General features: G+C 37.2%; 7 protein-coding genes across 8 annotated transcripts; 3 read left to right on the top strand and 4 right to left on the bottom strand.

The window, feature by feature from the left end:
* Window positions 1-12,261: 12,261 nt before the first annotated feature.
* On the bottom strand, window positions 12,262-46,843 carry LOC134749530 (growth arrest-specific protein 1-like). The gene is made up of 3 exons (XM_063684497.1): window positions 46,448-46,843; window positions 17,518-17,751; window positions 12,262-13,133 (listed from the first exon to the last, which is right to left on the bottom strand). The coding sequence occupies exons 2-3, from the start codon at window positions 17,746-17,748 to the stop codon at window positions 12,657-12,659; spliced, it is 708 nt and encodes a 235-aa protein (XP_063540567.1). The 5' UTR covers window positions 17,749-17,751; window positions 46,448-46,843; the 3' UTR covers window positions 12,262-12,656.
* Window positions 46,844-48,952: 2,109 nt separating this feature from the next.
* Window positions 48,953-50,286, top strand: LOC134749383 (uncharacterized). Its single transcript, XM_063684302.1, has 2 exons — window positions 48,953-49,235; window positions 50,111-50,286. The coding sequence occupies exons 1-2, from the start codon at window positions 49,040-49,042 to the stop codon at window positions 50,278-50,280; spliced, it is 366 nt and encodes a 121-aa protein (XP_063540372.1). The 5' UTR covers window positions 48,953-49,039; the 3' UTR covers window positions 50,281-50,286.
* On the bottom strand, window positions 50,278-68,122 carry LOC134749381 (peroxisomal multifunctional enzyme type 2-like). Its single transcript, XM_063684299.1, has 14 exons — window positions 67,874-68,122; window positions 63,820-63,965; window positions 62,071-62,222; window positions 61,552-61,723; window positions 61,222-61,328; window positions 60,369-60,498; window positions 59,133-59,229; window positions 57,336-57,499; window positions 56,686-56,812; window positions 55,362-55,545; window positions 54,589-54,711; window positions 53,596-53,753; window positions 51,552-51,758; window positions 50,278-50,928 (listed from the first exon to the last, which is right to left on the bottom strand). The coding sequence occupies exons 1-14, from the start codon at window positions 68,064-68,066 to the stop codon at window positions 50,717-50,719; spliced, it is 2,172 nt and encodes a 723-aa protein (XP_063540369.1). The 5' UTR covers window positions 68,067-68,122; the 3' UTR covers window positions 50,278-50,716.
* A 1,186-nt stretch (window positions 68,123-69,308) lies between these two features.
* On the top strand, window positions 69,309-73,799 carry LOC134749382 (uncharacterized). Its single transcript, XM_063684300.1, has 5 exons — window positions 69,309-69,524; window positions 69,601-69,809; window positions 70,295-70,501; window positions 71,452-71,609; window positions 73,315-73,799. Exons 1-5 carry the CDS (start codon window positions 69,443-69,445, stop codon window positions 73,553-73,555), a joined length of 897 nt encoding a protein of 298 aa, XP_063540370.1. The 5' UTR covers window positions 69,309-69,442; the 3' UTR covers window positions 73,556-73,799.
* A 2,132-nt stretch (window positions 73,800-75,931) lies between these two features.
* Window positions 75,932-76,676, bottom strand: LOC134749662 (uncharacterized). Its single transcript, XM_063684678.1, has 2 exons — window positions 76,590-76,676; window positions 75,932-76,363 (listed from the first exon to the last, which is right to left on the bottom strand). Exons 1-2 carry the CDS (start codon window positions 76,674-76,676, stop codon window positions 75,932-75,934), a joined length of 519 nt encoding a protein of 172 aa, XP_063540748.1.
* A 2,196-nt stretch (window positions 76,677-78,872) lies between these two features.
* Window positions 78,873-92,190, bottom strand: LOC134749438 (ras-related protein Rab-2A). Its single transcript, XM_063684372.1, has 6 exons — window positions 91,977-92,190; window positions 90,240-90,399; window positions 88,582-88,737; window positions 87,733-87,913; window positions 82,679-82,835; window positions 78,873-80,937 (listed from the first exon to the last, which is right to left on the bottom strand). Exons 1-5 carry the CDS (start codon window positions 92,020-92,022, stop codon window positions 82,734-82,736), a joined length of 645 nt encoding a protein of 214 aa, XP_063540442.1. The 5' UTR covers window positions 92,023-92,190; the 3' UTR covers window positions 78,873-80,937; window positions 82,679-82,733.
* Window positions 92,191-92,523: 333 nt separating this feature from the next.
* LOC134749413 (uncharacterized) lies at window positions 92,524-103,383 on the top strand. 2 transcript variants are annotated; one of them, XR_010128487.1, is made up of 8 exons: window positions 92,524-94,023; window positions 94,850-95,022; window positions 95,935-96,072; window positions 96,894-96,979; window positions 97,722-97,879; window positions 98,265-98,543; window positions 99,071-102,353; window positions 102,537-103,383. XR_010128487.1 is itself a non-coding variant. In XM_063684335.1 (7 exons), the coding sequence occupies exons 1-7, from the start codon at window positions 92,787-92,789 to the stop codon at window positions 99,274-99,276; spliced, it is 2,277 nt and encodes a 758-aa protein (XP_063540405.1). In that variant the 5' UTR covers window positions 92,524-92,786; the 3' UTR covers window positions 99,277-103,383. The 2 variants fall into 2 exon arrangements, 1 of the variants encoding a protein (XP_063540405.1); XM_063684335.1 differs by having other exon boundaries at window positions 99,071-103,383.
* The last annotated feature ends 208 nt before the right edge of the window (window positions 103,384-103,591 follow it).

Here is a 103,591-nt window from a genome sequence, read left to right as displayed (position 1 = left end):
TTAAGAACTGCGAGACAAAAAATTTGTTTTGACCTCTAGTACGCCTGTGCCAAATGGATTTGCGGTTTTTCTTGAAATTGGGCTCGTTAGGTACGGTTTCCACTAAAAGGTCGGAAAGCTAACCCTGGGCACAAAATCCTAAGTTGAGAGATAAGCTGATCTAATATGATACGTGATGTTGTCACTTTCCGTGAAAGCTAAAATGTTAAAAATATAGTTATTTGTTATACAAGGGTGCAAAGTTGTATTTTACCCGCGAGTGTGGAATTGAAACACGAGCAAGCGAAAGGATTCTATAGTTGAACCACGAGCGAAGCGAGTCGTTCTATAATAGAATCCTGAGCGGAGCGAGTGCTTCAACATACGAGAAGTAAATAGTTATTTGTTATACAAGGGTGCAAAGTTGTATTTTACGCGCGAGTGTGGAATTGAAACACGAGCAAGCGAAAGGATTATACTCGCTTCGCTCGTGGTTCAACTATATAATCCTGAGCGTAGCGAGCGTTTCAACACACGAGAAGTAAAATACATTTGCACCCGTGTGTAACACAAAACTTTTCCCCTCACTATAGCGAGGAAAGTGCAACATCCACAGGCGTTAGATCATCTTCATCACTGGAATCACTAATTTTTTTACGATATTATAACAGAAAACACTAGAAATTCTGATTTTTACGTGAGTCGGTGAGAAGAACAGTAAAAATTTTGTTGACAATGTTGACATTTCTGTTCTGACGTATGAAATGTCAACGATGCGTTTTGAAATTGCATCGACTCAACTTGTGCGTTCAGAATTATATTTAATATCATTATAAAAAATCTAACGTTTCTTATGGAATTTTAAGGTTTATGACTTAAAATTATTAAATAAAGCTAAATTTGGTATTTTTTATTAGATTCTCAAACCATATTAATATCGAACGAACCATTATTATGAGCGTTTTACGTTTTGTTATCTGTCAAGCTACTTAAACACGCTCCATCCAAGGTCAAATTACTTTCCCCACTAGTGGTTAAAATGCGTTTTTCCCCGCTTGTTTTAAAAGATAAAAGACGGCTTTCCGAGCTAGTGAGGGGAAAAAACTATTGCAATACTTATTAGGGTTTATTCAAGGTCGGAAAATGTTTTTTCATAAAACTAATGATGAATGCGCTTTTCAAAAATATGACTTGTTTTCGCTAACTCTATTGCTATGATTGCAATGACGTTCTATTGATCGTAATGACGTTGAATTGATCGAGGCGCAAGATTGCAATAAAATCTCATATAAATTTAGAACATCTCGAATAGATACCTAGGCTATAGGGCACTGAGTGATAAAATAAAATAGAACCCTCTTCCTCCGTCTGGCTGATTAAGAGAACTTTTTATCTCATATGTAGAAACCAGAAGAAATTAGTTTCTAATACTTTTTAGTATCTACCAGGGACACCAGGGTATTAACAAGTAATCTACTTAATTATACATATTTCAAAACAGTTTTATGTAAAATAATACGTAAAATGTGGAACATATATCTCATTTTCACGATGAAGTTACATTACACGTATTATCAAATACGCAATCATAAAGTTTAATACCATAATCCCTTTGCAGATAATAATTATTGTTGTGACAAAATGTAATCATCTAGCTAGGTGCCTATCACCGCTATCTAGAGCCGACGATGTCTTGTACACACAATTATTAAGGCATTTTGTCGGCGGTCTACAATGAATTTCTAAACACAGAAGATAATAGGGAATATTACGCGAAACTCTGCGTAGGTGGCGCCACAACCACAATTTGAGGGTCTATCGCGAAACAAGAGAATCGAAATTTCGTTATCTAACATCTCTGTCACTCTTGCATATTCGAGCGATAAAGAGGCAGATAGTGAAATTTCGGATTCGAGTTTCCCGGTAGGTCCTCTGTAATCAAACCGCCTTGATGCATCATAGTCATATTTTATTATCTCTGAAAACTTATTAAAAACCTGTAAAAGGTACAGTATGTATAAGTTACTCTATGGTTTACTAAAAAGGCTAGTACTGCACTCTGGCGGCAGAACATTGCAGTAATATCCCCTATTTATGAAATTATCTTTTAATTTTCTCTAACGCGTATTCTTTTCATTCTTTGTTGTCTCTTTCAATCAAATTTTCTTGATTTTCGAGGCACGTTTTTTCCTTATACTGTATACCACGAATACATCTATCACGGAGATATAATATATATTTATCTTTGAATATACTTAGGTAACTTCGGTATTTACGATTAAATATTGTTTTTAATCCTATGAACACAATTGCGTTTTGTGCTCTGCAGAGTAGCCGCGTAAGTCCCAGGGCGATTTCGGTATTATTTAAAAATGGATTAATCCCATAAGAGTTCAAAATTCAATATGAATTGTACTAATACAATTACAAGTACCTTCTCCAGGATAAATAACTTATATCTTTCTAGCAATCTTCAATAAAATAAAATACCAACCTACCAATCTACCACCGTACCACCATTGAAACATTTACATTCTGCGAAACTATCTGCAGTAAAATTGCTGTAGTTTAAACTATCTTCATGTAACTCACGCTAAATAGTTACAGGCCTTTGGCAGTAAGATACGTAGTTAAGCGTTTAAGTCATCTTAAATAAAATTGTCGGTGCAGATATAACTAGCACTTGCGAGCTGGGTGCCTAGCCAAGGTGATAGTCGCTTGCGCTATGACAACGAAACGCTTTGTGCCTCTCTATCACTTTTCCATATTTTGCGACAGTGACAGTTGCGTTTCGTTCGCCACGGAGCGTAAACGATTGGCATATTGGCTACGCACCCTGGTCCAGCATCCGAGTAAAGGATCGTAACTACCATAATATTTCAGTCAAAATAAAGTTACCTATTTTAAATAAAATTAAAATTTATTTATTTGTAACATTTCAGTCAAAATTAAGTTACCTATTTTAAAAACTCGGGAAACATAGTAACAGTTGATTAATTAAACCATTGGATTGGATAGGTTCCCGAGTTGTAACAGTAAAGTTGTTTTTTTTATTAGTCAATACTCAGCTCCGTATCGTAGTTGCCTGTCTGCAATAAAAGACGGATTTAAAAAATACTTTTTGTATGTAGGTACTAGGTGGTACTTATCTATATTTTTTTGCGAAACCTGAAAGACTTACCTATCAGGTTACCTTACAACAGTTACAATTTTTTAAAGCCTTACTTTCCCATGACTCGAAAGTTGTAGACTAATTGTGTATTCCCAAAAATAGGGCTTTTTACAAAACAAAGTTTAAATAGGGTATTTGACTACTAGTCAAATCAGTTTCTTTATTTAAACTGGCTAAACGATATTTATGACACACTAGCATGTGACGTCACAATCAAATTACGTACTCTTTATAGTTTTATACGAGTTGTAAAATATAAATTGTGTCTAAAAATAACTGCTGTCTACGTTTCTCTATTAATCTTCTGGTGCTTTATTTCATGCATGGTGTAAAATAATGTATTTTAAATATGTACAGTCAAATACCCTATTAAGAAGACATACCCAAATAACCTACACCTATATTGGTGCAAGCGAGATGTGTGACTAATGACAATAACATATTTGTAAAGTCCGAATAGGTTTCCCAACTACGGCATGCAATACCTTACACGCATGCCTTCAAATCCTGGAGCCTAGCCTCAGGACACCAAAGGCTACTGAAACAAGCCGTGGGTGGTCGTCGCCGTAATGACCGCTGATGATGCAGTAATTATGCTCCAACCAAACCGAATAGTTTCCTCATTGTTGCGCCATGCTCGAGCAGAGCGTGTGTGGCGCGCAATAAGACTCGCCGCAGACGATTCCACGTGAATATCATTTTCTTGGAGAATAATATAAAATGTTTCTGAGTCCATTGACATAGGCCGAGCTTACGGGATTCTAGGGTATAAAGGCAGAGATTGCTAGTGTAGTAGCGTGGGTGGGTTAGCTACATACCACCACCAAGGAAATGTTGTAAGCATCAATTTTTTGCATCGTCTGCAAACCCACTCAACTCCACTAGTTACCACCAAGTTGTTACCAGTGCTTACTGGGATTTTTTTTCCACCTTTTACCACTGGTTCCCAGTAGTTACCATCAACTCGGTTTGGTGGTAACTACTGGGATTGTTTTTTCCCAGTAGTTACCACTGGTAAAAGGTGGAAAAAAATTACTTGGTATAAAAATTACAACATTTACCACGATACCACTTTTGCAGATAGGTACCACGATGGAATGACCTACGTCATCCACATCAAACATATCAGTTGCTAGCGCATATGAAAGGGATAATATTTTATGTTATCCTTTTTTTCTTGTATCAATACGGCGGATAATCTAACTGGGTTAAATTTCCTTATATATGACAATGAAAACATCTAAGTATTCGAGTAGTATAATTGTGTATTTTACTTTTCCATATTTTATTACTTTTCAGATTATTTAGTGTCTATAAAAGACAGATTGCGATTTTGAAGTCAACTTACATAGGCACCTACGTAGTTTGTTACATATTTACTTACATGTCAGGAAGTTAAATAAATGCTTGTCAAAATGAAACATGATGATTAATGTAATGATATTTTTTTTGTTTTGAGAAAAAAAAAATTGAGCTTATACCTCACGAGTCCTAAAGTCTAGGAAGATAATATACATATGCTAATTTTGTAATTATTAGTGTGCGGTCGAGCTTACCATATACTTATACTTTACCTACCTATACATAACATGATAACCGCATGCTGGGCCTGTCAGACTCTTAATTTCGACCGTTGCTCTACCAGTTTACAATTAATTATATAAGATAAGCACATGCATCCAAAGTTTGGTATATCTAAGAGATCATATAAACTTTTAAATCATACATATAAAAGTAAGTACATTTGTATGTTGTTACGACATGCATAACGGTAAGACACACAATGTGGGTACGTCTTAACAGTTTATCTATGAAAACGGTAAAATTATGTTTATTTGTTGTCGGATTACATTTGTATTAGTGGACAGGTGAAAAACTATTTGAATATGATATGAAGATAGAGCCGAAGTTATTATAAAGAAATTCTCCGATAAGTAAGCACAATATGAAATTAGAATGCAAAAGAATTAACAATAGATATTTAATTTAAGAGAGCCCGAAGTATTGAAAAGTAATAAAGATATCTTATTTTTGTAGAGGAACTACCTATTTTTTTAATGTAACAAAAAAGAGCAGCTACCTAGGCACAGTGATGCGTGTAGAACAATGTAAGTGGACAAAAACCCCCATTGAATATCTCAAAAATTGTTATTACAAGTAATAGCTAATACCTATATATTAAGATTACCACATGCTATTTTCCCCTCAACTCCTTCAATATTGAGTGATAAGGGTAAGGGTTCTCGTGTAAGTGACTTGTATGTCTTTTATGAGAATAAATATCTTTAAACCTAACTTAATCTCGTTACGAACCTAGAAATGAGTCCGCGCGAAAGTTCACTAGTTCACTACAAAACAGGTCAAAACCTTGCGACGCGCACCTGCAAAACTCAAAATGTTCAGCCGGCCGAATATTAGGCTACCGGATACCGAATATTCGGCCGACGGTCTTATATTAAAAAATTTTTTTGATGTTTCAATATGCATTTTTATTACTGTTAATTTTTTTTCTTAAACACCCTTTATTGACCCATGACCTTAGTTCCCATCGCAGCACAAAAGTGCTGCACTGCAATAGTCTTTGCACCTGGCGGGGACCATCTCCGGATGTATCACATTGTGCTATCGGGGATGGTATCCGCCACGTGTATCCCTTGCATTTAGATTAAAGTGTCTTAAAGGGCCTCTGCGCTGTTGGCTTCGGCCCCACGTACGCCTCCCAAAGGTCCGGGACCCCATGGTCCCGTGATATGGTCCCGTCATATAATAGTAATAATAATAAAATAATTTTGTCCAGTTTCGATGTTCTACACGCATCACTGTGCTAGGTGAATAAAAAGGTACATTTTTCTTTTGCATCCGCATCTGCACTCTCAAGTGAGTAAGTAGTTGCAATATTAGTGGATTTCTTTTGTTTCACTGATAACAGCAGTAAACTTTAATACCATCAAAGTCGGCGCTGCAACTTCATCCACATCTATAGGAGTCCCTAAACATTTCAACTACTCGTAGCATAATCCAGGAAGTTTTTACTTTATACGTCTTTCACAACTTCAACGACATTGTTGTATTGTCTCCACTGTCGGTACTTCACTTAACCCATCGGCTACTGGTGTTAAGTACTTGATCCTTCACCATTAGGGTTTATTGGCATTGTATACTTTCTTGCTAACTCAAACAAAAGCTTAACAGACAATGACACTTGAATAGGGAATGGCGGGTTGAAAATGCAAACATTAGTTGTACTATTTGGGAATATACAATAAATAACAATTCTCGCAAATATGTTTGTGTTAAAGATGATATCTTCGGCCCGGCGGGCTCGGTTCATTTTAAAGATAGGTATTTGACCATTGAATGTGCTCAGTCCTCGTGCAGCGGAAATACGTTCCGTGGGGACACTCCGGGGCATGACCATCAGCCTTCGCAGATGTCACCAAATTTTAGAGTTAAAATCAACATAAAAGACACATCTATAACTATAAAGTATCTGACTATTTACTTGTATGTGACGTGCGTGAATCCTCTGACTTTACAAGCATCTATCACTTTAACTAGGCACAGTCAGCAATACAATTAGCTTAGCACCTTTGCATACAAATTTCTTTGCAGGGGGTATCCCCAGCTGTCTTTACAGTATTACCATAATAAGAGCTGTACATGTATTATTCTCATGATTAAATAAAAATATCTTACAACCTTCGAAATTTGTTTATTCATTATATTAAATGTTTTTCACAACGTTTCCTATTCCTATCAAACACTTCGTTATAGCCACTGCAACGTAACGTGTGAACACCGTGAACCATGTGCATAATTTTTACTTATACTTGTGCATGCGTGCATAATACAACTCAATAGCAAGTCCTACAATTTTCTCACGCTGGTAACGCGGATACCACTCTTCAGGAAGCCCATTGTAAGTTTTAAGTACAAAATTGTTAATAGATAAGGGCTCTTATGAAACAACAGGGTACTTCATGAGACTTGAGTTAAGAGTGTAATTGGCTGTACGTGATTATTTTGGCAAATCCAACACGTCGGCCGTGGGAAAGGATGTCGCGAAAAACTACGATTTTTTTCTATAACTTACAGATATGCATTATCTTGAATATCAAATTAGGGTTTATGGTATTTTCATTACTGCAATATGGTTGATACTGAAAATTTAAGTCTACAGCTACGTTAAGTTTTTTATGTAATAGGTATGTTCTTTAACAAAGTAAATATTATGCGGACCCAACGAAAAGAATCCCGGTAAAATAAGTATCCATGCTTTATCAACTATCTGTATCTGTACCTATGCCATGCCGTTCTAATCAGTTTGACCGTTTTTGCGTTATTGTTTACGATAGATTTTTTTTATCATGAGGAGACATCGGCGTAATGCCAAGATTGTACGCTCTCGCTAACGCTCTGAATTCCATAAACAAATACGGCACGAAAAATATTCTAGGTAGATATGACCAGGGAACAATCCATACAATCAGATTCTATTTTTCACCAAGGGGCTAAAAGGTTGGGAGCCTCTGCATAAAACCAATTGTAAAGAAGGTGCTTAGGTTGGTATAACATATTTGTCGAGTTATTTATTAGATTTCGCCTTATTTTAGACGCTGTGAAATTTTTAAGCATGATTTTTGCATAATATTTTTAGCGGTTTATTGTTTCTCCAGAAACTTCCTGCCTCTCACAGCTAAACTGTGGAATGAACTGTCGCCGGTGGTATTTCCGGACTGATACGACCTTTAAACCTTGTAGAAATAAGCGTACTCCCATCTTAAATGCCGGCAACGCACTTACAACCCCGCTGGTGTTGCATGTGTCCATGGGCGACGGTAATCACTTACCATCAGACGATACGTCTGCTCCGTTGCCTCCTATAGATATCATTAAAAAAAACCGGCCAAGTGCGAGTCGGACTCGCGTTTCAAGGGTTCCGTACATTACACAATTTTTAACAATGTATTTTTTAGGGTTCCGTACCTCAAAAGAAAAAAACGGAACCCTTATAGGATCACTCGTGCGTCTGTCTATCTGTCCTTCTGTCACACCCTATTATCTCCGAAACTACTAGACCAATTAAGTTGAAATTAGGTATGCATATGTACGTTGGTGACCCAAAGATGGACATGTACCTAACGTAAATAAATTAATTTTAAACACGGGGGCCACTTTTGGGGGGTAAATGAGAAAATTAAAAAATAAAGTTTTTTAAACTATACCTATCGTGTATCGTGTTACATATTAAATAAAAGACTTATTTTTGAGAAATATGAAATATATTTTTATTGTAATTTTAAAATAAATAGTATAGAAGTTATAAAAGAAAATAAACAAAAAATGACCATCCCCCCCCCCCCCTTTATCTCTGAAACTACTGGGTCTAAAGTTTTGAAAAAAATACATAAAATAGTTCTTTACCAGTTGACAGGAAAACCTATTAGAAATGTGCAGTCAAGCGTGAGTCGGACATAATTACTTAGTTTTTGATCCGATCCCTACGGGTGATTTAAAGACATTTCACTCCCTACCCTCGACCCTGAACCCTGAATCACCAACCCTTCAACCGCCATTACCCGATTCCCTGAAAAAAAAAACATAGCCACAACCGAATACAGAATCTCCTCCTTCTATGAAATTGAAGTCGGATAAAAATATGAAATGTATTGGTTCAACTGTTCAAGTTCGTTCGTATTGCGGCGATTCTCCGAGATGACCTTTGGTGTGTGAATTCGGTGCCGATTTTTTTTTTTTTTACTTTTTTGATGTGACTATTTCCTAAAATCTAGTCTTTATATAAAAAATATTGGTAGCGGAGGCCTCCATTAGAACCTTTATAGTTTTTAAGATATTTGAGATTTAAAAAAAAACACCGTAATCATGTGCAGGCACTGAAATCAATTTGCGTCACCGAATTCAAAAATGCTTCACGTTTCAATTTTATATCTAAATTATTTTACTATATAAAATATTCATATTTTTCATTCTTATTTGATGATAAGCGATGTAGACAGGCTACTGATCTCGCGTAAGTAAGAATGCATATATATAGCCTCTAACAGCTTCATACTTGACGTAGTTGGACTCTGCCTAATATGAACTTGCAAATTGCAAACTAATGTGACATTATTGATCGTGTCTTTCTCGTATTTGTATTCCTACTCGTGCACTTCTAATAATAACAGATTTTTATATTTACAGATTTAAATAAAACCAATCAAAAGTCAAGTTTCTACATTTTCGACACACTCAGGGAATCCGGTGTTCGCGCAGAACCAAAATCCCAAGAATTGGCACATATTTACATTTTGACGAAAGTGTTCGCTATCTGCCCTTCTAATCCAGAGAGGAAACTACACCTTATTAAGATTAGTCCGGGTTCTATTAGACCGTATATGTATCATTTTCTGCAATCACCATATTGATTAGTACCTATTGGAAAGGTTTATTTATGTTTGAAGAAAACCATAAAATAAAGAAAACAATTTTTATTTCAGTACAATAAAATAAATATATTTTATATCCTTAATATAATTTTACAAAACGAACAAATGCAACAATATTTACTAACTAATTACATCGCTAACTAACTCTAATTCAATAAATTATTAATTACTTATTCATATTTGTAATTCCAAAAACTTTGTACGTTTTCCAAAAATTACTGACATGTAATGAAATGTATAAGTTATAGTACTTATTATATTACATTACTTTTCTCTACACACTATGCTAATAATCTCACTTTGGTAAACTGTGGTTAATCGGTATTATATTTACGAATATTCATTTAAGAATAGTCTATTCTATACCTACATCACTGCAGTCACACAGAATCCCAAGGAATTAAAGTTACTATGTACTAAACTTATTTCTTGCACATCAACCCACGCACACTCACACAAAATTGCCTCAACAAGTTTGCCTTATTCTTATAAATGCTACAATAAGACATCAAATTTCAGCTCTACAAATCTACTGCTGTGCAAAAATCGGATGCTACAGTAAAATGTCCCTATATGTACTGACCCGACTGTAAAGTTTAGGAAAGTTTCCAAAAAGTTTGCAGTTATCGGAAATTTCAGAAATATTTCACAGAAAACTTAAGTTTGGGAAATGGAAAATTTCGATTCCCAAACAAAAATATGAGTAGTTTCCACTTTCACTATGTGGAAATTTCGCGATTTTCGGAAAGTTTTCGACTGCACATCAGCTCCCATAGCGTATAACAGTCGTATTGTCGTATATAACAACCATTGAAAAACCAACTTGAATTTGGAATTGAAGCGCGAGAACAAGGTAAAAAAAATCAATAAGTTTCTGAATGGCTATTTCGGATTGTATGCTATTTAGTGCAGAAATGTATTAATACAAAATAATTATTCCACAAATTTAGAAAAACTTGTATTTAATACAGTAACTTTATACATTTGCGTTTGCGTCAAATCCGGTAGTTGATTTTTTGCAGACTTTTTTATGATGTTGATGTTTGACACCTCGAGCGCCGAACGCAACTGTCAAAAATCCAAAAAACGGCGAAAATTTCGGACTTTTTTAAAGTTATATTCGCGGTTTTTACAAAAGGCGACAAAGTTAATGGATATATGTAAAAAAAAAAAACGAAATAAAATGTATAGATAGGTACTGAAATACCACGCCAGTTTGCTGAATGCCCAATGACTTCAAGTATACTTTACAAAAGATCTGCATTGTAGTCTACAATTCTACAATTTGTAGAATACTTTCGCACGCCAATCTCCAACGATATACCGTAATGTGAAAATAAGTAAGTGTTCATTCGTATGCCGGACATCGAGTCAATTCATTATGCATAAAGAATGACATGATTGGCGACGAAACATTAGTATACAATTGGGAGACGCATACTAAACAACATTGTAGGTACCTACTTTATCAAGAACTCTATCCAAGATTTCAAGAGTTCTACGTACGAATACGTGCCATACGTGGACATATAATGCTAACTAGATAAATAATGGCATATCAAGCAACAACAAAAAATAAACTGGATGATGTGAATGGCACATTGGTATAAGTGATATAGACAAATGAATAGTTTACATAAATGCACGTACCGTACGCTAATAGGGATTCATAATGTTCTAGTTTTACTTGAAAGTGCTCGATTCTATAAGAACCTCTTGCCCTTTCGAATAACGTTAACGGATCTTATGTGTTCGTATCGTATATACTCGTACTGGTGCAAAACAGATCTGCTGTGCTCTCGTTTTGGTGAGCTCTTGGAATAGGCGCTTGGACCAAACCGGTTCCAATCTCTTCATTACTAAGGGAACCTCGGTTAAACCGTTCGGTTTAAATTGAGCAAGAGGGATACATACGTCTACAGCAAGCAATTGGTACACGAACATGAGTAGAAAACTTATTACAATGTACCTATAAGGAAAAGCGGTTAATAGTAGCGGTAGATTTAGTAAACTCATATGCTGTTTTTTTTTGACACCAAGTATCACTACTGAAACTTGCTCTCCCAGATTAATTAAAACGATCGAAAAACGTCGATCAAAGACAATAGTAACAACATGGTATGCTAATAGGAATGTTTAAAACATATTTTTACAGAATCTACCGCCCTACATCAGGACAAACGATTAGTGTCACACCGGAATTAGCTACGACTATGTCATTAGAACATCCACTTCCCTAACCCAAACGACCTCAAAAACTCTTCCGTTTCTTTCAAACGCACGTCATCGCACATGCGATGGATAGGGACAGATTGAAACGTTGATTTGTAAATTCATGTATTTGACAGCGAATGGTACCGGGACGTTAGATCAATCGTCGTGGCGCCGCGGCGGGAACAGCCTAGCATTTGTCACCGGACCACCGGCGCTGCCGTATTTATAGCGACGCCCGCGCGACGCATGCGTGCTGTGGGCGGCGCGGCTATCCTCTATCATGCAAGATTGCCTGCATTATGCGCGTGCGTTGGCCTAAGATTTAACACCGTATCGGCAGCCTAGAGTATGAGATTTCTTTATAAATACGAAGCTGCTGGTTTACAACACCTTTGTGATTCAACATAACCAAAGCGAGAGCGCTTTCAGATACCGTAGCAGTGTATCTAATACTGATTTTGATAAGTGTGCATAATAAAACTGCGAATGGCAACACACGCACCTAATTACCTAATTCGAATCATACTTGATTTGAATTCAGTTGTTTATTTTTGCGAATTTATTCGTATTATACTTACTTATAGTGACAACAAAAATTGTACATGTGTGTCGCTGACTCCAGTGGTACCTAAACCAGCGTAACACTTACACACTAAAAATCATATTCCAAGAAAGACAACCCTTGCCTTCCCTCACTTACCTACACGGCTCTATTTATTACACCTTAGTACCTATACTATTCTTATTTACATATTTACAAAAGTTAACCTTCAATGCAATTGCTGCTCCAACCTTAAAATTAAATTACACCTAATGCTTGAGGTAGACCCATTATAAAACTATCACGTAAAGAATTTTGAACTGAAAAATGTTAATAATACTAGCAGCCGTTTTGAAACAGTGGCAATAGTACTGCTGCCTACTAGAACCACTTGTGGTGGCATTGTTGTTTTGCGTTTTTCGTCTATGGGGTCTAGCTTCATGTGGAAGCAAAGCCTCGCGAGATTATTTTGCATCCTCGGACAGTCGTAATCCTCATTGCCATCGCATTGACATCCTGTTAGAGGTGCTGCTTTCTCCTGTTTTCTTAAAATTTCTATAGCATTTAGGCACTTGTGGGAACATTTTCTGCCGCGGTACATTGCGCGGCACAGGCGATGGTAGTACCCGAGCGCAGTGGCGCACTGGGCATCCGCCGTGCAGATTAGCTGCGACAAACGACACGAACTCGTCGCATTCGCGGCTCCGCGAAGAACCGAAGGGCGACAGACGTCGATCCGTGACTTCGCCTCCAGGCAATACTCGTCTTCACACTCGCACTGCAACAAAGAAAGACTTCCATGATTCAAAGGCAGATGTACATGAAATTTATAATCGATATTTTTTTGAGAAAATCATAAATTTCCGCGGTCTGTATCGCATAATATATTTCACGCTCGTAAAAGTTTTTACGGCATATGAAACGTGCCAGCCACCATCAAAATACATCGCGTTCTGTAAAGTCTTAATAAATATTGGACGTGGCGTCGTGCAGCGATGCGGCCGGATGCTAAGATGCTTTTCATTCACTGGATTCTTTACTAGTGCCAGTGCACCCAATGGTTTTGCGTCTGTATTAGGAGTAGGTACCATACAAGAAATAAAAGTCGTAAGTATGTTACACAGATGTAGGCACATCAAATTTTTTGCGTGAGAGTGATATGCGATTTAACCGCTTATTTGGACCCTCCGACTTCTTTGATACTTCATGTCACCTACTCTTAAGTCTAATACACCACCGTCATAAAAATTGTGCTCAAGTAATGCCCACCTCAGGTCAGGGGGACGATGCGTAACTGCATTCTCACACCGACAAGAAAAAGGTACCTATATCTGAATTACATAAATGGCACTTTTAATCGAGTTACTGACAAAAGGCTGAATCTCTACGAAGCGTAATAAATTTGGACTTATCCGAAATCCGTTTTAATTTTACGGTCAATTTATTTCATACCTAGCCGGGATGAGACTAATGATGGCCGCCGACTTACGCGTTTTTTGTGTGGGCAACACCTGCGCAAGACTCGACGCGGTAGGTCTCAAATCAAGACGTCAAACCCCAAGGCCGCAGTACCGATACACTACCTACAACAATAATCACACCGCCTCTACTAATTAAGGCTTTAAGTGATGTTAATCTAAATTATGGACGCTGCCCTTATAAATATGAATGCGTACGCTGGAATCTCTCTGGGAGAGGCTTTTAAATGAGGCCACTTAAAGTAAACCAACGTACATAAGGATGTAGTTTCATTAGGATGAAAAGTTAAAGCAAGTAATAGTTACAAGGCTAGGTGCATTGCAAGTTGTATTGACATGCTGTGAATCAATGATGCGTCTTAATGTTTAATGTATAATTCTATTATTCTATACGAGAAAATTACTAGAAAAAGTGAAAAATGCACATTTACCGAGTAATAGTTGGCAGAAACCGAAGTTTTAATTTTGTTCGTACTGAATTAATCTTTAATTGCATTTGTAATTGAAATGCATCGCAATTGCATTTTTAGGATGCATAAAATTCTTTGAATTTTATTAGTGTTTTTATATCGCTTAATGAAACAAGTGATCCGCTTGCCGTATTGGTCAAGTCGAAAGAGTAGCGAGAATTCCCAGTAAAGCAAATTTTACATTCTTACTTAAATAGTATTCATTTATAAAAACCTCCATTACATTCATTTGTTTTCCGCTATTGTTATTGTAGATATTTTCAATGCAGTCCAGTCTATACTCGTACTAAATTACAAACACAACTTATGCGAGTAAACGCAAAATGGCAATGCTCCATATAAAGCAAAACATTATGGTCTACAATCTACATCGTGAATAACATTTGCCGTTAATGGATATTTAATGAATCAAACATTAGCAATATTCGCAACATGGAACACTTTTGGCAAGACTCGCTTCTTACATGTGCAATGCATATACGTTCGTTATTATGTCGGTGTGAAAACACCACCTGCGCTTCTACCTTGAATTTAAAGGTAAGAAGTACATATAAAACAACTTAACTGCCCGCCTTTTCCTACTAAAAAGCTGCGCCTGGGGGGTCTTAATTTTATCTTGTATGAATGTAGGTACGCCTCCGATAGTTTTAATAAATTGACACATAAAATTCAACGTCTTTTGCTGGCCGCATGCATTTCCTTATTTTAGTGCTGTGCTAGTTGACATGACGTCAAATATTGTTGATATGTTTGTTGATATTGTCGTCAGTACAGTAACATACTACTGGGTTTATTAAAATATGTTACTATGTCGCCCTTTGTTCTTGCCTACGTACTGTAACGGACGAATGATATCGCAGGATATATTAAGCTTACCTACCCTACACTATCTTTGGCAATTTAAAGCTGGAAGCGCGTGGGCAAAATCGCCAAAATGCCGAATCCACTACACAATAGTAGAGTCCTTACTGCCAAACCAGGTTTGGAAAGAGCCTTAACTGACGCTAAATGTTTTTTTTTAATTAAAAGCTTGAAATCAATTTTATCCTTATGCCGCCAAGAGACCTATAAAAAGGTCCCCCGTTCTATTCTAATTTCATTATTTCTTTTGACGAATCAAAATTGCATTAGTCTTACCATATTTTAATGTCTGGGCGTTATGATAACAAGTAAGTAAACATAAACAGGTGCTTGGATTTCCAATAGAAATCGAATTGCAAAAACACATATCAAACCAGAGGTTATGTTTATGTTATTACATATTATTACCTTGCATATACATACGAAATGTGTATGTGGAAAAACACTTAACTATTATTTAGGTCGATAGGAACTTTATGTACTTACCTACTTAGATAAATACCCTTTAGGTACTGTCAGAATACCACTAGTAGTTCCCTTGTTAAGGATAAAAAAACGGCCAAGTGCGAGTCGGACTCGCGCACGAAAGGGTTCCGTACAATTACATACGCAAAAAAAATCAAGTTTATTGTATGGGAGCCCCACTTAAATATTTAATTTATTCTGTTTTTAGTATTTGTTGTTATAGCGGCAACAGAAATACATCATCTGTGAAAATTTCAACTGTCTAGCTATCACGGTTCATGAGATACAGTCTGGTGACAGACGGACAGACGGACGGACTTACAGCGGAGTCTTAGTAATAGGGACCCGTTTTTACCATTTGGGTACGGAACCCTAGAAAATGTCGGCCGAGTCAGAAATGACCTTTTATCTGTCGGATAATTTAGCAGCTTTTAACTTGTGTAAATCCAATACGGGCGAATACTTAAACGGTGGTGAGCATGGGACCTAAGAAGTACATTGAGATAAATTTTGCTTAGAAATACAATAAAAATATTAACCATACAAAATAATTCAGCCCGCAATGTAAAGCAACACACATGTTATATAGTCACTGCCCACAAACGTTGACAGTTACCTTAAAAAGCTCGTATCTCGTAATGTCATGTCTCGTAATGTTTGCAGTACATTGCTGCTCAGTAAATTTTCAAAAAATAATTACGGGGTATTTATATAATTAAGTGTAACTTAAAAAACTTCTTAATTAATGATTACACGGATAAATTCTATATATGGTTTAATTTATTGCTCCTATTGGATTTACACACTCTATAGGTAGGTATTAAGACATTTACGTTTTATCGTATAATTATGCACACCTAAAAACCGCACAACTTATTACCCTAATGCAGGTGACTATTAGAACTATTTTCCACATATTCCCACTATTCCAGCCATTCTCTACCCTTCTCTAGCCTTCGTCTACGTTGCACCTTTTTCCAAAAAACCTTGCATTAAACCAGCCATTCTCAAAGTGTGCTCCGCGGACCCCTAGGGCTCCGCAAAGCCTCTGTTGGGGCTCCGCGAGAAAACTTGTAATAATAAGAAAAAAAACAGCTCTTCTACATCTGGTCCACAGTTACGAACGTAAATTTTTAATGTGGGGCTCCATCAAATATTTCGCGTTCCAAAAGGGCTCCGTCACCAAAAAAGTTTGAGATCCGCTGCACTATTCTATGTTTGTTTATTTGTGACGTATCCGAGGTCGTCAACCGCGACCCTCCCGCGATTTGATCTTGTTGCCGTCGTGTCCGACAAATCTGCCCGACGACGTCTAAATTAGATTTTATTGCGGGGCGTCTGCGTACGCGACTACCAAACAACACAGACCCCTCCCGTACTGACGTCTCCATTCAAAACGCATGGAGTAAACCCCTGGAATGAGTAATGGGGGACCAGATGTAATTGGTGGTGTTGATCAATTGCGATAGACAGACCATAAACAAGCGTTGATGAGGAGTGATTTCGACACGGTCGAACTTTGGCCCCGGTAAAATTCTAAGCATAAAAGATGGGCTATAAAAACATATTATTATCATATTTACAAATTTACAATATTTACCTTTAAGGTAATTTGAAATTAGTAATACTCTCATGTTAATTTATTGACTTGTCGTTGCGGTTAGTTTTGTTTCGCAGATTCATAATGACCATATACACTATACAGCAACACATTAGGTAACGTACCTATCTATTTCTATACCCTATAGTAATGGATCCTCCTTAGCCAAAACTTCGGATACACAAGTTTAAGGAACAACCTTCACTGCAGGATATTTGATTGACGCAGACCATGGCAGCACAGCCGGTGTGATATGGACTGCGAGAAGACATATGAGAAGATTCTCACCTTCATCAGCTCCTTCCCCTCCTCTGTGGACATGAGCGCTATAAGCGCATGTTCACACGGCTTGGGGCACACGCTAGTCGGTTCAGACAGCACGTCATTACACAGGATCATGTAGTTGTTGAGCGCGGCGCCACAGCCCGTGCGGTAGGCGCAGCGCGTGCGAGCTTCGAAGCACGGCGTGCTCACTGCGCCCGCAGCACAGGCTGCTAGCAGAGCCGCTAGCAGCCACATTACCTGGAAACAAGGAAAAAGTCAGTTTAGGAGATTAAGGATAAAACAATTTCAACTCGTCAGACCTACGAGTGTGCAGTGCACAATAGCAAATGTAAACAACATCGCCAATTTTCTCATAATCGTTGCAACGCTGCTATTAAATATGAGCCTGATTTAATTAAGCAATAAGAGTTGCAGGAAGGGTTTTACTTTACTTCATTTGTTTCGTTATAACGGATTATTTTGCTTTCATTATGTAAATGAACTTCTTTTACTCTATCAAAATATGGTCCGTCCCGAACCGAGCACCCAAAAATAAATAAGCACAAAAGATAATGCAAGAAAGCAAACAACATCATAAGATAATCCTTTGCATCCCTGTTCAAAGCGTAGCAATATAAACAAACCCAATCTCCGGATGACATAGCAAATGTAACATCTCAACTTGATAATAAATAAACATTTAATAATAATAAACAGGGCTCGACGACATGTCTGGCGTTCTTGGAAGGTGCGCGGGCGCTGGAAAACAAACAGAATCGAGGCACGTCCCGAGCACTTGCTACTAACTTACACGCGAGCCTCAATGCCGTAAGTCCGTAACATAGGCCAGGTAGGGATGACACTTTTTGGGACTAATATTTTTGTGTGCAGCAGGATCGCAAAATCGAATATGGTCAAATGTAGATGAAGCAATGCAAGCACACATTAAGAACAGCCTTAAAAAAGTTGTAAGTAAGCTAACTATATTAATAGTTTAATGCTCTCATTATCGATGTGTCGTACGGGGCAGTATTAATTTGTACATGTTATATTTATGTCTAACCAATGTATTCATCATCAGTAAATGAGTGCTGAGCCAGCACTGGGGTGGGGAATGTAGGCGACGGACCTGGCGACCTCTTTGCTGCGTGCGTGCTTTATGTTATCATATAATTCCAAAGCAATTTGTGAAACCTACGCACTGACTTGTCTCTGCGGCGAATCATCATTAAATTCATTATTATTTATGAGCTCAGAAAACAAGAGCAATTCTATTGTGTGTCCATCAAGTGACATCCCTAGACAGGGTCGGGTACGTAGGGTTAACAACTAAAAAATGAAAAATGAATAGGTCGCTACCATCAAGACTTAAAAAATATAACCCTAAAAATTGCTTCAAAATGTTTTACAAAACTTAAACAATCCTGTCTATGAGAATTGTTTGCAAGAAGTAGATTCATTAAATATTACATACCCTATTGAAATCTACTCTACCTAAATATGCCATTAGGTATTTCAGTAACAACAGGGGAATCCCAGCAATAGCGAGCACATTATGTTGACCGTTTTCACGGCAATATTGTCAATAACAATAATACCCACTTTTAAGATGAACATTTGCTAACCCTATTCACATGCAGGTTCGTCGTCCGTAGCCTGGATGCAAAAGAAAACAAAGTGACAATCGAGATGTCCACAATTCTTGCTTCAAGTGTTAAATTACAATAACAATGTCCGTGGAACACAATGTAGCCTTTATTTGTATAACAATAAAGGCTAACGACGTCAGGTACACGTCGTGCCACTGTTTAGTTTAATTATTAGTGGACGTGGTAGGTACATAAGTACATCTGAAGTGATATTTGAATGAGAATCGCTTAGTGTCTAGTCAGTTTTTCTACACTATGCTGTTTCAATTGTCATTTGTCACTGTAAATTAACACCACGGGAAAGCAAAGCAACCTAATGGTACCGTACCGATTCGATCCGCTGTATTTGCCCCGAGACAGCTCTTCGTCAATTACGTTTTTCCAAATCTCCCAACCCTTATCCAAGCGTAACAAAATCCAAACAGAGTTGCAGTTCGGTGGAAATTGGTAATTTTTTGATATTCGTATATGTTAAAGTAACTTTTATAACTACACAAGCACATGCACACCCTTGATTTAAAGGTTAAATTTATACTAAAGACAAAATCAATCATCGATTATTTCAAAGAATTTCTCGTGACAACATTACGTGACATCCGAGCAACATTTTTCTTTCACGACATGACACTTTAAATAGGTATCTAATCTAATCATCGAGATCCAAGAAACGTGGCGACATTTTTACCTCCAATCCAAACGGACTAGCGTTTAGCAGACGGGTGTGAAAAGCAAGACAAGTCAACACACAGCGGTCAAGTGCAAGGTGAAGATGCAACAAGATATTACTAACAGTAACAATTTAAACCAGCCATTGGTGGATCTTATGCCTTTGGAATAAGATTTCGAATAGTCAGTTAACCGTGGAAACGGTGATACATACTATACACAGTTACTGCTCTTAAACCTCGGCCAGTCTACGGTCACTTCAATCGAGTAGAGAAAATGTAAGGTTCATAAAATCAAGTATTTGTAAATCATCGACTTCTTAAATATCTAACTGGCGTTTGTTTGTTTACAAAAAATAGTAGTAAATTTTTTGTCCAATTAGATGCTATGCAAATCCCCTTGAAATCATAAAGTAGACCTACTTACAGTTAGTAGAATACCTTGCGTTTAAAAAAATCTGCTTTTAAGCAACAGGAACATGTTCACATTTAGTTCCCTTAGCGACAAAGTCCCAGAAAGCACAAAAAATCCAAAAGCTTGTCACCCACCCTAACTATTACTATTGCAACTACTCTTATGCTAAACACCTCTTAAGAATCTACCCCTAAAATTTGGCCATGTGATCGTCTAGTCTAGCGTTAGAACCCCTCGAAGTGAACCGCGGAACCCTAGATTCTTTAATGAGTATCGACTAAATTTTGGACTCCGGTATTATTCTATTATTACCTATATTTTAAAGAGTTTTATATTTATGGTACTGAAGATATATTAATATGAAACTAAAGAATATTTTAATAGTTACAGTAGTAAAAATAGTAGATTGTGTTGCTAGGGAGGGAATTGACATATTTACGGTGAGGCCGCACATCGAATCCTGAACGAAGCGAATGATTCCATAATTGAAAACTGAGCGTAGCGAAGCATTCTTAAAATAGTATTCCGAGCGTAGTGATGAAATTAATATTACAATTTTATTAATCTATTCGTGTAATGTAAATGCTGTTAAAGGCTTACTACATATGACATTATTTAGGTAATTGCAGCATATATGGTTAATATGAGGTTATAAATGTTATTGGAAAAATAAGTTTAAAAATGTTTTTGGTGAAGTCCCGCTACGCCTATTAAGCCTTCGGGATAACATACGAAGCAGCACTCCCAGGATAAGCCCATTTACACCCTAGCTTTTTAGGAAAAGTTATAATTATACTATCACCTTCTAAATGATGTGTGAGTCCACACGTACTGCTTCGCATGCTCGATGCGGGTCAGAAGGCCTTATCCCGATCCAAAACATCATTCGGGTCACCTATCCTAACATTGTAGCCAGATGGGCTATGACCAACGCTTCGCAACCTAAGCATTCCTAGATGATCTGATGAAAGAAGCGCCAAGTATCATCAGTCAATCAAAATTACTTCTTTTTTATGTTCAAAAGCTAGGGATACTAATCCCAATTCCCAGAACTAAAAGTATAGACTAAATTTCTAGTCTTTTAGATGTATAAACAAAGTACTAATGTTATTTGCTATATTTTATGAGACTGAAATATCAAGTTGAGCATTATTCCACTCAAATTCCCATTGGACTGCTCTTGCCTGCCAAGGGGTCCCTAAAACAAATCATTCTTCTATCCCAGAACGATCTGTATGCCTAAAACCAGCTTGATATTTTAAAAATTTATTTGGAAATACCTTAGAAACCTGATTGCAAAACTCAGTACCTCGTCTTTACTCCAAAAACCAGAAATTTAATAGATAAAAATAAAGATTTCATAGGAATTTTATTTATTTTCCCCAGATAAATTAAAAGTTAGAAAGATTTAGGCAAAAGAATCCTTTACCTTTTAAATACACATATTTTAGGTTAATGAAGCCATATTTTTAAGTCTTTAAAAGAAGAATTTATATCAACCATATCAGAGTCTTAGACCAATCATAAAAGAGACCCTACAGACAAATAGTGTATGACTCTACCCTATTTATAGTCCTACCCTCTGGCCCTACTCTATGTACACCCAAAGCACAGATCGCACTTACCATTGACCTAGTGCCTTGGAATATACACAAGTGTATCCCTACTAGAAGCTGGAAAGTTCGGTAGACCAAACCGAGATTAGCAAAACTAATGGTCCGTATATTTGACTCCCCCTCCTATGCTCGCAAGCCAAAGAATTAGGAGGTAAGTCGCCCTATTCCGTGTCTATCAGTGGATCGGAACCCTTTGCACACACCAGCACCAACCACATGAGAAGTCCTGCCGCAACTAAGACTAAGTATATAATAATAATCACGACAGAATCCTTCCCCGCAATCAGCACTAGCATGCGCCAGAGCACCGAAATATATAAATATATTTAATAGGGGACCAGATCCCAATTACTGCCGACTTTAGTGAGCTCAGATTACTCCGAATGGCACGCACGTGATGCCCTCACTTCCATCTAACAGCTGGGCTTTGAGACCTGGGAGATAGTTCATCTCTTATGTTGGTAAAGAAGAGATGCCAGGCCCTCTCAAGCCTGGAACTAAAAGACTCCTAACCACCCATCACCTTTAACACCGCCAGGCGTGATGAATGTTTAGTTGGACAAACTGTCAGTCCAAGCAATGATCTGGCTTCAAAAATAGCAAAAGACCCCATAGAAAAGACACTAAAATAACTAAGAGTAATTTTACTAGTATAATTTCTCACAAAACAAACAAACTAAATAAAAAAGTGAAATTCCCTTAGACACCATTATCCAAGCTTAACATTACGAAAATTACTTCTCGCAAAATTAAACCTAGACACAATTCCAAGTACCTGCTATGCAACGATATTGTCCCTGCATAACGTGGCGGCACTTAGAACAATACAGTGTAGAAAATTTCACTTCACGGCACTCAACACTACACACAACACATCAGTAAAGAATCTCCACTATAGTCCAAGTTTAGCGTTACGACGATATTGTCCCCGTAAAACCAAACACAGACCAATTCCAAGTCCTTGCTATGCAACGATATTGTCCCTGCATAACGTGGCGGCACTCGGAACAACTCAGTATCGAAAACTTTACAATAAAATAAACCCCATACATAGCAGCAAAGAATCTCCACAATAGTCTAGGTTCAGCGTTACGACGATATTGTCCCCGTAAAACCAAACGCAGACACAAATTCTAAGTTTAAATTTACCAAGATAATTCCAAGTAAAAACAAACAAAGAAAAAGTAGCAGAGAAACTTCGCTTACCAGTACGAAAATTACGCCCAAAAGCCAGAGTCACGACTAGTCCGATGGTTGAAGAATGAATGAATCCCCCCGTGCCCGCTCCAGCTATTTATACCCGAATTACTGGCGACTTACCGGCGACATAATGACGACATAACGGCGACTTAATAGCGACAGGCGACTTAACGGCGACTGGCGACATAACAGCGACATAATAGCGACATAACGGCGACATACTAGCGACATAATAGCGACAGGCGATTTAACGGCGACTGGCGACATAACGGCGACATAATAGCGACATACTGGCGACTTATTATGATAAACGTTATCCAAAAAGTACCAGGATACCAGAACCGAGAAAGAGGTTGTTCGCCCCATGGCACGTAACGATGCTCGACTCAAGGAGAACGTCATATGTCCAATTGCGCTTACTAAACCTTATGGCCTATACATTAATGTTTACTATCACTAAATGTCGATTCCACCGATATCTATCCCTTTCACGCATGCGGTGTTTGAAAAGGACCGAGACATTTACAACGACATCCACATTTCACGCACACATAGATAGCAGTTCAGTTTGAGGAGCCCAAACAAATAATAAAAGAAGGAGCGTTCTGAAATGCATTACGTATGAATCTGATATATTATTTTACTTTGACATTTTTAGTTTATTTCCGAATTCTTCGCTCACTTCGACGTGTTTTACGTTTATTAATAACAAATATGTTTAAAACAAATTCCGGAAATTAAGATTTAACTATCTTTTATACGTAAGTTTTACGATCAGAATGTAGTATCCAAAACGTTATTGCATGTCATATTGTACCAGGAGCAACAAAACGTCAGTTCGACATCCTGTCAAGCTGTCAGTCTCCGTGTCATTATCAGCGCGCTGCAATTTGTTATTGAACCTTTTTGTTTATTTCTAAGTTAAAAACAAGGGTTAATTTAACGAGAACACTAGTGTTAAATAGTAAAGCATGGAATTTAGTGCTTCAAGTTTCATCTGTCAGAATATTTAGTGGAATTATGAACGAAATATGCGTCTGAAGAGGATTTCAGTTTTACAAAGGTATATTTTCCCATCTTCTATGTTTTTGTAATGAAAAATGAGCTTAATACTAGGCTATAGGGATACGACCAGTCACAGCCGCCCCCGATTTAAGTTTATTAGAAATTATTACAGTAATTTATAAAAAACTTCAATCTACTCTAGATTAGTCGGAAATTTCCCCCCTTTTTCTAAACGTGTAGTGTGTATTCCAATACTAAGTGACCGCTAGTGACTCAGCTCTGAAATCAGTTCATTAGAACTCTGTCAATGAATAATGATGACTCTTTCCCCAGAAACTTCGCTCCGCCAGAAATACCAGGTTGTGAGTCCGGTAGGTTCTAATAACCCGTCCTTGCCAGTTCATCCCGGCAGCGGCGAGTATTCCTTCCCTCTATGCGCCGTACCCCTCCGTAGAAGAGCATCTAATGAAACAGCAAAGACTTTCCATGCAAAACGAAGAGACCTTTAATTTTTATAAGTACGAAGCCTTCAAGCCTCATCGCCAGAAATTCAAACCAAATTTCATTACCCTATCACCTCCAGTCACGTTTTTTGGCGCATGTCTTGTACTTGAATAAAATATACCGACTTAAGTTTGTTTGGGTGTTTTTTTTTTTTTATAAAACAAACTTAAATTTGACACAAATAAATACCCCATTATGGTATGATAAAATATTTTCGTCTAAACTAAAGCATCGCTTAATCAAAATAAATAACAATAAAATTATTTGCTCAATAATATACCTCACTTCCATGAAAACATATAATTGTACTTCATTAACCTCTTGAAAAGAGCCTCGCCCTTTCTAGACGCTCACGGCCCATCAAAATATGTCGAATGTCGGATATATCCCATCCAAGCCAAGGTGTGTAGAGTTTCGTATTGGGCTTATTACCTTGTGTAGTTCTGGCTACAAAAATCTACCCTTTAAATGGGTCTAGTCCAATGGACTTTAACCTACTGATAAGATTTTTCCAGCCAGATGTCCCATTTTCCCCCCCCGTTTTGTTCCCATTGCAAATGCCGACAAATCTAGTTTACTTTGATTACCCTTAAGCTTTTGTCTATCTGTATCAATCCATTCTTTCCAATACACAAATACATTCATCTACATTGGCTTTCATCATCTCACATACAAATCCTCACACTCATAACATTAAGCATAAACACTCAAATCATAATTTTCCTTCCTCATTCGCTCTTTCACTCGATCGATTACAGACAGCCAACGCCCCAACAAGTAATCAACAAAAAAAAAAACCAATTTATTATTTTATTAAAACTTGAATAATAATAATAAAAAAACACCTATCCTGGCCTGATCCAATACTAATTCATTATTTCTAGTTCTAGATGTTAAAAAAAAAAACTTGTGGCATTCATCCCGAGCCTACCCTTAAAAAAAAGATTTTTTTATTATTATTTTTATTTATTAATTACTATCGGTAAATATTTTTGACCAATTATTATGATTAATTAATTCACGCGAAGAAAAAAAAAATGCACTTATCTAACTTAATTTCACGATTCACTAGATTTTGCATTGACTTTTAATTGAAAGCTACATCGGAGATGACACCTCATGTCCCATTTGCCCCTGTCTTTTGCTCAACAATGTCGTTCAAAATCAATATTGTCACACCATTATGCAGTAAATCAGCGTTAGAGAAGTACAATTAGTTGCAGAGAAAACGACCCACCTTGCATACAATTTATGCAAGTGCTAACCGAAAATGTATAAGGATAGTGGAAAAAGGATCTGCACAAGCGCCTACCACTATGAAGGCATCGTGCAGAATGGAAGGTTTTTGGGTGAACAATTTGACGACCTCAGATGGTTGCGGCCCTCAATCATGAAGAATCGAGGAAAAGAACAAACGGAAAATACTGCCAACTGTACATGAAAATATAATCCTGAGTAACTCAATTTATTCCACTTACAACAAGGATTCTCTACAAAGAACAAAAAAAATTTTACGCAGTAATCATATATTAGCTAATTGTCATACAACTCCGGTCTCATCACCTTAGTACTGGGCAATTTTGGTTTAATGAACCTACCTAAGTCACTTATTTAAAACAAAACTGTACTAAAACCCCGGAATGAATTTCGTATAATGTAGAAACAAAATATGTATAATGACTACTTGTATTTGTACTACATTGCCTTTATATGATTAGTCCATTGACCAATCAAAATAATTCAATGATACTCTCAAATAAAAAACCATATGATATTTATAATGCTAATGATGATGATAGTGACGAATCATAAATTTTAAGAGACTACCATATATGCTGCAAAACATGTTCATTTTAATTTCCACCAATGATCATTAACAACCGCCCACAGCACTCACACCACAACCCCAAACATACAACAATGATTTCCCTTCATATCAAATTAGGTTTCAAAATCTATAACATAAAACATTTCCTATTTTTTTTTTTATTTGATTTTAGCTACCTCATATTAAAACAGTAGAAAAAAAAAAAAAATGTAAGTTACAAATATAGATTTTCTATTGAACGTTCAAAACTGTTCATTCTTCCTTGGTCGGTGTCTTTATGTCGTAGATTGTCTTGAAAATTCTCTGCAGTCCTTATGACGGTGGCAACAAGAAAACAGTGATTGTCTTTGCTTGGTTATACGAGCGTCTTGAAGACCGGCCACGTTGTCTCTTGTTTTACAAATTGTCAACACAAATATTCACCTTTCCCACTACTCTGAAGCTTTGTATTGTACTCTTGAAAACATGTAACCACTATTATTATTTTTACACTATAATTCACACACAATAAACCACACTAGACTTGTATCATAACACTTTTAGACTTTTAGGTATCCTAGGAACCAAGTACTTAACCTATTAACTTTGTTTTATAACACTGCACATGTGCATAACCATAATAACTGGTATAAGTAACATTTAAAGAATTTTGAAAGAAACAGACTATGGAACTAAAACAACTTGAATAGAAATGAAGCCCTAAAACGATCCAAAGCAAAGTAAAAAAAATTGCAACATTTGTCTAATAAAAATTAACCCAGTTCACAAAAAATACATAAAAGTTGAAACTTATTCACTACGCGAGACACGAACTTGGATCATAAGCATTTATATCCCGTTCATTAGTCTACCCTAGAGACCGTTAGACTATTAAGGCGTTAACAAACCAGACAAATTTAGCAATGGCTTTTACACACTGGATTTCTTTTATTTTTCAAGTGTGCGTAAAACACTTAATAAGATGATAACTAACTCAAAGATTTTTATTTATCATAACGACTGACTGATTGACTGACTAGTTCTGGTAGAAAACGCTTTTGGCATTAAGTCCGCCTTTTGTACGATTATTTTCTTTTGTGTAATAGATTAAATATAAATAAATAAGTAAATCCAAAACCGAACCGTGAATACCTACACATACAAATTATACGGAATGAAATTTACATCGCTATAGTCAAATAATCGCTACAATCAAAGTTGTAAGAAATGAAATCCACTGTATATAAATAATTTCATTCATATAAATGGTTTATTCCACAATTCTTTAAAAACAAATGAAGCAAAAGATAAATAATAGAAAATAATACATACTAAGTTTTCTGAGGTTCCATGTAATTTCGCCCAAATCACCTTCAGTGTGCACCTTGAGAATTCTTTTGTCTCCATCCTTGGCCCGTACGATCACCTGTCCACCTTGACTTTAAACATACTTGCAAAGACGTTTCCTTGAGTGTTTTATTAATCATCTTGCATAGTAGCTATGATGTGTGTGTCGACGATCATCAAAAAAAACACCTTGCTCTCTCCTTCTTCATTTAAATCTCGAGCCTTTACTGAAGCAACTGCACATCATTCGTCGTGTTTACTATCGCATAGGGAAACCATGATTAAAACATTGATTCTAACATGCAGATTGATTTTTCAGTCTGGTTAAGCTTCTCCTCTCTGTGTTCTTGTATATTTTCTGATTGCCTAGTACAGCAGTTGCGTGAACGCCTCTGCCAGTTGTAGCACGTCTTCGCGTTACCTTCAGCAACGCCACTGATTCCTACGTTGTTATAGAGCCTCTGTCTTGACTTTAAAAGTTGAGTAGACTTGTAAAATTCACTTATTTTTGACACTACTAAATTTCTCACTATCGCGAAATAAAAACAATGAAACTTGCGCACGTAAAATAATACTTTTTTTTTTTTCACTCAAATACGTGTTTTCACTTATTTGTGAACCTTGTCCGAGATAAGTCCTGCATTTGTATTTGTTTAAAACACCTTTTATTTCACACCTCCTAATAGCATATTTCTTGTTCAAAACAAAGTTGTCTTGTTTACTAGGCCGACATAACTGATTATAACTGAATTACCCTGATTTCATGGCCTACTTTGTTTATATGCGGCTAAACTAAACTTGTCAGTGTTCTTCATTTGTTTCACAAAAGCTTTTAATAATTAAAACACACTTTAAGTTAAATCTTTACGATTAAATTGACTTAAAAAAAACTAGAACCAGTAACGCGATGTTCACGGGCATACGGGTCTCATTCAACTGTCAACAAACGTTTCAGTCGTAATTTCTTTTTTAAATTCGAAACTATAACTTGATAGTCACGTTCGTCAGTAAAAACGGCGGTAATCTCGAAAATGTATGCGTAAAAAGCTGTCTTCCATAACCGCGCTCCAAACTATGCGTCGCGAATGAGTGTGGAGGGACCTTAAAAAAAAACTTGAACCCCGCGCTTGCCGTTGAATTGTATTTTACTTTATCGATTTTTAGAATTGATTTTCTTTATTTTTCTTATATTTAGCAAAATATACGAATAACGTCAACTATAACCCGTCAATGACAAGTAGCAACACCATTAACGAATGTCATTTACTTACGTTACTTACACACTATAATACTAGATTTACATTCGCGTCTCGTGGTTCGACTTATGGTTCGCACAGGAATGTAAACCGGGCTTAATAATATCACTATTCTCCGTCAGATGACGTATTAATGGCTGTCGTTTCCCGATCCGAAAATCTACATTGTCTATACTCATCCTTTTCTTTTAGGTGCCAGCACTAGTGCAAGACAAAGACAGTATGACTCTCTCTGTCTACACTTGAAATGAGACAGTCCTTTGACAAATTTTATTAAAACAATTACACATTATTAAAATGAATGATATTTTATAGCAATCGATGAATAATAATAATCAACCTTAAAATATGGAATAACAATAATAAAAGAAACCGTCATCTACAAATTAATTCGATCATTGCAATTCAAAAACCGTCTAAAGTACGATATATACTAGCTCTAACTTTACATGTATTTCAAAATTTTATAATTTGGTAAAATTTATCAACAGGAAGACTATCTTTTACTGCATAAATAAAAATGGCAATTTATTTATTTATTATTTTCGATACTAAATGAAATTGATCGTGCGAACTCGTCTTTTTGCATAAACGTCATTCTCTATGACCACACGCACACATACATTTCCTACAACCAGCAATACGCACACATACACTATGCGACGAAATTAAAAACACGTTCTGACACTCCTGACAATACACCAAACAGGACCTACACAAATTGGTCGGATTCAAAGAATGATTTCGAAATTAATTTGTCTATAGCTCGTGAAGCTGACTTAGATATAGGACCCCTATAGATGGCGCTAGTAAATTAAGATTAAAATTAACAAAAACGCTAATATTATATCATCTAAGGTTTTTAATTTTTATGTAAAATCATTTGAATGGTAAAAACGCTTTTATACAATGCGAAAAAGTCAATAATTGATCTAATAATCTTAAACCATAAACTACTTCTAGAGTAAGATGGAACATTCCTCTTTCCTTTTCTAGCTTTAAATTATTATTATTTTTGTCTATGGTATACTTTCGCTGTCACCAATCCGCCATATTTCGGATCCTGTAATTTATTGTAGTTTTTTCTTCATAAGATGACTTTTATCAGATTACTACGGCAAAAATACATTGGTGAACTAAATTTAATGACAGAATTTTAAAACAAAGAATATTCTCCTAGGGTTTCATAACGTTTTCGCGAAATCGGACAAATATATTTCAAACGTCTAATAAAATGAAAGTACCTAGTATGTTATAGAATGAACAGTGAATTTTCTCGTCAAATAAATGATGTTCCCAGTGTCCTCAAACAAGTACAAGTTTCAGACTGCACAACAGATTTCTAAATGAGCCTACACAGTGCGGATGAAATAGATTAATAGTTGAAAACCATCGCTTCAAACAAGGTAAGATTACGTTCTTGTTTCTTCTTTTAGACAAGTTATTGCTGTTTGAAAGCTGTTAAAAAACTACTATATCACTAATCAGAAAATATTTGTTGGAAGTTTGTCCTATTTTTCACTTAATCTACTTTTCGGACTGACCTTAACTGTTACAACCTAGCTTTTGAATCTCCCATTCCACCACTATCACTTTACTTGAAATGCTTATGTGTGACGTGACGTGTTATGTTGCCTTATTGTTATGCTTTGTGCAACAACATGACTTTTCTTTTATTGAAAACCGACAAGGATCAAAGTAAAATTCAGTGTTTTTTTTTTTTTCAGCAAGCTGATAACTATTGAAATGTTTCCCGGTGCTTAACATACATGACTGTTATCGAAGACAGAAATTGTAATTATGCCGTGAGAACTCCCTTTGCTGGTTTTAAAAGTAAGTACTCTGTAAACATTCAAATACTCTTAAGTGGTCCTACTGTATATAGAATTTAAAAAAGAATGTTGTCGCTCTAGAAAAGATAATTGGCAATTTTTTCTGAAATAAGGCTTTCCGAACTTGAAAATGCAATATATTATAAAAAACATAATTGTATGATAACTCTAAGATTTTAATGTGGTTTTCGCCTATGAGTAGAGTAATTATTGAAAAAGGTTTAGGTATATAATTTGTTAAGGTCTTGCGTAACCCTTGCGAAGTTAGGGCAGCTCGCTAGTAATGAATATGTATTTTCTCTTAACAAGGAACCCGCTGTTGTTTAACAACTTGAAGTATGTAGACCTAAGACCCTTCTGTCAGCACAAACCATCTATCATTCAAGAAGGTTCTTAATCAATATTACATACTTGCTCACTTACTGACATGTATTCTTTTTCCCTGCTGAATTAATTAAATATTGGAAGCAATTTTCAGAAACACATTCTTAAACTATACTATCTGTTGCCACAATTTATTTCTACTTGCCTATGCATTAATCATTTTAGACTGAGCGACTTAACCATTTGGAGTGAGCGCCTTAATTTTTCCGGAATGGACACTAAATATCATTTTAATGTTAACTATCTACTCATTTATTTGACTGGTAATAACTATTCTTCTTTTGCAATAAATTTACCATTATATGCCGAATTTTTCAGCAAGCAACCTAGTTGCCAGCCGACCGTGGTATTTCAAGTCGAGCGAAGAAAATTTCCATTGCTGCTTTCATGGGTCCTTCCAAATGTTTCGACAATTCCCTAGTAAGTACGAATATAACTAACTACTATGCCACCTAGAACGCAATTTTTAGACCAAAACCTACTTAGAAATAAAAAAACTTAAGTTTTTCCCATTGTTCAAAAAAATCTGAACTATTTATTCCCACTTTCCTTACTTAACCGCAAAGACCCTACCTCTAATGAATAATAAACACTTAGTTAGACTAATAAATATAGCCTATTTGAACTAACTTTTAACATCTTTAAATTCAGTGTTTCTCGGAGGACTGTCTGAGCCACAGCATCGTTTATCCAGCTGACTTCAATGTACATCTACTGACTGCTTCTTCTTATGGAAGGTATTTTGCCTCCTCATATTAAAACCTTATTACAAGCTAAAAAAAAACTCATGACAAGTCTGACATTAATATTTCAAAACTGAATGGTGACTTCCCCGTGAAAAAGCAAAGAGATGAAAACTGTTATTTAGTCTAACATACCTTATGCTAACTCTGTCGACTTAGTGTACACTTAATCTAGCTTATCTATGACCTAACCCTGGAAATGAGTCCTGTAAGGCAAAGATTCTCAAACTTTTTTGGATTTTGAAAAATTTAAGCACTGCCTATGAAATCTAAAATTTCCCATGGATGTATTTGTATATATTGTTATTATCATAACATTGCCGAGCTTTGGAAGAGTACATGCGACTGTGTACCCGACTAAATGCAGACTAGTTTTGTTGAAGTAGCCTCATATTTCAATACACTTCACAAGACTTAAAAGTAATGACGCGCCCCCGCGAATGGATGTCTGAAGAAAAATATTGTTGTTTTGCCCAGCTAAAACTGACTCTAAAGCTACTTATTTTTACTCTTCATTAACTGAGATTTCTAACACTTGTCTATTTTATTTCAGGCTACCAAGGGCTACTGATACTTCAATACTTCAGTTCGATGGCCGTATTTCAAGAATTTTGCTGCAACGATAGCTGCCGTCTGCACTGCATACTACAGAAAAATGAGCCTAATGTTCTTTCTCCATGTTAGGTACTTAGAATGCTAACTTAAACAACTATATATTATTATTTTACTGTAATCAGAACATGATTGAAAAATACCGTCAGCAGATCAGTACTGTAATCCTAAATCAACCTATGATAATACATACACTACAACTTATGCTTATGTATGCACACCGTTCGTCCAGATGCTTTAGGGCGTTACATATATTAATCGATTTTCATGAAGTTATTTGAGCGAGAACAAGGCAGCTCTCAGATGCCCAGTAGATAATTGTAATGACTATAACAGTAAACTATACACATTTCAACGCTATTCCTGGTAAATATTGAGACTTTTAGGGTTCCGTACTAAAGAGTATATAGATAAATATCCATACATATGTGTATGTCCCACTAAATTTCTAATAATAATTGTATGATGTACTATTACTTGATATTTTAGACTAAATTTCCTATCATGTGCGTTAGATAACTGCTTGTCAGGCGTACCCACTCAAATCCTTGTTCATACATCCATAGATACACGTTCATCCTATAGTAGCAAATGTATGATGTCTACATACACCAATCAACGTGAACTTAATTCTAACATATATGTGATGGTCCCTTAGAGCTACGCTCAAGTCATGAATTGTGAATAGCTACCTTTTTTTTTCAATATGGAAGGCAAAGAACAGCCAAGCCACTTGAATGTAAGTGATAACCGTCGCACCGCAAAACCAAAGGATTGCAAATGCGTTGTCGGCATTCAAGATAGGAGAATAAGAAAGTTACAGAATACGCCCCCTCTTCCCTAGTATTTTTGCGTGTAAATGGACAATTACACGCCCCCATAATTTTTCAACTAAAGCATACCTACTTCTTACACAAGTAGTTATCTTAGCCTAGATTATCTTAGGTAAGCTTATTTCTAGACTATTGGCAACGGCCTCCTAGCTCAAACGGTAGCGATCCTGTCTATAAATGTAGCCTGACAGAGGCATGCACCTACGTGTATTTTACCACAAATATGTGCTCCCAAGTCTTGAATATTATTTATTTATTTATGTATGTACTTTATCGATATAGGTATGCACTACGCCACCTAGTATAGGGAGCGTGCATGAACTAGAGGGCAATGCAATTATATAGGGGGCAGCACATAAGCAGTCAGATTTTTGGTATGAAATGTAAATGTGAAGCTTATGCTTCCGATGTAACCCACAAGATGGCGGCACCCACTATGCTTACGAAAACGTACGAGAACGGTAGATGGCAGCACTTTCTTTGTCAATGTGCATATTTATGTTTCCGATTCAGGCCACTAGATGGCAGACCCTCCAACGCTATAGACCGTCCGCGTTTGCTTACACTGAGGTTAGATTGATATGTGAAGCTGTTCCGAACTATTTATTTATTTATTTCATTGTTATTATTGGTACCTGCGAAGGAGCTAATTCTTAACGAATCTATGACGCGCGGGAAATAAGTGAAAGCTTTTGCTTAAAATAGCCATTTTAAGTGATAAAGTTATACTATATGAGTTTTAATTATGCTATTTTGTTTTTCAGATATCAAGAACGCAAGAAAATGAATCTACCATTGATTTTTATGATGACACACATCCTAGCTCATGAATATGAAAAGGAATCCCCACCCTACGGCTGGAAAAGAAATGAAAATAGTAGAACTAGTTTATTTTTATGAATCAGTAATTCAGGGATTTTTATTTTATTTCTATGTGTACATGGAAACTTGCTAATAATAAAATATTTGTTTCATGACTTTTATTCAAAACCACGACAAAAATAGTAACTATTGAATAATAAACAATGTTTCAAGACTTATTTAAATCTACAATAATAACAGAGTCCAAAATCAAGTGTACCCACTCCATTTCACGCCAACAAAATGTAGCCAAAGGCTACTTTTGCATAACTATATTTTGAAAACCCATAGTAACCCAGGTAAATTAAATCCTGCGTCACGGCTTCCACCAAAATGTCACCCACCCTAACTATTACTATTGCAACTACTCTTATGCTAAACACCTCTTAAGAATCTACCCCTAAAATTTGGCCATGTGATCGTCTAGTCTAGCGTTAGAACCCCTCGAAGTGAACCGCGGAACCCTAGATTCTTTAATGAGTATCGACTAAATTTTGGACTCCGGTATTATTCTATTATTACCTATATTTTAAAGAGTTTTATATTTATGGTACTGAAGATATATTAATATGAAACTAAAGAATATTTTAATAGTTACAGTAGTAAAAATAGTAGATTGTGTTGCTAGGGAGGGAATTGACATATTTACGGTGAGGCCGCACATCGAATCCTGAACGAAGCGAATGATTCCATAATTGAAAACTGAGCGTAGCGAAGCATTCTTAAAATAGTATTCCGAGCGTAGTGATGAAATTAATATTACAATTTTATTAATCTATTCGTGTAATGTAAATGCTGTTAAAGGCTTACTACATATGACATTATTTAGGTAATTGCAGCATATATGGTTAATATGAGGTTATAAATGTTATTGGAAAAATAAGTTTAAAAATGTTTTTGGTGAAGTCCCGCTACGCCTATTAAGCCTTCGGGATAACATACGAAGCAGCACTCCCAGGATAAGCCCATTTACACCCTAGCTTTTTAGGAAAAGTTATAATTATACTATCACCTTCTAAATGATGTGTGAGTCCACACGTACTGCTTCGCATGCTCGATGCGGGTCAGAAGGCCTTATCCCGATCCAAAACATCATTCGGGTCACCTATCCTAACATTGTAGCCAGATGGGCTATGACCAACGCTTCGCAACCTAAGCATTCCTAGATGATCTGATGAAAGAAGCGCCAAGTATCATCAGTCAATCAAAATTACTTCTTTTTTATGTTCAAAAGCTAGGGATACTAATCCCAATTCCCAGAACTAAAAGTATAGACTAAATTTCTAGTCTTTTAGATGTATAAACAAAGTACTAATGTTATTTGCTATATTTTATGAGACTGAAATATCAAGTTGAGCATTATTCCACTCAAATTCCCATTGGACTGCTCTTGCCTGCCAAGGGGTCCCTAAAACAAATCATTCTTCTATCCCAGAACGATCTGTATGCCTAAAACCAGCTTGATATTTTAAAAATTTATTTGGAAATACCTTAGAAACCTGATTGCAAAACTCAGTACCTCGTCTTTACTCCAAAAACCAGAAATTTAATAGATAAAAATAAAGATTTCATAGGAATTTTATTTATTTTCCCCAGATAAATTAAAAGTTAGAAAGATTTAGGCAAAAGAATCCTTTACCTTTTAAATACACATATTTTAGGTTAATGAAGCCATATTTTTAAGTCTTTAAAAGAAGAATTTATATCAACCATATCAGAGTCTTAGACCAATCATAAAAGAGACCCTACAGACAAATAGTGTATGACTCTACCCTATTTATAGTCCTACCCTCTGGCCCTACTCTATGTACACCCAAAGCACAGATCGCACTTACCATTGACCTAGTGCCTTGGAATATACACAAGTGTATCCCTACTAGAAGCTGGAAAGTTCGGTAGACCAAACCGAGATTAGCAAAACTAATGGTCCGTATATTTGACTCCCCCTCCTATGCTCGCAAGCCAAAGAATTAGGAGGTAAGTCGCCCTATTCCGTGTCTATCAGTGGATCGGAACCCTTTGCACACACCAGCACCAACCACATGAGAAGTCCTGCCGCAACTAAGACTAAGTATATAATAATAATCACGACAGAATCCTTCCCCGCAATCAGCACTAGCATGCGCCAGAGCACCGAAATATATAAATATATTTAATAGGGGACCAGATCCCAATTACTGCCGACTTTAGTGAGCTCAGATTACTCCGAATGGCACGCACGTGATGCCCTCACTTCCATCTAACAGCTGGGCTTTGAGACCTGGGAGATAGTTCATCTCTTATGTTGGTAAAGAAGAGATGCCAGGCCCTCTCAAGCCTGGAACTAAAAGACTCCTAACCACCCATCACCTTTAACACCGCCAGGCGTGATGAATGTTTAGTTGGACAAACTGTCAGTCCAAGCAATGATCTGGCTTCAAAAATAGCAAAAGACCCCATAGAAAAGACACTAAAATAACTAAGAGTAATTTTACTAGTATAATTTCTCACAAAACAAACAAACTAAATAAAAAAGTGAAATTCCCTTAGACACCATTATCCAAGCTTAACATTACGAAAATTACTTCTCGCAAAATTAAACCTAGACACAATTCCAAGTACCTGCTATGCAACGATATTGTCCCTGCATAACGTGGCGGCACTTAGAACAATACAGTGTAGAAAATTTCACTTCACGGCACTCAACACTACACACAACACATCAGTAAAGAATCTCCACTATAGTCCAAGTTTAGCGTTACGACGATATTGTCCCCGTAAAACCAAACACAGACCAATTCCAAGTCCTTGCTATGCAACGATATTGTCCCTGCATAACGTGGCGGCACTCGGAACAACTCAGTATCGAAAACTTTACAATAAAATAAACCCCATACATAGCAGCAAAGAATCTCCACAATAGTCTAGGTTCAGCGTTACGACGATATTGTCCCCGTAAAACCAAACGCAGACACAAATTCTAAGTTTAAATTTACCAAGATAATTCCAAGTAAAAACAAACAAAGAAAAAGTAGCAGAGAAACTTCGCTTACCAGTACGAAAATTACGCCCAAAAGCCAGAGTCACGACTAGTCCGATGGTTGAAGAATGAATGAATCCCCCCGTGCCCGCTCCAGCTATTTATACCCGAATTACTGGCGACTTACCGGCGACATAATGACGACATAACGGCGACTTAATAGCGACAGGCGACTTAACGGCGACTGGCGACATAACAGCGACATAATAGCGACATAACGGCGACATACTAGCGACATAATAGCGACAGGCGATTTAACGGCGACTGGCGACATAACGGCGACATAATAGCGACATACTGGCGACTTATTATGATAAACGTTATCCAAAAAGTACCAGGATACCAGAACCGAGAAAGAGGTTGTTCGCCCCATGGCACGTAACGATGCTCGACTCAAGGAGAACGTCATATGTCCAATTGCGCTTACTAAACCTTATGGCCTATACATTAATGTTTACTATCACTAAATGTCGATTCCACCGATATCTATCCCTTTCACGCATGCGGTGTTTGAAAAGGACCGAGACATTTACAACGACATCCACATTTCACGCACACATAGATAGCAGTTCAGTTTGAGGAGCCCAAACAAATAATAAAAGAAGGAGCGTTCTGAAATGCATTACGTATGAATCTGATATATTATTTTACTTTGACATTTTTAGTTTATTTCCGAATTCTTCGCTCACTTCGACGTGTTTTACGTTTATTAATAACAAATATGTTTAAAACAAATTCCGGAAATTAAGATTTAACTATCTTTTATACGTAAGTTTTACGATCAGAATGTAGTATCCAAAACGTTATTGCATGTCATATTGTACCAGGAGCAACAAAACGTCAGTTCGACATCCTGTCAAGCTGTCAGTCTCCGTGTCATTATCAGCGCGCTGCAATTTGTTATTGAACCTTTTTGTTTATTTCTAAGTTAAAAACAAGGGTTAATTTAACGAGAACACTAGTGTTAAATAGTAAAGCATGGAATTTAGTGCTTCAAGTTTCATCTGTCAGAATATTTAGTGGAATTATGAACGAAATATGCGTCTAAAGAGGATTTCAGTTTTACAAAGGTATATTTTCCCATCTTCTATGTTTTTGTAATGAAAAATGAGCTTAATACTAGGCTATAGGGATACGACCAGTCACAAGCTTCGGATCGGCTCCCGCGCACGCTAACCAGCGCTCAAACACGTTCCCGGCTCATTATTGCGTGTCGTTTAGCGCCAACTGATAGCGCAAACAGCTACCGGCTACACCAATGTTTGCTGAGCTAGAATTCTTTAGTGGAGACGTTAAGAAGCAAGTCAACGTTACGTAAAACTACTGTCATATCTTTAGCAAAAGTTAGAGGCGTTACAGTTAAATTTGTCGAAAATGTATCAGTAAAATTGTTTTAAATTCATTACTGCAAGATATATGCATATCTTAAAATACTGTTTTTTATTCCCAACAGAGCACATAGTAATGAAGATTAGGAAGTACATATAACATAAGTATTTAATGGTAGAGCCCGTCTGCGCTAAGCCTATAGTCTCCAAATTGTACGTCAAGTATGGTGAAGTATACTTGAGCAGTTAGTCACTCCCAGGTCACAAATTTAGGCTAGGCGGACTTTAGCTTAGGTAAGAATCACGGCAGAGACCTACAAGAAATCAATACTGCACCTGGCTTGTCGTCAGCTACATTACTATAAGTACCTACTACCTACTACCAAGGTACTACTACCGGTGGGATATTAGCTCTACTGATAACTATAAGAACAGGGTTTTCATTTTCAGTCTCAAATTTTTTTTAAACTTATACCCACATATTTTCAAATGAAATAATTTTAATATCGTTAATTTTCTTTATTTGAAAATATTTATGTTTATTTAATTTGCCTGTACCTGAATTTTAAGATTTAATAACGTATTTTTGTAGTGTGTGTGTGAGAAAAGGGGAACTAGGTTTGTTATGAGACATCTCTCTCGCAATCAACGCTCATTTACAGTGAGTACAGTGTACTTACAATACTCACTGTAAACCGTAACTTTTTTAGGAAGTTGTATTTTTACAATTATCGGAAAGATTACATTATTACTTAATAAAGTCGGACTTTTTATTACCCTACTGTGCGTAAAGCATCTTTATAATTAAGTTTATTAAGTGATATTCTTACATAACAGTGAAATCCTTACTTACATAAATTTTCGTATAGTCATAAGGTTGCATGTACCTAGCTTGTCAGTACTTTTATTAATACAAAGAGTATTACAAAAAAATATAACAATTACACATAAAATAAATAATAAAACTAAAACTAACTACGATTGTAATAACTAAAGCTAAAAATTAAAAATAGTAGTATAGTATAGTATAGTCATGGTTTCAATCACCAAAAAGCATTGATGATATCGTCTCATTCTTACGAAACTACCTAATGGCAATTACATTAAAACAAGTGATTTAGATAACACTATCGCGCTTTAGATAAGACCGTGCATTGCGTTATGTGTTGATTCTGTTGTAACCATAAACGCTGACCCATAAGACTAACGACTAATGAACCGAGATGAAAGACTTGCAAATACCAGGTTATAATAGTTATTATGTCTCAAAATTTGCAATCTTTGTGTGAATGTATTTGTTCGCCGGTTGTAGGCATTTTGTTAATGAGGTTATCACTTTTTGAGTTCTGAATGATCTTCTTTGAAATATAGCGTAGCGAGAATACGAGTACATGGCTATTAAGATTGTTTCATTGAGTACTGAGGCTGCAAGATTGCACTTCCGATATCTTTAAAACAGTTATAGTATTTTTGTAAGGTACCTAAATAGGAACGTGTTCTTCACCACACCGCACTCCGTACCACCATGTGTGCATATAGGTAAGCGAGACCTAAAAATGGCTCAACTATCCTAGTATATATATACATAAATATAAAAGCAAACTATTCTTAAAGGTCGTCACAAGGGGGTAATATTTGGTATCCAAGTTTCGGCTGTAGGTACGACTAATGGCTAGCTAAAAGATATTCTAGTTCCGCAAAACCCTTATCTGAAGGTACATTTTAAAAGAGGTACAAGGATTAAGCCTGATACCTAAGCCTCTTAGATTCAAGGAACCGTTGCATCGCAATCTGACCCATTTGAATTTCATTCCCACCAGATAGAGTTACTGAAGTGCTCATAACATTCAAAGTTATGAACACCGCGAAACTGACGCCAAACTCCAACGGACTTAAAGTAGTTAAAGTACGCTTGCGTGTACCCTAAGTGTCTTTTTTCGTTGCATTTTAGTTAAATATATGTTAATTAAAGATCCACTTATTTTGCAAGAGGCACAAAGCACATTTTTTCGGGAAGTAATATTTAAAGTGTTCCTTTTGCGTAAGTACTTACGAGTAGATGTGTTTTTATAAAATAAATTTGAGCCTGAAACTTCTTGCTTAACGCTTAATTAAGTCTTTTAGAACAGCCAAAGAATACGAAGGAAATTAAATGGACGGGGATAGCCTAAAATATTTAAAAACTAAATTCCGCCCCATATACTCGTAGGTGAGATTAAAATGACGATAAAAAAAACTCAAGCAGCAATTTTCTCCGCTAAACACAGGAGCCGTTTCTCTAAAATGCCAGACAAAAAAGGGATGGTACCATAAAATAGGTTCAGGTAGCAATTCCTAAGCCTCTTGTAATTGTCCAATTGTGCATCCAGATGAAACATATTAACCTCCATTAGACTCTACGTACAAAAGACAAGGGATCAGGCTTAGCAAAAGTTTTTTTAATAATCGTGCCGAACACTTGAAGTGTAGCTTTACCGTAGAAAAGTAAAAAGTTTAGATTTTTTTTTGGCAAGAAACAAAATCTCAAATGCTGGTTTCCTGACATCTCAATGCGATGTATGAAATCATAAATCACCGAAAAGGTTGTCTGCAAGACAAATTCGTGGCATGTGGCGTGCAGCTGCAGGGATACGCGCTGAATCGACCATTTATAATGAAATGACAACTTGAATACAGCGAGACCGTGCCTATACAGTGCATAGATGCAATTATTGAAAGAGTTCTATCTTAACATAAACACCTGTGTCTGTGTAATAAAAGGTGCACGTATCTGATATAGCATTATTAGTTTAGAAAAGGAAGAAAGCGGAACCCTTATAGAATCACTTTGTTGTCCGTCTGTCTGTCAAGACCCTTTATACGCTATACGCGTAGAGGTATCGAGTTGAAATTAAAACCATATACTCAGGTCTACAGTCCCTTTGAAGCTGTGAAAAAATCAAACTTCTAATTTAATGTAATAAAAGATACGGCCGTTTATGCCGCAAAAACGTATATTTCGACACACTCAAGGGAATCAAAATTTATAGAGTACTTTCCGTTGACCTAGAACTAGAACTATGAATTTTTACGGAAAACTCGATAGGCGAGTCCAACTCGCACTTGTCCGGTTGTTATAATACATCTAAATAAACAATGATAAGTTTAAGGGACATAGAGCAAATCAATGCTTTCCAAATTACCTACAATTTAACAATAGGTCCAGAACGTATTTCGCTGTAACTTATCAATCAAATTTTAATTCGTATTTAAGAGCCGTTGCAAACGGATAATTTTATCACCTAATAATTTCCGCTACCATTAGATTTGTCATGTGCTAATCATTTCAGCTGGCATTTATATCAAATGCCTACAAAACAAAACGCCAAAATGCTATAAACGGAAAGAGGCCAATCCCATACGTGCCTGAAGTCATAACAAACGCCAATATCGCGAACCGTTTTGGTAGCACTCTCCGTAAACCGATCGTAAAACTTAAAATGTACACCATTTTACCTTTTCGTACTGTATCACCTCGTAAATAAATCAAAGTTTATTACTTAATTTGTAAAGAATATTATAAATTAAATGGCTATATGAATCTATAATGTGTTGGCTAATGCTATTCTTAAGAAAACAGGAAAACGACGTAAATATTTAATTGTTGACATAGGCATTGCGCATCTTTTTTAATACATTTGGAATGAATGCAGGAATATTTACATTATATTTGTTATTTATTCCATTTACTTTTCTAGCAAATATACCGGCTTTATTCAATAATGTAAACATTCGTTTCAGTAGGTAAACAGTTAAACACACTCTTATCGCATGTGATGTCTCTACATTTAAGTTTCTGTCCAGATGAAAAGCGAAATACTCGTGCATTTCTGCGTATTGTTCTCTCATTGGTTTTTGCGATAAAACTTATATTTACACTTAAAAATGATTCTTATTAACATTCATTGTCGACTCTACTTATCTTACGAATATAAGCCAAATTAACTTAAGTAGCACTCAGTCAGGGCCACTAGGGCACTTGATTGAGGTTTGGAAAATTGGAACCTAATAAATCCTTGGAATCTTACATTTTAAACTTGAAAATTAAGAAGTCAAAAATAAGGAACACATTGTGGAGGCTAAGATTTAGCTTTCTCAGTCTTAAGTTATACTAGCAAAGTTTTCTATTAAAATATTTGTCTGGGCTTGTGACTTGGGGATGTTCCGGCTGTTATGTTAACAAAAGTAGAGTCAGTTTGTTGTATATGTTCTTTCAGGAGCTGATTTATAATTTCAATGTTATTTGATTACCATTTCTCACCTGATGGTCTCATCGGAAGATCAGCGCTGGAAGCCACCAGCAACATGCTGAGATGAGGCCATTTCGTGGCACTTTAATCTTATTTTATGTTTTCTTTTACATTATGTAATGTCTTGTTTGTTCGTGCTTACGAATAAAATCTTATTATATTCTATTCTATTCTATTCATTAGGGCCGGTACAGACGGACTGCAACCCGACTGCAACATGTATGGGAACTGCATGCCGACGTTGCAGTTGGCGTGCAGTCGGGTTGCAGTCCGTCTGTATCAGCCCTTACAGGAAATACATGCTCTTTAAAATTTTATTTTCTACGAGTATAATATGTAGGTACTTAACCTCCATATTTGTATGAGTTGACTTTAACCGGAGTTATCACGGAAATGTCCAAATAAAACTCAACATAAATGTACTTACCTGCTCGTAATTTGTCCGGTTATATTAAATTTAATGTATTGTTTAAATATACAGGCACAATTTAAATATAAGTAGGTACACAAATCTTTACCCACATTACGCGTCCATTAGGCTCCAACATTACTTACAGGTAAGCCAGGACATTGGCATGGGCAGCTCGTATCGATAGGGCTATAAATCACTTGGCGCCGAATACCAATGAGAATGCTTTATGGGCAGTACGTCAAACGACTAGCTCTACAAACAATCGTGTTTTGTACACATAATTAGGAATCGTTCAGAAACCAAAGTAAGAAAGAAATCACAAGAACCAGGGGAACACCTAAGAAGCACTAGCTTGGTGCCCTGCTAAGCTAAAAAGCAGTATTTTTAATGAAAATTTAATGCAAAAATGTACTAGTTAAAATCTAAAACTGAAAGTTCCATTTTCAAGTTCATTTGTTTTAGATACCGCCTTTTTAGCTAAGGAGAGCTTGGGGTCATACAAGAGGGGATGCTAATAAAGATCATGCAAAAAGGAAATGCCCGTCATCTAACTACGGTGATTTAAAAATACGCAGATGATTTAAAAATACCTTCAGTTTACATTTAAAAATTATGTAAAACGTAAGCTTATCTCTAAAGCCTATTATAGCACACAAGACTACATGAATGATGAAACACCGTGGGATTAAGTGTGATTGAAAATAATTGATTAATATTTTCTGGAATAGAAAGTTTCTAGACTAGTATTTTTTATATGTAAAATTTTGGTGTTTGACGATCCCTTTGTGAAGTTTGACATATCTATAATAATTCAATGTTTTTAAGAACAATAATAATAACTGCATCAATAAACTGCTCTGATATTTAGATTAAGGTAATATTTGAAAAAATTGATAGTTTAAAAGTGCTTGTTGTTAGGCCTATTTGAATAAAGAATATACTGACTTTGACTTTACCTTGGATGAAATTGGATGAAATCAAATCATCCTTGTATTATCGATAGATGTCCGCCAATGTTATTGTTTACCCGCTGCTGTGCGCTTGAATTGTTATCGCTGCAGCAAATACCTACCTACCTCACTGACCTCTGTAAGGTATTCGAACTTGTTTTATTTAGCCGTACTAAGGAGTATAAGTGCATAATTTGAGTCTATGAATAAAGGCATTAAACGATTTTACGATTGCGCCTATCCCTTATTACTCCCATTATTCAGGCCTTACCATCTCAATTTAGAATGTCATATGTTGAAGACATTAAGTTCTTTATGACTTAATCAGTCATCAGGTTTGATATGAAATGGTTAAAGGTAGAGCATAATATTGTCTTCGGTTACCGCGATAGTTACTCGTGAAATAAAACAATGAAAACTGATTATATCGCGTACATTGAATTTATAATACATCCCGACGTTTCGAACCCTTTACAGCGTTGGTGCTCAACGGGTGACTGAGGAAAAGCTACAATGTGCAAAACTACCCACAAACAAAAATAATGAACCATAATAAACTATAAATTTTAAGGCTGGTTGTACATGCAAAATAGGTTCATAAGGCAAGTATACAATACAACTATTTTCAAGTAAAGATATACGTGATTCTATTCTATTTTTTTTTCCTCCTAAATTGTAGGAGGGTATCTCAATATGGGACCGGCAAGAAACTCGGCGGGACACATCTTTTCAAAACATATATACTCAGAATGTCCAACATCATTCAATACAAAGGTCTCACAATCTATGTCTCGCTTGTTCCTTTATCAGATAGACTACAGGATCTCAAGCTGGTGGTAGAGAAAAGAAATCTTCCCTATTAAAATTTGGATATTTCTTAATCTCAATGGCCTCACGCAGCATTCTGGGTATGTATCGCTTCTCCTTGGCCAGAACCAGAGACTTAGCAAACTTTATTAAGTGATTGGCTTTATCCATGACATGCTCCCAGACTGCAGACCTAGGTCGACGGTGCTTGACATCAGCTATGAGTTCCTTCCTTCACCCGAGTGGAAATATGTATGCATCGGGATATATTATAAATTCAATATACGCGATATAATCCGTTATTTTCATAGTTTTATTTCAGGTAGAGCATAGTTAATTTTATTAAAGCGTGGGACCATAACTACTCGTGTAGACAGCGTTTCAAAGATCTAGATTAGGTCCTTACATTATGTCTGCATCACTGCGCAATATATTTACGTCAAGTGGTTGGACCATCTCATTAGTTCTGTGCACGTCGCCGTTACAGCTAAGGACACGGAGTTAGCGAGGACAACGCATTAGAATCAGTACTATAACAATTCATATTATTGAGCTATTTGTATGCTTTATCACGCTTATCACGCATATGCAAATCGGTTTTAGTATGCAGTATATCATCATTCGCAATACCTGTTATTTGCACCTTTGCATTCATTGTTTCGCTAAATTTACGATTGCGGTTCAGTTCCGCCGTGAATAAGTAATGATCGGCCTTATTCATAGATTTGATTAAGATCTTTTTTTTTTCTTTTAAATATTATTTAGCCGGTCCGACGGTTGCGGCCTAGTACCTAAATATTGTCCCGTCATGTGTCGAAACTGTAAATCGTGGTACCTAAAATTTATTCTACCATAAGATATGAGACCTTTCATGCAGTATCATAATTTAAGAACGGCGGCCTCCTAGCCACGTGTGGTAGTAAACCGTGCCTACGAAGCTGGCTGGAGGTCCTCGGTTTGAATCCTGATGAGGGCATTCATTTGTTTTCTAAGTTTATTATATACCTACATAAGTTTATATTTATCTGTTTTCGCACGTTCCTGCCTAGTACCCATACTAGACTATGAACAAGTTAGTTTGGTGCTAATTTGATCTGTGTAAGATTGTACCCAAATATTTAAATATACATATATTATGATAAAAATACCTAACTCTAATAGAAAATTTGAATTTTGGGATAGGTACCTACTTTCAGCAGCGGCTACTTTTGCCAAAAACTTTTTCTTATTTGGTATTTGTCTTTGTTTATGATAACGCTTATTTATTTACTAAAGTATTAATATCAACTTCTTTGCCAACCGCTAAAAATGAACAAATGTATTTCACTGCAGCGCTAACTGAAATAATCTCTGCAAGTGGAATGCAATCATTCATCCTTCTATTTTTAAATACAATACAATAAAGTAAAAATGTACGTACAGCTATTACTCGTTGCCGCCGTAGTCACATGGCTCGCTCGTTGGAAAGTATAGAACTCCGTGTTTTGTTAACTTTAACGATGTTCCACAATATTTATCACTGTTTTCGAGAGTTTAGTTACGCGTTGGTCACTGGTAAAGAACTATCGTGCACAGTTTCATTTAGTATTATTGTTTTGGTAGTGACGTAAAGCCCGGTGGTGAGTTAGTGCGGGGTGTCGCGTCGGCGGGAGGCGTACGTGCAGCTCGCCCGAGCGCGCGCTTACGATTGAGTTGAGTTGAATTGAGTTGTGCCGCGGCACGGACACGGAGCGTTGGCTTGAACCCGCGCCGGCATGCCAAGCCAGATGACAGCTTCATATTCTTCCCTTCCCGTTCCCTACACCCTCCTCTCGCGTGCCCTCAGCGGAATAGATACGTTTTTATTTTATTTTATTTGAGTACCAACCGGTCCATCAATGTTCGAGCTGTCTTCAGCTCTACTGGACATTCTGATAAATATAAATGATTAATGCAGATAATTTTTCGGTAACTGACATGTTACCTCGTTAGAATATTGATGATGTGATATGTATTAAAAAAGATAATCAATAATTATAATTTGTGAGTAGGTGGAGGTATAAGTAAAAAAAGTATAATAACGATGTTAGTCAAGAAAACCGTTAGGTTCAAAATCACCATTTTCGGTCTCTACCTTCTTTTGTTTTTTTAGTGCGAATCGTCCCGGTGCAGGTATGAGGACGTAATTAAAACATTTCCGATTAATTTATTGACGCCTTGCCGCTGTGAATTTTGAGCGTGTTGGCACAGAAGTCCTGGGCCATGGGTTTGCCGAGCTATTGTCTTTAAGGTGCAGTTTGGCTTGCACACTTCCACAACGAGTTCTCGAGAAAGTCATTATTAAGACCTTCGCCCGTCGAGCCGTTTTTTGTTCGCTTCGCTCAATGTTTGTAGTGTTTAAAAACGTTTATTTTAAAATTGCGTTGATTGAGTTGTTACGAGCTTGCGGCGGGGAATAATTTCATGCTTTTGCCTCCGGTTTGATACACAGATAGCGTGCTGTCGAGTTATTTCATTATTGTACTGATTAATTTTTGCAACTTAATTGGTTGATGTTCGGAATAGACGCTTTGATGTTTTGCTTAATTTTACGCTAGCTATTTTAAATCGTCTGTTGCAATTAGGTAAATTTGTTACCGACTTAATTGTAACGTCTTAATTAAATTCACGGATACGCAAGAATAATTGAAAGGTGAAGGTGCCTATAAAATAATGACGTTGAACTCAGATTTTTATCGATTTTTATCGGGTTAAGTACCCAAAGGGTAAAACGGGACCCTATTACTAAGACTCCGCTGTCTGTCCGTCTGTCACCAGGCTGTATCTCATGAACTGTGATAGTTGTGACAGTTGAAATTTTCGCAGATGATGTATTTCTGTTGCCGCTATAACAACAAATGAAGGGTACACGGAAACAACATGTCTAGTCACTTTTTTCGGAAAATGAGATTTTCATTTCAAAATGTAGAGCTCTTAATGAACTAGGTTTGTTAAAGGACTGTCTCATTTCAGACATAGACAGAGAGAATCATACTATCTTTGTCTTACACTAGTACTAGCACCCAAAAGAAAAGGATGAGTATAGTTTTTTTTGTTCTTATTTACTGACAAGATTTGCTTGACCAACTAGTTATATTTTTTGCTGCCACTGTATAATATATGTAACACAACTTTTTTTTTAGCCAAAAAAGACCTGGGTCACGGAATTACCATACATTTGAACATGGTTCCAAATTTTAAAACCGCGATTACTCAAAACGTTAATAAAGTGACTAGACATATTCTTTCCTTGTACCCTTCAAATACTTACTAACAGAATAAAATCAATATTTAAGTGGGGCTCCCATACAAGAAACGTGATTTTTTGCCGTTTTTTGGGTAATGGTACGGAACCCTTCGTGCGCGAATCCGACTCGCACTTGTGGCCGGTTTTTTTATGAGGTACGTACCACGAGTACCACATTCTGTTATATCAATCCAACCGCTAGCACTACACCAACAGTAGACTACTCACGAAAGCAGCCCCCTTCACTAGCTCCAGCATCATGCGCTATGTGCAAGCACAATTAGGTACCTACCTACTGAAAATACAAAATTGAGTCCCGCGACAACATACTTATTTTAAACGAAATTCTTAGCGAACGCCTAAGCAAGACACTTCATTTAAAACTTACTGCTTAGTGAAATTGCTATAAACTTTACACAGACATAAACTTTTACCCGAATTTTGGTTTTATTGTTTAATTTAAGTAACTAACGAGTTATTTAAAACAAATTGTACGGTAGATACTTATATATATCGTTTTCTTAAAACTTCTTTACAATGAAGAAAATATTTAATTTTTCATGATTTTTCTTAAATGCCAAAACGCTTGAAACCGAAACACAAAATGACTTTTACTATAAAAAATAAAATTTATATTCTCTTGTCCATGGTTCAGTTTCTGTCAAAATAAGTTAGGTTAGGTTAGATCTCTTTTGTTCTAAATAAAACAAATGCTTTGAAATACGGGATAACGAATGATATACCAAAATGACGTTAAATCCAAGAAAGTACTTAATTAGAGATATGATTAATAAACCAACACCCTTTGATGTTTGGTTGCAAGGATCTATCGAACAAAATGTCGGTAACGATATTTTAATAATATCGGATACGTTTGGAAGAGCGAAAATAACGAAATGTGAGACTGCTGACGGCGTTATCGATAAAGCTTCTTTACAGAAAGGTAAGATTAGGCACTTATTGCTTAAAATATTCTCTTGGATAAATAGGTTATTTTATTTTTATTTATTTATTCAGGTAAATACACACAATATCTAAATTACAAAATTACCGTTAAACCAGTAATTGGGTCGGCGTTTTGGTGATTGGTTTTTAAATGTGTGGCGGGATTCAAAGTTGTGTTGTAGTTTCAATAAACTTTTCTTTCGACAGCTTGAACCCAATTTTGCTTTGCTTTTCATAGTCCTTTTCGCTTTAACTTGCTTGACTACAGTCGCCAGGCTTTCCTTTTGTCGCTAAAGTAGACTTCCTGATTTTCCTGATCATGCAGTTGTTTATACATTCGTACTAGTGGTGAGGCCAAAATAGCTAGAACAGATTTTTGTGTTTAGACATTCGAGAACACTATTCGCTTCGTCAATGGGGTTGGCACTTTGGCAGCTGACAAAGGTTAAGTTTGGCGGACTCCCGGTTTCGAGCGCCATCTTGAATCTTACAGACTGTCGCACACGTGCGCCAGTGTTGCCAAGTGTCCCATATTTCCATGAAAAATATGGCCTTTAGCCTCGTGAAGCTTAAAGGGTTAGCATCCAGGCCACAAAAAAAAGAATTTGGCACTTGTTCGATCGTGTGTAAGGTGGTCCACCGTACGTCCATTGAGGACGCAGCTATAGGTGAGAGTGAGAGGATTAACAGGTAAAACCTATGCTGGCGCCATCTGTGAAATACTGTACCGCCGGACTTCATTATCTCGCCATTCGCACGAATGAGTTCATGTGTTGCTTGATTCAATGATTACCAAATGATTACACTTAATTGTCTATACAACGTAACATTTTGTAGACACTGATTATATTTAGATTTATGTTTGCTTTCCAGGCAAATATTGCTGTATACTAGGCACAGCCGTCTCAACAAAGGGCCTGCCCGAAGTGCAAGCTAGCAAATTTGTCGATCTCAGTGCACAGCCAGACATGAAGGAGGCGTGGGAATACGAAGTTCGAGAATCTAACTTACTCTTTCAAGGAAAAATAAAATCCTCAGTATAATATAAACATTTTTATTATTTAACTCTGATAAAATCCATCACCATTCCATAACAGTAATGTGAAACATACTTATTCTGTATTATATTGCTTAACCCATTAAAAAAAAGTATAAAAACAAATACATCAGGAATAATTGTTTACTTTAACCCAGGATTTAATAAAAACATAACCATTAAAACGACTGGAATGCTTTATAAGCTTTAATACATTATTTTTCTTTTGCTTTACTTTTGATTTGTGCACTGACAATAAGTTTAAATGATTAAATCAGGCACTTCTGGTAAAAATACTAATAACAGCACAAAATCAATACATTGCACCAATTTGCGCCAAATAAATGTGGCGCTCAACTTCAAACTCGGATCCATTCGATTTATCTAAGTTTGAAGTTAAGCGACTCCAATAAGAGTACTGACCAAAAATATATACATTAGTCTTACAATTTGGCGTCAGATTTCAAAAGAGGTCCTAGTTTTTGAGCCATCATGATGTTGCCGCTGATCTTTAGTTTGCCCTTCATAAAAGCGGTCTGCGGGTTGAGAGATCCACCGGCGATGGCGATTAAGTCGTCATCGGAGACGGTCATCGTAACGTCTGGCTTGCCTTTGGGAGCACCTTCAAAGACTACGGGCGTCTTTAGGTCCAGAGCTGTAACGTAAAACATAATAAATATCATTAGACTTATATTGACCGGGATATAGACCGTGATTACCTAAAATCAAGTGAAAGGTAATCACGGCCTATATCCCAGTCTATCTATCTAGTGAAACTAACCGTGAATCATTCAAAACTGTTATAATAAATATCATGTTTCGTATTTGTTGATCCAGTACCAATGTAGATGACAATGGCAAATTTAAAATTTTAGTCACCTCTAAATGTACACGCTCGGTTCAGACATCTAGAGAAGTACTGCTTGGCCGTCGGAAATTTCCAAAATTGCGAAATTCCCACATGGAGAATTTTCGGAATCTTCTCATATTTTATTATTATTATTTCGTTTTAGACAGCCAGCTGATTCTGGTACGTATAAATCATAGTTCACCTAGCACGATTTCACTTTTTAGATAGTTTGTCAATTTGTTTCGAAATCGAAATTTTCCATTTCTGAAATGAAAGTTTCCTTTGTTTTCTGTAAAATATTTCTGAAACTTCCGAGAACTTTTTGGAAACTTTTCTCAACACAAACTTGCACATCTATATAGAGAAAAGACAAGAAAGTAAAAAACTAAGAGCATACAAATCTTGATTTACGATAAAATCCAACTTACTCCACTGTTTGACGGTCTTCCCGTTGTTGATAATGTTGTAAAGGAACACTCCACCGATGGACTTGGCTTTAGCAGCATTCTTCTTCACCTCCTCTATAATCTTGGCGAACAGAGCGTCGCTCTTTAAAGCAACGCCGGAAGACTGCGGGGCGGCGGCGGGCGCGGGGCCGGACGAGGATTCGACCTTTTTCAAGTCCATGTAGGCGCCTGAAAAGGTATGAAATTAATATAAGGAACCAATTGAAAAACAACTGTTCGCGTGCATTTACGATTTGTTCGCGTCATAGAGTAACTTATACTAGAGCGGTACTGTCATAGTAAATTTTGTAACCCCAGTAAATTCACTGCCATCTGTCGACACACTTTAAAACTAAAAATGAAGATTTATAAAAATACGATAACATGTATTTAAATGATTTTTTTTATTTGCATTAATTTTTTTTATGATTTTGACCCATGTTCTTTCACTGATATGCGTTAAAATTGTTAAATAAACGAAACCGTCAACGCTATCTATACGACAGTAGGCCAAAGCTAGTAGCGCCCTCTGAACGAGAATCAAATTTTCTTGATTTTCGAGGCACGTTTTTTCCTTAGACTGTATCCATCTATTACGGAGTTATATCTATCTTTGGTTCGCGTGATACGATCCGTCGCATTCGTCTGATCTGGACGCGCCTTTATAAACAAGATTCAACCAAGGAGGTTAACGTAAATACGCATACGCTAGTTACTACTGATTACTAGGAAACTAAAAAAAAAACAAACTTAACAAGAGGCTGGTATTCTTCGGATATGTCACTATCGCACGCAACTTTAACAATTTTACTTAAAAAACGCGCCCAAACCGTTCATGCGTATAAAAACTAAGATGACACCCGTAGACGAAGACAAGGGTTATCAACACGTACGAGTGTTAGGTACATTAAAGAAAGTTATTTTGTTAAGTGGGTCTCAAAAAAGTCGTGAACATTTATTTTTTCTTCAACTTTTATTTTATTTTCTTCAACGTCAGTACAAAGGTGAATAGACCACCGTTATAAAGTAGATATAAATTTAAAATAGCCAGTTTTGTCTTTAGCTCTCATGCATCGTTGCATGCGTCGTGTGTAGCTTTTCTTATGTTTAGCTCTTTAGTCTACTGAACCTATCTTTATACCTGCAGCTTATGGGCTGACTATTCGCAAGATCTATCGATCGATCAGCGCCCTACGGGTCTAGTTCAAGAACGCCTTCAGGATGATGTTCGCGGGTAGACGGTTTCTTTGCTAGTTGCTACAATAAGAATAAGAAAGCGCGCCGCCGCGACGCGTCGCAGAGTGCTTGACAGTAGCAACATTATCCCGAGTGTGATAGCGGGCAGGCTCGATAGTCGCTATATCACCAGATGACAAGCAAATCTCACTAATTACTGAAAAATAATTAAACAAACATCCACCTTAGTGGAACCTGCATCGCTCCTCAGCTTCTTATCAAATGTAGTAGATATCTTGTAAGTTAAGTAATTGTTTCTAACATAGTTTTAATTTTAAGTTCCTGCATGTACATGTAACGTTCGACTAACCTGTGGTCCGAAATAAATGTTTTTTTTTGTCAGCTGAGAATAACGCGTATTGTCTACCTATGTGACGTTCTACGGGTAAAGGTACCTTATGTCGGTTCGCGCTTACACTATTATTACTGACGCTCCAATACTAATGAAGAGCTACGCGACGTAAGCGCCAACCACCATTAGGTACCTTTACCCATGGAACGTCACATATACTCGTACACGTGATGTTGTGCGTATGACTTTTGTATCTATAGACTTATATTTACCGGGATATAGACCGTGATTACCTTTTGTATCGTTTATGAGCTCCCGATATTTCGTCGCAGTTACATGCATCTTGTTCAGTGGGTAAACTGAAGATAGCGGGTGGGTGTCAAAGTTGTGTAGACCGCGCGCGGTCTATATCCCGGTCAATATAAGTCTAGTGAAACTAACCGTAAATCATTGAAAACTATCTTTAAATCTATGTTTAGTAGGAAAGTAGTAAGGTACCTGCAATGACGACGTTCCCGGTCTCCTTGATCTTGGTCTGGAAGTGCACTCGGGTGCCGTCGAGCCACATCTCCGTGGCGAGGGTCTGGCCGGGCACCACGGGCTTCACGAAGCGCGCCTTCAGGGCCTTCACGTTGGACGGGTTGTTGCCCGCGTACCTAGTCAATAAACATTTTCTCAGAAATGTGTGGAACTTGTTTTGAGCCTAGCTCGTTTTAGGGATAGCTATACTGATTTCTAATGAAAGTTTACAAAAGGTACACTGAAGGTACAATATAACTGCATACTTTTAGAGCTCTTGCCCACTGACGTCCAGTTTTTTGCGGGTACGCTTTTCGGCAGGATTCCGTTTTAGTAGTATACGTGCTAATATAGTAACGTTCACACGAGCTTCTGTTTGAGGGACACTGCGCGCATACTACAGAAAACTGGATCCTGCAGAAAAACGTACCCGCAAAAAACTGGACGTCAGTGGGAAAGCGGCCTTAGTGCGGTATAATGCAAGATTTCATAGGTCCACCTTATGAAATGTAGTATACATTCCTGACGTCAGAATGGTTAAATATCTCGTTTTAGGGAGAAGGGAGAAGTACACTGGTTTTTATTAAAGGTACACTGAGGTTCACCGAAGGAACAATTATGTTCATAAATATTTACTTGAAATCGCTGAGGTCCACTCCACCCGCCATCCTGACGCTCACAGAAGATGACGTCTGTGGCTGTTTCTGGATCTAATCTAACTTACTGGTTTGCTCAACTTGAGAAATGTAACGCGTGCTATAATTTGTAATCTAATCAGTTATATCCAGTAAAAACTGTGAGTTGATTATCGTATTTCACTGAATGCCCTTGTCATCCACGATTGAGTTCCCTCTAGTATGATACACCCACGATTACCGACATGTGCAAAGAAGACAGATGACAGAAGTCATTCGATCATTTTATTGGTTTTGACTGGGAATTATTACTCCCTAGTAATATTATATTACTTACTTGGTCAGCACGTGTCTCGCCGACATGCCAAGAGATGCGAGGCCGTGCAGGATGGGCTTTTGGTGTCCCATCGAGGCCGCCATGTTCGGGTCGATGTGGAGCGGGTTGAAGTCGCCGGAAAGCCTGCCATTTAATTATTTTTTTTTATATAAAAATGAATTGCAGTTCGTTAATCTCACTAAAATTCGAGAACGACTGAACCGATTTGGCTAATTTTGGGTTTTAAAATGTTTGTGGAAGTCTAGAGTGATAGAGTGATAGATGAGTGTGGAAGTATACAGGTTGAGAAAATATGTAAAAGTTACGAAGTAAATAGTAAAAATAACAAATTTATTTATGCAACTAAATCGACATACTACTAGTACCTGTATCACTAGAAGCCATTCTCAAAGTGTGATCCGCGGACCTCTAGGGCTGCGCAAAGCCCAAGTTGGGGCTTCGCGAGAATACTTGTAATAATAAGAAAAAAAAATAGCTTTTCTATAGGTACATCTGGTCCACAGTGACGAACGATTTTTTTTTGTATTTGGGGCTCCGTCCAAGATTTCGCTTTTCAAAAGGATTCCGTCACCAAAAAAGTTTGAGAACCGCCTAGAATATGCAGGAGTGATAAATAGAGAGGCTGATACATTTAGATTTTATATGTCCGTGGAAGACAGACCGTGGGCTGAGCTGAAGTTTTAGGATCTCAACCATCGCGTGGCCATCTCGCTGGTCCAGCGCTGGGCCATCGTGCAGAGGAGCCGTTAGAGCAAGTGGAAGTAGTTAGTGACCTGTACAGGGCCGCCTGGTCCTGCGCCGTGCGCTGGTCGAGCACGGCGTCGGGCGCGCGCGCCGGCGCCGCCGCCACCTCCGCGGCGAGCTTGCTGCTGCGCGGCCCGCCGAACCCGCCCTGCCCCACCACGAAGATGTGCTGCTGCGTGCGGCATACCAGCTCTTTGTCTTGGTATATTTCACCTGAGGACCAAACGATGAGGTTGAATGAGCGAAGCCGGGCGTGGCTCACTCCGCGATTTCTTCGCGACGCTACAAGCAAATGCGGCCCACACCAATGAGGGCTAACACGTATGAATTCGCCGCTAGGGGCGCTAGTGTAGATGGTGGTCTTTTCCATAGTTCGAAATGTCAAATGCCACTTGACACTTCAATTACTGACAGCTGTTCTTTAGTCTTTTGGACCACCATCAACAGAGGCGCCAACTGGTGAGCAAAAAAACGATAGCCCTCATTTTGGTGTCTAGCATAGTAGTTGCCGCGCACCGCTACGGAACGGACAGGGACACGGACGCCACCGGTCATATCTGTCGTAACGATAGACCTAGCATTACATAGATTAGCTATACGCGTGCGCCCGTGAGGGACAAAACATACGCAATGCGACGATATGATCGGTCGAGAAGATTTGTAGCCCACCATAAACCATACAAAATTTACAGTAGGGAATTTTAAAAAAACGTGAGACTGTGACAAGGACAAACAATAACAGCGCTTTCTCTGCTACTTCTACTGAAAGATACATAAGACTATCGCGTTCGGTCATTTCTCCCCGCCCCTCATGACCGATCCAGTTATACTAGATTCACGGTCGTAATAGACGCGTTTTGTTAGAGAGTTAATCTTCTGTAGCTAGTACTATTATTTATTCTGTGGCAAAGCTTATCGCAGACTGCGCTGCAATGGAATGCCAGGTTTCGAATTTAAAAAAAATCCAAATATCTTGAGAAGTTCCCCACGATTAATCGCGCAGATTTATCAAAGCCCCAAATCTAACCTTTAATAACATGACATTACGAGTCGAGGCACGCGTCTTCGTCAATGACACGATCTATAATTACTTGAAGCTTGCGGCAGAAATCAAGAAAGATAATAACAAAACACTGACATAACATGTCCAATTGTCCATGGACACACTTTTTCAAAAAAACAATTAGCAGTTTGGACCTTATTTGGGAAAGATTGATTCCTGATTACGATAGTGCAACGACTTCAGCTGAATCCACTATAGTTTTCAATATCTATACTTCGACATGTTTTCTAATTAAAACATGAATTAATCCTTCATCTTCACGATTAAAAAGTGGATAAAGGTGTACTCACTGTTGACAAGAGCCACGGCACTGGAGCCCTTGTCCAGCAAGTCGACCACGTAGGCGCGGGTGGTAAACGTGCCCTCGGTGCTTGGGAAGGCGCCGACGAACTCGATGTACTGCTCGCCGTGGAGTACCTGCGAAACATTATTATATAATAAGAAAGTGCCTATTCTCTTTGCCTGCCCTAATTTATGTAAACAATCACTTATAGGTATACCTATTTTACAAGCTTTTTATTAACTTGCAATGTACCTATGTTTGTATGTACGGGTCAAATCTTGCAAGTTAAATTTGACCCACTTCACGCTTCCAATGAAGCTGAAAATTTGCATACATATGTAAGTCGGGTGACAATGCAATATTATGGTACCATCGAGCTGATCTGATGATGAAGACAGGAGGTGGTCATAGGAACTCTGTGATAAAACAACGCAACCTAATTGTGTTTGGGGTTTTTAGAATTGTCTCGATGAGTATTAGTTACCTGTGGAAAGAAAAGTACAGGCAGCGATAAAAGCTTGTACCAAAAATGAAATTTATGCCAAAAACGTATTTTGTTCTAAAATGAAGGTATATGGTTAAATATCTAGATAGCCTAATGCGCGGGCTCCTTTACAATTAATCAGGGAATGCGCCAAGGAAGAAAGAAAGACTTACATTGGAGAAATCAGCGAACTTCCCGTGCCTCTGCATGGCCTGGTTCACGATGGGGGACTCCATGCACATGCCGGCGAGCACGAAGAAGGTGGGCAGCGCCACGAAGTCCTCGTGCCCTTCGTAAAGGAACTTCAGGTCGGTGGGGTTGGCTACCGATGCGCCCACTAAACAAACAAAATGTTTAATTTTATTTATTTTATTTATTTATAATTTATTGCAGACAACATTGGTCCATATACATAATAAGCATAACACAATAAGATAACAGTTGCAATTTAGCCGTGTTTTTTTAGGTTACGTCAAGCCGGGTGGACTCATTGACAGTATGAGACCGATGTATGCCGGTCAACCGGTTTGACCCTATGTCAAAACGCAGCCTAAGAGCATATGTTTATTTTATATTCTAGATTACAGGTTTTAATTATTTACGTTTGTAATAATTGAACCATAATTTACTTTCTGTTCATAGTGTTCGTTTGTCTATCTTGATCTGTTTATTGTTTCATTCTCAATTGCTCAAAGGTTGACTGGAAGAGATCCCTTATAGGGATAAGTCCGCCTTTGTACATTGTATATATTTATGTTCTTTTATTGTGTTTGTAATCTGTCTTATGTACAATAAAGTGTTTACATACATACATACATACATACATTATCTAACCATACGAGTAGTAACCATACCATGAAAAAAGGAATAATGAGACGCATACGTGTATGTAGCCGAAGTTTTTTGTCTCTCATTGCCATGGTTTGAGTTTTCCAAACGAAAATTGTGGCTATTCTAGAACTGAAGAAATGTATAACTTCGCATACTGTGCGCTATAAGACAAATTTTCTCCCGCGGACGCTCCGGCTGTAGAATGAGCTCCCTGCCGGGTTATTTTAGTTATTTAAGAATGAACTGTACAGGTTTTTAAAGGGTTTACAACGCGCATGTGACACCACTGGAGTTGCAGGCGACCATAGACTACCAGGCTGTCAGGCGGGCAATATGCTTGTTTGCCTCCGACGTGGTATATAAAAAATGATTTCCCTAGACTGTTACCATGGAAAACATATGTCCTTTTGTATTTAGTTAACTTTCCAAATATCTGCATACGGGCGAAGGTCAATAGCGATTTCGCTTTGCATTGGTAATTTAAAGACGAATATTAATGATTCAAAACAGACTAATAATACGAACTTGGGAAATTACGTACCTACGTTGTTTTGTTTTATGTACTTAAATAATAATTACACTTCTAATCTAAGATAATCTACCCAGAGTTCATACCAACTATGCTCAAAATTCGCCCATAAATCGTATTCTAAAACTTTATAATAAACAATTTAGTAGTATCGACTTGTTCGACTGCACAAAATCAACTTTAAAAAAACGAGTTCAGTCACTGCTACTGAAATCTAAAAATAACGACAATTGACGAAATCTAACTAGGTAAATAATTACACACCTTAATCTTTCCGTCTTCCATTACACACTCAGTCACAGTCACATACACACACACACACGAACACGCACACACAATCACTCAAAACACACACGTACACATGTTATGCAAGCCATATCTAGTTTGTATAGAATGCTTTTTTACTCCCTTCTTTTTTTTGTGTTTCCACTTAGTTATTGCATGTTAATTGTACTTTTGTGGACATCTGTTATTGGCTATGTTTTCTGTTCACTATTGAATTGTATTGCTGTTTTGTATTGCTGTTGATGCCCCAAATAAATAAAATAAAATAATACATATCATTTTAAATCTGTAATTTATGGCTTGAATTTTGGTAATGACCACTAACCTCCCAAGGCGTAGAGAGCCAAATCCTTGGCGTTGTAGCTGTACGTGGTCCAGTAGGACTCGCGATCACCGTCCATCTTGCTGCGGTCTTCAAACTCCTGAGGAGAATTCATTATTATACGAGACTGGAAAATGGGTGGGAATTTGAACTATCATAGAGTCAGACCAAGACAAGTCTGCAACGATTTTGATAGCACACGCAGTGCAAGTGTTATTTTAAACGTCAAACTTCTATGAAATGATGACGTATAAATAACACTTGCACTGCGTATGCTATCAGAATCGTTGCAGACTTTACTTGGTCTAACTCTAGTGACTTCTCATTTATCGACTAGCTTCTACCCGCGACATCTGCCGAGTAAAATCATTAAACACAATAACTGCCAAAGAGATAATTCACTCCATGATACACGCCTTATCACAGCAAAAGGCGCCTTATTGCCGATGCTATTTAAAGCATTACTTCCATGAATATGCAATTAAAAGAAGAAGAAAAAGAAAAAAAAAATATTACAAAATACCGCATGACTTAAATATTAAACACTAAATTATAGGTAACGATGCAAATAATCACTACTCAGCATAGGTATGCCAATTAACAATTATAAATCGTCTATATTAATAATCGTCTATGTTGCACCTTTTTCCAAAAAAAACCTTTTTATTTTTATTTTATTTTTATTATAAACTGATCGGCGATTGGCCCTAGTCACACCTGATGGAAAGTGAAGACAGGGCCTAAGATGGAGCTCACCGGTTCAGTAACAGCCTATTCACTCTTGTTTTAAAGAGACCGAGGTCATATTGATCAGGGAATACAGATGGCGGGAGCGCATTCCATTCCTTACCTTACATTAAACCAGCCATTCTCAAAGTGTGCTCCGCGGACCCCTAGGGTCCGCAAAGCCTCTGTTGGGGTTCCGCGAGAATACTTGTAATAATAGGAAAAAAAACAGCTCTTCTATAGGCATATCTGTTCCACAGTGACGAACGTTTTTTTTTTTATTTGGGGCTCCATATTTCGCTTTCCAAAAGGGTTCCGTCACCAAAAAAGTATGAGAACAGCTGCATTAAACCGATTTACTAGATATAAGGCATACATCTAGTTTCAAAGTTTTCAAACATATTTGCGTCCTTGTTTACGAATTTATTACTTAACCTGAAACACTATATCACTCGCGTTTTATTACACAAACTATAAAGATAAAACATAATTTATTATATACAAGTCACTTACTTGTAATTTCTCAACCAAGTTGAGCGTGACCTCAGATATCTTGGAGATGTTCTTAGCCCCGGTCATGTCTACTACCTTCTCCCAGTTCTCTTTAACCGACTCTATCGTCACGGGGTCGGTTGGCTTCTTTCTGGAGAAACAATATAATGATTAGAAAATACATCTATTAGGGCTGTCGTAAATAAGTTCCGATATCTCGGGACATGTCCCGATTTAAAGTATCGTGTCCCGGCCATTAGGGGCATTGTCCATAAAACGGTGATTTTTGTCCCTACCCATTACTTTTGTTGCAATCGTTCTAGTCGATTTATATAGGTATGTACATATGTTTATGGCAATCACAATAAACTTGAGTATGTTTATATATACCTAACTATTTACATGCATTATATTAGAGACTGGAGAAACAAATAATATCTGTGGAGGGCAAATGGGAATGGGTCAATATTGTTTTGTTGATATGTGGTCTGTCCCCAAAAAAATATAAATTTTATTTTCCTCATCACTGACTAACACAAAATGGTACTCCATTTGCTAAAAGTCACAGAAAGCATTGACAAAATGATCAAAAATAACAAAGAAAATAATATACAAGTGCGAGACGCAGTCTGTGTTTGCACACAATAGGGTATTTGACTGTATTTAAAATAAATTATTTCACACCATGCATGAAATAAAGCACCAGATAATTATTAGAAAAACATAGATGAAGAAACTAATATGACTAGTAAGAGAATACCTTATTGCATAGAAGGCAATCGGAAGATTAGGGGAGGAAATCGTACAGAATTCGACAATTACTTGTTAATACGTATTAAAAACTGATTCATGGTATTGTTCCGATTGTTCGTACCTGAGGGTAGCACCTTCCGCTCTGACCAGGTGTATTTTGGTGGCGAATCCAAGAGTGGAGTCGATGATGAGGCCAGTTTCATTGAAAGATTCGTGCACCATGTATGCCTGAATAAATAAATATCACATAAGCCCACCAAAATTAAGAAACAAATAAGTTTATTAATACTTAACAAAACAAACATTACAAAAATCGCTGCCGACGGGTAAGTCTCGGTAACTCATTGGTAGAGCCGGTAGAGTGGCGGCGGCGGGCTGGTAACCCAAATTCGCGAGTTAATATTTCAAATTTTCCTTTATTTCAGGAAAAATCAAACAGCATATCACTTACCACGACAGGGGCAATGAGGTTTGGCTTCATGGCCTCGAACATGCTGGGAGGCAGGATGTCCTCAGTAAGGCGGGACGCGGCGGTGGGCACGATTGTGTTTACTTTGATATTGTACTTGTCTCCCTCTATAGCCAGGGTGTTAGCCAGACCGACCAGACCTAGCTTGGCGGCGCTAGAATAAAGGAAATTCATAAAATATACATTATAATTTTTATACCAAGTTCTTGATATTGAAATTTAAATTCGGGAACACGACGAATAGTGCTGTAGAGACAATCTATACAAATTATAGATTTAAGAAATAAACGTATCTACACTATAATTCCAGACTGGATGTTCAGAGTTCAAACAATGGCTTGTACCAATGAGGGCAATGAGTTATTGGGTAAAGTTACCGGAGAAGAAAAACATCGTGAGGAAAGCTGCACACATCTGTAAAGTGTGTAAGTTTCCAATCCGCAGCCTGTGCTAGGCAGGTATACATTTTCTGGTGATAATGATGATGGTGATTTAAAATACCTGTAGTTAGCCTGGCCAAAGTTGCCAAGAAGCCCAGCACTGCTGGACGTCATGATGACGCGGCCGAATTTCTGCTTCTTGAACAGTTCCCATGCTGCCTGCGTGGTCTTGAAGGCTCCCTTCATATGGACGGCATTCACGAGGTCCCAGTCCTAGCACAAATAATGAGCACAAGTGTAAAAGGACTAAGGGCCAGTTGCAACAACGACAATCGGCGGACTGATCAACGTTACTCAGCAGAGAACTATGAAACTCCTTTTATAATATGATATTTAGACGGTTTGGTGCAACCTCCCTAAAGTGTCTGCGACCAACCAAAAATGGTGAAATACTGGTTGTATCTATTTTTTTCGCTGGCAGTTGTTTTACATGTACACTGGCATTACATGCTGACATTGTCACATACTTGTTTCTTTAAGTAAGAAATAAAATAGAGTCTTAACGACGCATCTACTTAGTTTAGGTTCACAGTCGAACGCCTCTGCTGTCTATTAGGCGATTGCAGGCAAACTGTAAATAGGACAGGGCTTTTATGGTGTGTTAGTCTGAGGAAGCGCGGGGGTTACACTGGATAAATGCAGGTTAGTCGTTTGCGTCAGCTAGAGAGTGAACTGTACATAATACGGTCTTTAATATCGAGAAATTGCCGTCCGAGAAAGTGAAACTCACATTTCTTAAATGGAATATTGCTAGATTACCACATTTTCTTTTAATTTGCAATACAGTACAATCTCACTAATCCGGCACTAATGCTGACATAAGAGAGCCGGATTACTGTAAAATTCGGATTACTGGAAGATTAAGCAAATCTCCATATTATCGATGTGTTTTTAGGGTTCTGTACCCAAAGGGTAAAAACGGGACCCTATTATTAAGACTCCGCTGTCGGTCCATCTGTTTGTCCGTCTGTCACCAGGCTGTGTATCTTATGAACCGTGATAGCTACACAGTTGAAATTTTCACAGATGATGTATTTCTGTTGCCAACAACAAATACTAAAAAGAGAATAAAATAAATATTTTAGTGGGGCTCACATACAACAAACGTGATATTTTTGCTGTTTTTTTGCGTAATTGTACGGAACCCTTCGTGCGCGAGTCCGGTACTTAGCCGGTTTTTCAGTAATGTCGTAGAAATACATTTTACTCGAATACTAAATTCAAAAGAAAATTCTACTCTTATCTGGAACTTCGCCATTTATAAAAAGATTTAAGCGCGAAAATGTAAGCGCACATAGTAAATTAGGACATAAAATGATAATTTAAAGTACATATGATGCTACTTTCTCGCACTAGTGCATAAAAGAGCACTTTTCGTGCATATGTCGAACGTTTAAAGGGCCATATGTACTACTACCTACCGGATTATTGGGTATACCGGACCATCGAAGTGCCGGGTTATCGAGATTTCACTGTATTTGTATTACCTAAAATTTTATTGTAGGTATAAAAATTTCTTCATTTATTTTATCAAGTATGGATAAAAAGTTCCATGCCTGTATAAACGTGTAGTATTATCATTATTTTAATATTTGATAACAAGTGCTATCTGATACTATAATAATACTTGAGTTGGTATCTATCTCAAAGTCCTATTTGCTAAAAATTGCAAGATGTCGTAATAGTAGATAACAATTCACATATATGTTACATAATGGTTGTTATTGATATTATGCTGTTATTACTATATGTCAATTTGACTTTTATTAACTAAGTACCAAACACATGTAGGATGTTGGAAAATATTTACCTGGTCAGATATTTTGCTGAAACTCCTATCTCTGAGAATGCCAGCGTTGTTGATAATGATGTCAATGCGCCCAAAATTATCAATTGCTGTCTTTATGATCTTCTCGCCCTCAACCACGGAGTTGTAATCGGCAACTGCCACTCCACCTACAAAACAACATTACTTCATTTTTTTTTATAAGAATAAGAATTGTTTTATTATCCACTATGTAGACGATCTGTACAAAAAAGGGAATCAACAGCAGCATTTAATCAGTATTTGTTTATTTATCAGGAATATAGTTGTGAAAAATAGCTACTAAGCTCTGTTTTTATACCCCAGGTGCTAAAATTACAGTTTTATGGTCCAATTTATTACCAAAATTGTGAGGTTTTGTATGAATTTTGTACTAAAGTGATAAATCGGTTGAACAAATTGGGACAATCAAACTGTCATTTTAGTATCTAGGATATGAAAACAAGGTTTAACATTGTATAAAGTAAGATGTTTTAATCAGTAGTAGTAGTAGTAGTAGTAATCACATCAATGTTGTACACAACACAGGTTTACAAAAATAAATTACAGTAATGGAAGTACAAAGGCGAACTTATCCCTATAAGGGATCAGCTTCAGGGTAAAACTTTGGTTATCAATTAGCATATAAATAATGAGATGTTAATACAAGTTTACTTAACTTTTTAAGATTTTCTCTAAAATTGTTTTGACTTTGTAAAATGATTACTTTACCACTCAATACACAGGAATAACTTTAATCTAGCAAAAAAAAGTTTTACACAAGACAGGCTAAAAGGCTAAATTACACATCAGGTAGTATGTTAATGTAATGCAATTTAATATTGGATAACATTATTCTTTCAGCTGTTTCACTTTTTTAGAGACAAGTACCAAAGAGGATATAATAGAATAGAGCGGTACTGTAATAGTAAATTTTGTAGCCACACAGTAAATTCACTGCCATCTATTGACACGCGATTAAAACTAAAAATGAAGATAAAAATACCATAAAATGTATTTATATATGGATAAATGTTATTTTTTTTATTTGCATTAATTATTTTTATATGATTTTGACCCGTGTTCTTTCACTAATATGCGTTAAAATTGTTTAATAACAAACGAAACCGTCAACGCCATCTATCCGAGAGTAGGCCAAAGGTAGTGGCGCCATCTGATCGAGAATCAAATTTTCTTGATTTTCGAGGCACGTTTTTTCCTTAGACTGTATCCATCTATTACGGAGTTATATCTATCTTTGCAAGTACTCAGTAATATTTTGTCTATTGTATTTTATTAACTGAACATTATTCAAAAATTTATTTAAGCATATTTAATATAAGTATGAATTTTAATAGACATATACATTTGTTCATAATATTTTTAAATATTACATGTCAAGCATTATTCAGTTCCCCTTCCAACATTTTTAACATATTGCCAGTCATGTTGTTTATTGAATTTAATAATGTGCTTAATTGAATAATTTAACCCTTATATTTTTTTAAATTTTAATGTTATATAGTATATAGTAGTATAGTAACATTAAAATTTAATAAAATATAAGGTTTAAATTATTCAAATAAACACATTATTCAATATAATAAAAAACATGACTGGCAATATGTTGAAAATGTTACACATGATAGTCACTTGTATTTTGCTAAATGACCATAAAGTTATATGTATTGTAGAAAGAAGCAGGATTTTAAATTAAATAAATACTTATTCAAATAAAAAAAGACCTACCGTCAAGTCACCATCAAAGAAACTAATATATTATGCAAGCTCAGAGAAGTTTGGCCTCAACAAGTTTTTAAGTTTTTTTTTGTACAATAAAGTGATTTACTACTACTACTACTATCACAAGTTGATGTAACAAACCAGAAACTGATACTGTTCTTTTGCAAGAAGATATTTCCATAATAACAAGATTTTGTGACACTAATACTTAAATGCTATTTTCAGCCATCTTAAGGCAAACATGAGGACTTTCTAGCAATCTAATGTAGCTCTCTATAACATGTGATAAAGTCTTGAGTTACTCCTCCTGTCCAATGTAATCTGATTACATTTTCAAAAGGTCACTGTTGGTTATTACCCTTTAAATATGTAATTAAGTCGATCACATTTAATTTTTATTTTACTGGTTTTAATTGTTAAATCTACAATTGAAAATTGTTATTTGTCACTCAAAGGGTTGTTCACATTATTAATTTATATTTATAATCATTATCCTAAACGGAACCCTTACAGGATCACTTGAGCGTCTGTCTGTCTGTCCGTCTGTCACAGCCTATTTTCCCCGAAACTACTGGACCAATTAAGTTGAAATTTGGTATACATATGTAAGTTTGTGACCCAAAGACGGACATGTAACGTAAACAAATGAATTTTAAACATTTTGGGGGGTAAATGAGAAAATTAAAAAATGAAGTTTTTTTAACTATATCGTGTTACATATCAAATGAAAGAGCATGTTGGGTGAATCTCAAATATATATTTTTTATAATTTTAAGATAAATATTTTAGAAGTTATTCAAGAAAATAGGCAAAAAATTACCGACTTTATCTCCGAAACTACTAAGTCAAATTTTTTGAAAAAAAAAATAGTTCTTTACATATAGATTACAGGAAAACCTATTAGAAATGTGCTGTCAAGCGTGAGTCGGACTTAATTACTTAGTTTTTGATCCGACCCCTACAGGTTTTTTAAAGACATTTCACTCACGTTTCACATAAAAAATACACTGTTTAAATTGTGTAATGTACGGAACCCTTGGAACGCGAGTCCGATTCGCACTTGGCTGGTTTTTTTTTTAAATTCTATTGTTTTATTGTAAATTTATGTTCTTTTACTTTCTGGTATTGTGAATTCTTCTTGTTTCCTATGAATAAACATCTATAGTACCAGTGCTTATATAATTATTATAAATAGTAAGTTCAACTACCTACAATGAAAAGATAACACCTACCATCAATAAGTAATGAATACTACTTCCAACTATTTTCATTCATCTCTATAAATAAATTAACTGCAAAATTGTATGGTCATCACTACTACTACTGTTCTAATACTTATGAGTAATCTTTGGGCACTGGGCTCCAAAAACGACCAGTACTGTGTATACTTATGCAGGGGCATATTTACCCTGGAGCCAGGGGGCATGGCCAGGGGCAGCAGGCTGCAAGGGGCGGCAAAACAGGGTTTTTATTTCCTTATATGAGATACATTATCATCACTTAATGGGGCGGCGAATCTAACTGGCCCGGGGTGCCAACTCTTTAAAATATGCTTCTGTGCTTATACCAGAGCATAATTGAAGGCATGTTTACAAAAACAACATAACTACACTAGATATGAATTTACAGGAAACGAAAAAAACTAAATGTCTTCATATATATTAGTTATTGGACATAAACATTGTATAGGTGATTTTAATAAGTGGCCAATAGTTTCGAATTATATGATTACACATTTCAAAGACCAATACTTTTGGAAAAAAATTGAAAAATAAGTTCGTCACTTATGCTGTTTTTGTAAAATTTTGTTAGTTCTTTTTGTAAGAAAATAAAACAAGTTTCTATAGAAATTATGTTTTGTATTCTATCAGAGGTACAGATTTATCTTACTTAACTAGTGGATTTACTGATTTTGGACAATCCTGCTTAGACGAATGCTATGATACCAAAAACTCAAATCTGCAAAAAATGTTACTTATGTTGTTTTTGTAAACATGCCTTCAATTATGCTGGGTGGTGTCCATTTGCGGCTACTATAACAGCACCAATATTTATTTTATATTAGTGTTTAGTGATTACATTTCTTTTTTTCATGTAGAAGATTGTTGCAATAAATGCTTTTCTACTTTATTCTAATATATTGTTATCAAAACTAGTAATTATATTTAACTACAGATTATGGCTAATGGCTAAAGTCAACATGCAAACATGATAATATGTATGAGAATATAATAAAAAACAAACAATGCTGAAAGAACAGTGACATGACGATTTCAAATGCTAATTGCAACAATAATAAAACAAAGACAATGATAACCTTTGTCCTTGATCTGTTTGACGACATCGTCGGCGAAGTTAGCGGATTTGCCGGCGCCATCCCGGGCGCCTCCCAGGTCATTCACCACCACCTTCGCCCCGCGGGATGCCAGCAGCAACGCGTACTCCTTTCCTAAACCGTTCCCGGCACCGGTCACCACCGCTACACGTCCGTCAAAACGCAGATGCTCCATCCTTCACGGCTCACAAAAGCGAAATGAAACGAAACGATAGTTATTACTGATAGTGCCTGATAATTCAGTGTATCACTGCTATCTAGAGTCAAAGTCCATCAAAAACTTGTTTTACATGTGCTACACTTGGTACTTCTTCAAAGTTCACTACATCGGACCACCACCAATCACTGTTTCGCTAGTTTGATATTGATTGATAAAATTAAACACGTAAAATTATTAAATAATCTTTGTTTTTCGCCTTATCAACTTTATCAAGTCCGTAAAAGTGCAGTGAAATTTTATTATTCCCTTATTCTGTTCAGAACTTTTTTTTTTGTTAGAACGGCTTTTGCTGCCAGGGCACTTTGCCAACGTCAAGTTTTTTATTAAGGTCCATCCACACTCATGCGCGAATCACGGCGTGAAGCCGCGAACGCGAGTGTGGAGTCGATTTCGCTGAATACGTGGTGACTCCAGACTACGTGGTGAGAAGCCTTGAACGCGAGCTGATTAGCGAATAACCCCTTTATTCATAAAAGTCTACTTCCAGGCCATAAATGATAAAAAAAAAAAAAGTACTAGAGTTGACAAGCCGTTAATCGTTTGTCCCTTTCCGACATATTCGTATGATGGATAGGGACAAACAATTATTATTAGCGGCTTGTCAACTTTAGTAGACGTTTATGAATAAGGGGGTTAGACTTCACACTCGCGTTCGCGGCTTCGCGCCGCGATTCGCGCACGAGTGTGGAGACAGCTTACAGCTTAATGACAAACGTGCGCTGCACCGCACACAGGTCGCGGTGCGGTGTGATAGTCTGTTATTAGAACTTAAAGATCCCTCCACATCCTCCACATGAGTGTGCGCGAAACTACGCGGCCCAAAGCCGCAAACGCGAGTGTGGAGTCGATATCGCTGATTAGCGAGTGGAGAGCCTTTAATAGATATAACACACTACCGCACCGCACCGCGAGCTTGGTGCGCCGCACCCGCAAGTGAGCGAGACAGAGATATTTCTTTCTCGCACACACTTATGTGTGCGTCGCACAATAACCTTGGTGCGGTGCGGTAATGTGTTAGCTGCTTAATGGCGTAACACACTTATAAGTAAGAGCGAGAAAGATATCGCTTTCTCGCTCTTACTTATGGATGCGTCGCACAATGCCCTTGGTGCGGTGCGACGGTGTGTGATACCCTTAACGTCAACCAACTACCAACAAAACAAACTAATGTCAAAATTGAAGCAACGTAACCGTCACGTTCATTCAAAGATTTCAAAGTTCAAAGCAATTTAAGCGATAGTAAAGTAAAAATGGTGTGGTGTTTACGCAAAAGATTAAAAAATAAACACGTTTCTGTTTGAATTTTCTCGTTTATTTAAAGACCATCTTAAATGATGTCTGTGTTACATTCCAATGTTGAGCCCTCATGGCAGTGGGAAACCAACGCTGAATTCATCAATGACCCCTTCGCAGGTAATTTTAATATAATTGTATTTAATGCTTACACTGAATATGATAGATTTTAACAAGTGTTTTCTTTATTTCACAGTGATATATCACGAGGGTCAGTGGACGTTAAGTAAAGTTTCTCCTTTGAACAATTTACAATATAACAGAGTGAAGCTAAAACAATATGCGTCCAAAATTCGACTAGCATTGGTCAGTAGCGTGTCTGCGAAGTCTTCTGTCAATTATGCAGTGCAGTTTGACCAGCAGCCTCTATTGAAGTATTGTGAAGATGATGCTGATGCTTTAAAAGTAAGTTTTAGAATAGAAGTGTTAATTGTGAACCTGAACAGTGTTTACGACAAATCTAACAAGTTTATATGCTCTATTTGGTATCCGTAAATACATGGATTGTTGGCAGGGTTGCTAAAGGTTTATTAAATTCAATGGAAAGTTGAGTGACGTTAGGTAACTCGGGCACTAGGTAATACAATATAGTCCAACCAATAAAATTCACTCACTTTATTATACAAATGACCATTCAAAGTGTAAAATTTATCAAATGTATGAGCAGGCCATCACCCTGATACCCTTTGATGTTCAAACCGCAGCCTAAATTTCCGATTAACACAGAATTTATCTGTCCAGAAGTATTTGGGAATAATGGCTCTATTAGATGCATTTGAATAAAAACAAATTAATATTGGATAATTTTACAAAAATTACCTACATAATAAATATGTATTTGTGAGCACAATTAGGTTTTATGTATTTGACATGAATAAATATGATTTCAGATAAATGTTGCAGCAACAACAAACGGTGGTAAGACAAAGATGGCATACACAGGAATTTTGATGTCCTGGGGGGTCAGCAGTGGTCCTGAAGGCACTGTTCACTTGCCTTATATGCTAGAGCGGGGAGAAAAAAAAGTTGCAGATGTTGTTAAAATCTGCTTACAAAAGATATTTGACTGCAATATAAAACCATTGAGTTTTACACAGGTAATTATTTTATGTTGTATTTCTTGTTACCAATTAAATATTTTAAGTTTGATGCAGTGCTTTTATACTTAGGTCTTTGGCCTACTGAATAATATACATATTATGTTTGATCGTCTGTCAATTCAGGCCAAGAAAAGTGTCAAATCCGGCCTGTGAAAAGAAGCAGCCTGGCTTTGGCTCTTGTTTCGAAATGTTTGAATACCCTTGTATTAATTAGAGCATACCTTAGCGTACCCTTACCTGCACACTTATTAAGTATTTAAACTCTCTCTCTCTTTTTATTATTATAGCCTCTTTGTTTCCATACTCTTTTCAATTTTTAGTTTCTATTTCAGTTTTTAAATTTGGTTAAAATAGGTTTTTAAGGTGTTGTTGTTTCTGTTGATTTTTCTTTCTTGGGGTATGGATCCCGTTTGGGTAAAGGCCTTCTCCCATTTCTTCCATAAATATGTTTGGCATTGTACATCCAGTCTTTCCCGGCAACCTCTACTATGTCATCGGTCCACCGTTTAACAGGTTTTCCAGTTTTCCTCTTCGCTGGTAATGGTCCTTTCCATCTTGTTGTTAGTGTTGTCCATCTGTTATCTGTATACCTTGAGATGTGACCTGCCCATTGCCACTTGAGCTTTAGAGCTCTCTCTCTTTAACCCTTTTCTACTCTTCGGGTGTAGGCCTCCTTCATTTTGCGCCATTCGTCATGGTTCTGTGCGACTTGGAGCCCATGCTTCCCCACAGTCCTCTTGATGTCGTTGTCCCAACGCATCTGGGGTCTACGTTGAGGATGCTCTTCCATTCCCACTTCAAACCTTGCTCTGTTGTCTCAGCCATTCATTTGTTTTACGGTCTCTCAATGTGATCCCCACCAGTATTTAAACATTTTAAACTACCACCAAGATATCATACAATATATGCATAGCAGGATTATGGAAGTTTTTTTTTTCTTATTTTAGTATCAATTGCTGATGTTTGGCTTCAGTTTTGTGGAGTGCACATCAGCAAAGGGCACTGACCCTTTTGTCCTGTCGTACACCACTCCCGGGGCAGTTGACATTAAGAATAAGCTTGACATGCGGTTTGAAGTCAGTGATGTACACTACATGTGGAATGCGTAAGTATTTTTTACATGTTATTTTGGCCAGGGAAGCTTTACTACCCCTACTAGACTTATACTGTGCACAGGTATCATTACCACTGCCTGTAATGAAAATGTCCCATCGCTACGCTTACACGTGTCACCGCGCCGGCCTTGGATCGACCAATCACAACGCTTTGAGCACCCGCCTCACACCTCACATTTTGGATGCATTTTGGTGAATTGCGTTGCGAATAAAATGGCCAATTTTAGGCTTCTATAGGCGGTTTTCTGTGCTTATACTAGACTTATCATTCAAAACTCTTAAGCTACCTACTGTATTGTTTCAGTGAGTGATAGTGATAGTTCTATGAAATTTATGCCCGTTGTAACACTTGTAACTGAATGTAATGAAGCAAAACCAACCAATTAACTGGGGCAACATTTCTACAGTTTTGTAAAATTAGTTTTATTATAGTGGAAGCCGCTCGACCCCAATCTCAAAGAAAAACCGCAAATCGATGTGCAGGATAGCCGTTTGGCACACGCATACTAGAGATCAAAACAAAATTTTTGACCCGCAGTTCCTTAAAAAAATTCCCTTAGGACCCCTCCCCTCCTAGTGCTGAAACATTATTTTTTGTATGGAAAAAAAAATTTTTTTTTCAAAATCTTATTGTGTGCGGTATCATACGAAAGGGCTTTTTAAGGCCAATAAAAATATACCACATCATTACATCTCAGCCATTATTTTTTTAATTAAAACAAAAAGAATTTCCAAAACATACCAAGTTTGGGCTCCTTCAGATACGATATAACTGATTTTTTTTTGTACAATATACCACAAATGATACGTATCTAACCCCAAGAAAGCAATTTTGAAAATAATTTCAGTTTTTTTTTTCAATTTTACAAAGTGACACAGTTTTCCCTCAATACCTATTTTACGAGACATGGGACTGTACTGCAGATACGGTATGTACCAACTAAACTAAACCAACTGATGAAAAGGCGCAGTTAAAGGGTTAAAGAGGTATTTCCAGTTTGATATATTGATATTTCGTATCATTTTATGATTAATATGTACCGTATCGCAGTACAGTTCCATAAGTCTCGTAAAATAGGTATTGAAGTGGAACTGTGTCACTTTCTATTATTGAAAAATTAAAACAAAATACTTAATGAAATTATTTTCAAAATCGCTTTCTTGGGGTTAGACATGAGGATATCATGTATCATTTGTGGTACCTTAAAAATACCTTTAAAAAAATATAAGCCATATCGTATCTGGAGGAGCCCAAACTTGGTATGTTTTGAAAATTATTTTTGTATTAATTAAAAAAAATGGCTTAAATGTAATGTGATGTATTTTTAGATTCGCCTCAAAAAGCCCTTTCGTATAATACCACACACGATAGATTTTTGAAAAAAAAAAAACTTTTTTCTTACAAAAAAAAATGTTTTAGTTCCTAAGGCAAATTTTTTGAGGAACTGCGGGTCAAAATTTTTGTTTTGACCTATAGGTCACAGCACACGCATACTATATAGTATGCGTGTGCCAAACGGCTAACCTGTACATCGATTTGCGGTTTTTTTATGCGAACGGCTTGCACTATTAAAAAAACGACAAACACCCGAGACTGAATTTTTCCACTTTTGATTTAAAAAAAAAACAAAGTTGTTTCCTAAGCAACTTCAAATCTATTTGTGTAATTCAATTGTGCAATTATTTTTTTTGCAGATTAAAAGATGAGGTAGACAACATGTCAGAACTCATAAGCCAAGTATACCAGATTCTGCAAAAACAAATAATGCATACAATACAGTATGACATATCTTTCTTGGATATCTTCAAAATCACATTGCTTAAAGCAGAGGTCAAAAGCAATGGTATTGTTAAAATGAAATCACCTGAACTGGTGAACTCTGTTTTTAATGTGTTGAATAAGATCATTTGCAATGAGACTCCATTAGACAGTTGAGTTCTTGTATCATGGTTTCGATTTTGATGTTTACATAGTTTTGTAAATACATATAAGTAACATTAAATTGTCTAAGGCTAAACCGAAAATGTTAGTTAAAACTCGTTAAGTATTGTATTTTTAATAGCTGTACTGTGTCAGTAGAGTTGACATGTAAATAGTTTCTTTGTGTGAGTGTTTTCACTTTGACTGTACAATAAATTAATATTTTTAGTAAATACACGTGGTTAGGGGTCATCAATTAATTACATCACACGTTTAGGGGGGGGGGGGGGGCAAGAAAATGTGACATGTTGTGACAAGGAGGAGGGGGTCGTCACATTCACATGGTGGGCTACAAATCTATTCGACCAATCATATTGTCGCATTGCGTATGTTCTGTCCCTCACGGGCGCATGCGTGTAGCTCATCTATGTAATGCTAGGTCTATGTCTCACCCACACCAGGGGGGAGGGGTTTGCCAAATGTGACCAAGTGTGACAAGCAAGGGGGGGTCAAAAAACCTCGAAATTCGTGTGACGTAATTAATGGATGAACCCTTATATACACGCAATATTAAATCTAATCTATGTATAAAGTAATAGTTATTTGTTATACAAGGGTGCAAAGTTGTATTTTACCCGCGAGTGTGGAATTGAAACACGAGCAAGCGAAAGGATTCTATAGTCTAACATAGAATCCTGAGCGTAGCGAGTGATTTAACACACGAGAAGTAAAATACATTTGCACCCGTGTGTAACACAAAACTTTTCACTTCACTATAGCGAGGAAAGTGCAACATCCACAGGCGTTAGACATATTCACCGCTGGAATCACTTATTTTTTTACGATATTATAACAAAAAATTCTGGAAATTCTGTATTTTTACGTATGAAATTTCAATGATGCGTTTTGAAATTGCATCGACTTGTGCTTTCAGAATTATATTTAACATCATTTTTAAAAAACAAACGTTTCTTATGGAATTTTAAGGTTTATGACTTAAAATCCATACTATCCATACTAATATTATAAATGCGAAAGTCTGTCTGTCTGTGTGTTCCCTCTTCACGCTTAAACCGCTGAATCGATTTAGATGAAATTTGGCATAGAGATAGGTTGAGTCCCTGAGAAAGACATAGGATAGTTTTTATCCCGAAAATCATCCCTTAAGAAAGTAAAAAGCGGGCTGGAATAGAGATAATTAATGAAGTGCCTGCTAATTTGTGTGCAATTATGCACACAAATATTAATGCTCAAATTAAATTATTGTTATGAAATTTTTTCCAGGCGCTATACTTACTTTAGTTGCTGTTACTAAGTCCACGCAGGCGAAGTCGCGGGCAAAAGCTAGTAATATTATAAATGCGAAAGTCTGTCTGTCTGTGTGTTCCCTCTTCACGCTTAAACCGCTGAATCGATTTAGATGAAATTTGGCATAGAGATAGGTTGAGTCCCTGAGAAGGACATAGGATAGTTTTTATCCCGAAAATCATCCCTTAAGAAAGTAAAAAGCGGGGTGGGATACGGATATCGGTTGAGATGATTAATGAAGTGTCTGCTGATTTGTGTGCATAATATGCTCAAATTAATTAATTGCTATAAGATTTTCTCCAGGCGCTATTCTTACTCTAGCTGGGGTTATTAAGTCCACGCAGACGAAGTCGCGGGCAAAAGCTAGTCATTAAATAAAGCTAAATCTGGTATTTTTATTAGATTCTCAAATCATTTATTTAGCGATAATTAATATCGAAAGAAACAATATTATGAGCATTTTACGTTTTGTTATGTCAATCTACTTAAAGACGCTCCATCCAAGGTCAAATTACTTTCCCCACTAGTGGATAAAATACGTTTTTACCCGCTTGTTTTAAAGGATAAAAGACAACTTTCCGAGCTAATATATATAGCCGATAGGGAAAAAATGGGTTTTCCCACTAGTTACCATCAGTGGTAACACCTGAAATGCTTTTCTCAACTGTTCCCAGTGGTAACACAAAAAACAATTCCCATTGGTTGTCGGGTTATCACCAACTCTTCGTTATTTTCACTCTTGACAAAGTGGTCGTGGTCATCATTTAGGCCCTAGTAGCAAGCTTTACAAGACGCCGCCATTCCTCTCTGTGAGCCGTCCTCCTTATCTAGCTTGCGTGTAGAGGTCCATCTATTGCAGCTTTAATCTGGTCGGTCCATCGCATAGGTGATCTGCCTTGTTGTCTAGTGCCATCGGTTTTGCCTTACACTACAAGTCATCACCACTAAGAATGGTCCACTTTGGTGGCAATTTTATCTTCAGTTCAACCCACAAAAATATTTTAAGGTTTCGATATTGACAAAAATACCTACATAAATCTGATGTTTGCTGTCTTCTTCTTCCTCCTTCTCTTAGTCCCAGTTCTATCTGGAGTCGGGCCTCCTTGTACGGCGGCGCCAGGACGCTCTATTCTGGGTTGTCATAGGGGTAAGGTTCTGGGCTTTCATCTCCCGCTTGATATTGGACCACCATGTGTCAGGAGGTTTTCCTCTTCCCAGGGATTTAGTGGGGATATTTAGGACGGATTTAACTGGGAAACGATCATCTTGTCTCATTATGTGGCCGTGCCATCTAAGCCTGCTTTCCTTTACTTTGTCAATAATAGGGGCCACTCTGAAAGTGCCTCTCACGTGCTCATTGCGTATTCTATCAAGACGGGTAACACCGCCTGCCCAGCGCAGCATCTTCATTTCCGCTGTGTGCAACTGCTGTTCGTGCTTTTTTGCCATTGTCCAGCACTCCGCTCCGTACATCAGGCAGGTCGCACAGCTGTCTTGTAGATCTTGCCCTTCGCACTGGCATACGGGTTTCACAGAGTACTCCAGTTAGCGACTTCATCCAGGCGGTGTTAACTCTATGACTGACATCCGCGTCCACGCAAGCATCAGTCGTAAGTATAGAGCCAAGGTACTTAAAGTGTGTGACTCGAGGTAATGTTGTGTGATCAATTGAGATGTTGCAAGATGTTTCTTCTTCACCACCAAAGTCGCATTCCATGTACTCTGTTTATGTGCGACTGACTCTGAGACCATGTCGTTCGAGCTCATTCACCAATCTGTTGAAGGTCTCCTGCAAATCTCTTGCCTTCTTAGCGATGAGGATGACCATGGCATTTCACATTGTAGCCCTTTGGTGATATAATCCATGGTAACATTAAATATCAAGGGACTTAGAGCGGAACCTTGGTGGACTCCTACGCCGACGAGAAAAGGCTCACTGACACCTGCGGGGCTTTTGATTTGAGTTTTAGCCTCTAGTACATGTCTTGAACGAGAGCGATGTGTGTTCTGGGACATTTTGAGCACGCAGAGCCTGTCATACCAACTTCCTTGAGATCCTATCAAATGCCTTCTCTAGGTCAACAAATACCATGTAGAGATTTTCGTCATTGATACGGCATTTCTCCACCAGAATTCTCATAGAAACTGGCGGGAAATTGCTCTTGCTTGCGCGACAGCGGTCTTCACTACAGTTTTCATGGCCTTGTATTGTTTGTATAGTCTTCATATGACTTGGTTGTTTGCCAGATCTTGAATGCATCCCGCTTTGCCTTGACTATTTCTTTAATTTTTTTTAATACCACGACGGTGGCAAACAAGCATACGGCCAGCCTGATGGTAAGCAGTCACCGTAGCCTATGGACGCCTGCAACACCAGAGATATTACATGCGCGTTACCGACCCTAATGTCACTCCACCATGAGGGGTCTTTATTTGTGAGGAGGCGACCTTTGGATATACCTAACTGTTGCATGGCCTCTTTTTGACAGAAATATTCAATGTTTTGCCACATTTCTGCAGGAGATTTGTCCACCTTTAGGACTTCTTTTAGGTAGTTCTTTATATTATCAATGAGTGGTGGCCTGGTGGCCCTTTGTTAGTGTGGATTTCTTTCCACTTTATATGCTCGGTCCTATCTATTCGTACCTTAATGGGTTTTGGCAGTTTCAGAATGGCAATGGTGTAGGCGATGTTGTGATGTTACGGATTCTCCCGGGATGTGATGTTTGCTGTCTGTTGTGTATTTTTACTCGCACTTAGTTTACTGAATGTCGATGTAAAATTTCATATTTATCTAGGTTTTTTTATCAGTAGGTATTGAACATTACAATATTTTAGTGATAAGTTGTTTCCAGTGGTAAAGTGAGAAAAAAATTCCCATCTGTTACGAGTGGTAGCAACTTCGTGGTAACATGTGGGTATACACGAGAAAATAGTAGTCAGGTCACTGTTAGTGCATACAGTCAGTTGCAAGTGTAGCTACCAAATGTATGCACTGCTAAATTGACTGTATATGCAACAATGCAAGGCTATGTGATGGCTCCTCTACACGATGGCCGAGCGCTGGACTAGCGAGATGGCCATGCGATGGTTCAGAGCACGCACTATAAATTGGGCCATGCGTAGATGCGTGCCATAGCTTTTAGATCAGCCACTATGCTTCAACAGCCAATATAGTGCTCGATAGCAAGACGTCACAAATGCCCATATCATTTGTTAGTAATACAATTAAATTAATCTTAGTATGCGAATGTTAGTAAATACGCATTAAATTACAAATAAAATATACATCACATTTAACTACATACTGACGACTGCCACATTCCAAACACTACCGCTGTACATGCAACAGCATCCAGTGGTGCTGGAACGGGCAGTCTAGCCTCTCGGCCAGCACACGCAACAGACTGTTGGAGCTACCGCGCAACCGCCGCATCAGTGAGGAGAAAATATTGAAATACTACACGGTGTTACTTAAACCACTGAAAACCTGAGACACCCCAACAGATTTTTTTTTATTTTAAACTCATCTTGAGTATTTATTCTTTAATCCGATAAATATTTTAAAAAATATTCGTTATTTAGTTTCCTTAACAATTCTATTCGACTGGTAACTACACAAGATACATCGTCGTTTTAGTGACATCAAACAATTGCTAGTTACCATCGTAAACACTGTTAACTGACCATTTGCATACCTTACTGCAACGAGATAAGGTTTACCAATGGCCAGTTAAGGGTGTTGCTCATTGACAAATAACGTGTTAAATGCTAGTTATTGATGTTGTTGCATTACAAACTTGTAGACTGAGCATGTAAAAAAAAAAAATTAGCCCCATTAAAATATAGCACAATCGATTCTGAACAAACTGTTTTTAGGTTTTCAGTGGGTCATGAAACACCGTGTATAAGTATTAATTTTTTAGTTAAGTATCTAGTTGTTTAGTGGGGAAGCCCTTTTAAGAACTGTTTTTCTCGAATCATGTTAATGTGTAGATTTAATTTAATAAAAAATAAACCAACGTTATGTTTTTTAACATTTACTCTCATGAATTACACCTTACAAGTGTGTATTTGCATATTGTAACCTTACAAAATATTACATCATTACAATGTGCTAAACTTAAAATAACCTATTATGTAAACATGTCTTTCTTACCTTGCAAGCAGTCCTCTCATTTGATTACATTTTTACCACTCGATGATTCTTAGGAAGATGTTAAAATTTATCTTATTTTATATCAAATATTTTGATTATTGAAAACTGTGTATCAAATTTGGCAATAATTCAAAGCAAGGCATGTAAAAGATTATGTAAATTTAGTCACACCAGAGTCTAAATCAATATACACATTACACATAGCTAACAAAAGATTATTTATCTATTGTACAAAATGCTTAATTACACATTAAAACACATGAATACATATTTCATATAACTCCCTGTTTAATAAATAGTTAGACCTGCCCAATTAAAATTTAAATATACAGAATTAACTATGATTTTTACATCCATATAAAATTATTATTTTTGTTATGTAAATAAAATACTATGTTTATCACAACAAATTAGATGAAATTCAAATAAAAAAACGTAAGGAAGGTTTAAGGATACGTTTTTGGTAAATAAATGCGATGTATGTAATGTGAAACTTCTAAAATTAAATACACAAAATACATAGCTTCATTCCCTTATGAGAGTCTAACAACTCTAACACTGCACATATAAAATCACAACTAATAACATTCGTATATCTGGTCCATAAATATTCGTAGCTTGCCAAATTGGGGGATGCAATACTGAATGTGAGAAATTAGAAATACAAACAAAACAAATGGAAATTTTCAGAAAAACGCATACTTTTTACTTTTTTCTAAGAATGCCCTTATACATATAGGTATAGTCGTAGAGTAGGTACATACTTGACTCGTACTGTAAGTCTTACCATTACTAAGTATTAAGGCCAGTTACTCACTTTCTGGTCAACATAGTGGATAAACGTTTATTTATCTAGTAAACAAGACTCACGGCCACTATGAGACCAGACAGGAGAGACGAGCTAATTTGAGACTTTAATTATCCAGTACTAATTATTTCTATAAATCGAGTCAACCTTTTGTATCGCCAAGTAGTTTTGACTATTATCGAAACCCGTAATGCTAATGAAGTGGTTATAGTTAAATAGTCTTGCAAAATCCATAATCTGTGTTCCATACATGTTTGGTAGTTTTTGGTTAAACATTGTTTTCTGGATCACCTCTTATTTTTCTATACATTTGTATGTATGTGAAACATATGTTACATAGGAATTTCATACTTGGGCAAAATTATCTTTATTATAAGAGCTACTTGCAAAGAAATCTCGACGTCCATCAAATCAAAAGGCTAACTAACTAGTATGGAAAGCAGCCCTAACAAATACTATAAGTACGACGAGTTTCGACGACCGGTCTGGCCTAGTGGGTAGTGACCCTGCCTGTGAAGCCGATGGTCCTGGGTTCGAATCCCGGTAAGGGCATTTATTTGTGTGATGAGCACAGATATTTGCTCCTGAGTCATGGGTGTTTTCTCTATGTATTTAAGTATTTATATATTATATTTATATATCGTTGTCTGAGTGCCCATAACAAAAGCCTCCTTGGGCTTACCGTGGGACTTAGTCAATCTGTGTAAGAATGTCCTATAATATTTATTTATTTTATTATTTATTTATAAGTATATGAGTCGCTTAACTTCAAACTCGGCTAAATCCAACTGTCAGATTTTGTGATATTGGTATTAAGTAAAGGTAATAGAGTAGATGTTACCTAAGAGGGTCGAATGGATTTGTCCGAGTTTGAAGTTAAGCTACACAATTAGTTAAAGTTAGCACCCCCGAGATTTCAACGTGAACCATCCGAATGTTAAGTCATTTTCATTCCACTGTTTAATATGTACTATTAAGTATTACAAGTGCCCGAGCGGCATGATACCATTTTAAAGTGAGTGTCCGGATGCAAGCGAATTTGCAGCATTAAAAAAATCTAATACATGATCTGTTCTGCAGTAAATTTCGTACCAATGTTCGTTGCACACAGCTGCGCCATTCCTGCGAACAAAAAACCGAAATCAATAGGGAGGGAGTATTACTGCAATGGTCTGCCGCCAGAGTGCAGCACTAGCTTATATTGTAAATGCCTTTGTTTTTTGAGAAGTTTTCACTATGACGGTGATGCATCAAGGCGGTTTGTTTACAGAGAGCCCATCGCGAAAAACGAAATTTCGTTATCTGCTTCTCTATCGCTCAAATATGTAAGAGTAAGAGTGATAGAGAGGCAGATAACGTAATTTAGATTTTTGTGTTTCGCGGTAGGCTCTCTGTATGTGCTAGTGGCGCTGTCTACGCAGAGTTTAAATTATGAATTATGAGTTTTGCGTAATATACCCTATTTAACATATCATTAGAATTTAGATTGTTAACGTTTCATTATCCTTGCACAGGATTTCAAATTGTCAGGTAAAGGTTAGGTAGGTTGTTGTAATAGATGTTTGACTATGGAATGCTTTTTCTGCAAATTTATTTAACTCTCGTGCTTTGCAACTCTTGCAACGCTCTAGATTCCGCTTTTCTAGCCACTGGCTACGCTCGTGGTTAATATCCTTTAACACAACAATAGTTACAAATAACAATAGTCATTTGATTTACCTACCAGGGGGCAAAGTTGTTGTTTAACTGCTCGTGCTATTAATACCCCGAGCAAGCGAAATATTCCGAAATTGAACCACTACACTACATTGTTGCCGACTTGCCGAGGGATGGAAAGAATTCTGCGATGCTGCGCGCCCCGCGCACCGCGCCCCGCGCCCCGCGCACCGCGCCCCGCGCCCCGCGCCCCGCGCACCGCGCCCCGCGTCCCGCGCCCCGCGCCCCGCGCCCCGCGCACCGCGCCCCGCGGAGTACTAGTGGTCATAGAGGTCTTCGCACGGCAGTTTGTATTGCTTACGTACTGTACCCTGATTATCGTATATTATGCAGTACTTGCATGAAAAATACCGTTTAAATATATACCCTATTAAAGGAGAACAAGATAAACAATTGCTCGAGTTTAGAAAACTACGTGTAATTACGGGTTATTCCCACTAGTTACCACCAAGTTGTTACCAGTGGTAACTACAAGTTTTTTTTTTCCCATCTTTTACCACTGGTTACTGGGAAAAAAAATCACACCTTTTACCAGTGGTAACTACTGGGAAAAAAAATCTTCACTTGCGATAAGCAGGGAAGCATAGTAGTCTGTGAGTTATGTAGTCCCTCGCATTTTCGCTCACTAGATTGTGACCCTTTGAGCTCCTCGCCTATGATGATGATGATGATGTCCTCCCAGACGTATCCGTCGACAGCGACATCCCGACAAGCGTTTTATTTGTATATTATTAATATTATTATTTCTAAAAGGGATTTTGTTAACTATTACGCGCATGGGCGCGAACGTGACTAGCAAATCCAAATTTGTTTTTGAAAGTCCTACAGCACGCAGCACAGTAGAGCTGCCCAGATGAGTTGTAGGTGTAGGTTGTAGGAGGGCTTGGGCCGAGTTTTTCGGAGCTGTCGTTTGGCGTCAAGATCTTCAAGCCGGGTGCGTTCAAAGTTATCAAGACCCGTATTGACAGCAGCTCGCCAGTCCAATCTCCTAGTTGCAAGCTCCTCCCACGACTCGCATGATAGTGCGTTGCGCGTCATGGTGAACCTTGTCGGAACGCACGAAGATGAATGGGCTGTAGCCGCGCGCGTCAGTTGGCGTTGTTGGCGGCCAAAGCACAAATAGCACTGCGTGTACACGCGTGCGTACCTTGTGTCGGTGTGCCCTGGCAGCTCGCCCGGCCTCAGCGTGTGCAGGCGCGCGCCTAGCAGCAGCCGCCCGGCGTGGCGCCGCCCGCGCCCGCGCCCCCCGCGCCGCCCGCCGCGCCGCCGCCAACGTGCTGGGGCCCGATCTTGATGCCGTTCGCCTGGAAAAGACACTTACTTTTAAGCCGTCCTAAAAATACGGTTAATCTAATATTTTTTTGGTAAATCCAGTAAGGTCCCGTGCCTACTAAAGCCGTTTAATTTTTTAAACCCTTCGTATGCCACGCCTTTAGCGTGCGGCGCCGCCGTGAACCTGTCAGTCGAAATGCTGTCAAATTCGCTGTCAAAAACTAAAAGTATCAACACCAACTTAAATAGTCTTTTTAAAATACCTTAGCCGGGCTAGCACATGATTGGCGCGAAGGTATCTCGCCGCGACAAAGACTACCCGTCCCTCTTTAATTCATATAGTTAGTAAAAGACGGGTAGTCTATCTCGCGGCGAGATACTGTCGCGCCAATCATGTGCTTGGCCTACAGTTAATCGTATTTATCTCATTGGAAACTAAGTAAACGTTTCAAAACTTTAAACCGACTGCTTTTAAAATCGATAATATCTATTAAAATCGATTTTATTAGACAAAACCACCATAAAAAAGGTACCTATGTCCAAAGAGGATATAATAAGATAGAGCGGTACTGTCATAGTAAATTTTGTAACCCCAGTAAATTCACTGCCATCTATCGACACACCTTAAAACTAAAAATGAAGATGTATAAAAATACGATTATATTTAAATACGGATAAATGATTTTTTTATTTGCATTAATTATTTTTATGATTTTGACCCATGTTCTTTCACTGATATGCGTTAAAATTGTTAAATAACAAACGAAACCGTCAACGCCATCTATACGACAGTAGGCCAAAGCTAGTAGCGCCCTCTGATCGAGAATCAAATTTTCTTGATTTTCGAGGCACGTTTTTTCCTTAGACTGTATCCATCTATTACGGAGTTATATCTATCTTTGCTATGTCTTAGCTGTTACGCTTGACAATAATTAAACAAAGTGACCTTTATATGGATCGGGTATCTTACATCATATATCATATCATATGTGACGTTTTCAATAAAAGGTACCACATTGTCGGTTGTCGATAAGGTTGATTTCAAATTGAAGGCTTATGGAAATATCGCATTATTGACAGCCGACAATAAGTACCCTCTTGGTTGAAAACGGTACAATTAGATATCTGTCAAGTTTAAAACCCCCATAAGCCCCATAACCACTAAGCAAGCGTCACTGTGGCGCAAACATCCAATACTTCGCATGGCTACTATAACAAAATGAAAGGTCCAAATAAAGATGTTAGAAAATTTTCTTCTTTTATTACCATAAAAAAACCGCGTGGATTACTTGAGACTTATTATCTTTGAAGAAATATAAAACAAAAAAAAAAGAAGTGGCCCATGAGGGGATCGAACTAGGGCTCGCGGTCGAATCCGTGTTTCGTTTACACGTTTCGAATACCCGTTTCCGAATAATACGTAAACGGTTTTCTGGCCCGTTCCGCACGTTTAATTAAGAAACGTGTAGTTAAGACCCGTGTACACGGATAAACGGGTATTCGAAGATACGTATCTTATTTATCCGTGGCTCCGGACACGTCCTTGACGATAGTAGCGAAGGAACGAACGCCAGCTACAAATGAATAGACAAAAGATTCATGACGAGTTTCTGTCATATTTAACCTTATTCTGTGGGTCATAGAGACGAAATTCAATAAACGGTTTAGAAACCCCTTTCTTGGGCAGGTAGTTTTTGCTTGCAATAGGTATTACGAGTATTCACGCTTCTTATCAAAGTATAGTATTTTATATAGCACTTTAAATAGCTACTTTTTTTACGTTGCGGGTTAGCAATATAATAAAAAAACCTGCTAGTACTTATTTAAAAAAAATATTAGAACCATCGAGTTCAGTATATAGATCTAGGCAGGAAGTCAAACTAATGTTCGAAATTGGCATTAACCCTTAAATGCATAATGATGTATATATGCATCATATATTTAATACATAATATTTAATACTATGATTTTTTTCTTTATTTTTCCCTCAATCTATACAACATGACACATCTATTTCAATGGATTAAAAAGTTATACAAAAAATCATGCATTTAAGGGTTAAGTATTTATAAAAAAAAAAACAATTTTAACTTGCTTCTTTATTTTTAGTTTAATTTAAGAACATGATATGAAATTGTATTTCTTGTCATATAATGTAGGTACACCTTATAAAACAAAGTCCCCCGCCGCGTCCGTATGTCTGTCTGTATGTTCGCGATAACCAGACCTCACCTATGGAAGAAGTTTTTCTTTGGGAATGTTTATGTGTATATTTTGTTAAGGTTTTGTTTAAATTGGTAGAAATATGACGATGTTTGCTAATGAAGTTAGAAAAAATCACGCTGGCTTAATCGAAAACGCTGCCCAATCTATTTGATCTCAATGTATGGTGGACTTGTCTTTCATTGGTCTACAAAAAAGTGCGCGATGGCTGTCTGTCTATATTTTAAGAATAATTAACCCATTATTAACTTCAAAAAAACCGGACAAGTGCGAGTCGGACTCGCCCACCGAAGGTTCCGTACAAACTTAATTTTAAATGTTTGTTGTTATGGCGGCAACAGAAATACATCTGTAAAAATTTTAACTGTCTAGCTATCACGGTTCATGAGATACAGCCTAGTGAGTGGTGACAGACAAATGGACAGTGAACTCTTAGTATTATTAGGCTTCCGAAGTGAATACTTGTTACAGAATGTATTTTATTATGCTTGACTCTCTAAGCGAAGCCGGGGCGGGTCGCTAGTTATTAATAAACACTTTAAATCAACTTGATAAAATTGCACCTTCTCAATAAATTCTAATTGTTTTTGCTTTAGGTACCTCTTACCACAGTAAAACGCTTTTTAGTGCGGTGCAGCTACAAAACAATGGAAAACATTTTCTTGTGCATATGTTTTGACCTTATTACAACGACATAAAGCTTATAATTGGCGGTGACACTTGTGATAATAGTTTGGGAACCTACATGTTTTCGACGATAACAAACAAAAGGATATTGGAAAACAATGGATGGATGGACCACCGGTCGGCAACGTGCGCATTTAAGTTTATTACCTGAACGCTAGTGAGAAAGTGACCAAAGTGAATTATGAATGACTACCAATTTAAAGATCTATCTTAATGTAATTAGCAATATTATCGCAAGTTATCCAAGGTAGTATGGGTTTTTATGGTTCTTGGGTAAAATTTTGTTTTTCATTTGAGCATGATTACTCGATAATCCCGCTTTTGTGTACCTACTAATAACTTTTTTGCGCCGTTGGCAGGTTTGTTGTTTTCGCAAAGCAGTAATATATCCGAGATAAAAATAACCACGAAATAATTAAACTGTTATTTTTAATTAATATTGTATTCTGTCTGCACACCTCTTATTAACGAAAACACTATACCATTATATAATTATAAAAAAAATCTATGATCGATATCAAATTTATGTAATTAGCTTAGAAGCAATCGGTTTTATTAAATGATATAAATAGTTTAAAATTAAAATTATGTAACCTACTATTAAACATAGGAAGATGGCTCAGTACCTATATTTTATCAATACGGTTAAAAACAATTAAAAAAAAAGTAATTGTGCGGTTTTATGAAACCACGATGCAAGTGAAACTTTTTTCGGATTGCAGGCATTTAACTAAAAAAAATCGGAAATTAATTCGATTTACGGTATTATAATCGCGGTTTTAATCTTAACTTAATAAATTGGGGCGATAGAATAAAAGCTTCACTTTAAAAATCGTACGACAAACGAATTCATCTGAAGTCGGCATAATAATAGTGGACCTTGTTACCATTGTACATTGGCTCAAACTGGTTCGGAGTATTTGGACCCGTTCGAAACGGTCTTAAGTACCCGTGTAAACGGAGATACGTGTCTGAGATACGTTTCTTGGGAACGTTCCTTCGAAACGTTTTCGAATCCCGGCGGTTCCGTGTAAACCGGGTTCTTAGTACCGCCGGGCTTAAGAACACGGGTATACGTTTCGGCGTGTAACACGGATACCGGGAGCCCTAGATCGAACCCGCGACCTTCGCGTTATTAGCACGACGCTCTAACCAACTGAGCTAATGGGCCGATGTGTGAGCGCGCGAAATACGCTTTCACGTTATCCCTTCATCGACACCGCAAGACAATAAAGATAGGCAGCTGTTCGACATGCGATTAGCGATCGATTATTTTCTCCCAAGTTAATAGCATAGAGTAACTTATACTAGAGCGGTACTGTCATAGTAAATTTTGTAACCCCAGTAAATTCACTGCCATCTGTCGACACACTTTAAAACTAAAAATAAATATTTATAAAAATACGATAAAATGTATTTAAATATGGATAAATGATTTTTTTATTTGCATTAATTATTTTTATATGATTTTGACCCATGTTCTTTCACTGGTATGCGATAAAAATTATAAATAACAAACGAAACAGTCAACGCCCTCTATACGAGTGTAGGCCAAAACTAGTGGCGCCATCTGATCGAGAATCAAATTTTCGTGATTTTCGAGGCATGTTTTTTCCTTAGACTGTATCCATCTATTACGGAGTTATATCTATCTTTGTTAATAGGGTAACTATTTGCTAAGGGTCGAGTGGATTTATCCGAGTTTGAAGTTAAGCGACACAAATGTAAACCATACAAGTAGATGAAAAAATAAAAAGTATCTCGGACAAAATAGTGTCGTTGTTATTTTTATTGCGTTGTTTGCTTATATGGATTGGAGATTTTATCCTGTCAACATAAATTTCAATTAAGATGCATTTTAAAAATTAATTAAAGGTGTATATAATATATAATTCTCTCTATATCTAAGTAGCGTTTAGATTTTATTGAACAACCCCCTTCTGAGCTACTTCTTTTGCCGACTATACATGCATACAAATCATACAATGGGCTTCTAGTGTGTAAGAAAAACGAACTAACCTCATTGTTAATGTCGAAGACTCCCTCCTGGATTTTCTCGTAGATCTCTTTAGCGGTGTTGATGAAGGCCTCCTCCACGTTGGCAGCCGTTTTCGCGGAGGTCTCCATGAAGACTAGACCGTGCTCGCGGGCGAACGCTTCACCCTCTTCTTTCTTCACTTCGCGCCGCGACTCCAGATCGCTGTTTAGAAAAAAAAGTTTGATATCTTGCCAGACAGTTGCTTCGAGATTAGGTTTTTTTAGGTGGATGGACAAATGGAGAGTAATAGGGTAACAGTGGCTCTCTTAACATGATATAGCGTGGTAAGCCAATTTTGTCAGCAGAAAATTTTATTTTTATTTTATTATTTATTGCAGACAACATTGGTCCATATACATACAACAATTATAATAAGAACCGATTTAGTTGAAATTTGGTATAGGGGTAGTTTCAGTCCCGGGGAAGGACATAGAATACTTTTTATTCCAGAACTCACCCCTTAAGAAGCCCTCACCTCACATTTTGACCTGCACTATTTCACCCTTTTTAATACCTCTCCTAGTGCCCTTTTAGCACATCACGGATTATCCATTCATTGTGTTACAGACACTTTATCAACAGATATAAGTACCTCCCAATAGTTTATTTTCGGTTAGTACCGGTTGTAGCACATCACTATTTATAAGACGTAAAAAACTAGCAACACATGAAATGTCACTTTAGTCTACGCAATTAAAAAATAGGCTTTATACTCTCGTTTGCAATATTTAACTTACGCCCCATGTTGCACAATGTACTACTCATTAGATATACATTTAATACTATAATAGGTATAGTGGCCGGGTGGCGGGTAGTGTAGTGACAGTTACCTCTTGTTGCCGATTAACATAATGACCATGTTGGAGTTTGAGTGCTGGCGCGCGTCCTCCAGCCACGTGGTGAGGTGGTTGAAGGTGTCCCGCCGCGTGATGTCGTACACGAGGAGCGCTCCCGCCGCGCCGCGGTAGTATGACCGGGTGATCGACCTGAAATTTGTTTCGTATTAACACATATAATTTGGTGGATAAAGAAGGTACGCGTATCAGTAGGTACTAGGTACCCACTTATAGAGATTCGAACGCAAGATCTTTAGCTTTTGAGATAGGCTCACTGCCAACTAGCTAAACAACCATATACCTACACTACAGATCTTACATATATAGGATGTAGACCAATTTTATATTTGCAAATATCTTAAGAAGATTTTTTTAGCTAGAATATTTAAATCCGCTCTTGTAAAACAAAGACTTTGACCTGAGAATGTAATTTTGAGTATAAAGAACTGCCCTCCTCCAAAGGTGAAAGAACTTATTAATCACTCATTTCCCCACACTCGTATGAAAAATGGCTCGAGTCAAAATACTGAGGTCACTAAAGGCTGTGGTCTGTTCAGTCATACGTGAAATTATTTAAAGCACACTGCAATTTATAATGTGTATTATTGTTATTTATTAACCTATCACTAAATAAATAAAAACTCAGACCACTCTCTCACATAAAAAAATATTTTTACCTAATAAAATACCTGTGGCATTTGTTGTGCATTTAATAGAAAGATTATCAATGTGCTATGACTATGACCTTAAACTACTAAATCATTAACTATTTGGATCGAAAACAAAGTCAACAGACCAAATAGCAACCTCAATTAAAAACAATGGATACAGAATGTGGATTCGTACAATAAACCTTACTAATGAAATGACGTACCTTTTACATTGTTATATATATAAACTAGACTAGGTGAACACTTCCTAATCTAAGTCATTGCTCTATCGATATCACACCACTAAGCATTCTTTTCTTTGTTTTGTTTTCTCAATAAGCTGTTAGTAGGTAGCCAAAACAATGAAGTTGTTTACGCAATTACGCATGCAGTTTGTTTTGTTACTAAAAAATCTAAAATCTTATTTGAACTAGAGTTATTTATGGTATAGTTGGTGCCTTATAGACCGCGGCCCAGATCGTCAGTCATCGCCTCCCGGTTGATACTTCGTCACATGATAGTTTAAATGCTATTATGAATTTAAAAAACCGTCAGCCGGTTGTATCGCGGTGGAAAGACCGTCAACTGATAGCATGAACATGTATAAAATACGCACCTATTATTATCTAAATAAGGTTGATTTTTGTTTAATTATTTTTTAGTAATTAGAAGTAATAAGAGTTTTGGTTGTCACGTGACAAAATGGTTTATTAGAAGGATCAGATGAACCGAATAATTCGGCCGAATATTCGGTTCAGTAAGATCTGAACCGAATATTCGTATTCGGCAAACTCCATATTCGGCCCATCTCTAGTTCTGAATATTACGCCCAGTGTTTGTTGTGAATTCCATTATTAAATACATAAATTATATTCTACATAAATAAATACAACAACATAAGTATACTAAATAAATAACTACCAAACATTTAAATCCACACTTGCTAACTGCAACAAACCTTTAAACTTGTACTTTTTGAATGAGGAAAAGTAGACACAATACCTGAATGCTTCCTGTCCAGCCGTGTCCCAAATTTGCAGTTTGATCTGCTTGCCATCAATGGTGATCATGCGGGCTCCGAACTCCACTCCGATGGTGAGATCATGCACCGGCTGGAACCTCTTGTCGGTGAACTGTAGCAGCAGGCATGATTTGCCCACACCTAAACATTCGTAAAAAAAATTAAATATTCATATAAATAGAGAAGCATGGCCGGAAACAACGAAAAAAGCCATACAACAACCTCAATGACTGAGAAGAGAAGAGAGAAACATTGGTAAATAATTGTAGTAACATTACAATTTACAAAAGGTAAACAATCTTCTAAATTAACCAATGCAATTAATTTATTTTTATATTGGATCCATTCTGCAAAAGCACACATTGATTTATAAATTTCAGCATGAATCTCCGCACAAAGCATTAAAGGCACAGACTAGTGTTAGGTTACCACCAGGTTGATGATGAAAACTAATACTTGTACCAATATTTTAACTTTATTCGTTCACTACCAACATAATAACAACCAATTTACAATAAATATTCCAAGACGTCTACACTGTAACTTGTCTGTACACGAACTGCCCCTTGTCACAGTGTACCCTTTGCTTAACAATTCAAGATGGCGGGAACCAGTGACAAGTAAGGGTCAACTGATACTCTTTTTTAAGCTAATCGTAAAAGTAAGAATGGTCAAAATATAAGCTATTAATAAATAATGATCCTTACAAACAGTGTTGCTAACACTAGTGAGAGAGAAAGAGAATGCATCATCAGTGTCATGCACTTGGGAGGGAAAACATTATGTATGACCTTTTATGGTCAAACATTGGTTTTGTTAGACAGTGTGAATTCTGTATTACTATTCTGTGACTGAACACAACAATTAGTACAAAAAAAAATGTAAGGTAAGTTCAATATTGAACACTCATACTGGAAACATTAGTCATACAGATTGATAAACAGAATGTTATTATTGTAATAGGTGAACTGTGAGTAAGAACAAAGTAATCTTGTTTATGGGTTAAATCTGCAAAGCAAATTTTACATTTGTTTGTTTCCTTAAAAAAGATTAAAGATCTACAGATTCTGCAACAGAAGTATTAATTCAAGTGCCAAGTTCTCATCTAGACATAAGATGCAAATCCATCTCTGATAGATGATTATTGTGTTTAATATTCAAGGTATAGGTAAAAAAGTTTTTAAATAACTTTTGATGCATGTTATTTTTTATAAATCAACATGAATTACTCATATTAATGATTCATAGTTTGTCTTTACAAAGTGATATCTACAATTCAAAATGTAAACACATATGATATTGCGTGAAACGAACACTAAAACATTTCTGGACGCTTATTTACATTACATAATTAAATGTGTCATTTCTAAAACTAAACACAACAGAAAAACAAACAAAGGAAGTCCTTGACTTGAAAACTTTTCTGGTATAGCTGATCTACTGATAGCCTGTTTGCCCTATAATAATCACCTAAAACGAATTTAAGATATGCGCTGAATATTAAGTGTCCTGAAACGAGCGTGGGCGGAAAACAAGAGGCAATACAAGATAACAATCATCCACACATCCCATACACCACTAACAAACACTTAACAAGTTATATGAACAGTCGTTATAGCATATCGAAACTTGTGACGGACCTATTTACATCCTAGATAACACGGCACGAAAACAAAAAAAATTGAGTAGATTATAATATCAGGAAATAAAATCAATACCTGTGTCCCCAATGATGATGTATTTGAACAAGTAAGCGTATGCCATTTCGAACTTTTATTCTTCAGATCTTAGTAAATACCGAATAAGAACAAAGACGGGTAATGTTTTAAAGCGCAATTGTTATTAATTGAGACGCAATTTTAAGATATTTCACAGCTGGTCGAAGTAACTTGTCATTGTGGAAAAACTGAAAACTGACTGAATGAATGTATGAATGATTTAGGGAACGAAAGAGTGAATGATTTTTTTTTTTTTTTTTTTAACATTTATGGCCTGAAAGAGTGAATGAAACTTGAGGCGTTTTTATCGAAGCATGTAGACATGTATAGTTGGTCAAACCAAATTGGCAGTAAATAAGAACAAAAAAAACTATACTCATCCTTTTCTTTTGGGTGATAGTACTAAGTGTAAGACAAAATTAGTATGATTCTCTCTGTCTATGTTTGAAATGAGACAGTCCTTTGACAAACTATAGTTTAGAAATGTAAGGGTCCAATTACACAAAAGCTAACAACACTGACATTGAACCGATTAATCATTCGATTCGATCATTCAGTCAGTGCAAAACAACACTATTTTGAAGGCGAGTGTTGAACTAAATGTCAATTTGGGTTTTTGTTATTATTCAGAAATGTATTACTTCTCATGCTTCTATAATGTTACTTTAATTGATTGTCGTCATAAATGAGCAGTAGTTGTGTTTTGTGTAAAATTAATTACTACGCGTGTAATCTCTACTCAACTTGCTTCTGGTAACCTTAAAGTTAATAAATGTTTACAATGCCGACGAATTTCGTGATATCGTAGCCATGGATTCTATCGAAGACGGTGGTTGTGTGAGAAAATCCTATAAACTGAATAGTGACGATGATATAAGTAGGAATTGTAAAGGATCATCAAAACAGCGAGGTTTGAACGAGAATAGTGAAAATGTGCGTCCTGCGTCGGATTCCATTTCCAATGACACAAACTGCGTACCACCGAATGATAGCCATTCAAGGCGCTCGATCTGCTCGAGCAGCGGCGAGCCAGGGCCATCGGGGAGACTCGTCGCCGACAGTGAGGAGTGTTGTAATAAAAACATAGCTAGCAGCCAGGCTGTAGGTGCCAGGGTGAACAACAGTTACCTTGAGGTTGCAGGCAGCAGCAAGGCTGATACCATTGCGCGAGATAATGGCATCCCCAGCACCCAGGAGCTACAGACCTGCCAGAGACACAAGGTGTGCCAGGAAAAAGCTGGAAACACCTACAATTTAAATTTCCCTTCAACAAGTGCCACAAGCAGGGTTTGTGATAATTTCTTTGACTATGCAGGACTGAGAGAAAATAGGAAGAGGCCTTCAAGTTTGAAGTTAAACAGGCCTAACTTAGATGCAGATGACAGCTCAAGCGACACTGGTAATGACGACTACTCTTTAGGCTCTGAAGATGGCTGTATCTATACTTACAGAGGTGGGGAGCACTTGGCAGACCTGCCTAGCTCCTTCTTCAGTCTTGACATGGGCCTTCCCCTGGACAGGCACCTCCCCATACCCCCATTGTACCAACAGCAACCTGCAGGAGCGAATGCTAGAGAACATGGTTCTAGAGCTTCAAGTCCCGACATGGACTTTTTAGAAATGGACTTTGACCCTGGACCCTCTTGTGAAGTGGACACCGGTGATGAGTCCACACCAGATGCTGATTTAGATGTGGCCGTGAACATGCCTGAGGAGAATGAGCCTGTGTTACGGGAACCTACACCAGAATTTGTTCCATTAAGAAACCCTGAGCCTAGTAGACCAGTTAGTTCAACATCACAATGTCCAGAACCTTCTAGCCACCATAACAGCATGCCATCCACTAGCAGAGGCATACCTACAGCACACAGTAGTGCAAGAGAAGATTCTGGAAATAACTACACCTTTGGCCCATACATTACCCATGTTAATTTTAAAGGAGAACAGCTGAAAGTTCGCAGGACAATGGCACGGGGTCCCTGTATTTTGCCGGTCAGCCTGCATCTTACAAATGGAGACTTGATTACACCTAGAGAAGTATTACATCGTAAGTAATTTAATTATGCAGTGTAGGTCAGGACAACATAACATTTGGCCCTCATTTGGCATTTATATTCAACTAGAATAATAATTAGGACTGTTGAGTCAAATAAGCTTGAACTCACAACCTTGATTTTTTTTTCACACATTAAAGGACTAAATAAATTTAAATATGAAGTTGATTTAAATATTTACCATGTGTTAAACATTTCATTTAACTAACTTAGATAAATGCATCCAATTAAATTAAGTTAAATAATAATTTTTGTTTTGTTCCATAAAGATGAGTAAGACCTCAAACTATCAATGCTATGGACTGATAACATTTTATTATAATAATGATGCTTTGTTGTGAGGGCAGTGACTAATTGGTCAATAATTATATTGCAGTTAAGTAATGACTATATTGGTCATTTAATCGTAGTGCCTATGAGGACAAAAGAAATATCACTTTTAATTAAATATGATATTGTTATTATGTAGTTAATTTGAAACAAATAATATACAATACTAGCGTATGTCCCCACACCACTGCCCTATTGCATCTACTTTAGGGTTCAGTATATGTACATATACATTAAAGATCTGTGTGTCGAATTTGATCAATTAAAAATTCATTTAGAAATTTTACGGGATGGAGGAACAAATATCCAAATATCTCACGTACTTTCACGTATGTAATATTAGTCACTGAACTTACATACAAACCTATGGTTATAGAGAGCTTGCAACTTCAGCAGACATGTGTATTGGTATTTTTAACTATTCTTATTTTTTTTCGAATATCTTATATGGTCAACATTAATGGGTCATTTACAATTCATTATTCCCAGATGACGAAAAAATTGAAGAAGAGGAGCCGCCCCTAGCACATCAGATCAACCAAGGTGAAGGCTCGGGGATCGACCCTGTGCATGTCTCCACGGCTCTGTTCCACATGACCATGGCCAAGAAGCTGATGCTGGACAAGAATCGGTCGGATGAAGAGACTGAAGGAGCTGTGGTGGTAATAAAGCATGTTATTATTATTATGTTGGACCAGGGTATGCCCTTAAACTACGTCCAAAAGAGAGGTATGGGCACTGTGAATGTCATCTCACTTTATGTGGTAGGGCACAGCAAAGCCGACTTCACTCCAGATCTAGAGCCGAGCCAAACTAGGGCAGTACCTTACAGAAAACCGCAGCCAAATAAACTAGACCCTTCTCATAGTGTTGTGTTCCTGCCGCACAGTGTGTTAAAAACCCTCATTTTGTCTAATTCAGATTTATTTGAAAAATGCATAGTTCTAATCGTTTTAAGTGCCTCAAGAACTCTGGCTTGCCAAAACTTTCTAGCTTTTATGTTATTAGATGCCAAAGCTGACCCGGGTGTGTGTAGAAATACGAAATATAATTAATTGTCATAAAACCAAGCAGCCTATTTTGTTTTTGTTAAAACACAAGTATTTTTTTCGCGATTTCGTGGTTGGTCTCATAGTAAAAGTTGTTCAGTATAATCCCAAAACCTCCCTGTTAACGGGAATGTACTTATTTTTTAGACACCCTGTATAATTTTTAAATAAATAAAAACTGCACTAGCTTTATACTGTTTAGAATTTGTGTTGCTTCAACAAAACACGTGGAGAGGGTATGTAATCTAATAACTACGTGTAACTATGCATGTAATCTAAATGAATATAACTAATTAGTTATATTCATTTTTTGCTGCTTACCATACCGCCCAACAGATGCTTGGTTATTTTATTATGTCGAAAGACAACAAGCAGGTGTTTCAAGTTCACGTGTGTCCAGTGAAACACCTTAGTTAATGAACATGCAAACATGGAAGGTCCATCTTAGATAGACCTATAGATAATTTGAATATTTTTCTCTTGATGGTCGGATGATAAACTTATTTACATTTAATTTATTTACAGTCCGGGGAAGGCCCGTCAAGTTTAGGAGTGACAGAACCACCTACCAGCATGGTATGGTCCGAGCGCGAGGCGTGCGAGCGCCAAGTCACGCAGATAGGCGTCAGCGCGTGCGGTGCCACTGCCGTTGTTAACGTTTTCGTGAGTTTTATGTCTAATATTGTCATGACCGTTATGTAGACCTATTTGTTACAGATGTAGATGCAATGAGTATGCACTTTTGACTAAGGCGATGCCGCTTGGCACGTTTATTCCTTGGATCGCAGGTACTAAGCTCATCTAATGTCCTAGCCACGGGATTAACTCTTGGCTACCCCCCAAAAGGGGAGGGGAAAGAAAACGTGTCCAGTTTGCACTCTATTTCTACCTAACTGTAGCTATCAGGTCAAGTTTGGTATCATCTCCATATAAATTAGAAACGAAGAATTCATTTATGAAATAATAGTTGTACTTACCTTTATTTTGCCCTTCACAATGCAGTGTGGCGATTTGCACTATATAAAAATCAATTTAGCCAATTTCTTCTTTATTCTGAAAAAAACCGGCCAAGTGCGAGTCGGACTCGCGCACGAAGGGTTCCGTACCATTACGGAAAAAACAGCAAAAAAATCACGTTTGTTGTATGGGAGCCCCATTTAAATATTTATATTATTCTGTTTTTAGTATTTGTTGTTATAGCGGCAACAGAAATACATCATCTGTGAAAATTTCAGCTGTCTAGCTATCACGGTTCATGAGATACAGCCTGGTGACAGACGGACAGCGGAGTCTTAGTAATAGGGTCCCGTTTTTACCCTTTGGGTACGGAACCCTAAAAATGTCACTTCAGTAGGCATGCATAATTATTATGGAAATTATGTTATAATGATTTTTCATGAGGTGTAGGGTTAGAGCCGGCGTAGCTTTATTTGACGTTCGTAATATACCTACTAAACTATCCTTATCATTAATTTGGTTTACAGATTGCATTAGGCGTTCCAGTTAACATTGAAAAAATTAATACATCTGTTGGAACGAGGCAAAGAGCCAACAACGCTCCAATACCCAGGTAAATGATAATCATTGTATCCATCATTTCACATTTCGCCGCTATACTTACTCAACCTCGTATCTGCAACACTCATTTGATGATAAAAACACCCGTATTCCGAATGAAAGAAAAGCGACATTTCCATCAAATGATTGTTGCAGATATGAGGTTGAGTAAGTATAGCAACGATTTGTCTAATTTGGACCTTTTAAAAAACTTAATACCTTATTTGCACAAAGGATACTCCCTAGACTAGATAAGTTTTGCAAAACAACTTTAATTTTTACAATCGTTCAAAGTAATTTCCGTCACAGTAAAAACATCTAGTCATGCGTAAAATAAAAACCAATCATCAAAACTACTTATTAATTTTTTTTTCTGGAAGACACTCATGATCTTAGGTCTTAAAAGTTGCTCATCAATGGTAAATTTCCGCCCTTTCAGCTTATCTTTGGAAATAGGAAATAAAGCAAAGTCCGGGGCTTCATGCCGGGTGCTCATCTATTTTTATCCTAGAAGTAAAAAAAAAACTGTTAGAGCCGCTCGATATGCTGGTGTTAGCACCAGAGGTAAACATATATCGATTTTAAGGCTGGTTATTATATATGCAAAATAGGTTGGTTGACCACGAATGCTATAAAGAGTTCGAAACGTTGGAATGTATTTTAAATTTACTATACGCGATATAATCCGTTTACATATTTCATGAGTAACTCTCACGGTTACGGAAGACAATATTACGTGAACATTTTGTTTACAGGTACCTGCTATCGCGTTCGGTGGCCGGCTGCACGGCGGCCGACCTCGTGAACGGGATCCAGAAAGCTTCCGAAGGTCTGGTGGCGGCCAGGTTCTTCCCCATGTATCCGGAGCGAGCGGTGTCGCTGTCGCATTGGCTGGCGGATTGGATATCAATAGGCCAGTACAATATTATCATTAGTTTGAATATACTAGATTAGAAAGATTGTTTATATAATTGCTCAGTTATTTGAAAAAATGAGTCCCGCTGAGTGTCCTGCGCCAATAACTTCTCGAGCCTGTGGTGTAGGGTTATAACCGGTGGTGGTAATGTGCCTAAATTGAAAAATAAACACTTTCTGTTTATTTTTTACGCAACTCCATTGTTTTTTTAATATATATGCACGGCAGTAAATTAGCACAGCAAAGCCGAGCTTTGTCAATTTAAATTACAGCCATCGTTACATGCTAATTTCGTGCTAATTTCTTTATGAATGTGCCGAAATTTAAACAAAAAACCGTCAGACAGCCATTAAAATTAATACTTTCTCGCTTTTTATTACAGGGGCCGTCCCAATTTTAACAATGAACCTGCAAGTAGGCTGCGAAGGTGAAATCCCCGACGCGTGGCACCATCAAATGGTGTTTGGCGTCTCGCCCCGCGGCATTTACCTCAGCAACCCCGTAGAGTGTACAAGAGAATGCGCGCTGTGGCCGAAACTTACGTCGCCGTCGGTACTGCTGGTCAGGACGAGGGACGTGCTGTCAAGATTCACCCCGGATACCGATCTCACCCCGCTCATGGCTGTGCCAGATAGAAGGTTCAACACGTTTAACGTATTAGGTGAGATTTTGGAATACTAATTTAGGGCCCAAGATCACGGACGTGACAATTGTACCACTAAGGCTAGGTTCACACGGCATTAATTTTTCCCGTATACCGTATACGGGATTTTAATCGAATACCGTAGTGACAGCAAAATTTGTTTGGCAATGTTCAATTATTGTCTCTGTAATAATTGTCAAAAGCGATAATTTACAGCAAGAAATGATAGTAGTCTTTATTGCACAAAAGAAAACTCTTCGTACAAAAGGCGAACTTAATGCCACAAGCAGGGCTCGGAACCGGTATTTTTTAAAAACCCCGAAATAGCCCAATATTTTGAACTTTTTTATGCTCATTACGTAGGACTGAATCATGTATTTAGGAAACAATTTTGCATTATTAAAACGTCCCATTAAAAATTAAATTATAAACAAAAGAACGAAAAAGAACGTAATAATACCGGTATTTTTGTATGGAGCAAATACCGGTTTCCGACCCCTGGCCACAAGGCATTCTCTACCAGTCAACCTTTATTTTAATTTCAGGTCAAGTAGTAAACGTGATACGCGAATGGCGCTTGGCCGACTGGTGCGCGCACGGGACTCGAACGCGTTACATCCGGCTGCCGGCCGCCTACCAGGCCGGCGTCACCGTGGCCGCGCTCACCGGCTCGCACGCGCACAGGAGGCTCGCCACGGCGGCTCAACTGCCCATACTGGCCCCGCATGTTGAGAAGTTCGGCGTCGGCTAGTTGGGAGGGAAACTTGTGAATAAAACCTGTATTACAACTATGAAGGGCGCTATTGGTAAAAAGAGTGATAATTATAAAGAGATGTATGTACTTTATGAACACGTTACCTATCGTCGCCGTCACTGTTGCCGCTCTTACCGACTCCGCGGCACACTAGTGACTCACCACGGCGGCTCAACTGCCCATACTGGCCCCGCATGTTGAGAAGTTCGGTGTCGGGTAGTTGGGAGGTAATAATGTTGCATTGTTGGAATTTGTGCGAGCAGAATCTTGTGAATAAAACTTGTATTACGACTATGAAGGGCGCTATTGGTAAAAAGAGTGATAATTATAAAGGTACTAGCTTTTGCCCGCGACTTCATCTGCGTGGAGTTAGTAATTTGGGTAGCTTATTTTTTATCTAATCTGCTTTTTATCGTTTCCCCATACAAACTTCCACCCCCCTTTTAACCCCCTTAAAGGATGACTTATGTCCTTCCCCAGGGATCAAACTATCTCTATACCAAATTTCAACTATATCGGTTCAGCGGTTTAAGCGTGAAGAGGAGACAGACAGACAGATAGACAGACACACTTTCAATCAATCAATCAATCTATTTTATTTCAAATCTCTACCGGCGCACTGAGAAACGGGTCGAGATTTTGTTTGAGTGCGCGTGCGGCGACGCATAGATACTATGGCGCACACATACAAGTCGCGCGCGGTGCGTTGTATGAAGATAACATACTTTGCCCTATTTATACTATGCTTTTATCAATTCAAAAACTGTTGCGATTTTTGCTCTAACTGTCAGTAGATTGCGATGTTGTACGTAGACATTGCCTTTAGAAAGGGTGTCATTGTGAAATTTGTAAATACTTTTAGAAGGCGGAGTCAACCTAAAAACCCACCTTGAATTCCATTGCGTGTCAAAAAGTCATAGCTTCACTGACTGGTCTAAAGATGGGTAAAAGAGACCTTGAAAAGTTATTTACAATGCATGTGCTTGAAAAGTGCGTTTCCTACGGAGCCATATCATGCGGAAAGTACTACTTTTCCGCACTAGTGCTTTTTGTTTTCAATTTTTTTTACAGTACATATGGTGCTACTTTCTCGCACTAGTGCGAAAAAGAGCACTTTTCGTGCATATGTCGAAAGTTTAAAGGGCCATATGTACTGTAAAACGTTGTACGATACACGTGCGAATAGGTAATTTGCAACTCGTGTCGATTTAAAACACTCCTTTTAATAATTAAACTTATTTGCCATGATATGTTTTTTATTTACTCGCACAATGCATAGTAAAACATTGTATGATTCACGTGCGTAAATATGATTTCCGACTCGTATTCCTTCATACACTCGCTTTGCTCGCTTGTGAATAAAATTTCACTCGTCGGAAATCATACACTTTCCGCACTTGTTGCATAAATAGCTATTTTATCACTCACTAATAAAATATGATCTTTTCCTGTTCTGGACAACACTTTTCTACATAATCTACGTATTATTAATGTTTACCTGTTATTCTCTATTATTATTGTACCCTGGACCAATTTTCTATCTATGCACTTATTATTTCGTACCACACACAACATGAAATAGGTAGCGCCAGATGTGTTATAGGCAAGGTTAATAGATCACTAGTTAGCAGTAACATAGTTAACCTTAAGCGTAGTGTGATATTCCTATTGTTTTTTTGTGTCCCACTGTTGGGCAGATGCCTTCTCTTTCTTCTATCACTACGGTGTCGTAAATACCCCGCCAGTCCCTATAAAGGCTTCAAGGTCCATCTCTTTTTTGTCGAATTAAGTACATTCTGTTTTTGTTTTTTGCTTTTATGTAATACGCATTGTATGTTATTTTTTTCTTAGCAAGGTATATTTGGTTATGTACCAGACTGTACGAAGATTCGGAAATATCAGCATCAAATCTATAAGCTCAGCTAGAGAAAGATCGAAGCGACATGTTTGTAAAGTTTAAATTTTAATTATAATTTGAACTGTCATAGAGTGCATTTTCTTTAAACTCTCAATTATATTTCGATACTTTCCTGCATGAACCTGGACTCTTATGGCTATCACATTAAGGACAACTATTACTTTGGTTAGTTGCAAGTTTCAAATAATATACACTGTTGCTTTTACGTTTTTGCCTATATTCTACGATTATGGACAAGTCTTATGAGAAAAGGTATGCATATATTTTAGTCTTATTCTTATGTACAATATATTTGTAATACCAAAAGTTTATTGTTATAATAAACCAAGTTCTCATAAGTATTTACCTATATTCCTTTACCTAGTACCTTCATAAATACAGTTATATTGTACCTTTAATACTTTACATTATAAACTCTTTATAGTGTTAATATTTACTTAATTTAAGTATTGTTTTGTGTTTCTTTTTTCTTGATTTATTTTTATAATTTCGCTCAAACGTTTGATTTCATATTTCATTGTGTAAAATTAATTATAGGACTTAGCGTTACTGTGTATCGTCAATAGAGGTTATGTTTTGGCTAAATTTTATTAGCCATGGACACGATCGTAAATATAAGAAGCTTAATCGTTCACCGCCACACACAACACCAACACTTATTATTATAAGCGTAGGTCGCACGCCATTTACGACAGCGTGTCGTTAAAATACACAACGTGGTAAAACGCCTGTCTATTCATCATAAAAAAAAAAACAAAAAAAAAACGTAACGTGTGGTTAACGGGTGGAATCACATCTATCAGTTTAAAGATTTAAGCATACATAGGGACATACATCCATCCAGATAGCAGGAAGCGACTTTGTTTTATACTATGTAGTGATAAATCGCTCGTTAGTATGAAGATGCGTACGCATGCTTTCAGCTTCCCGATGCGTACCTACGTACGTACGTACTCGTAAAATGTGGCTCAATGCTGATAGATGTGATTTCGCCCTAAGGCGGTTATTACACTGTTGCGGGTCCGCACGCCGCTCCGGTGTGTGAGCGAGACAGCGCTATATACACATATAGCAATGTCCCGGATCCGCCTTCAATGTAAAGACCGAGTTAATGCTTAAGGTGTAAGCGCGTGGCGCTGAATGTGTTAAGTCAGAGGTTCCCAAACAGTGCGCCCCGGCGCCCTGGTGCGCCGTGAGGCAATCTTCCTCACCATGTTACCTATTTCGAATAGCCTAGATAAGGTAAGGTAAGGCTAGGTAAGGGCGCCGAGATTAAATTTTAAACTTGTGAATGCGCCGCGGACTCAAAAAGATTGGGAACCTCTGTGTTAAGTGATAGTTTACAGGAAAAGGGACCTTATGTGTGCCACATAACGTCGAAATTTCAATAATATAAGTTCCCTTTTCCATCGCATCACGAATATGTATTAGGGCAAATTGGTGCTTACTAGTCAAAATTATATTAGCACATGTTATCTTATTTCAGATCAGTTAAACCTCTGTAACCGACCTACTGCACAGTTCATCCAGCAACATAAGTTACGTGTTCAATGTGTTTATTTATATTATCTTATGATAATTCTGTGGTTGTTAAGATATGTTGAGGCTTGGTACATGAGAATACCTTCTATTCGTCACTTATGGGAATTGGTATAGAAAAAACTCTTCAGTAAGGCTTAGATTTTTTCCTCAAAATGTAAATAAGAATATTTTTGATCAAGCCAACCACCTGACTATACATCTCATTATAATTTGATGTGTTATTATTAGTCCGTAGAACTGAGTTCTAAACAAAGCAAATAATATTTGTATGAACATCGCACCTCTATGAAATGACCGTTTTATTTCTATTATAAATTTTCCAATCCCACGCACACAGTCATCTTCATGCAAGCCAACTGTACCATTTCTATAACCATGAAGTATCTTAATATGGACGCGATAATATAATGCGTTTAATCCCAAAAGCACCCAAAAGTTACCACCTCCGATCGAATTCCAACCTTATAATAATAAGCAAGGAGTTCAAGAGAACGATTGTGTTACGCTCGGTGGCGACTTCTGGGAATGACCTGTTTGTTTCATTGTATTCTAATCATAAGCAAGAGACGGCAACATAACAATGGATGTAAAAGCAATGTTATGTTATGTATAACATTATATTTTTGGAATATACTACGATAGAATACGGTTGTTTTATTTATTAGGTACGTGTACTTTATGAAAAACTTTTCCTGGGTTACGCTCAATAATGACAAAAACACTATAATTTTGTACGTTTTAACACTGTTAACGTCGAAAACGGAAAACATTACCATCAGTCAGTCCCTAAACTAGAAAATGTAATGCAAATCTGATATTTTTAATTCTGATATTTCAGAACACAAGTTCATT

The sequence above is a fragment of the Cydia strobilella genome, chromosome 18 (assembly GCF_947568885.1).
Source record: "Cydia strobilella chromosome 18, ilCydStro3.1, whole genome shotgun sequence".
In the NCBI taxonomy this organism is placed as follows: Eukaryota; Metazoa; Arthropoda; class Insecta; order Lepidoptera; family Tortricidae; genus Cydia; species Cydia strobilella.
The sequence above is the reverse complement of the archived record's forward strand: the minus strand, read 5'-3'. Positions and strand labels throughout refer to the sequence as shown.

Bases quoted from the DNA above. Each gene is read 5' to 3' on its own strand.
- LOC134749530 (XM_063684497.1), bottom strand. From the start codon at position 17,748: ATGTGGCTGCTAGCGGCTCTGCTAGCAGCCTGTGCTGCGGGCGCAGTG. The intron at 13,134-17,517 runs GTGAGAATCTTC...TCTTTGTTGCAG, and splicing joins AGGGGAAGGAGCTGATGAAG to TGCGAGTGTGAAGACGAGTA.
- LOC134749383 (XM_063684302.1), top strand. From the start codon at position 49,040: ATGACGTTAAATCCAAGAAAGTACTTAATTAGAGATATGATTAATAAA. The intron at 49,236-50,110 runs GTAAGATTAGGC...TTTGCTTTCCAG, and splicing joins TAAAGCTTCTTTACAGAAAG to GCAAATATTGCTGTATACTA.
- LOC134749381 (XM_063684299.1), bottom strand. From the start codon at position 68,066: ATGGAGCATCTGCGTTTTGACGGACGTGTAGCGGTGGTGACCGGTGCC. The intron at 56,813-57,335 runs GTAAGTCTTTCT...AATGTTTCGCAG, and splicing joins AGTTCGCTGATTTCTCCAAT to GTACTCCACGGCGAGCAGTA. The intron at 55,546-56,685 runs GTGAGTACACCT...TTTGGTCCTCAG, and splicing joins TGCCGTGGCTCTTGTCAACA to GTGAAATATACCAAGACAAA.
- LOC134749382 (XM_063684300.1), top strand. From the start codon at position 69,443: ATGATGTCTGTGTTACATTCCAATGTTGAGCCCTCATGGCAGTGGGAA. The intron at 69,810-70,294 runs GTAAGTTTTAGA...ATATGATTTCAG, and splicing joins ATGATGCTGATGCTTTAAAA to ATAAATGTTGCAGCAACAAC. The intron at 71,610-73,314 runs GTAAGTATTTTT...TTTTTTTTGCAG, and splicing joins GTACACTACATGTGGAATGC to ATTAAAAGATGAGGTAGACA.
- LOC134749662 (XM_063684678.1), bottom strand. From the start codon at position 76,676: ATGGTCATCCTCATCGCTAAGAAGGCAAGAGATTTGCAGGAGACCTTC. The intron at 76,364-76,589 runs GTCAGTCGCACA...CCCGTATGCCAG, and splicing joins TCGAACGACATGGTCTCAGA to TGCGAAGGGCAAGATCTACA.
- LOC134749438 (XM_063684372.1), bottom strand. From the start codon at position 92,022: ATGGCATACGCTTACTTGTTCAAATACATCATCATTGGGGACACAG. The intron at 87,914-88,581 runs GTAACTGTCACT...TTTTCTAAACAG, and splicing joins ATGTTAATCGGCAACAAGAG to CGATCTGGAGTCGCGGCGCG. The intron at 82,836-87,732 runs GTTAGTTCGTTT...TGTCTTTTCCAG, and splicing joins TCTTCGACATTAACAATGAG to GCGAACGGCATCAAGATCGG.
- LOC134749413 (XM_063684335.1), top strand. From the start codon at position 92,787: ATGGATTCTATCGAAGACGGTGGTTGTGTGAGAAAATCCTATAAACTG. The intron at 96,073-96,893 runs GTGAGTTTTATG...TTTGGTTTACAG, and splicing joins CTGCCGTTGTTAACGTTTTC to ATTGCATTAGGCGTTCCAGT. The intron at 97,880-98,264 runs GCCAGTACAATA...TTTTTATTACAG, and splicing joins GGCGGATTGGATATCAATAG to GGGCCGTCCCAATTTTAACA.